General features: G+C 35.5%; 4 protein-coding genes across 9 annotated transcripts; all 4 read right to left on the bottom strand.

The window, feature by feature from the left end:
• Window positions 1-332: 332 nt before the first annotated feature.
• On the bottom strand, window positions 333-10,031 carry LOC135154831 (macrophage mannose receptor 1-like). 4 transcript variants are annotated; one of them, XM_064103015.1, is made up of 7 exons: window positions 9,760-10,031; window positions 9,559-9,631; window positions 7,390-7,740; window positions 6,620-6,979; window positions 4,536-4,904; window positions 3,586-3,642; window positions 333-1,562 (listed from the first exon to the last, which is right to left on the bottom strand). In XM_064103015.1, the coding sequence occupies exons 2-7, from the start codon at window positions 9,629-9,631 to the stop codon at window positions 1,315-1,317; spliced, it is 1,458 nt and encodes a 485-aa protein (XP_063959085.1). In that variant the 5' UTR covers window positions 9,760-10,031; the 3' UTR covers window positions 333-1,314. The 4 variants fall into 4 exon arrangements, with proteins under 4 accessions (XP_063959085.1, XP_063959086.1, XP_063959087.1 ...); XM_064103016.1 differs by having other exon boundaries at window positions 10,002-10,028; XM_064103017.1 differs by lacking the exon at window positions 6,620-6,979.
• A 16,865-nt stretch (window positions 10,032-26,896) lies between these two features.
• Window positions 26,897-42,083, bottom strand: LOC129267324 (C-type mannose receptor 2-like). The gene is made up of 7 exons (XM_064103014.1): window positions 41,027-42,083; window positions 35,975-36,325; window positions 34,758-35,111; window positions 33,934-34,299; window positions 30,327-30,686; window positions 29,510-29,554; window positions 26,897-28,652 (listed from the first exon to the last, which is right to left on the bottom strand). Exons 1-7 carry the CDS (start codon window positions 41,094-41,096, stop codon window positions 28,399-28,401), a joined length of 1,800 nt encoding a protein of 599 aa, XP_063959084.1. The 5' UTR covers window positions 41,097-42,083; the 3' UTR covers window positions 26,897-28,398.
• Window positions 42,084-50,148: 8,065 nt separating this feature from the next.
• On the bottom strand, window positions 50,149-73,743 carry LOC135155013 (monocarboxylate transporter 7-like). Of its 2 annotated transcripts, XM_064103320.1 has the most exons (5): window positions 71,656-72,497; window positions 61,972-62,112; window positions 57,047-57,089; window positions 55,517-56,593; window positions 50,149-55,196 (listed from the first exon to the last, which is right to left on the bottom strand). In XM_064103320.1, exons 3-5 carry the CDS (start codon window positions 57,078-57,080, stop codon window positions 55,042-55,044), a joined length of 1,266 nt encoding a protein of 421 aa, XP_063959390.1. In that variant the 5' UTR covers window positions 57,081-57,089; window positions 61,972-62,112; window positions 71,656-72,497; the 3' UTR covers window positions 50,149-55,041. The 2 variants fall into 2 exon arrangements, with proteins under 2 accessions (XP_063959390.1, XP_063959389.1); XM_064103319.1 differs by lacking the exon at window positions 57,047-57,089 and having other exon boundaries at window positions 71,656-73,743.
• Window positions 73,744-78,523: 4,780 nt separating this feature from the next.
• On the bottom strand, window positions 78,524-107,986 carry LOC129267323 (nephrin-like). Of its 2 annotated transcripts, none has more exons than XM_064103318.1 (18): window positions 107,084-107,986; window positions 106,330-106,671; window positions 104,721-105,062; window positions 103,470-103,802; window positions 99,451-99,759; window positions 98,733-98,849; window positions 95,784-95,984; window positions 95,349-95,636; window positions 94,339-94,650; window positions 93,699-93,860; window positions 93,109-93,234; window positions 92,702-92,722; window positions 91,993-92,220; window positions 90,656-90,787; window positions 89,949-89,973; window positions 88,891-88,943; window positions 84,314-84,378; window positions 78,524-83,512 (listed from the first exon to the last, which is right to left on the bottom strand). In XM_064103318.1, the coding sequence occupies exons 1-18, from the start codon at window positions 107,157-107,159 to the stop codon at window positions 83,267-83,269; spliced, it is 3,378 nt and encodes a 1,125-aa protein (XP_063959388.1). In that variant the 5' UTR covers window positions 107,160-107,986; the 3' UTR covers window positions 78,524-83,266. The 2 variants fall into 2 exon arrangements, with proteins under 2 accessions (XP_063959388.1, XP_063959387.1); XM_064103317.1 differs by having other exon boundaries at window positions 80,836-83,512; window positions 88,876-88,943.
• Between the last annotated feature and the right edge of the window lie 36,193 nt (window positions 107,987-144,179).

Genomic DNA, 144,179 nt, shown 5'->3' with positions numbered 1-144,179 from the left:
TAGGTCCACACAGAATTTTTTTTGGAAAAGAATATCTTAAAAAATATGAAGACTGGTAGATTTCTCTTATACCCCATTTTATGTACTCATGGTAGGGTATCATGAAAATTCAGTTTCGCATACGAATATTGCAATATAGGAGAATTAAAAAAAAAGAAATTCTTGGAGTGGACCTATCCCCTTTTGCAACTAAACTCTTTTGAAGAACTCATTTGCCAAAAGGGGTTAGGTCCATTTTTCATAAATCTTATTGTTTTTTGTTTCTAACCCTCTCAATTTTTAGTCACTCTGATGATACCAAAGACAATTTGAGATTCAAATGAAAACGTGAATGAAAGTGGCAAAGAAAAATCACTTTTTTAATAAAAAGAGATTGGATTCATTTCAGTTTAGTTGCAAAAGGGGTTAGGTCCACAATGATAATTAAAAAAAAATATATAGACAAAAATTGAAGACAGGAAGATTTCCTTGATACCCAATTTTATGTACACATGATAGGGTAGTACATCATGATAATTTAGTTTCTCATAAGAATATTGCAATAAGTGAGAATAAAAACATGGTTTTTCTCGGAATGGTCCAAAGTGGACCTAACCGCTTTTGCAACTAAACTCTTCAAATAAAGGGTAGCCCATTCAACAATATTTGATCTCCCATGGAACCCCTATACACGAGCATGCAATAACAGATAATATTTACAGAAAGAAAACATTCAAAATGACATGTGTCAACAATGCGAATTGCGAATACAGCAATAATAAACATTGCAAAATTAAAGCGATTATTTCAACGGTATTCAAACATTCAAATACATAAATTGAACAAAGTACTAAGTGCCAGCGATTGATTATAATGTAACTCTATTGGGCTAGATTAAGCATGACAATTTGAACAATACAAATAATGGATATTAGCTTTGAATTCATTCATCGCTTGATTTTATTTCTCTCAAACGTTACTTTGGAAAAGAAGCCGAATATACCGAAGGGGAAATGATATTGGTTCATGTTAGGACTTCTTACGGATTTGAGTTATTAAAAAATGGAGTGTCACTGTTGGTTGTTGGAATACAAGACAGTCATAGTGATTATTGAGGCATTTCGCTAGACTAAGGATCTTTACACCGACTAAAGATGAAAATTCGATACGTCTTATAATTAATGTACATCATAGATCATTTAGTGTGTTCTACGAAGGTTGCAGCATGCATTCTTATTCGTTGCCCACTTAAGAAATAATATGACTTCATACTTGATCTAGTTCGACTTGTACTTCTTAAAATTGAATCTTGCTTATATCATTAGTCACTTAAATCTACACTTTCGAATATGTTCGAGCCCCTTGCATCGGCTCATAGTTCACCCCGTCGCCAGTATCGCAAGCAACAGCAAGTAAGCACGCCCTCTCTTGTTCGATGAAGGTGAAGCAGGAACAACTCTCTTCGGCAAGGCATTGTATAGCGCATCTACTCACTGATGATACACGGTGTGAAGCAAGCACATGAGGTTTCTTGAGAATAGAATCATCAGCAACAAGTTTGATGGACATTGATCTCCCGTGGCCTATATAAAGCAAGATGCATATGAAGGCGTTAGTGATGTTAGGACAACACGTGGAAAAATAAAAAGAAGGAGCATATAGCATAAGGCATGCTGAGTGCACACATTAATCTAAGGGATATTCTTACATCTCAGACTATTACAAAAATTCTAAAGATTTGATTTGATTTTGATTTGATTTTATTTCAGCATTTTTCCAACAGAAATAATTAACAAACATAATGACAACATAAAGAAAAAAATAGTGATACATTTCTTTTTACAAAAATAAATACAAATAATCATTCATTTGCAAAAATGTATATAGATAGTATTAGTTTGCAATATTATAAGTTGTACTTTGTTGAGTAGACAAAAAAAAATGCTGGAGACCGCTACCATAAGCAGTGCTTGACTAAGGTAGCGGCCTCAAAACGTATTAGCGAAATAGACAAAAAAGAACGAAGTACAAATCAAGCATTGACTTAAATTAATTATAAACATATATTATTAATACGATATTTACATGCAAGAACCTTGTATGCCTGATATTATGTGCACATTTGACGTATTTGCATGTGTTTGTGCATGTGCAAACGTGTGCGCGTGTGCAAATGTATATTTAAAATTGTATGTGTATGTATAAGTGTGTGTGTGTGTTGAGAGTGGGTGTGCATGTATGTGGGTCGGTATATGAGGGTGTGGGGGTAGTATTAATTAGGAATTATTGAATGGTTCCAGGATACAGCTTGAAATGATAGAACATTTTGATACTATGACTTAACTTTTTTCATTTTCTGATGTAACAGTTTATGAGATCAGATAGAAATTAAAAATTTACCAAGAAAATTGAAAATTGACCAAGACCGGTAGAACTCTTTTTATATATATGCATAAATTAAATTAATAAGATGTCACCGGGTTGCCATGTTCTCACATTTATTTCATCTAAAGAGCGTTGTGGCCCAGTGGATTAGTCTTATGACTTTGAAACAGAGGGTCGTGGGTTTGAATCCCAGCCATGGCGTAATTACCCGAGTCGGCAAGAAATTCATCAACATTGTGCTGCACTCGACCCAGGTGAGGTGAATTGGTACCTGGTAGAAATATATTGCTTGATATACCTCCGCGCTGTTAAAGCCAGGATAGTATAAATATCCAAGTCTTTTAGGAAGCGCATAGGGACGTTCTGTCATAATGTGATATGCGCTGTACAAGAACTGCGTTATCATTATCATTGTGGAGCGTTGTGGCCCAGTGGATTAGTCTCCAGACTTTGAAACAGAGGGTCGTGGGTTCGAATCCCAGCCACGGCGTAATTTCCTTCGGCAAGAAATTTATCCACATTGTGCTGCACTCGACCCAGGTGAGGTGAATGGGTACCCGGTAGGATTTATTCCTTGAACCCTTCAGCGCCTATTGATATGGCGGCTTAGCTACAGCCGGGGTAATAATATGATACCAAATATCAAAGCGCAGTTGAGTATATATGCACATAGTAACTGCGCTATATAAATTGACATATTGTTATTATTATTTATTATAATTATTGTACAAATAATGCACGTAAGCGCGTGCATGCAGGGCCAAATAATGAACGATGTGCGAGAAGAGCCAATGGATATACCGCACCGAGGTCCGCAGGACCGAGTGCGCTGTATCCATTTGGCGAGTCGAGCACAGAGTTCATTATTTAGGTCCTCTATGCACAAGAATGCGTGCATTGTTTGTTTAATACAACCTCCCCTCCCCCGAATGCTATGTTTTATCTAAATTCTAGATAATTCCAGACCTCGCACTATATTGCACTCTGACGTCAGAGTGCAGGATAGTGCATTTTGGATGTTATAGTGCAATTCGCTAAATATCACGTGATCCGATTTGGACCGATCAGATTACAGAACATTATCTGGAGTTGTATAATATTGGTTATAGGGTGATCATTTACTATGGATCTTCGGGAGGGGGGGGGGGGGTCATCCAAAACTAATGATATCCAAGGTGTAATGGATGATTTAAGAGTAACTGTTGGGCTATAGCCATTTACCTTTGCTGGGTGGCGAATCAGAAGTCTGTACTGGCTCTCCGTCAGTAGAGGTTTCCCCTGCACAATAAAATGAAAATAAGCTTCTAATAGGCGGTGTTTCTCAGATAATTTATAAAGCTTGTATCACTTAATTGAATCCAAATAACTTCTTTGAAAAGATACATTTTGTGAACACCGATGTATTCGGAAAATGAGATGAAACCGCCCTGACCATTGGCGTAAAACCAAAGAGTCGCGAGCAGCGAAGACGTAATTTTGAGATTTTGATATACAGGATATAACTCCACCTTTCACCCTTTTCCCTTTCCTTATCTATCATTTCTCTTGGTCGTTGAACTTTTCTTCGTAAGGGATACGCCATTGGTCTTTGACATTAGATGTGAAAAGCGTTTCTCCAAAATGTTTGGACAATGTCGTAATTCTTTCTTCGTATATTCAACCTCACGTCATTTTAAATACCAGATAATCTAAATGCATCGCAACAACGCTATATTTTTTTACCTACTACCAGCTGATAACTAACATTTATTAAAATTTTCACTTTTCCTTTTTAAGCCTATCACTTGCTCTTTTTTGTTAATATCTAGTTAGGATTCACCCCTTTAAATTTCTTGCTTTATATCCACTTCGTTTAACACGAACCAGTCTGTAGAGTTCGAGTAACTGTTAGTGAAACAAGTTTCAATTGGCAAAGTAAGAAGCTTATGAGTAGCCTATATTATTAAATAAGTGAAAATTTCCACTACTGTGCATTAGAATAGGCTTAAATGAAAATTAGACTAAGTGGTATGTATTAAGCGGCCATTAGAGCAAATTGACAGTGAGCTATAAAGTCAATGTGGAATTCGACAATCTGAGAATAATACCAAATGACCACCTGCTTGTATACCAAACCAACATGAACCAGAAAGAACACTTGGTTCTTCTTCCTAATGATACATACGACTTACCGATTTCCTTTTCACATGCGTAATGGCTGCTAGCGGAACAGCTCTCGTCGTACCACAGCAGATCTGATGGATGCATAAAGAAGCAGCGACCGTCGTCATCAAAAGCAGAATCGTAATACGGAAAGTTATTATAGACAAGAGATGTGCCATCGAGCCAGGATATTCCACGCAAACCAATCCAATAGTCTTCGTAATCATCAAGATGACTGACCAGGAAGTCTTGCTCTTCCTGTGATCCAATTGACACCAGATTCATCTCAAGGATCTTACAGAAACCGTCAGCCTGGAAAAAGTCCCTCTTATAGTCAGCATGGTCAGAGAAGAAGTAACAGGAACCGTTTTGCTCTATTTCATTCATTTCACTACATGCTGCAAAAAAAAGAGGTTCATATTTTAACAAATAAAATAAGGAATATCCAAATGAAAAAAAAAACCCAACACATCATATTGATTAGTTTCAGTAGGCAGCTTCACCACCACCGACCGATAAAACATTATATAATCATACACTATGTTAGTATACACACTGCCCCTACAGTATGTTAGCAGTCATGACAGTGTGTCTACATTGTGTGTTGAACTATGTCAATGTGGTAATCAAACTGTATAAATGCTCAAATTTATTAGTGTGGACATTATTCCAGACTGTGGACACGGCGGAAGTGAAAATGTGGTTCACACTGTTATTGTCATTGTAATACTTTGAAGCATTACCCAGTGGTATTGCATAGCGTCTACTGGTCAAAATGTCGTTCTTCTCTGGGTGAATTATAGCCGAATGATGTCAGATTCCTCGTGAAAACAGACGATAATGCGCCTTTGAAATGCTTAATAGTGTAAATGTGATTTCACAAAGTGATCAACACTGTGGGTACACTTTGAAGGACACACTATGAACATCATGTAAGCACACTCTGAATTACACACTGTGAACACACTGCGACACACCGTGAACACACTGTGAACACACTATGGACATGCACACCATAAACACCATTGTAAACACCCCCATGAACACACTGTGAACGCACTCTGGGGAAACACTGTGAACACACGGCGAACAAACTTGTGACACACGATGAACACACTCTGGAGACACACTGTTAACATGCACACTTTGGACACAACAAACTGTGAACACACTGCGGATACACTGAACACACTATTAACACACTCTTGGGGACAACGCTATGAACACACTGTGAAAACACTCTGGGGATGCACTGTTAACATGCACACTGTGGATACAACACACTGTGAACACAATGTTCAACATTGTGATCACACTGCGAACACACTTTTGTAGCACACTGTGTGAGACAATCTGTTTTCCCAGCAGTAGTTTAGTATTATTATAGTACTCTCGTAAGTCCCTCTCACAAATGAAATGGAACTGGTCATTCCACGTGTCATGCCATTCTCGAGAACCCTCTACCAGACGAAATTCATCCCCGTCATTGTTAAAGTCGGAAATGTATGGGCCGTCAAAGTTGTTGTACGTCAGACCAGACCCATCCAACCAGGTTACACTAGATAGTCCTATCCAATACACTTCCCCATCGTTTGGAAGGTTCGCCTCCAGGAATTCCTGTTCCTCGTAAGACCCTATGAAGACGAGATGCTGTCCATGAACACTTTTGCACGACTGTCTTGCAGAGGAGAAATTGGACTTTGTTTCGTGAAAGACGTAGCAGGAGTGTGAGAAACTTAGGTCACTTGATCCGCAGTCGGGTCCGACGTCTGTGACAGAAGAGAGAAAGGAAGAAACTAAATAATTTTAATAAACCACTCATACATTATTAACCTCTTCAGGTTGTAGAGGACATATGAAATAATATATAGAAAAGGTGTTTGAAAGTGGTAACTTTAACACTTGTTTCTCATAATTTTTCACTCGATAAATGCAGATGCAAAGTTGTACAAAGAAGGCATTTTTCTTTTCACAGCGCCTTAAAAAAAAATGTCATAGAAAATACTGTTTAAATGCGGCCATATGTAATTAGATAAAAGATCAAATGAAGGTTGTATTAATGTTGTCTTTATCACATTTCAATTTTTCTGTCGAATCACATCAGATCACCCACCTACATCTTTCTCGCAAATATAATAGTGCATGTTGGAGCAGTCAGTGTCATCCCATCCGAAACTCCATTCCACCTGGAAACACCGTCCTCCATGTGCTAACTCAGTATACTCATAATGGATATTGGTGAAGGTGGCAGTTGAGCCATTCAACCAGGTTATTGGTGAGATGCCTATCCAGAAGTCGTCACGGTGGATCGATCGCAAGAAATCTTGTTCCTCTGGCGACTCGATGAAGACAAGATGCATTCCCAGATCTTCACATCGAGTCATCAAGGTGCTGAAAGTGGACTCGCTTGGAGAGAAGTGGTAGCAAGAACCAGCATGTTCATCATGATAAACAGGCATGTCCGGACCACATGCTGAATGTTTTTTTATTGTATGTTTTGCGGGGAGGGGCGGGGGCAAACAGACGTGCAGGCAGACACAATTATAGAGAGACAGAGAGAAAAAACTTCGAGGAAATTATATTGTTAAGTTGAGAATCCACAATGGAAATGGTAATTCTAGATAACACAAACTCCTTACCAACCATGCGAACCCAAGTTGGAATTGGCGTCTTCAATTCCTTCACATTCAACTCTTAAATGGTGTATATATCCCTCTACTTCATTATCTTATCGCTAATGGGGGCCTAAAAGTAATCATATTACTTCATTCTTTACTTCCGATTTGCCTCGAATACTTCAAATGAAAATAAAGGGGAAACCAGTCATGATGCAGGTCTGTATTTCTCTTTATGCATATTACACCACCAAAACCGATTACTTACCGCCCTGTTTTTCACAGATGAATCTATACGAGGCAGAACAGCTTCTATCGTACCATCTACCGTCAAATTCTTTCATCCTGAAGCAATGTCCGTCCTCATCGAATGCCCCATGTCCGAAGTCACTATAACTTAGACCTGACCCGTCCAGCCAGACCAAACTGGACAACCCTATCCAGGATGTATTACCCCGTTGCATGGTGTTCACCAGGAATTCTTGTTCCGATCTGGACTCTATGTAGACAAGGTGCATCCCAAGACCCTCACATGATGCCCTAGACGTTGAGAAATTGGTTTTGCCTTGAGCGAAGTAATAGCATGATCCTTCGAATTCAGTGAGTTGTGATTCGCATGCTGGCAACAAACGTGAAGGTAAAGAAAGCTCGGGTAAATTTATAGCATCGTTCAGACGCGTGGGATCCTTTTCGAAGTTAAATTATATTATGCATGGAGCGTCGTCGACCTGGCGCTGCACAGTGGCTGCCGGGCCCACGATCAATTGGCCACAATGAATTTTCGGAATATTTCTATTCTCAGATGTTTATTAGAACAATAAAATACTGATTGATTGATTTGATCTTTAAAATTCCAAAGATAATTCTCTTATCGCGACCAAGACAAAGGCTCTTTTGGTTGGAGGAGACCTAGTCGGCTGAAAGGTCGGATCAGTTCCCGTCCGGATAGAGGTCGCATTTCCCGACCAAGGTACTCCTACTGATTTCCAGGAGTATCTTGGTCGGAGGAAGGTGGGAGTGTTTCTACCTCCGACCAACTAGCCTTTGTGTTGGTCATGATAAAAAAAATATTTTTTTTACTTTAATCCATGCATAATAGAATTTTACTCCGACCATGATCCCCATTGTCTGAACCAGGTTACTGTGGCTGAGTAATGATAGTATGGTAATTTGGTACTTGTTCTTCATCTGCTTTGTCTTCTTTTTTATTTACTCTCATCCCATATAGTCTGACCATAGGTCTCTAGCTGTCACTAAGCCGTCCACAGTTTGGTCAACATAATTATCATGGGGTGTTGTGGTCTAGTGTAGTGGGTATAACTATCATCTTTCAATCTGAAGGACGTGGGTTCGATTCCTAGCCGTGGCGTGTTTTCCTTCAGCAAAAAAAATTACCCACTGTGTGCTGCACTCAACCCAGGTGAAGTGAATGGGTACCCGGTAGGAAAATAAATCATTGAATTATTAGCTGGGGTATTAATAATAGCAGGGTCCGCTGGGAGAGCAGTTTTCGGAAATGAAGTGGCTATCTTTGCTAAATATGCCGAATTATTATTATTGTTTTTTTTAAGATAATTTTTTTTATTATAATCATTGATTGACCACTTCTTATTATTTTAAGACAAGATATTCTCATTTCATCTGATATATACCTGTAATAAAGGGAATATGAAGCCGTGTTTGCCGCAACATAGATCACAGTTTTTGTCTTGCCTGCATAGCAGAGCGAGACTATAGGCGCCGCTTTTCCATTCATTATTATTGACCAAAGTTCATTTACCCTAAATGACCTTTGACCTTGGTCATGTGACCTGAAACTCGAGCAGGATGTTTACTAATACTTGATTAACCTCATGCCCAAGTTTCATGAACTAGGTCTATATACATTTTAAGTTATGATGTCATTTCAAAAACTTAACCTTCGGTTAAGATTTTGAAAATAATTCTCCCAACATGGTCTAAGTTCATTGACCCTAAATGACCTTTGACCTTTATCATGTGACCTGAAACTCAAGCACGATGTTCAGTGATACTTGATCAACCTTATGTCTAAGTTTGATGAACTAGATCCATATACTTCCTAAGTCATGATGTCATTTCAAAAACTTAACCTTAGGTTAAGATTTGATGTTGACGCCGCCGCCGCCGTCGGAAAAGCGGCGCCTATAGTCTCGCTCTGCTATGCAGGCGAGACAAAAACTGTGTATTATTTCTTTTTATAGAATGATCATGTGGATCCTTGTTTTTTTTTTCTATATTCATATATATCACATAAAATCGTATACAACTTTATTTAATAAATGACGTTTAATATAACTTGAGCAAGATGCAGAACAATACTTATGTCATTGATCTCGTGAATCTATAAGGAAATATATTAATCTTAATGTATTTCATAATGAGCAAAAGCAAAAGTACAATGAGATGCATTACCTACCCTCTTGCTGAAGAGAAAATGTTATATGTTGGTTGAAAACCACCACGAAAAGAATCAACGACGTCAGCTCCATCTGTAAATAAAAACATTGGCCCGTATTTCGAAGTCGAGTTTAACTTAAACTCAGGTTTAAAGTTGTGGTTTAAGTATCGATAGCCAATAGCTACATAAATCACTAACAGTAGAGATAGAATATTTCACCTCATTTGGCTCTCAAATCATTCATAATTTTCTAGGAAGTCTAAATAGATGATTGTCTCCACCATCGATGAATCAGGAAAGAGCACAGTAAACATAAGAAACATACAAATTAATAACATTTTTGACACTTTTGGCTTCCCATAATTTTAGTACAGAGTTGGACCATGGTCTAAGTTAAACCTGACTTCAGAATACGGGCCAGAGAGTATAATATTGAAGTCCGAATCAATTTGAATATACACCTGTACACGCACACTGTCATTATACCATATGTCCGCATTAATCTAGTTCGTACGACCACCCTGCATCAAAAGTACATTATATGACACCTAGATAGATCCTTGTGATTTGATTGGTTGTTTGATATCGTTCATTCAGCCCATTTTGCATTGACGTCATCAACCGTGCAATTTTGGGTCCATTCATTGTGCAATTTTGGATCCATACAACTATGTCCATTGCACGCGCGCACCGAGACTGCAGCGCAGCTGCAGGCACCAGCAGTGCGCATGTTGACGTCACATGACGTAACAATCAACAGCCCCGCTCAACCTAATTGCAGTTCCTCAGGATATTACCTGCACACATCTCAAGCTACCAGTTTAAAATCAAATATCCACCTCGAAAAGGGATTCGTGACCTGAATAAATATGCCTGCATGACTTTATTAATGATTTCAAATCGCCATCTATTCTCCATGTACTTGGTAGTGCCATGATACGAATGTGGTTTGGGCAAATATCCATTTAATTAAAATCACTTAATTCTCTATTCTAAATTTTAGAGTTCTATATAGGATATTTATATCATATGCATTGACACCCACATACACACATCTTCATATGCGCACACACTTTCAACGAGAAGGTTTTACAATAAACTGAAGTGAATGAAAAGTAGGTTTCTTTTATTGATAAAAAATATATTAGAAAGCTCATGCAATCACTAAACATGATTAAATTTATGGAAGATTAAATATGATATGCATATTATTCATGTTATGTGTAACATAATATCGAAAATGAACGAAATCATGTTGATTGCTTGCAGGAGTTTCTGAATTAATTTCTAAATAAAAATGCAAATCTGCGATAGCGAATAAAACCAACATTTCTATCATATTGCAACGCAACATTTAGATTACACTAGAAATAATTTCATTGATAAAATTCATAAATAAACAAGTACAAGTGATGAGAATGCAGAGGCCAGTCATCGTAATCAAAATGCTTGACTTAATAGAAGCCAGGCTAAAACAAGATCATCATGTCAGTGACTAAGTATAACATGAATACGATATAAGAATAATGTTAAAAACAAACACGACAAAATGCAAATGAAGAGAATTTGCTGTGCATAGTTTGGTATATCTACTAAAATGTGCACGACAGTCATATCACACATTTGAGAATATATATGAACACATATGATCTGCGCATATTTTACACTCTGCGCGCTGGCGTCACAATGGATGAACTTGTGATTTTTACCGTGTTTACACTTAATCGGCTTTTGGTTCAGAACCAAAAGCCAATGCAGAATCGGCTTTTGGTTTGCGTTTACACGTTGTTACATCTCGCGGTTCAGAACCGCGAGCCGATGCAAAAACCTGAAATGATACGCACACCTAAACTATACGTCATAATAAAGACAATGCTGGATCCGTGCGCTTACAATTGCGTCACAATGGTAAAGTAAATGAAATGCGCACAAATTGCCGGTGCAGAATCGGCTTTCTGTTTACACGTAGTAAAAAAGCCGATTCTGCATCGGCTCGCGGTTCAGAACCTACTACTTTGGTGGTGCGAATTGCCGGTTCTGAACCGCGAGCCGATGCAAGTTACTCGCGTTTACACGCTATGAAAAAGCCGATGCTGCATCAGCTCGCGGTTCAGAACCGCGAGCCGATTCAAATGCCGATTAAGTGTAAACACGGTATTAGTCAGCTGTAGGTAATGTGAGCTGATTTATTAAACTGCAGATCTGATGTGTTATTTTATGAAGCCAATAAACTGGAATTATTCCATGGACCATTTTTTTAATTCCTCTACAATTTCAAAATAGTTTCTCTGTAGTGCTGCAAAGTATGATAAATATGAACCCCCAGTATGAATAAATGGAAAAGTGGTTCGGAATTTTTCCTCACATAGATACTGCTTTTGGCGCGTTTTGGGGTGTTTTAAGAAGTAAATTTGCTCTAATAAGAGTGCTGATAGTTTGAAAACAAGCGCATGAACCCATATTTTTTAATGTTTGCACCTCTTAGGTATACCTTACTGTACAACTTTGCAAAGTTTGGTGAAAATGACATGGGTTTTGAATAAAGTGCAGCATTTCTTATACTTCTCAAGCTTGTTATTGAAATTTGAAATTTTTGAGGTTGAGTATCTTTCCCGCAATTTCTAAGAACTGAGAGTGTTCTTAGACTTAAATGAGCAAACAATTGACAGCAATTGATAGATTATCCATCTTACGGATACAATTATTAATCATATTGCAAAATTTGATGAAATTTTCATGGATTTTGACTGAGTAATAGGGCTTTAATCTCAATGTTGTGATATCGTGAGGTCTAAAAATGCCGAATTCTTTTGGATGCGCAATTCTTAAGAACATCATCCATTTTGGGTTAACTTTTAAGCTCTATAGCAAAAAATCAAGCACAAGGTCCAATGTTATTTTTTGCATATTTGGAATATTCAGGTGCTGAAGTATCTATGTGCAAAGTATGATGAAAACGACATGGATTTTCAATGTTTGGGAGCAAGACTACGAAACCACTCGCATTTTAGACGGTATTAACAGACTTTTGCTTGTTTTCGGTGCATTTTGGGCTGTTTCAAGCCAACGCGCAATGCTTTGGACACTGATAATTTGAAAACGAGCACATGGACCCCAAATTTGTAATGTCTTAACTTCTTTAGAATATATTTCTCTACAAATCTAGAGAGTATGGTGAAAATGACATGGATTTTGAATGTTTGTTAGCAGGACTAAGGAACCATTCGTATTTTAGTCATTTTGGATGGTATTAGACTTTTGCCCGTTTTAGGCGCATTATAGACTGTTTTAAGCCAACTCGCAACAATTTGGACACTGATAATTTGAAAACGAACAAATGGACCCCATATTTCTAATATTTTAACGTCTTCACAATATATTCCTCTACAAATCTAGAGAGTATGATGAAAATGACATGGATTTTGAATGTTTTGGAGCGAAATATGGAACCATTTGCATTTTAGAGGGTATTTAGAGACTTTTGCATATTTTCGGCGCTTTTTAGGCGATTTTCAAGCCAACTCACAACAGTTTAGACACTGATAGTTTAAAAACGAGCACATGGACCTCATATTTTTAATATTTTAATGTCTTTAGAATATATTCTTCTACAAATCTGGAGAGTATGATGAAAATGACATGGATTTTGAATGTTTGGGGGCAAAACTACGGAGCCATTCGCATTTTAGACGGTATTATTAGACTTTTGCACGTTTTCGGCGCATTTTAGGTGGATTTCAATATTTTCAAGCCAACTCGCAACATTTTGGACACTGATAGTTTAAAAACGAGCACATGGACCCCATATTTTTAATATTTAAATGTCTTTAGAATATATTCCTCTAAAAATCTAGAGTATGATGAAAATGACATGGATTTTGAATGTTTTGGAGCGAAATATGGAACCATTTGCATTTTAGAGGGTATTAAGAGACTTTGCATGTTTTCGGCGCTTTTTAGGCGATTTTCAAGCCAACTCGCAACAGTTTAGAGACTAAGCCCGAATTTACAAAGGTGGTTTTGAAAACCCACGGTTGAGTCCATGGTTTATGCAGATTTCCTGTATAGATTACGCTTAATTTAGTGCGTATCTGGTGCGTGAATAAAAAATGTCCAATTCTGATGCGCGCTTTTGTCACAGTGCGCCAATTTTACGCCTTTTACCATGGTTAGATACGCTATTTTATTCATGAGTCCACTGTTTTTATTCATGAGTCCACTCTTCAAACAGTGGACTCATGAATAAAATAGCGTATCCAACCATGGTAACAGGCATCAATTTGGCGCATTGTGACAAAAACGTGCATCAGTATTGGACATTTTTTATACACGCGCTAAATTAAGCGTAATTTATACAGGAAATCTGCATAAACCATGGACTCAACCATGTGTGGTTTTCAAAACCACCTTTGTGAATTCGGGCCAGATAGTTTAAGGACGTTCCACAGTTATATTTGTGCGCATTATGATCTGCGCATAGTTTACACTCTGCGCGCTGAAGTCACAATGGATGAACAGGTATTAATTAGCTGCGGGTATGAGCTGATTCTTCTCGTCTTCTGCACTTTAACTGCAGATCCGATGCGTTATTTCATGAAGCTAAAAAATTGAATTATTCCATGGACCATTCAAAAAAATATTCTCTACAATTTCAAAATACTTTACTCTGCAGTGCTGCCAAGAATCACGAATATTAGCCCGAGTTTGAATAAATGGTAGAGTGGTTTTAATTTTTTCTTCACATAGATACTAAGCATTCGGCCCATTTTTGGTGTTTTAAAAAGCACATTTGCTCTAATAAAAATGCTGATAGTTTAAAAACAAGCACATGAACCCCTATTTTTTAATGTTTCTACCTCTTAGGTATACCTTCCTCTACAACTCTGCAAATTTTGGTGACAATGACATGGATTTTGAATAAAGTGCAGCATTTATTGTACGTTTGTATTTTGTTACTGAAATTTTACATTTTTCAGATTGGGATTTTGTTATCTTTTACGCCATTTTTAAGAACTGACAGTGCTGTTAAACTTAAAATTGCAAACAAATAGCACTATTAATAGATTCTCCATTCTAACGATACAATTATTAACTCTCTTGCGAAATTTGATGACTTTTTCATGTATTTTGAATGAGTAATGGAGGTTTAAACTCATTGTAGTAATCTTGGGCGGTCTAAAAATGCCAAATTATTTTGAATGCGCAATTCTTAAGAACATCAATTTGGGTGAACTTTGAAGCTCTATAGCAAAAAATCAAGCACATGGACCTATGTTAATTTTTGCATATTTCGAATATTAAGGTTCTAAAGTATCTATGTGCAAAGTTTGGTGAAAATGACATGGATTTCACTTTAACTGTGGAACGTCCTTAAAAACGAGCACATGGACCCCATATTTTTAATATTTTAATGTCTTCAGAATATATTCTTCTACAAATCTGGAGAGTATGATGAAAATGACATGGATTTTGAATGTTTGGGGGCAAAACTACGGAACCATTCGCATTTTAGACGGCATTATTAGACTTTTGCACGTTTTGGGCGCATTTGGGCGATTTTCATGCCAACTCGCATCACTTTGAACACTCATAGTTAAAAAACGAGCACATGGACCCCATATTTTTTACTTCCCTACACCTTTGATATGCATTCCTCTACAATTTAGCCGAATTTGATGAAAATGACATGGATTTTGAAAAAAGTGCAGCTTACAAAATACTTTTTTTAATTTTTGATAGGGTAGCACATCATGATAATTTAGTTTCTCATAAGAATATTGCAATAAGTGAGAATAAAAACATGGTTTTTCTCGGAATGGTCCAAAGTGGACCTAACCCCTTTTGCAACTAAACTCTTCAAATAAAGGGTAGCCCATTCAACAACATTTGATCTTCCATGGAACCCCTATACACGAGAATGCAATAACAGATAATATTTATAGAAAGAAAACATTCAAAATGACATGTGTCAACAATGCGAATTGCGAATACAGCAATAATAAACATTGCAAAATTAGAGCGATTATTTCAACGGTATTCAAACATTCAAATACATAAATTAAACAAAGTACTAAGTGCCAGCGATTGATTTTAATGTAACTCTATTGGGCTAGATTAAGCATGACAAAATTGGGAAAATGAGAAAATATCTTGATAGGAAAACAACAGAAAAGTTAGTACATGCCTTCATCTTAAGTCACTTAGATAATAATAATAGTTTACTATTCGGAATACAGGAATCGCTTCTTGATAAATTACAACACATCCAAAATTCTGCTGCAAGACTTATAACTCGAAAAGAAAAATTTGAACACATCACCCCTATCTTATCTGACCTTCACTGGCTACCCATTCGATCAAGGATCAAATATAAACTTCTCATATTAACATTCAAATGTATTCATGGTATTGCCCCTGCTTATCTTCAAGAACTTGTCCAGATTCATAAACCCAAGCGTAATCTCCGTTCTGGCTCACAAAATCTTCTCTCTGTAATTACTGTCAAGACCAAATCATATGGGGATCGGGCTTTCCAGAAAGCTGCACCAGCACTATGGAATTCTTTACCACCGACATTAAGAAATATTACCCAGCTTGAGAAATTCAAAGTTCAATTAAAAACCCACCTCTTTCAGAATGTTTGATTTAGTCAATCGCGCATAGAGACCTGTAGGTGTTATGCGTTTTTAAGAAATGTACTATTATTATTATTTATTATTATTACAATTTGAACAATACAAATAATGGATATTAGCTTTGAATTCATTCATCGCTTGATTTTATTTATCTCAAACGTTAATTTTGAAAAGAAGCCTAATATACCGAAGGGGAAATTATATTGGTTCATGTTAGGACCTCTTACGGATTTAAGTTATTAAAAAATGGAGTGTCATTGTTGGAATACAAGACAGTCATAGTGATTATTAAGGCATTTCGCTAGACTAAGGATTCTTACACCGACTAAAGATGACAATGCGATACGTCTTATAAATGTACATCATAGATAATTTAGTGTGTTCTACGAAGGTTGCAGCATGCATTCTTATTCGTTGCCCACTTAAGAAATAATATGACTTCAGACTTGATCTAGTTCGACTTGTACTTCTTAAAATTGAATCTTGCTTGTATCATTAGTCACTTAAATCTACACTTTCGAATATGTTCGAGCCCCTTGCATCGGCTCATAGTTCACCCCGTCGCCAGTATCGCAAGCAACAGCAAGTAAGCACGCCCTCTCTTGTTCGATGAAGGTGAAGCAGGAACAACTCTCTTCGGCAAGGCATCGTATAGCGCATCTACTCACTGATGATACACGGTGTGAAGCAAGCACATGAGGTTTCTTGAGAATAGAATCATCAGCAACAAGTTTGATGGACATTGATCTCCCGTGGCCTATATAAAGCAAAATGCATATGAAGGCGTTAGTGATGTTAGGACAACACGTGGAAAAATAAAAAGAAGGAGCATATATTATAGCATAAGGCATGTTGAGTGCACACATTAATCTAAGGGATATTCTTACATCTCAGACTATTACAAAAATTCTAAAGATGTCACCGGGTTGCCATGTTCTCACATTTATTTCATCTAAAGAGCGTTGTGGCCCAGTGGATTAGTCTTATGACTTTGAAACAGAGGGTCGTGGGTTTGAATCCTAGCCATGGCGTAATTACCCGAGTCGGCAAGAAATTCATCAACATTGTGCTGCACTCGACCCAGGTGAGGTGAATTGGTACCTGGTAGAAATATATTGCTTGATATACCTCCGCGCTGTTAAAGCCAGGATAGTATAAATAGCCAAGTCTTTTAGGAAGCGCATAGGGACGTTCTGTCATAATGTGATATGCGCTGTACAAGAACTGCGTTATCATTATCATTGTGGAGCGTTGTGGCCCAGTGGATTAGTCTCCGGACTTTGAAACAGAGGGTCGTGGGTTCGTATCCCAGCCATGGCGTAATTTCCTTCGGCAAGAAATTTATCCACATTGTGCTGCACACGACCCAGGTGAGGTGAATGGGTACCCGGTAGGATTTATTCCTTGAACCCTTCAGCGCCTATTAATATGGCGGCTTAGCTACAGCCGGGGTAATAATATGATACCAAGTATCAAAGCGCAGTTGAGTATATATGCACATAGTAACTGCGCTATATAAATGGACATATTGTTATTATTATCTATTATAATTATTGTACAAACAATGCACGTATATGGCGCGCCGTTTGACCAATAATTCAAATAAACACTGTTTATCGCCGATAAACACTGTTTATCGCCGATAAACAGTGTTTATCGCCGAAAAACACTGTTTATCGAGCGATAAACAGTGTTTATCAAGCGATAAACACTGTTTATCGAGAGAAACTATGTTTATCGACTGAAAAACACAGTTTCTCTCGATAAACAGTGTTTATCGCCGAAAAACACTGTTTATCGGCGATAAACAATGTTTATCAAGCGATAAACACTGTTTATCGGGAGAAACTATGTTTATCGACTGAAAAACACAGTTTCTCTCGATAAACAGTGTTTATCGCTTGATAAACATTGTTTATCGCCGAAAAACAGTGTTTATCGGCGATAAACAGTGTTTATCGAGAGAAACTATGTTTTTCGACTGATAAACACAGTTTCTCTCGATAAACAGTGTTTATCGGCGATAAACAGTGTTTTTCGGCGATAAACACTGTTTATCGAGAGAAACTGTGTTTTTCAGTCGATAAACATAGTTTCTCTCGATAAACACTGTTTATCGCTTGATAAACAGTGTTTATCGCTCGATAAACAGTGTTTTTCGGCGATAAACACTGTTTATCGGCGATAAACAGTGTTTATCTGAATTATTGGTCAAACGGCGCGCCATAAGTGCGCGCCATTTGCCCAATAAATCAGATAAACAGTGTTTATCGCCGAAAAACAGTGTTTATCGCCGATAAACACTGTTTATCGAGAGAAACTGTGTTTATCAGTCGAAAAACATAGTTTCTCTCGATAAACAGTGTTTATCGCCGAAAAACACTGTTTATCGGCGATAAACAATGTTTATCAAGCGATAAACACTGTTTATCGAGAGAAACTATGTTTATCGACTGAAAAACACAGTTTCTCTCGATAAACAGTGTTTATCGCTTGATAAACATTGTTTATCGCCGAAAAACAGTGTTTATCGGCGATAAACAGTGTTTATCGGCGATAAACAGTGTTTTTCGGCGATAAACACTGTTTATCGAGAGAAACTGTGTTTTTCAGTCGATAAACATAGTTTCTCTCGATAAACACTGTTTATCGCTTGATAAACAGTGTTTATCGCTCGATAAACAGTGTTTATCGGCGATAAACACTGTTTATCGGCGATAAACAGTGTTTATCTGAATTATTGATCAAACGGCGCGCCATACACGTAAGCGCGTGCATGCAGGGCCAAATAATGAACGATGTGCGAGAAGAGCCAATGGATATACCGCACCGAGGTCCGCAGGACCGAGTGCGCTGTATCCATTTGGCGAGTCGAGCACAGAGTTCATTATTTAGGTCCTCTATGCACAAGAATGCGTGCATTGTTTGTTTAATACAACCTCCCCTCCCCCGAATGCTATGTTTTATCTAAATTCTAGATAATTCCAGACCTCGCACTATATTGCACTCTGACGTCAGAGTGCAGGATAGTGCATTTGGTATGACGTCAGAGTGCAGGATAGTGCATTTTGGATGCTATAGTGCAATTCGCTAAATATCACGTGATCCGATTTGGACCGATCAGATTACAGAACATTATCTGGAGTTGTATAATATTGGTTATAGGGTGATCATTTACTATGGATCTTCGGGGGGGGGGGGGGTCATCCAAAACTAATGATATCCAAGGTGTAATGGATGATTTAAAAGTAACTGTTGGGCTATAGCCATTTACCTTTGCTGGGTGGCGAATCAGAAGTCTGTACTGGCTCTCCGTCAGTAGAGGTTTCCCCTGCACAATAAAATGAAAATAAGCTTCTAATAGGCGGTGTTTCTCAGAAAATTTATAAAGCTTGTATCACTTAATTGAATCCAAATAACTTCTTTGAAAAGATACATTTTGTGAACACCGATGTATTCGGAAAATGAGATGAAACCGCCCTGACCATTGGCGTATAACCAAAGAGTCGCGAGCAGCGAAGACGTAATTTTGAGATTTTGATATACAGGATATAACTCCACCTTTCACCCTTTTCCCTTTCCTTATCTATCATTTCTCTTGGTCGTTGAACTTTTCTTCGTAAGGGATACGCCATTGGTCTTTGACATTAGATGTGAAAAGCGTTTCTCCAAAATGTTTGGACAATGTCGTAATTCTTTCTTCGTATATTCAACCTCACGTCATTTTAAATACCAGATAATCTAAATGCATCGCAACAACGCTATATTTTTTTACCTACTACCAGCTGATAACTAACATTTATTAAAATTTTCACTTTTCCTTTTTAAGCCTATCACTTGCTATTTTTTGTTAATATCTAGTTAGGATTCACCCCTTTAAAGTTCTTGCTTTATATCCACTTCGTTTAACACGAACCAGTCTGTAGAGTTCGAGTAACTGTTAGTGAAACAAGTTTCAATTGGCAAAGTAAGAAGCTTATGAGTAGCCTAGATTATTAAATAAGTGAAAATTTCCACTACTGTGCATTAGAATAGGCTTAAATGAAAATTAGACTAAGTGGTATGTATTAAATCAAGTGTAGATCAAGCGGCCATTAGAGCAAATTGACAGTGAGCTATAAAGTCAATGTGGAATTCGACAATCTGAGAATAATACCAAATGACCACCTGCTTGTAGACCAAACCAACATGAACCAGAAAGAACACTTGGTTCTTCTTCCTAATGATACATACGACTTACCGATTTCCTTTTCACATACGTAATGGCTGCTAGCGGAACAGCTCTCGTCGTACCACAGCAGATCTGATGGATGCATAAAGAAGCAGCGACCGTCGTCATCAAAAGCAGAATCGTAATACGGAAAGTTATTATAGACAAGAGATGTGCCATCGAGCCAGGATATTCCACGCAAACCAATCCAATAGTCTTCGTTATCATCAAGATGACTGACCAGGAAGTCTTGCTCTTCCTGTGATCCAATTGACACCAGATTCATCTCAAGGATCTTACAGAAATCGTCAGCCTGGAAAAAGTCCCTCTTAGAGTCAGCATGGTTAGAGAAGAAGTAACAGGAACCGTTTTGCTCTATTTCATTCATTTCACTACATGCTGCAAAAAATAGAGGTTCATATTTTAACAAATAAAATAAGGAAAATACAAATGAAAAAAACCCAACACATCATATTGATTAGTTTCAGTAGGCAGCTTCACCACCACCGACCGATAAAACATTATATAATCATACACTATGTTAGTATACACACTGCCCCCACAGTATGTTAGCAGTCATGACAGTGTGTCTACATTGTGTGTTGAACTATGTCAATGTGGTAATCAAACTGTATAAATGCTCAAATTTATTAGTGTGGACATTATTCCAGACTGTGGACACGGCGGAAGTGAAAATGTGGTTCACACTGTTATTGCCATTGTAATACTTTGATGCATTACCCAGTGGTATTGCATAGCGTCTACTGGTCAAAATGTCGTTCTTCTCTGGGTGAATTATAGCCGAATGGTGTCAGATTCCTCGTGAAAACAGACGATAATGCGCCTTTGAAACGCTTAATAGTGTAAATGTGATTTCACAAAGTGATTAACACTGTGGGTACACTCTGAAGGACACACTGGAAATACCATGTGAGCACACTCTGAATGACACACTGTGAACACACTGCGACACACCGTGAACACACTGTGAACACACTATTGACATGCACACCATAAACACATTGTAAACACCCCCATGAACACACTGTGAACGCACTCTGGGGAAACACTGTGAACACACGGCGAACAAACTTGTGACACACCATGAACACACTCTGGAGACACACTGTTAACATGCACACTTTGGACACAACAAACTGTGAACACACTGCGGATACACTGAACACACTATTAACACACTCTTGGGGACAACGCTATGAACACACTGTGAAAACACTCTGGGGACGCACTGTTAACATGCACACTGTGGATACAACACACTGTGAACACAATGTTCAACATTGTGATCACACTGCGAACACACTTTTGTAGCACACTGTGTGAGACAATCTGTTTTCCCAGCAGTAGTTTAGTATTATAGTACTCACGTGAGTCGCTCTCACAGATGAAACGGAAAATATAGTCATTCCACGTGTCATGCCATTCTCGAGAACCCTCTACCAGACGAAATTCATCCCCGTCATTATTAAAGTCGGAAATGTATGGGCCGCCAAAGTTGTTGTACGTCAGACCAGACCCATCCAACCAGGTTACACTAGATAGTCCTATCCAATACCCTTCCCCATCGTTTGGAAGGTTCGCCTCCAGGAATTCCTGTTCCTCGTAAGACCCTATGAAGACGAGATGCTGTCCATGAACACTTTCGCACGACTGTCTTGCAGAGGAGAAATTGGACTTTGTTTCGTGAAAGACGTAGCAGGAGTGTGAGAAACTTAGGTCACTTGATCCGCAGTCGGGTGCGACGTCTGTGACAGAAGAGAGAAAGGAAGAAACTAAATAATTTTAATAAACCACTCATACATTATTAACCTCTTCAGGTTGTAGAGGACATATGAAATAATATATAGAAAAGGTGTTTGAAAGTGGTAACTTTAACACTTGTTTCTCATAATTTTTCACTCGATAAATGCAGATGCAAAGTTGTACAAAGAAGGCATTTTTCTTTTCACAGCGCCTTTAAAAAAAAATGTCATAGAAAATACAGTTTAAATGCGGCCATATGTAATTAGATAAAAAGATCAAATGAACCTTGTATTAATGTTGTCTTTATCATCTTTATCACATTTCAAATTTTGTTTCGAATCACATCAGATCACCCACCTTCACCTTTCTCGCAAATATAATAGTGCATGTTGGAGCAGTCAGTGTCTTCCCATCCGAAACTCCATTCCACCTGGAAGCACTGCCCTCCATGTGCTAACTCAGTATACTCATCGGGAACATTGTTGAAGGTGGCAGTTGAGCCATTCAACGAGGTTATTGGTGAGATGCCTATCCAGTAGTCGTCACGGTGGTTCGATCGCAAGAAATCTTGTTCCTCTAGCGACTCGATGCAGACAAGATGCATTCCCAGGTCCTCACATCGAGTCACCGAGGCACTAAAACTGGCCTCGCTTGTTGAGAAGTGGTAGCAGGAGCCTGCGTTTTCCTCATGAAGAAGAGGTAAGTCCTGACCACATGCTGATTTTTTTTTTTTTGTATGTTTTGCGGGGAGGGGCGGGGGCAAACAGACGTGCAGGCAGACACAATTATAGAGAGACAGGGAGAAAAAAATCGAGGAAAAGTTATTGTTAAGTTGAGAATCCACAATGGAAATGGTAATCCTAGATAACATAAACTCCATGCGAACCCAAGTTGGAATTGGCTTCTTCAATTCCTTCACATTAAACTCTTAAATGGCGTATATATCCCTCTTCTTCATTACCTTATCGCTAACGTGGGCCTAAAAGTAATCATATTACTTCATTATTTATTTCCGATTTGCCTGAAATACTTCAAATGAAAATAAAGGGGAAACCAGTCATGATGCAGGTCTGTATTTCTCTTTATGCATATGTTACACCACCAAAACCGATTACTTACCGCCCTGTTTTTCACAGATAAATCTATACGCGACAGAACAGCTTCTATCATACCATCTGCCGTCAGATTCTTTCATCCTGAAGCAATGTCCACCATCATTGAATGCCCCACGTCCGAAGTTACTATAGCTAAGACCTGACCCGTCCAGCCAGACCAAAGCGGACAACCCTATCCAGGATGTATTACCCCGTTGCATGGTGTTCACCAGGAATTCTTGTTCCGATCTGGAGTCTATGTAGACAAGGTGCATCCCAAGACCCTCACAAGATGTCCTAGACGTCGAGAAATTGGTTTTGCCTTGAGCGAAGTAATAGCATGATCCTTCGAATTCAGTGAGATGTGATTCGCATGCTGGCAACAAACGTGAAGGTAAAGAAAGCTCGGGTAAATCTATAGCCTCGTCCAGACGCGTGGGATCCTTTTCGAAGTTAAATCATATTATACATGGACTGTCGTCGACCTGGCGCTGCACAGTGGCTGCCGGGCCCACAAACAATTAGGCACAATGGATTTTCGGAATATTTCTATTCTCAGATCTTTATTTTGAACAACAAAGTACTGATTGATTGATTTGATCTTTAAAATTCCAAAAATATTTCTCTTACCAAGACAAGGCTCTTTTGATCGGAGGAGACCTAGTCGGCAGAAAGGTCAGATCTGATTTCCAGGAGTATCTTGGTCGGGGGAAGGTGGAGGTGTATCTACCTACGACCAACTAGCCTTTGTGTTGGTCATGGTAAGAGAAATATCTTTTTTTTTAATGTATTTTATTTCAATCCATGCATAATATAATTTTAATCCGACCAGGATCCCCAATGTCTGAACCAAGTAACTGTGTCCGAGTGATGATAGTATGGTAACTTGGTACTTGTTCTTTATCCAGTTTGTCTTCTTTTTTATTTACTCTCATCCCATATAGTCTGACCATATGTCACTTAGCCGTCCTCAGTCTGGTCAACATAATTATCATGGGGTGTTGTGGTATAGTGTAGTGGTTATAACTATCAGCTTTCAATCTGAAGGACGTGGGTTCGATTCCTAGCCATGGCGTGTTTTCTTTCAGCAAGAAATTTACCCACATAGTGCTGCACTCAACCCAGGTGAGGTGAATGGGTACCCGGTAGGAAAAGAAATCCTTGAATCATGCTTTAACACCTATTAGCATGGGGTAATAATAATAGCACGGTCCGCTGGAAGACCAGTTTTCGGAAATGAAGTGGCTATCTTTGCTAAATATGCCGAATTATTATTGTTTTTTTTTAGATCATTTTTGTTATTATTATTATCATTGATTTACCACGCCTTATAATTTCAAGACAAGATATTCTCATTTCATCTGATATGTACTTGTAATAAAGGGAATATGAAGCCGTGTTTGCCGCAATATAGTTTTGCGGTGCTCGCGCTGGACAATTTAGGCAGGGCTGGGGAACGGAGACGTTTCGTAACAAGGGTCTTGATGGGACAGCTTCTGAACGGAACGTTTGTCATTCGGAGTATCTAGGGAACTGAAAATTAGGTCTGGGAAAGGGGGTCATCAAAGCGATACGTCCCTGTACCACCAATGTATGTGAGTGCCCCCCTCCCCGGGGTTTACCACAACATATTTTATACATAGACCTACTACTGTCCATGGTCTATATGATCAGACGAATCGTTTATGATCAAAATGTGTATTGCACAAGTTGCAAAATAACGAAATGGAACTAAGAACATCTGGACATTTGATGTAATGGCAATGCTGTTTATTATTCAAAGTGCTATATGTACACTCAACTGACAGACCAACTGCCTGTAGATCAATTTAAGAAAGCATTCAATAATGGCAAAAACTGTGTATTATTTCTTTTATAGAATAATAAAGATGTGGATCCTTGGTTTTTTTTCTATAGTCATATATATCACATAAATTATTTTTAAAAAGACATTTGATATAACCTGAAGAAGATATGATTTAAAAATGATAAATTAATGAATGAAAATATACGATAAATGAAATAGGGATACTCATAGATGATCATTGATGCAGAGCAATGGTTATGTCATTGATCTTGTGAATCTATAGGGAAATATATGAATCTTAATGTATTTCATAATGAGCAAAAGTACAATGAGGTTTAGTACCTACCTTCTTGCTGAAGAGTAAATGTTATGTGTTGGTTGAACACCACAACGAAAATAATCAACGACGTCAGCTCCATCTGTAAATAAAAACATTGGCCCTTATTCCGAAGTAAGGTTTAACTTAAACTCCGGTTTAAAGTTGTAGTTTAAGTATAGATAGCCAATTGCTACATAAATCACTAACAGTAGAGACATAATATTTCACATCTTCTGGCTCTCAGATCATTCATAATTGTCTAGGAAGTATAAATAGATGATTATCTCCACCATCGATGAATCAGGAAAGAGCACAGTAACCATAAGAATCATACAAATTATTACAAATTTTGACACTTTTGGCTTCCCATAATTTTAGTACAGAGTTAGACCATGGTCTAAGTTAAACCTGACTTCAAAATACGGGCCATAGAGTGTAATATTGAAGTCCGAATCAATTTGAATATACACCTGAACACACACACTGTCATTCTACCTTACATGGCATTTACAACATTAAGCCTATTCCCATTTGATCGTTCTCATATCACAATTATCTCTCTTTGTCTTTTTCACGAATTTAACAAAGATTAAATCAGGAATTACATATGAATGTCTGCATCAATCAACTTATTCTTGCTCGTATGACCACCAAGTACACCCTTCAGCAAAAGTACAATAGTGATTCAATATCGAATTGACTACCGGAAGCGAATGATCCCTAGACGATGTATATGGTAATTAAAAAACTCATAAATCAATGAGTTAATTGCAAAACTCACTATGAGATCAAACTGGATGAGCTTCTTCTTCTCGTGAAAAATGTTCCTTCTGCTGGATACTCGTCACCCTTTTTGAGAAGGTGTGATGAGAATGCTGATATATCTCTATTTAAGACACATGCCGAGGAGAATGTAAGAGAATCATTCCACGAAATCGGTATTGAGCAAATATTAATCTAATTCGTGAAATTCTCGTTGAAATATTATTCTCTCTACGATTCTTGCCTCTGAGTATTTTTATTATAAATAATATATAACAAATTTCAGCCCCGCTCAACCTAATTGCAGTTCCTCAGGATATTACCTGCACACATTGCATCTCAAGCTACCAGTTTAAAATCAAATATCCACCTCGAAAAGGGATTCGTGACCTGAATAAATATGCCTGCATGACTTTATTAATGATTTCAAATCTCTATCTATTCTCCATGTACTTGGTTGTGCCATGATACGAATGTGGTTTGGGCAAATATCCATTTAATTAAAATCATTTACTTCTCTATTCTAAATTTTAGAGTTCTATAGGATATTTATATCATTGATACACATACACACCCTCTCATATGCACACACACTTTTAACGAGAGGGTTTTACAATAAACCGAAGTGAATGAAAACTAGGTTTCTTTTATTGATCAAAAAATATATTAGAAAGCTCATGTAGCAGTCGTGTGGCGTTCACTGCAAAAACTCAGGTGTTGATTTAACACCACCCCAGAATCTATATTTGTCCACATCAGAGAAGTATTGAAACAACAATAGTTTGGATTGCTGTTTTACTACTAATTGGTGTTGTATAAACACCTATCTGGTGTTAGACCAAAACCAAACTGGTGTTGTTTAACACTTCTCTGGTGTGGACATATATAGATTCTGTGCTGGTGATAAATCAACACCGGTGTTTTTGCAGTGTTTAATTGCGACAATTGTGGATAAACTTAAGCAGAGAATCGACATCAGCAATCACTAAACATGATTAAATTTATGGAAGATTAAATATGTTATGTGTCACATAATATCGAAAATGAACAAAATCATGTTGATTGCTTGCAGGAGTTTCTAAATTAATTTCTAAATAAAAATGCAAATCTGCGATAGCGAATAAAACCAACATTTCTATCATATTGCAACGCAACATTTAGATTACAATAAATAATTTCATTGATAAAATCCATAAATAAACAAGTACAAGTGATGATAATGCATGCAGAGGCCAGTCATCGTAATCAAAATGCTTGACTGAATGAATAGAAGCCAGGCTAAAACAAGATCATCATGTCAGTGACTAAGTATAACATGGATACGATATAAGAATAATGTTAAAAACAAACACGACAAAATGCAAATGAAGAGAATTTGCTGTGCATATTTTGGTATATCTACTAAAATGTGCACGACAGTCATATCACATATTGGGTCTCTTCAAGGATCCTATATACCGTCAAAAGTCTTTCGTCCCCCACCATGCCAACTGCACATTAAACTAATTTAATACATGAGAAAAAAAATTAATCGTCCTGCCAATTAAAAGAAAAATAATAATCCTCAGGCCTGTCAGCAGTAGCATGTATTACCTCCGTTGCCGGGGGGGGGGGGGGGGGCAGTCAAATATATTGCTGTACAAACACGTGACCCCCCAAAAAAAACGCGTTTAAAGGGGTGTTTTTTCAGTATTGGACGCGGGCCGCGCGTGCACTTGTTAAGGGTATCAAAAACACCGATTATCAAAAATAAGGGGTAGTTTTGAAAAGACTGGTCAATTGTCAATCGCAGGGTCAAACATATTTAGGGTATGTATTTTTTTCAAAGCTTTTTTTAAGACTAGCCAAACGTATTTATTGCATTTTTTTTGTCCAAGCCTTTTACCCGGGGTCATATTCTGGCGACAACTTGTTTAGGGGCCAAAATGTGTAAATAAAGCCCGCGAAAAACTTGTTTAGGGGGTTATTTTGCACACAGAGAAAAACTGGTTAAGGGGGTATTTTGAAATAATTTGGCCACGCGTGTGTACAGCAATACATTTGACTGCCCCCCCCCCGGACCTGTTGGTCTAATTGCCACTTCGTCTCAAGGCCACTTTGGTCCCTGACCAGTTTGTTCAACCGTCTACTTGTCTTGGTTTATTCACTTAGTCTAATAATCATTTAGTCTACAACCGACTCGATCTCTTTATTCATCGGTCTAATATCTATGCACAGTTTATTTATAACCACTTAAAATTTGAAAGCATTATTGTAATATCGTATTCTCAAAGATGTAGTTGGGAGTATGTTATAGCCCCTTGTTGTGCGATAAAGTTCAGGTCGTCTTCGACCACACAAGTTACTCCAAGTAAGCACGCCATCTCGTGTTCGATGAACGTAAAACATGAGCATGTTTCTACATCAAGACATAAATTGGCGCATCTAGTAACAGAATGAACGCTATGAGATGCAATCACGTGACTTCCGGTGAGCGACGAGTTGACGGCGATAAGTTTGATGAATGACGATCTACTGCGGGCTGTGGAGGATAAATGTTAAACGAAACGTAAAAACAAAGTCAATGAAATTTGAGATAAGCCGATAATAATTTCCCTGAGGAGTGGCAGTCTCGGTGATTGGCGCCATTGATTAAGTGTTATAAAATACTTTGTGTCTCTCAGTCTTCAACTGTTACATTAATAGTTTTCAAATCCATTAATTTAATTACTCTTTAATTTGCTAATTTTCGTCAAATATTCACCAATATTTTTGTTTTATTTTTCCCTGACTTATTATTATTATAATTTGTTGTTGTTATTGCTTGCTGTGCAGTACTCGTTTGAACGACCCCAGCACGTACCACGCAAGTCCACAATATGTTCTTCCGAAGTGCAATCCGGACTTTTCGCATTTCTTAGGAGGAAACTCGCTACAACGCACAAATTCCTTTGAAAATGCAAGTCAAATGACTAAGAGAGCTGAGAGGCTTTTGTCGAATGTTGATGGACCGGGGCAGCATCTCTTGACTCTGGACAACGACGTACATGTAATTTGCACGGTAAATTGTTCTTCCGCGGTAAATCATCGGATGATCTGCCGGCCCAGTCCACCAACTTTCGACAACCGCCTCTCAGCTCTCCATTTTGATTTTAATTGCATTTTCAAAGGAATCGATGCGTTGTAGATAGTTTCCCCGAAGTAAAAGCGAAAACTCCCTATCGTGAGCATGGCGAGGTTCAACAAAACTATACAAAAAACAGGCCCTATCTCTATAATCAACTCCTTTGATCATAGCCAAGGTGGAATGTTATGATCAATGATGATCTATCACACTGAATTGCAAACCACGTGACAGCACAGAACCGGAACTAGTTTTGTTGGAAGTGCACAGCATACCTTGATCGGATGAAGGCTGTACCGTCGAAGTTGGTTCTTGGTCATCTGTCAAACATTAATTGAAATAGATATTTCATTGAGAACAGCTTTATTGCTTTGATGACTGCCTTTTTATAGCTATAACTCAACTTTATTTATAACTGATATCATTTTTATAGCTTGCAAAGTATTGCAAAATTGCCAGAGACTGCACGGAATCCGTGGTGACCTATATGCCAAAAAACTTGTTTGAATGGATTTAATCAAGCGCATATCCTAAATGTGGCATTCTGATGGGTTGAAAATTAAGATGCGATTTACTTTTTATACATAGTTTGATTGCATTTTTTATGCAACCGGACTTAATTGAAACAAGTGACGCAGGTTTAGTTTTCGAATCGGGGTAGATGTGCATATATTGTTAAATACTTGCAGAACTTCGTTTCGACATTAAAGGTATCTAAGTTCAAAGCAATTTGAAACTCTAAACCATTGTCATGCTTATATTCATAACTTCATAAATATATAATCATCAAAATGTAATGGGAATATCATTATATGCTTATCTGTGATATCTGGCGACTATCATGAAGTTGATTCCATTTTAAAAGTAAAGTGGTAGGCAAGCATCTGTTGTCTCGTTAAGGATTTCTCAAAACAGATCAAGGAATTACCAGAAATAGCAGGCCCACATTTCCACCACAAAATCTTGACTTGTCAGGACCCCCAGGAAATGCCCTTCATTGGAATTTCCTTTTTAAAAGAGGTTTCATAGGAGCCCCCCCCCCCCCCCTTGATCAACTGCCCTCGATCCACAATTAGCATTCCTCCTACTCACCGATTTCTTTCTCACAAATGTAATGATAGCTATCGGAACAGTTCTTATCGTACCACACAAGGTCCGATGGGTACATCCTGAAGCATTTTCCCTCGTCATCAAAGGCATAGTCATGGTATGGGATATTGTTGTAAACGAGATGTGAGCCATCAAGCCAGACCATACTGGACAGACCGATCCAGTACTCTTCGGTATCTACCAAGTTGCTGACAAGGAAGTCCTGCTCTTCTTGAGATCCAATGAAAACCAGGTGCATCCCGAGTCCTTCACAGGTAGATCTTGATTCAGGGAACCTGGAGGTCACCGCTGAGAAGTGGTAGCACGAACCGTTGTGTCCGATGTCATCTCCACCACAGGCAGCTTCGGGAGAATATTAGGTGAGTTTCATTGTCGTTAGAACTAACTGAATAATCGAGTTATGGAAATCGTCGTATTCAAAGATACTCTGCTTTGTCGCATGGAATTCTGACTTCAATTCAATTCAATTCATTTTATTTTCTCTTTCAATCTTTTTACATTTACAATGATAGTTCAATATACATATTTACAAAATATAACATTTAAATCATTTCTTTATAATACAATAATACCATGAAATCGAAAGGGAAGGAGACCAACTAAAAAGCAGAGCTTGTATGGTGAAGGCCCCCTTTTATAAGTAAATTTTATAAATAAAAAATAAGATGAAATAAAGAAATAAACATTATATATATATATATATATATATATATATATATATAATGAATAAAAAATAAACAAATAAAAAGAAAATAATAATAAAAATAAATGATTCAGTATACACTGTTTACATAAAACATAAAACGATTAAACATATATACAAAGAGAAATTAATAAACACATTTACATATTAAGTTCTGAATTACATTACTTTGGGGAAAAAACGATAATCTAATATGAATTCAGAAGATATTTTTTAAGTTTTCCTTTGAAATTGTGTATTGAATTACATTGTATAATATCCTTTGAAAAATAATTCCATAATTTTGGACCAGTAAAAACAAATGTCTTCTGTGCAAACGATGTTCTATTCAGAGGTAAATGAAAGGAACTCGCCTGGCGAGTGAAGTGCTTATGAATTGTATCATTTTTTACAAACATATTATTATAAGGTAACGGTAATTGTTTATTGATAAACTTGAACATTAACTGTCCGAGTTGAAAAGAATATAAATCTTTAACCTTCAAGACTTTATTTCTCAAAAACAGAATATTTGTATGTGCCCTGAATTCTGCATGACTAATAATACGAATCACTCTTTTTTGTAAAATAAAAAGTCCATTAATTTGAGAATTCGCTGCATTACCCCACGCAACAACTCCGTTATTCAAATAAGGTAAAATTAACGTTGAATACAATAACAAAATATAATGGGGTAAGAAGTAACTTAATTTTCTAATGACACCGATGTTGCGAGCAATGATTTTACAAATATTATCAATATGTGCTTTTCAAGAAAGTTTTTCGTCAATGATCAGTCCCAAAAATTTAGTAGATCGCACTCTTTGAATGACAATATCATTTAAAATTACATCTTTTGGTACACTCGTAATTTTGTTGCTAAATAGCATGTAGCTAGTTTTTTCTAGGTTAAGAGAGAGTTTGTTAGCTGTTATCCAATTAGACACATTTTTTAGTTCGTCATTAAATATTTGCGTCAATTGCTCTGGGTCGGGGTGCGACAGAAATATATTAGAGTCATCAGCGAAAAGTATAAATTGAAGCAATCTAGATGACATATCAATATCATTTATATAAGTAATGAACAAAAGTGGACCAAGAATGCTGCCCTGTGGAACTCCACAAAGGACAGGTTTACGTTCAGAAATATTACAATCAAGTGAAACGAACTGTGAACGCCCGGTTAGATAATTCTTGAACCACTTATACGAATCGTGTTGGCTTTATTGAGCAAACTTTGTGCAGATTTTTGCATATTGGAAAAAAATAACAAAAGATTACAGTTTTGTTGCTTGTGTTAAATAAAATGGATAAAGGAACGAATCACCGTCGAACCAGCCAAAACAAAGACCTTCTAATCAGCCAAAACAAAGACCTTCTAACCAGCCAAAACAAAGACCTTCTAACCAGCCAAAACAAAGACCTTCTAATCAGCCAAAACAAAGACCTTCTAATCAGCCAAAACAAAGACCGTCTAATCAGCCAAAACAAAGACCTTCTAATCAGCCAAAACAAAGACAACATTGTGATGATCTATAGAGAAGATGGACTGACCACGTGGTATTATTCAGGTAATTGCTAAACTAATCAAATACAACTTACAGATTATAGAGAACTCACAATCGAAAAAGCTGAATTAAGGAAGAATATCGAATTATACAGTGTATCAAAAAAAAGTTTACACTTTGAAAAAATCCTGTAAAATTATACATTTGTAATATCCTGAAGATTTTTCCACATTTCAACATTGGTACAGATCCATTTAAGCAAATGACGATATAACTGTCGAAAAATATTTCTGCTTGAGTGAGCACCACTTACTTTTGAAAAGTTAGTGAAAAATGATTTGCGCAGAACTTTGAAATAGGTATGCGAATAAAAGTAGACCTTAATCATGAAGAACACGTGGAATTCAGCTAGTAAAATTTATTTGAAGATATCTTTTACCTTTCTTGACTTGTTTCTTTGCCCAAAACACTTCAAAAAGTGCATTTCACCTCACCCCACTTCCCCACACACCGAGGCCATCGTGACGATATTTGCTTTACACTGAGCTGTGATTTACATGAAATGGCTTAGGCTTGATTTTCATTTTGTTAATCATTGTCAAGCTTGGGAGAAGTGTGGAAAAACAAGTATTAAATGATAAATGAAATGTAAACCCACTTAAAATGATAAAAACTTAGTGAAAAAATGCTGGAGATGTCTGATATAAACTTTTGTTCAGATTCAGTTATGTCCTCAGATCCAGCTGGCACAAAAAGGGTAAAGGTTGTGCTTACTAAGTGTTGAAATTTAAATTTGGGTGGCAAAATTGTTACAAAATGATTGAATGTATCCGTTTTATTTCAATTGACTAAAAGTGCAAGGGAAATGTATGAGAAATGTTTAGCAGGGTAAGTTTGATTTTGCCCTTTCCCCTTGACACAGCGGTGAAAACAAGCATTTCTCCGCAAACAGATTTCTGCGAGCTTTACAAAAATGGACAGTGCTCACTCTAGTGTAACATTCCGTCAAAACTTTTACTTTCATTGGATAGATAATAATAATAATAAACAGTTCTTGTATAGCGCATATCACGATTATGAATAATGTCTCGTCTGGTCTGAATAATGTCTAGATGAGACCCAAACCCAAAATTATATGTGAAAAAATTACCCACATGTTGTATATTTTTTAATTCCCAGGGCTTTTTCAAAGTGTAAACTTTTTTTTGATACGCACTGTATAAATGTCTACAGAACCGACCATGCATGCCATTAAGCATAGGGCCATAAAAATGCAAGTTAGTGGACACCGACATCTCTGATGAAGCACAGAGATAAGATGGTATTAACAGTAAAGTGGTACTAATGTAAACACGCCCCCCCCCCCAAAAAAAAAAAAAATGATTATTATCATACTCACCCCCTTCGTTTTCACAAATGTAGCGGAAATTCCCATTGTAACTCACATCGTACCATGCTCGAGAACCCTTTAATATTCGGAAAGCAACCCCTTCATCATTAAACTGTGAAACATAAGGTCCTCCGAAATTGTTGTAGGTGAGACTACTACCATCAAGCCAGGTCACACTGGATAAACCAATCCAGTATCCCTCCGCCATGTCTGGAAGCTCCCTCTCAAGGAAGTCTTGTTCTTCCGGCGAGCCGATATAGACGAGATGCGAATCAGAAACTGATTCGCATGATGATTTTGCAGAGGAAAAGTTGGACATGGTGTGGACGAAGTGGTAGCAGGATCCGCCGTATGAGAGGATATCTGACAAACAAACTACAGAAATTCGATAACAATAATTATCATTACGAGCATAATGCTTTTACAGCACTTGTTGAAGCCTAACCTTTGACTGCCCACTTCTCTTGTGCAAACCTAAAAGCAATGAATGCAGAGATACATAAAAACTTGAAATCCCGTAACAAATTCCATCTCTTTGTTGAATGATTATCGTTGAGATGATCAGTTAAACTTTATTTAAAAAACAGAGTGCTAAGTTCCACTCTCTCGGAACTCATTTAGTGATTGCAATATTCTTCAGGCATGCCGGGTGCTAATCAAGAGCATCACGCAGGTGCGTCGATCTATATTTTAGATGGGGGGGGGGGGTGATAATATGATTTGATTGGAACTATATATGCGATTGTTCTCTTTTATTTAAGCCTCAGCAATCCTCTATATTTCTATCTAGTTGCTTTTGAGTTATCAGAATAGGGTCAAGATCAAGATACCACCTTCTTTCTCGCAGATGTAATAATGCATGTCGGAACAGCTAATGTCTTCCCAGCCAAAACTCCAGGCTGCTTGGAAACAGCTTCCCCCATCGTCGAACTCATAGTTCTGATCTGGGATGTTGTTGTATACAGGGCTTGATCCATCTTGCCATGTCATGTGTGAGAGACCTATCCAGTAGTGGCCGCCATTTTGGAGGTTAAGGGCTAAGAAATCGTGTTCTTGCTCCGATTCGATGTAAACCAGATGCATTCCCCGACCCTCACATAGTGATAATGCGGTGCTGAAGTTGGTGGAACTGTGAGAATAGTGATAACAAGACCCAGCATGCTCCATGTCGTTCTGATCTGCACAGGCTACAGGTAAAAAAAGCAAGATAGTGAAAGAAGGACACAAGAGATATCTTGAAGATTTTGTCGAGGGAGAGTGGGTCAACATATTAGAGTCAATCTTAAGGTGATGATGTTGATGGCGCTGTGAGAGAAGTGATAACAAGAACCAGCGTACTCCGTGTCGTTCTGATCTGCATAGGCTACATATGTTGAAAGGCGCAAGAGAATGATAATGAAATAAAAAAGACAGAAGATAAATATCGTAAAGATTTTGTCGAGGGATAATGGGTCAAAAGATGAGAGTCAACTTTGAGGTGCTTCAGTTGGTGAAGATTTGGAAGAAGTGATAGCAAGAACCAGCGTGCTTCGTTTCGTTCTGATCAGCACAGGCAGATGGGAGAAACAAAAGAGTTACAATGAATAACAGAAGTCAAAGACCTTGAGAAATAAGGGTGAATGGGACAAATAAAAAATGAGAGCCAAACTTGAGGTGATGAAGATGAGGATTTGAAAAATGTGGTGTAGGAACAAGCATGTTCCGTATCATTTTGATCAGCAAAGGCTACAAGTGAGAAGAAGCAATAGAGTGAAATAATGATAGAAGAGAGAAGGAATCAACATGCTGTGTGTCGTAATTAGCATAGGCTACAGGTGGAAAGCTGCGATAGAATGACAAAGAATTACAAAAGACAGAAGATGTATATTCGTATTTTTTATGAGGGTGAATGGGTCAATTTATTAATATTTTGTATAGTATTTTACGATTCTCCATATCATGTGTCTTGAATTTGAATGGTTTCCCCCGAAGTTGTCACTGTAATGTTATATGACGAATGAAATATATGTAATAAAAATATGAAAAAGAAGAATGATTGATAAATACTCACTTCCTGATTTTTCACAGATATGCGAGAAGGACGCCGTACACCTCCTGTCATACCACTTGAGATCGAATTGTTGTATCCTAAAACAAAGCCCCTTCTCGTTGAATGCATTACCTCCGAAGTTACTGAAGCTCAAACCTGACCCGTCCATCCAGGAAAATCCAGACAACCCTATCCAGGAACCGCTGTTGTGTTGCACGGTATTCACAAGGAATTCTTGTTCAGGATAAGTGTCTATGTAGACAAGGTGCATGCCGAGGTCTTCGCAGGATGATTTGGCCGATGTGAAATTCGATTCGTTCTGAGCGAAGTGATAACAAGATCCGCGGTGTTGAATGAGACTGGGAGCACATGCTTAGGGAACAGAAATACGTGACAACAAGGTTCGTTGGTTTGGTCAAGATTTAATCAAACAAATTTTAAAATCTGGAATAGATTTGTTGTGAAATGTGTCAATGTCTAACCTAGGCCTATTTTACTATGTTTTACCATGTTTACTGTCATATTAAAGATGTTAATGTAACCACTTTTAACCAGTTTTTCGTAATCCTATTACGATTATCATAATACGTTAATATAATAATATAGGCATTTATGGATAATAACTAGTAATGAGTAAAAATGATGAATATCAATATACAAATAGCGAATAGGCATGAGTGCGATGGTGCGAGATTTCGCATGAGGTGAAAGAAAGATGCTCTATTCAACGAGGCGTGAGCCGAGTTGAATAGAGCGTTTCTTTCTTTCACCGAATGCGAAATCTCGCACCATTGCACGAATAAGAATATTCGCTATTTGTGTATGAGGCGCCGAATGTACCAATATTATATAGCACAATTATTTGTTATATAATCATTATTTGTTAAATAATAACCATTATATATATATAATTGACATTTTATTTGTAAATAAAAACTATTATATAAAATAACATTTCTAATTATTTATATATAATTCCAACTAATACTTCATTATTTGTAAATAATAATAGTTCGATATTCCATTATTTATAAATAATGATTATTTGTTTTTCATTATTTATAAATAATGATGTTTTCTTTTTCATTATTTATAAATAAAGAATATTTGTTTTTTCATTATTTATAAATAATCATTATTTGTTTTTCATTATTTATAAATAATCATTATTTGTTTTTCATTATTTATAAATAACGAGTTTCGTTTTTCATTATTTATAAATAATCATTATTTGTTTTTCATTATTTATAAATAATCATTATTTGTTTTTCATTATTTATAAATAATCATTATTTGTTTTTCATTATTTATAAATAATGATGTTTTCTTTTTCATTATTTATAAATAAAGAATATTTGTTTTTTCATTATTTATAAATAATCATTATTTGTTTTTCATTATATATAAATAATCATTATTTGTTTTTCATTATTTATAAATAACGAGTTTCGTTTTTCATTATTTATAAATAATGACTTTCGTTTTTCATTATTTATAAATAATCATTATTTGTTTTTCATTATTTATAAATAATCATTATTTATAAATAATGAAAAACAAATAATGATTATTTATAAATAATGAAAAACAAATAATGATTATTTATAAATAATGAAAAACAAATAATGATTATTTATAAATAATGAAAAACAAATAATGATTATTTATAAATAATGAAAAACGAAAGTCGTTATTTATAAATAATGAAAAACAAATAATGATTATTTATAAATAATGAAAAACAAATAATGATTATTTATAAATAATGAAAAACAAATAATGATTATTTATAAATAATGATTATTTGTTTTTCATTATTTATAAATAATGATGTTTTCTTTTTCATTATTTATAAATAAAGAATATTTGTTTTTTCATTATTTATAAATAATCATTATTTGTTTTTCATTATTTATAAATAATCATTATTTGTTTTTCATTATTTATAAATAACGAGTTTCGTTTTTCATTATTTATAAATAATCATTATTTGTTTTTCATTATTTATAAATAATCATTATTTGTTTTTCATTATTTATAAATAATCATTATTTGTTTTTCATTATTTATAAATAATGATGTTTTCTTTTTCATTATTTATAAATAAAGAATATTTGTTTTTTCATTATTTATAAATAATCATTATTTGTTTTTCATTATTTATAAATAACGAGTTTCGTTTTTCATTATATAATGATTATTTATAAATAATGAAAAACAAATAATGATTATTTATAAATAATGAAAAACGAAAGTCGTTATTTATAAATAATGAAAAACAAATAATGATTATTTATAAATAATGAAAAACAAATAATGATTATTTATAAATAATGAAAAACAAATAATGATTATTTATAAATAATGAAAAACGAAAGTCATTATTTATAAATAATGAAAAACAAATAATGATTATTTATAAATAATGAAAAACAAATAATGATTATTTATATATAATGAAAAACAAATAATGATTATTTATAAATAATGAAAAAACAAATATTCTTTATTTATAAATAATGAAAAAGAAAACATCATTATTTATAAATAATGAAAAACAAATAATCATTATTTATAAATAATCATTATTTGTTTTTCATTATTTATAAATAATCATTATTTGTTTTTCATTATTTATAAATAATCATTATTTGTTTTTCATTATTTATAAATAACGACTTTCGTTTTTCATTATTTATAAATAATCATTATTTGTTTTTCATTATTTATAAATAATCATTATTTGTTTTTCATTATTTATAAATAATCATTATTTGTTTTTCATTATTTATAAATAATCATTATTTGTTTTTCATTATTTATAAATAATGATGTTTTCTTTTTCATTATTTATAAATAAAGAATATTTGTTTTTTCATTATTTATAAATAATCATTATTTGTTTTTCATTATTTATAAATAATCATTATTTTTTTTTCATTATTTATAAATAATGACTTTCGTTTTTCATTATTTATAAATAATCATTATTTGTTTTTTCATTATTTATAAATAATCATTATTTGTTTTTCATTATTTATAAATAATCATTATTTATAAATAATGAAAAACAAATAATGATTATTTATAAATAATGAAAAACAAATAATGATTATTTATAAATAATGAAAAACAAATAATGATTATTTATAAATAATGAAAAACAAATAATGATTATTTATAAATAATGAAAAACGAAAGTCGTTATTTATAAATAATGAAAAACAAATAATGATTATTTATAAATAATGAAAAACAAATAATGATTATTTATAAATAATGAAAAACAAATAATGATTATTTATAAATAATGAAAAACGAAACTCGTTATTTATAAATAATGAAAAACAAATAATGATTATTTATATATAATGAAAAACAAATAATGATTATTTATAAATAATGAAAAAACAAATATTCTTTATTTATAAATAATGAAAAAGAAAACATCATTATTTATAAATAATGAAAAACAAATAATGATTATTTATAAATAATGAAAAACAAATAATGATTATTTATAAATAATGAAAAACAAATAATGATTATTTATAAATAATGAAAAACGAAACTCGTTATTTATAAATAATGAAAAACAAATAATGATTATTTATAAATAATGAAAAACAAATAATGATTATTTATAAATAATGAAAAAACAAATATTCTTTATTTATAAATAATGAAAAAGAAAACATCATTATTTATAAATAATGAAAAACAAATAATCATTATTTATAAATAATGGAATATCGAACTATTATTATTTACAAATAATGAAGTATTAGTTGGAATTATATATAAATAATTAGAAATGTTATTTTATATAATAGTTTTTATTTACAAATAAAATGTCAATTATATATATATAATGGTTATTATTTAACAAATAATGATTATATAACAAATAATTGTGCTATATAATATTGGTACATTCGGCGCCTCATATTTGTGTTGTACAACGCCTCGGAATTTAGCGAAATATGAAAAAACAAAGAGGTTATCCCTATAGTAATCTATGAAAAGGGAGCAAAAATACCGAAAGCAGAAAGCAAAATCCCACAAGCGCACATGACCTTGGGCAGCCTTGCGCATTTAGCCAGCTGGCTTATACGCGTATTGTTCATTTTTACCGAGCGCAATGAATTAAATCGTATTGTGACGCCACCTCCTAAAGCCGTGCAACGGTACATTTTGGATGGTACGTCTTCTGTGCAACGGTACGAATGTTTGACATTCAGCCTCCCATTTGCTCGCGTACAACTAGCTAAGTAGGAGTGTACAATAAACAAATATATCGGGCTTTGAGAAAGTATAGTGGAATTATTTATCCGAGGTTGGTCTGGCAATTACTATTTTTTCCCGAGGGGCGAAGCCCCGAGGGAAATATAGTAGTTTTGCCAGTCCAACCGAGGATTAATAATTCCCACTATGCTTTCGAATGAAACGCCTGACATATTTGCTTTATATCCTACTTTTAATAATTTATAACCAAAATCTATGCGCTGAGCATGCAAAGTCCTGTTGAATTACCTACTTTTCTCCGAGCCACCGCGCCCAGCGGAACGCAGATTAGTGTCTGCGCTGACGCATCGCGCTGGACTTGCGCGCCCGGGAGAGAGAGGGCGCGCAAGCCGGTGCGCCGAGATATCCAGTTTTGTGAAATAATGACGTCAGAATATTGGTATATCCAAAAATATATCGAGGTCTGACGTCACGCAACATCATAGTTGAAATATATTCGGTCACATGATGCTACTTGAACCAATCACTATACAGGATTTACTCTATGTAGGATATAATGATAAATGTAGAAGAAAAAGCGATTGCAACAGTAAAAAAAAAAAAACCGGAAGAAAATCATTTGAAATCTGACGCTTTACATGGTATTTGAAAATAAGGAAAAATACAGTAATACAATAGTATACAATTAATGATCATATTACAGAATTGTCATTATTAATATTATCAGAAATATATAGCGGAAAAGTGCTTTACCATTATCACCATTGCAATACAGAAGCATATGCTCTCTAATAATACTATTATTGGGTCGAGAAATAAAGTATTTACCATTTTGTTGACATGTTATCGAAAAATACCAGCTGGTAACAACGATTACAATTATGAATTGATGTTCCATCTGTAAAATCAAAGGGAAACAAAGTACATATAAATATCAAATTAAGGACGTTCCACAGTTAAAGTGAAATCCATGTCGTTTTCACCAAACTTTGCACATAGATACTTTAGAACCTTAATATTCGAAATATGCAAAAATTAACATAGGTCCATGTGCTTGATTTTTTGCTATAGAGCTTCAAAGTTCACCCAAATTGATGTTCTTAAGAATTGCGCATTCAAAAGAATTTGACATTTTTAGACCGCCCAAGATTACTACAATGAGTTTAAACCTCTATTACTCAGTCAAAATAAATGAAAAAGTCATCAAATTTCGCAAGAGAGTTAATAATTGTATCGTTAGAATGGAGAATCTATTTATAGTGCTGTTTGTTTGCAATTTTAAGTTTAACAGCAATGTCAGTTCTTAAAAATGGCGTAAAAGATAACAAAATCCCAATCTGAAAAATGTAAAATTTCAATAACAAACTACAAACGTACAATAAATGCTGCACTTTATTCAAAATCCATGTCATTCTCACCAAAATTTGCAGAGTTGTAGAGTAAGGTATACCTAAGAGGTACAAACGTTAAAAAATAAGGGTTCATGTGCTTGTTTTTAAACTATCAGCATTTTATTAGAGCAAATGTGCTTTTTAAAACACAAAAAATGCGCCGAATGCTTAGTATCTATGTGAAGAAAAAAATCAAAACCACTCTACCATTTATTCAAACTCGGGGTAATATTCGTGATTCTTGGCAGCACTGCAGAGTAAAGTATTTTGAAATTGTAGAGAATATTTCTTTGAATGGTCCATTGAATAATTCCATTTTTTAGCTTCATGAAATAACGCATCGGATCTGCAGTTAAAGTGCAGAAGATGAGAAAAATCAGCTCATACCCGCAGCTAATTAATCACCTGTTCATCCATTGTGACGTCAGCGCGCAGAGTGTAAACTATGCGCAGATCATAATGCGCACAAACATAACTGTGGAACGTCCTTAAACAGCGTAGTTATATTAAGTAACATTCAATTGTCACATTGAGTGATATGCGTTATATTATTATTAGTAGTAGTATTAGTAATAATGATATAGCTATAATGATAATATTAATAATAATAATAAAAGGCATTTGTATAGCGTCATCTATCTATAAATAATTTATTCCGAGGTGCATTTTGTAATTATTATTATTACCCCGGCTTTAGCTCGAGCTGCCTTTCAGCGCTCAATGCATTCAAGGAATTCATCCTGCCGGGTACCCATTCACCTCACGTGGGTCGAGTGCAGCACAATGTGGGTAAATCTCTTGCTGAAGGAAAACACGCCATGGCTAGTAGTAGTAGAAGAAGTATTAGCTGCATAGTGTTATCATCATCATTATTTGTTGTTGTTGTTTTTATTATTACTTTTACATTATTATTATTATATGAAAACCATTATTTGTTGTTGTTGTTTTTATTATTACTTTTACATTATTATTATTATATGAAAACCATTATTTGTTGTTGTTGTTTTTATTATTACTTTTACATTATTATTATTATATGAAAACCATTATTTGTTGTTGTTGTTTTTATTATTACTTTTACATTATTATTATTATATGAAAACCATTATTTGTTGTTGTTGTTTTTATTATTACTTTTACATTATTATTATTATATGAAAACCATTATTTGTTGTTGTTGTTTTTATTATTACTTTTACATTATTATTATTATATGAAAACCATTATTTGTTGTTGTTGTTTTTATTATTACTTTTACATTATTATTATTATATGAAAACCATTAAGCACAGAACAATAGCAAGAGAATGGTAACCATGATTACCATGAAGAAAAAAGATGGGAAATGGAAGAGGGGGAAAAGAATAGCGGTAATAATAATGATAATAATAATAATAGCTGGATTTATAAAGCGCTTTTTGCCTGAGGATATATCAGTAAAACCGCTGTTTAAGATTTTTTACAACGCTGTTTACTATATGAACCTTACAGTATTTGTTTAACCGTTTAATTTATTGAAGATTAGATATTGAATATTAAACTTTGTTGCTAAGATTTAAACACTTGTTTAAACTGCTTAAACAAATACTGTAAGGTTCATATAGTAAACAGCGTTGTATATTTGTTTTACTCGAGCTACCAACACCGGCGCTCAGTGCATTCAAGGAAATAATCCTGCCGGGTACCCATTCACCTCACCTGGGTCGAGTGCAGCACACTGTGGATAAATTTCTTGCTGAAAGAAAACACGCCATGGCTAGGATTCGAACCCGCTAACCTCTGTTTGAAAGGCGAGAGTAGGAACCACTAGACCACGACGCGCCCACAATACTGGATATCAATTATACATTTTTTGAGGGTTAATATCAAGCTATTGACTTAATACTTTACATTTTCGCTGATACCTCAGCTTAGAAATTAGAAGTTTCTTTCCGCCCTTTCACACGGTAAAAAAAAATCGTAATTGGAATGGTGATTCCAGTGAAAAAAAATAAGGCTAATGACGAATTTTTTGCACGTGTGAAACCAAACTAGAACATGATTAGAATCACGAACGCTATTAATCACATTCACGAAATTCATATTCTACTCCAGAGGTGAAATCCAGTTAAGTTTCACTCAAATGACGGTATGAATTTTGAGTGTGAAAGGCTTGACATCCAAAACATCTTCTTTTTTTTTTGGGGGGGGGGGCAGGGCTTACGTGACTTACGCACTTCCGTAGATAATACAATTTCCATGCACTCATCATAGTTTGCATTTGCGATGCAGTGCTTTGATTGACAAGTCACCAAGGACACATACCACCTTTGCTCAGGAATTCTAATTCAAACAACAGTTTTCGAGTGAGCGTGTGAAAAGTCCGATGATTCTAAAGACGAATTGCGATCATCATTACAATGAATATTCAACATTCACGTGTGAAAAAGCCCAAATGAGTGGTCAGCTTTAATTCACTTCACTCATTTTAACGAAACTTGGAAAAACAAAATCTGTAATTTTTGTCCTTCCAAATCAATTTATTGAGCCATGCATATGATGTTAGTGGAACAAATAAGGCATCAGTGTAAAGATGAGGAAATGATCAGTTTATTTTATGGTAAATGTAACTTGTAATATTTCAGTGATTCTTTCACATGGTAGCCGTAAAAATTCAGATTATCTTTAGTGTAATCATGGAGGTAGAAAGAATGAAAAAAACATACCTTTGTGAATATTTGTCATATCCAATTTGTCCGTTACCAATCACTTCGTTGTCAGCACCTTGTCAGCACATTGTCAGCAACCATAGACATACGATGATATTTGCAAATGAAACCCTCAATTAAAAATCATCTACATATTAAACTTCCATGGCGTCAACAAAGTCAATGAGTATGATGGGTCATGGTTTTAATTGCCTCCTATCAACGTCATTCTCCAAAGGAAACAAAAAATCCGTTGCATATGAATGTTAATTGAGAATCTCATTTTGATCAGCATGCGTTTAATTAAGATTCGTCTAATTAATGCTGCAGTCATATTTCCCCTAAGGCGGCCGTTCGGCGAGTCGAAACAGCCGTTTCATTCATTTTTGTTCCAACCAGCTATGTCATGTATGTTTAGTTGGTAGGCCTACAAAAACGGTGAAAAGGCTATTTTCGACTCGCCGTACGGCCGCCGTAGAGCAAATGTGACTGATACCTTGGTCATATTTGCCCTACGGCGGCCGTACGGCGAGTCGAAAACGCCGTTTTATTAATTTTAATTCAAACCACCTATATGTAGTTGGACAAAAAAAAATGTTAAAACGGCTGTTTTCGACTCGCCGTACGGCCGCCGTAGAGCAAATGTGACCAAGGTATTAGGTATTAAACACCGTGCCCAATCAAGTTAGAATCACCTTCATAAAACAGGCGTGTTACCTTGAAATTAACATGTCATTTTAAAGACAAGTAAATTAAAAATTCTATAAGGGTTTTTATCTTGTTCAATCATTTCGAGGTAATTTTTAACAAGATCACGTTCGCCTTATATTACGCACACTGGTTCAATAATCGGGCATACCTATAAGGGGTGCCGTGATGAGTATCACACCCCAGACTTTCCATAGCTTCATGTGAAACCTGGCGCCTCCCTTAACATGCCCAAATCCCCAACATCCAATTGTTTAGTAGTAGCAGCAGCAGCAGTTGTAGTATTGGTTGATTGATTGATTTTATTTGTCAAGAATATCACAGGTGATTACAATGAATTTGAAGAATACCTTGACAGGAAAGCCCATGAAAGCCGAAAGGCTTTTTTTTTCCAACGAGGTCCTATGTTAGTATAAAACATTAATATATTGTAACAACAAAAAGAATAAACTACGACAAGTACTGGAAAATGGTTTAAAAAAAGACATATCCATCAGTCAAATAATTTACAAACACCTGAAGCAAACATCAATCTACCTAATATATGAAACAAAACTATATTTATTATCTACAATACTGGAAACAAACTGTACAATATGTGTGATTTTTACTGGTAATACTGTTCTCGAGTAGATTCTAGTTTTAGGTGCTTTTTAAATGCACTCTTAAAGTGAGGATAATTTATAACAGCGTTTAATTGATTAGGAAGAGCATTAAAAAATTTGATGCCATTAAAATAAAAAGTGTTCCCTATATTACGTTTTGATAATACAAAATAAAACTTATTCAACACTAAGTCCAATTAGACCAAATGGTATACTAGAAATAGTATCGTACCTATGGATATTTGTTACACGGGTGAAATTATTTGCTATGTAATGATCTTATGTATCCGAATAGAATATCTTATGCACATAGTGTAATACTAATTGTTTAGATCTTTGATCTACATGAAGTAATCCTGCCTTTTCAGGTTCATTATATCCGACATGTGCTCTTGGTCCTAAAACATTTATGAATATTACAATTTTATTTTGAATTATTCTTCAGTTCTTAGCTTTTTCTTATCCGTAACACCCAGACTACCGTACCAAGCCACATTAGCATAGTCGAATAGACACTGTATTAAAGCAAAGCATAAATACGTCTAGACTTCATATTCAAACAGGTTTGATATCTATACAAAAATTTAAGCGTGAATGTGCCTTTTTGACGATTGAGTCTACCAAACCCGTCCATGATAGGTCACTTGTGAAATTAGTTCCCAACACTAGCGTACCAACGGGGGGGGGGGGGTAGGGGTAGGAGCCACCACCCATGCAAAGGACGTATCCATGCCCCCCCCTGACGAGCTTGAAAGACCTTTTTTGCCCCCCCCCCCCCTGACGAGCTTGAAGACCTCTATTGCCCCCCCCTGACGTGCTTGAATATATATAAATTTTTTTTGGCTTGTCAAATTTTTTTCTGGTACGAAATCCTTTATTTGTGATTGATAACCCTTTTTTTTTTTTTTTTGCTTGTCAATTTTTTTGGCGGACGGTTTTGCCCCCCCCCCCTGTGGAAAATCCTAGGTACGCCACTGGTTCCCAAATATTTTACTGAATCTTTTCTGTCAATTACCTGATTATTATATGAAACCTTGAAATCGTGTGTGTATCTTAACTTTCGTTTCGAACAAAATAAATATGCTTTCCGTTTTCCCAACATGTAAACTAAGCTTGTTGTCAGACATCCATTGGATGCAATTTGCCAAATCTGCACTAAGTTTTTTTTATCAATTATTTTGAGATTTGTATCTGAATATAGCAAGACACTTTCATCAGCATAAATTATAAAATTAATCTAGATTCGTTAACGCAAGTACACGTCATTAATGTAAGAAATAAAAAGAATGGGGCCTAAAATGCTTCCTTGAGGGACTCCGCATTTAATAGGCAGTGAATTAGAAAGAACCGTCTGCATTGTAACTACTTGATGACGGTTAGATAAATATGATCTAAACCATGTCACACATGCAGATTCTAAAACCATTACTTCTAATTATTTTAAAAGTATGTTATGATTTACAGTATCAAAGGCCCTTTGTAAGTCTAGTAGAACCATTCCAACCATGCGCCCATGTAACATTTCATTCCTGATAAAATCTGTTAAATGTATTGAACAAATTTCAGAGGAATATCCGTTATGGAAGCCGGGCTGAAATTTGTATATTAGCTTATTTTCTTGAGCATGAACAGATGTTTCCAAAATTTTCGACACTACACTTAATACATTTATAAACCCATAATTACCAACGTCAGCTTTATCTTTCTTTCTATGTAGCGAGGTAACTTTTGCAAATTTCATATCATCAGGAAAGTTAGAAGTAGTAGTAGTAGTAGTAGTAGTAGTAGCATCAGGAGAATAAGTAGTATTATAGCAGTATTTATTTGATTCATTCATTAAAAAAATACCAATCCAAAGTATAAAAAAGAAATATTTAAAAAGTGATGAAAAACGGTATATGAAAAATGTATACTTATAATGCTGGAAACCCCAAAACAAATCCATGACTTCAAATTAGAAGTAGTAGTATTAGTAGTAGTAGTAGTAGTAGTAGTAGTAGCAGTAGCAATAGCAGTAGTAGTAGAATTAGTACGTAGTAGTAGTGGTGGTAGAAGTAGTAGTACGTAGTAGTAGTAGTAGTAGTAGTAGTAGTAGTAGTAGTAGTAGTAGTAGTAGTAGTATAGAAGTAGTAGTAGTAGTAGTAGAAATATTATTATTATTATTATTATTAGTAGTAGTAGTAGTAGTAGTAGTAGTAGCAGTAGCAATAGCAGTAGTAGTAGAATTATTACGTAGTAGTAGTGGTAGTAGTATAGAAGTAGTAGTAGTAGTAGTAGTAGTAGTAGTAGTAGTAGAAATAGTAGTAGTAGTAGTAGTAGTAGTAGTAGTAGTAGTAGCAGTAGTAGCAGTAGCAATAGCAGTAGTATTAGAATTAGTACGTAGTAGTAGTGGTAGTAGAAGTAGTAGTACGTAGAAGTAGTAGTAGTAGTAGTAGTAGTAGTAGTAGTAGTAGTAGTAGTAGTAGTAGTAGTAGTAGTAGTAGTAATAGTAGGTGTCAGGAAAGAAATGTAATGTTTTTATACATGTGTTTCAGTTAGAGTTCAAACATGTGTTTAAAATATTTACTTGGTCCAGGTTAGGATAGGCCTGTAGACAAGCATGTACATATGTTTTGAATATTTCAAAAGCAAGCGTTGGAAACGTTTGATACCCCCCCCCCCCCCCCCTTAGAGTACAAGATCAGGTTGATGCCATATTTTGTTCAAGCGTTAGAATCATTTCGTATTAGGTGAAGCATTTTCATATACAGGTGTCATGAATAGCCAAAAGTGCTCTAGCATTGATGAATGTAGGTGTACAGATGCACAGGAAGTGTCTTTTATTAATAGAATGTGTTGCTTTATGCACTCATCTGTTATTGAAATTATTTGAATTACTTTATAGAAATTTTACAGTTAGTCCTAATAACGGTAGGGTATATTAGGAGGTTAATTTCAGTAATTCAGAAAGAAACACTGTTATATATAAGAATTGTAAGAGCAATTACATTAATTTATTTAGTTATTTCCTCTTTAAGGATATCCATAGCCAAGAATGATAAAGAACATTCGAGAACATGTTTGGAAAAGCTTTTGTTCTGCAGGCCTCTTGCCTATTTAAAGGCCAAGGAGTTTTATTTTTGAATAGGGAAAAGCGAACAATAGGATGTTTGAATACATTTGTATTGGAAGTGGAAATGAACAATAGGCTTAGCTATTTTGTTGACATGTCGTTGATTTCACTCAGGTCATTCAAGAATGTTTTAGAAATGTAGAATGCTCCAGGAAGAAGGAGAATGTTCTAAATAATAGTGAATACTAGAAGTCTCTAGAATAGTTGAAATGTGTATATATAAACTGCAGTTTCTTCAAGGACTTCATCATATCAGATCAGATCACCTTATCACATCAGATCACTTCATCACAACGGGTCGTGTGGTCCAGTGGTTAGAGCATTGGACTCATAATCGCAAGGTGGTGAGTTCGAATCCCAACTCTGCCATTGTCTCCACTTTGATAAAAAGGCCCAAGAGTAATATCTGTCGTCTATTACGTCAGCCACTATGACTGATTAACCTAGACGTAAAATGTTTCCATGGTAATTGGTTATATACCAGCTTGGCGTTTACCAGCAAACAATGCTGTCCTGCCGAGTTCCTACGGGAGTTACCACAAATAGAAACAAACAGAAACATCAGATCAGAACTAAGAGTTTCACGTCAGACTTTATGTCAGAGCAGAGTTTATTTCCACCTGGAATATTTATCTTTTGTGGAATTATTTGCCCGCCATCAATGAACTGTTTGCAGTTATTTTGAGAGAGGAATTCTCAGTTCTCATCGAGATCATCAACATCATCAACCTGTTCAATGAACACTCTTCAACATGTTCAACCCATGGATTGCTGAAATTGACTGTTAATCATCATCAACATCGTCTTCACGGATATTTCAACTCGTTACAGTGACTCTTGTTATTCATCGTGCTTCAACATCAGTTTCATCATCGCCATCATTGTGAACTTTTATCTGGATACTATCATTTGGATTATTATCGCAATCTCGAGAGCAATCAAGAGACGTAAGACCATTTTCAATTTATGATTTGTAAATGTATAATTAATTTCCTGTAATAAAAAAAAGGAAATTCAACTTCAACACTCAAAAATATTTCATTGCTATTTGTTGCAGTATCGTAACACCACCTAAGCTAGAATAGACCACAGATGTATGTATGTATAGGCAGTCGAAGTTAAACCTGAGGGACTACGTCGGTGACGAGATAACGACCCCAGCTGCCGCCGCGCGCCGGTGCTCCACCGACATGATTCGTCAAAATTCATGTCATCATTGGGGCTCGATCTCGTCCACTAATTCGTTGAAGCCACATCTCTCTGATCTGGGGGCTACTCATCAAGAGGCAACACTGTCTGCGGAGGCCGAGGCCGAGTGGAAGAGACATCGCAAGCTGCAGAGGCCAGAAACTGGACCGACCACCAGGGCCGAGTGGGGCATGTCAGGCCAGATGAGATGATGGGGGATCGAGTCGACAATTATTGTTAAGTTAAGTTATATTTTGTTATGATTGATTGATTGATTGATTTTATTTGTCAGGTAACTATGTTACAAGTACAAGGAAATTATAAACAGAAGTGTATACCTTGACAGGATTACCCATGAAAGCCGAGATGGCTTATTTCCAATGGGGTCCTTACATCAGTAATTGAAGACAATGTACATCTATGAAAAAACACCTATAGAAATCTACAAACTACATCAATTAAGTCTAGACCACCAAATTTACACGATGAATTGTAAAACTTAATATATAAAAAGACAAAAACAAATAAGTTTGCCATGAAAAACACTTACGCAGTCAACAAAATATGATTAAAATAATTGTAAAACAGGTTGAGTAAACGATCATTACTTCTAAGTTACACATGAGAATTACACTAATAATCAGTTTTTAAGTAGCGCTAAATGCATCGTAACTAAAACAAGATTCATGAATCTTAAAACCTAAGATATGAAAAAGTACAATAAGTTTGACATCAAACTTTCACGCAAACAACAAAATATGATGAAACAATGTGAAACAAGTTGATTAAATAAATCATAACTAAATAGTTATATATAAGACTATACACGATACACATGAAATTAGAAAGAATATTTAACATTACAGAGTGGAGACATTTTTTAAGTGTTGTTTCAATACTCTTTTAAATTGTGTAAAAGTCTTAACCGATTTAACATGATTAGGGAGGGAATTCCAAAAATGTATACCTTTATAATAAAATGTATTACCAATTTGACCTTTTCTCATAGGTACAACAAAGTTAAACAGACTACTTCTTGTTTCATGCCCGTGAATATTAGATGACCGTGTAAAATTGTTTGATATGTAATGATATTCGTTTGAATAGAAAATTTTATGAACATGGTGAAGTATAAGTTGTTGCGACCTCAAGTCTATGCGAAGAAGGCCAGCTTTTTCGATTTCATTCTTCCCAACATGTGTTCTTGGGTGTAAGCAAGTAATAAATCTAACAATCTTATTTTGAATAATTATAAACTTTTTTTGATCAACCTTTCCAAGACTGCAGTACCATGCTGCATTAGCATAATCAAATAAACACTGTATTAATGAAAAGCTTAAAATGCGTCTGGATTTCGTATTCATGCAATTTTGGTACCGGTATAGAAATTTCAAACGAGCATTAGCTTTTTTGACAATAGAGTCAACCATAGATGTACATGAGAGATCACTATTTAATATCAGGCCTAAATACTTCACGGAATTCTGTCTCTTAATTAATTGATTGTTATAGTATATATTGATATCATCTGTATGCTTAGACTTACCCCGCGAACAAAACAAAATACTTTCAGTCTTACCAACATGTAAGCTAAGCTTGTTATCTGTCATCCATTTAACACAATTTGATAATTCTAAACTAAATTTTTAACCGATCAGCTTAGGACTTGTATCAGAGTAGAGTAAAACACTGTCGTCTGCATATAAAAGTAATTTACTTTCATTAACACAAATACACATATCGTTGATATAGCACATAAAAAGAATTGGACCTAATATGCTCCCCTGTGGAACTCCACACTTTATAGGCATAGAATATGAAAGTACATTTTGCATGGATACCACTTGACGGCGATTGGTCAAGTAAGACCTAAACCAATTCAAGCATGCTAAATTCAAACCCATCACTTCTAATTTCTTTAAGAGTATTTCATGATTAACCATATCGAATGCTTTTTGTAAGTCAAGAAGAACCATCCCAACATAACGGCATTCGGAAATTTCATTCCTAACAAAATCCAACAAGTGAATTAAACATGTTTCAGTAGAATAACCATTCCTAAAACCAGACTGAAATTCATATATGATTTTGTATTCTTTAAAGTATTTCTCAATTTGAGAATACACGCATTTCTCCAAAATTTTCGACACTATGCTTAACACACTAATAGGTCTATAATTCCCAACGTGAGTTTTGTCTTTCTTTTTGTGTAGTGGTGTGACTTTAGCGATGTTCATTTCATCAGGGAATGTACAATTTGAATAGATAGGTTAATAATGTAAGTTAAAGGTATAAAGACATTTTTTGCACCATCCTTTAAAAATCTAGCAGGAACCAAGTCAAGTCCGGTACTTTTTGATATTTTCAACTTGGATAATTCATCTAATACAAACTTTTCTGTGACAGGAGAAAAATTAAAACAGCCTCTTTGTATACCTTTATTGTCGTATAGTTTTTTTTTAATTAGGACTGTCGGCCCCAAACTCACTTCTGTCCGTAATGGGGAGCTCACAAGCTAATTTATCGGCCACTGTTGTGAAATAATTGTTAAATTCGTTGGCTATCTTTAGATTATCATGACATAATTCCCCTTCAATATTAATAACACTTTTCTGAATATTTTTTTGTTTGTTTTTTAAACTCTTTGAGATTCTTCCATAATTTCCTAGAATCATGTTTATTGTCTTCAATTTGATTTTGGAAAAATTCGTCTTTAGCTTTCCTCACTTTCCTTTGTACCACATTTCTCAATAGTTTAAATTTCCTTTCGAGTTCTAAATTACCAATATCCTTTTTCATTTTCCTGAAAGCTATATTTCGTTGTCTTATCAAACCAATAATTTCACTGTTCATCCATCTTTCTGTTCTTTGCTTAATTCTTACTTGTTTTAGAGGTGCACACTTATCAACTACTGACATGAAAATACTTTTGAAGTGTGACCAAGCAATATTTACTTCATTACATTCAAATATAACAGACCAATTGATTTGAGATAAAACGAAATTAAAATCATTTTCACAATAGTTTTTCATACATCGAATGCTTATAGTTCTATGCTGCCCGAATACAGGCCTGATAAGTTTCCTTGAACAATACGTTAAATAGTGATCACTTAAGCCAATTTCAAAAACACCACTTTGACAAATATTTTCTTCTTTACTACAAATTACATGGTCTATTAATGAAGAAGTGGTAGGTGTAGTTCGGGTGGGTTTTGTTATAAGTTGGCTCAAACCATATAAATTCAAAATATTCTTGTATCTTTTGGTCAGTGCCGCTTGTTGTAATAGACAAATATTCATGTCCCCTAAAAGTATAACCTCATCATCTTTTGTTAATATGTCCAATATATCTGGGAGAGAATCAATAAAGTGATTGTCTCTCGGGGGTCTGTAGACTACACCTAAAGTAATAGGCTTTGTATGTGGTAATAGAATGTCGATCCACAATGATTCAATACCATCAGGTGTAAGATCTTCTCTTAGATTAAATGCAATATCATTTCTAATATAAAGGCAGACCCCACCACCATGGTCGCCTGCACGATCTCGTCTTAATATAGAATAACCATCGATATAAATTTCTTCATCATTTATGGACGAATTCAACCATGTTTCAGTAATTGCAATTACTGAAATTCTACTTTCGCAGAGAAGGACGCGTAGTTCAGGAATTTTATATAAAATGGATCTGATATTTAAATGAACGAAATGCAACCCTTTTGCTTTAAATATATCATTAAATGATTTGCATAAAACAGCCTTATCAATTCCACTAGGTGTGTTAAATTCAGGGATAGGAGGTGCATTAACTGTTGAGGTGGGTTGAACATCAATCAAGGATTGTGTAAAAATGGAGTCACAAAATGGCGGCAATGAACAGGTTAAACATATCCAATTCTCATTTGGGTTTTGATACAGCCTAGTATATTCCTTTAAAGAGATCTCAAGACATTTAGTGTGATACCACTTTTGACAAGTGGTACACAACAGTCCATTTTGGTTATTTTTAACGGGTTTCTTGCAATGACCACAAGGGAATTTATAGTTCGGACCGGGATTTGTTTCAACGTCGCCAGACAATAAAAGACGAAAAAAGACTTGATTATGTGCCTGGTATATTGTTGTTTGAAAGATGGCCACGGAATTATGATAATATAAAATCCGGGAGCGAAAGTATTTTACGCGCTTAAACGATTTGATAGTAACATATTCAAAACCAGATGAGACATGGAAAGAACATAAACATGAAATTAACAAATAATAGAAAACAAAATTCATGACATATATGTGAGCCACGCACACACACACACACACCCTCACAACCCTCCCCACTCACACACTCACACAAACGAGTTTTACTTAGACTAGGCCTACATCTTATTCATTGACTCGGCCAAAGTATAAAATGTCCTGGAGGGTCCATGAAGCACTTGTATAGTACATCTACCATGTCCAAAAGTGAGAATGACTGTAGCTGGTATAAATGCAGTTTTTGTGTTAGCAAGAAATTGATCCACAGTGTGCTGCACTCAACCCAGGTGAGGTAAATGGGTGAGGTAACCTAGCTGGCAGGAATTTATTCCTAAAAACGCTGAACACGTAACCGCTGCTCTGCTAAAGCCAGGGTAGTTCCGCTGCATATGAAGAGCGCTTAGAGACTTTTGATGTTGAGCGCTATATAAGCAATTTGTATATTTTCATGTACAATTATTGTAAAACAAATCAAAAGGAAACAAAATAATGATTTAAGAGATTTGATTCAATATTTTGATAACCGTATTCATCAGTTTTACGTATTCCTTATTTTGTGTCAAGCAGCAGTAGGTAAATAATAAAAAAAATCACTCGCCACGTGACAGTAGGAGTATTAGTAGTAGTAGAAGTAGTTGAAGTAGTAGTAGTAGTAGTTGTAGTTGTAGTTGTAGTAGTAGTAGTAGTAGTGGTGGTGGTGGTGGTAGTATTAGTAGTAGTAGCAGTAGTAGAGGTAGTAGTAGCAGCAGCAGCAGCAGCAGCAGCAGCAGCAGTAGTAGTAGTAGTAGTAGTAGTAGTAGGGGTAGTATACATGTAGATATTATTTTACGGAAAAAGAGTCAATGGTTTTTGTAGTGTCGTATCAGAAAAAGCTGTAGCAGTTGGAACCTTCCGAATTTCATTTCGTGAAGACGGCGTTACAGATTGACTGGTAGACACAACAGCACGTATTGGGGATGCTTGGGATGATGATAAAAAAGGCTGAGACAAGGCCGACCGACCCAAGAAACATGAAAGGCACGTCATAGGACTTGGATCTGTCAAATAGCCAACCTGAAAACATGATACCAAAACGAGGTAAAATGATTTAGCAAAAAATAACGGTAGATGATGATTATCTGTTAAAACTTTTTGCTTTAGATACATTTTTTTGCCAGACAGTAATCAAATTTGGTAGTTGTAATCAGGAGCAGAGATGTTATGTTATGAGATCGGAACAGAGCACCAGAGTTCCTTTTCTTTGAAATGGACGAATGTAAAACATTACCACCCCCACACCTACACAAGCACGCGCTCGCTCTCATCACCCACCCACACACATAATTAATATTTGCATTTAAATGAATTATGAGAAGGGGGTCCGAGTATCTTACCAACAGCATAGCCACCGAGAGGAAGACCTCCTCCTAGAGCAACAAGAAACAGAGATATCACGCCCTCTACGTCCCCGTCAGGTGCTACATCCCTGGCAAGAAATGATAGCATTGTTGTCATAGCACCTAATGTGCTTCCATTTATGACCGCCAGAACGCACAAGGTCCAAAAATGAGTTGATAAGATGTTCATTGCGTATGCTACGGAACACACAACGCATAACATAACAAATAGCGTTTGATTTGAGAAAAGTTGCCATTTGCTTACGAACCCTATGATGAAACGTCCAAAAATATTGGATCCTCCCCCGACTGCTGCAAGAAGTATCGACGTTTCCAGTGGATATCCTTTGGCGATGCCGTTTGGCACGACAAATATAATCCAACCACTGTAAGACATGCCTAGCGTAAGTATGGCGAATATACTACTCAAAACATCTGGCTTCTTTTCCACCAGGTCAAATCCTGTAAGAATTTTCAACGATTGCCAGAGTGATTCTTGTAAGCTGTTGTTGACACTACCCGTCTCTTTTTCGGTGACAATTGTCTTTGAATTGGAAATCACATTCGATGTCTTAGAGTTATTATATTTAAGGAGATGGTTTGAAGTATCCTTTGACTGTGTATTCGGTTTGGTGTTACTTAGTGCATTCAAGTGATTATCTCCATCATAATCATCTCTTCTACAGCCGCTCGATGACTCACCACATGATGTTTCAGCTTGACAGTCGACTGACGTTGACTTTAAAAGTGGTTCCGAGACACTTGTAGAACAATATTCATTTCCATGGTGCACCACATCATCATCATTCGGTGACGGTGTCCTTGCCCCGGAAGTACTTTCCTTTGTCTTCACCAACGCGCCGATGGGGATGTTGTGTAGGCTGACAGCACCAAGAAGTAACATGGCTTGCCGCCAACCATAGATGCGATTAAATTGCTCCGCTATGACAGGGAGCACCATCATGCCGAGACCTCCAGCTGTCGCGATGATGCTGGAAGCTAATTCGAATTTATCTGGGAAGTACTGAACCGGGAATGCATGAGCAGGAAACGCCACCAAGCTGTAGCCGGTACCTGAAGTGAAGAAATATTTCTTATGGCAGAGGCAAATTCGACCAACCCGGTTTTAATAAAGTAAATAAACTTCTTTTGATTTGGCTTCCTAACAAAGCATTTTGTGCCATATTGGTAAACAATTAAAACAGGGTTAGCTGAATTCTCTCAAGTAATGGATCCAGATCATGGTAAATCTTATATATATATATATAAATATATGTATATACGTATAAACACACAGTGCATATCAATAAATAGTTACACTTTCAAACGTCCTGGGAATTGAAAATTATACAACATTTTGATATTTTTTTCTCATGTATTCTTGGGTTTGGGTCTCATCTATCAAATAAAAGTAACAATTTTGACAGAATGTTACACTTGAGTGAGCACTGTCCATTTTAATTTGTAAAACTCGCAGAAATACTCTATTCCACGCTGTGCCAAGGAAAAATGCTAATACAAACTTACCGTGCGGTACATCGATCATACATTTCTTTTGCATTTTAGCCAACTGAAATCAAACAGATGCATTTAAACATTTTGTAACAACTTTGCTGCCCAAATTAACACTTGAACTCTAGGTTAGCACAACCTTTACCTTTTTGTGCCAGCTGGATCTGAGGGCATAACTGAATGTAAACATAAGTTTATTTCAGTCACCTCCGCCATTTGTTACTGAGGTTTTATCATTTAAAGTTGGTTAACATTTCACATTTCATTTTTTACTTGTCTATCCACATTTTTCCCAAGCTTGAAAAAGATTAGCAGAAGGAAAATCAAGCCTCACCCATTTCATTTGAACCACAGCTCCGTTTAAAGCAGATATCATCACGTTGGCCTCAGTGTGTGGGGAGGGGGGGGGGGCTCTATTAAGTTTGTTTTGGGCAAGGAAGCAATTCAAAAAGGTAAAGGATATCCTAAAATCAATATCCCTAGCTAAAATCCATGTGTTCTTCATGATTTACGTCTTTCTTCACTCATATAACTATTTCAGGTCTACAATGAAAATTGGGTTTATAAATAGTTCATCCAACCATATAGACTAAGTTGGCAAGGCGAAATAGTTATTGCGTTTTTTGCAAATTAGACAAAATTCTTTTAAAAAAATTAAGTGCTCATTTTTTTTTTAAAACCCACCATGGGCATTTATTATATACATAATTGAACATTCAAAATCACATCACATGTTTACATTTTTTTTTTCAAGCAAATATTCAAAATTTAGTTCTCGACAATCTTCCTGTTTTGTTTCTTATAAGTATACATTTATAAATGCACCAAAAAGCAATTGTAAGAAAAGAATCAAGTCCGGTTTCTTTGTGAGCCTTAAGTAAATGCAATTCTGTTATTTGAAGGTCGACATTAAATAAGAAAAGAATCTCTTATTTAGCTTACGCTCAAGGAAAGCATGTACATTATCTTCGTCCACGTAACAATGCGGGCATCTCCCATCTGTTACAGCATTCCATTTAAACAAATTCTTTCTTACTGGCGATAAATTATATATAACCTTAAAATTGAATTCTTTCAGTTTATTTTCTTTACAGTGACACAAATTTCTTTTAAAGGTTTTTGTCCAATCTAATGGTGACCATATTATCTGTTAGTGCTCGATAAATCTAAGGATAATAGTCTATAAAATTGTTTACTTGAAATATCATGAATATTTTTTATTTGATTTTTTGTCCCTACATCTATTTTGGGAAACTCTAATGAAGGTTTATTATTGCGGTTGGTACAATGTGTTGTAATATCATTTATCCAAATTTGAGGGATAGCCTGACGTAATAAAGTGTAGTCAAATATCAATCTTTGCTTACTCTTCTGCGATTTAAGAAGGGAATTAATCTCCATTGTAGGTAAGAAATTTCTATTCCTGAGAATATCTTTTTAAAATACTATCCCAGATTCATACCATCCTTCAAAAAATAGGGTGATGCTGCGAAAGGTTACATTTTTATTGTGCCACAAAATTTCGTATTGTACACCATGTACTTTCGGGTGATATTTCAAACAAGCATTATTCTTTATCTTTAACCAGGCCTGTAATATTTCAATGTAAAAGACTGGAAGATGGTGCTTGCATATATGTTTTATATTCCAAGCATCAAAGTCTGAATTAAGGAGTAGTTTCAAAACACCTAAAATATTAAACCAATAAAGGCTGAATTTACACCACATTCCTTTAATAGACGCAAGAGTGCGCCCCAGCCATTTTAGTCGAAAGCTCAACTTTTGGGTATAAAGATCAATCATGTTGACCCCTCCATTGTCCAGTTTGTTGGTCATTATAGTTCTTTTCACTTTTTCAATCTTTGTTTGCCAAATAAAAGTATACATTAAAGAATTCAGTCTTTTAACATTTTCTCAGGAATAATATCAACCATGAGAATATGTACTAACTGACTTAAACCTAGAGTTTTGACAATGGTTACTTTTCCAAAAAGAGTAAGCTTTCTTTTTCTCTAATTATCTAATAATCTTTGCAATTTCGTTAGTTTATTTTCCCAGTTCATTTTATGTGCTTTTTCTATATCAGGTGAGATGTAAGACCCTAAGAATTTTGTAGGAATATCTGTCCATGATAAACCAATATCATTGAGTGACCATTTGGAGTTACTTCTCCCCACCCACATAATTACTGTCTTAGTTTTATCAAGTTTTGGATCTGCTACATTCCCAAATAACTCAAGTTCTTCATTTATCAATTCTAGTAATCGTTTATCTAACACAAAGAACAGGGTATCGTCAGCATATTGTAGTACTTTAACCTCACAATTATCTTCTGGTTTCAAAACAGGTATTCCTCTTATGTATTCATTATTTCTTATTTTTTTAGACATAAATCCTGCTGCAAGGACAAAAAGTAATGCTGAAAGTGGACAACCTTGTCTGATTCCCCTTTGCATTGAACAGGGCTCTGATATCAAGCCATTTACTAATACTAGAGCTTCGAATATCTGTGTACAATATTTTTATCCATGTCTGGAAATTATTTCCAAAAGTCATTTTTTCCAGACATGAGGACACAAAATTGATATCTATTACATCAAAAGCTTTAGAAAAGTCTGCCATCATTATAGCACCATCTAAATATTTGCTTTTCATAAATTCAATGACATCGATTGTAAGACGTATATTGGAGGCAGACAGGCGATGTTTTATGTAACCAGTTTGTTCTTCGTTAACGATCTGTCCAATAACCGATTGCAATCGTGCGGCCATTATTTTATAATCGCAATTTAAAAGCGAGATTGGCCTCCAGTTTTCTAGATATCTATGGTCTCCTTTCATACAAATCATTGTAATAAGACCAGCTTTCAGACTTTCAGACATTTCTCCATTTGTAAAGCATTCATTAAGAGCGCTCAATAAAATATCTTTGATGTCGTCCCAAAAGGTTTGGTAAAACTCTATGGGAATACCATCCAGACCAGGTGATTTGTTTTTATTCATAGAAAAAGCAGCACATTTGCATTCGGCACTTGTTAACAATCCTTCACATTTATTTCTTCCCTCATCACTCAGCTTTGGAACATGTACTGAGTTAAAGTAATTATTTCTCTCAGTTTTATCGATATCAGATTTTCTATATAACAATGAATAAAACTTTACGACTTCCTGTAATATCTCTGTTTGTTTAGTACAATATTTATCTTTGTTTACAGATAGCAATTGGGTAATATATTTTTCTTCTTAATTGTATTTCTCTAAACCTAAAACATAACTTGTGCACTTTTCACCTTTTTCTAACCACCTGACTCTTGCTCTAATAGCAGCACCTTTACACTCTCTTTCATATATTTGTTCCAATTCTTTTTTATACAGATGTATTCTTTCTGTTCACTGAAATCAATGTCAACATCAAATTTTCTTTGGAGTTCAGCGAATCTTTTTTCTAAAATAGTCTTTGTATCCTTCTTTTTGCAGGCCTTGCTTTTACAATACCTCTGTATGAATTTACGTGCTTTAATCTATATATTTTCCTATATATGCATAGGAGATAAATTTGTACTTTCTAAAATATCATTAATTAATAATCTAATTTTTTCTTAAAACACTTTTCTTTTAACACCTCTGTATTCATTTTCCAACATCCTCTTCCTTTTAAAATATTTGATGTCGTCAATTTGAGAGAAATAGCATTATGGTCTGCTTTAAAGCAGGGTCTTATATCAGTTGATGTGACCTTTGCTTGCAGGTTTTTACTTATTAACCAATAATCAAATCTTGATGCAACTCTCAAATATAAATTTCTCCACGTAAATTGTTTCGTATTTAAATGGGTCTTTCTCCAAATATCTATCAATCTTTTTTGTTTACAAAGTTGAATTAATTTTTGTGGTGTTTTATAGTATGAACTTTGACTACCCTGAACATCTTTCTTTGTATCCAATATACAATTCCAGTCACCACCTAAGATAAAAGGGGTTTTGTTTTCTGAAATATCATAAGGAGATAACCACTTTTGCATTTTCAGTAGGAAATGTTCTCTCTTTTTTCTTTCAGTAGGTGCATAGACATTGACTAAAACATAATTGTTACCTTCTATCATTACATCAAGGAGTAAAGTTCTTCCATCATTTTGTGAAAACAACTTTGTCACTTATAAGAACAGCAACACCGCAAGAATGATTGGTACCATGTGAAAAGAAACATTTTCCTCTCCATTCCATATTAATAATGGTTTCAAGTTCCTCAGTCCAGTAGGTTTCTTGCAAAAACAATATATCAACTTTTTGTTGTTTACACCATCTATATATTTGACTGCGTTTATGTTTGTTCCTTAATCCTCTTACATTCAGACTTATTAGGTGGCAAGAAGAAGTAGACATATTAAAAAAATTGTAAAAGGAAGTGCTCATTTATAGCACTTACAGTGCTTGTATATTGACTGCTAAATAGCACTTCATTTTTCACAGTGCAATTGATTTGGCTAGATGGCCGTTAGAACAAAGATAAAATGGCTCTAGAACAAGAATTAGACCGATAAAGATCAGACTAGCGTATTTTTTTCGCAACGATCACGACGCAGACGCTTTCTATAACGCACCAATTCCTTTGAAAATGTAAGTCAAATAAAAATGTACATGTAAGAAGCTTTTGTCGAAAGTTGGTGGACCAGGACAACAGATCGTCCGAAGATTCAGACGGGACGAAAAAGTGCAAAAAAGTAATTTGTCCAGAGTCCAGGACGACATTGTTGTTTTGATCCACCGATTTTCGATAGATTTTTTCATTGAAGGGCTTTGACAAAAAGCAGGGATGAAGCACCTGACGAGGACGTAGAGGGCGTGATATCTCTGCGATATAGAAAGCGTCTGTTCAGTGAGTGCGCAAACTCCCTACTAAACGCCTAAACGGAGAGAATAATACCCTTGTTATGTAGTTACCTGATAAGAGCAAAAAAATTCCAAATTGCAAAGCTGATGATGAAAAGGAAGCTATTATGTAGGATGAACTACCAATTATTGCTCCGGTGATGAAAACCTGTCGTGTGGAAAAATGTTTCATCAAGAACCTACTCACTGGAGCTGAAAGACAAAGACGGAGTAACAAAAATACAGGATCAATTTGTAGAGAAAATTACACTGCTATGTCCGCGCCGTAAGCGCGTTTCCGTTTTACACCCTGGCGAAGGCATTTTCCGCAAAAATAGCCACAAAGCGACTAGTGAAGAGTCTACACGCGTCGCTGGTTGCAGCGTGCGACACAGGCGAGTCCCACACCACCGCTTGGAATCTGCACATACTGATCAGAGCATAGAGTTCCTCGGCACTTCATGTACAGAGAGCAGTCATATGAGTGAAATCCGAACATGCTTTTGCAGTTACGGTTTTTTAATGAAAAATTATGAAAAAGTTTGTTTTCTAAATATAAATTATTAACTAAATGAATAGAATGACAGACAAAATAAAAATAAACAGATACATATAATAGAAAGAAAATTGAAGTTTGATGGATTGATACACTTAGATGTCGAAAGATAGATATAGAAGACTGATAAATAGATAGAGAGATAGATAGATAGATAGATAGATAGATAGAAGTAGAGAGAGAGAGAGAGAGAAAGACAGAGAGACTTTTTAGATAGATAGATATAGATGGGGGTGAGAACTTGAGAGATGGAGAGATGTTATAGATAGATAGATAGATAAATAGATAGATAGATAGATAGATAGAAAGATATAGAAGTAGAGAGAGAGAAAGACAGAGAGATGGATAGATAGATAGATAGATAGATAGATAGATAGGGGGAGAACTTGAGAGATGGAGAGATCATATAGATAGATAGATAGATATATATATGGACGGAAAAAAAGAAATAGAGAAAGAGAGAAAAAAAGACAGACAGATGGATAGATAGATAGAGGGAGAGAGAGATAGAGAATTTGAAAGATAGATAGATGTTAGATAGATAAAGAATGAGAGAGACAGAGAAGATTAACAGATAGATTTATACTGTAGTTACATAGATAGATATATAGACGGATAAAGAGAAAAAGACAGACAGATGGATAGATAGATAGAGAGAGAGAGAATTTGAGAGACAGACAGATAGAGGGATAGAGATAATTCGAGAGATAGATAGACGGATAGAGAGAGAGAGAAAAAGACAGACAGATGGATAGATAGAGAGAATTTGAGATATATATATATATATTGGATTTTATTGCAATAAAAACTATCAAAATACAATCACAAGCAGTCAAAGACTGAAATAGGTGAATGTTTACATACAAATAGAATCATAACAAAATATAAAGTAAACATTATAAATAAATATCAAATACAATACAAATTCATACAGATGAAAAAGAAATGTATCATAAATAAATACAAAAGGCCAAAAGTACTACAAAGTGTCACCAAAGAAGAAAAAAAGTGGAATGAAAGATTAAGAAGAAAGAGGTGAGAGAAGGGAAAGAAATTGGGATAAGACAAAGAGAAGGGAAAGCAAGAGGTGGAATTTGAAAGAGAATAGGAGGCAACCTTCAGAAAAAAAACTCATTATGCAATACAAGACATTTAACAATGGTAACAAGTAAATAAAGTATAGTAATTGAATCGAATCGAGCACAAAAAAGGGAAAAGTAGAGCTGAAGAAATAGACTCCCGAAGGAAGTCGAAGCAGTGTTGATATTGCACATGAGTAGATTAATAGATGGATAGAGAGAAATAAAAGAGAGACAGATGGATAGATAGAGAATTTGAGAGATAGATGTTAGATGGATAGATAGATAGACAGATAGATAGGTAGATAGAGAATGAGAGAGACAGAGTAGATAGACAAAATAACAGATAGATATATCATGTAGTTCCATAGATTGATTTATAACATAGATAGTGGATAGACAGATATGATAGATATAATATGAAAAAAAGTAATTATGTGTTTTATTGTTCAATATTTTAGCTATTAATCGTTTTCATTCATATAAACGATCATGTGCGATAAAGTAAAAAAAAAAATCATGAAGCCAACGTATATAGTTCAGCGGAACAACCAAAATACAGAGACTGAAGCTTTTGGTCTATAAGCTCAGCTGCATTTCATAATGTTCTGCGGATATCTTCGGTGCGGACTTTTGGATCGCGCGCCCAGCTGATTATGTAAACAAACGTAGACGTAGACTCTTCACTAGTCGCTTTGTGGCTATTTTCCCGGAAAATGCCTTCGCCAGGGTGTAAAACGGAAACGCGCGTCCCGCGCGTAATACATCTTAAGGTTTACAAAATATTTCATCAATAATAAAAGTATTAAAAAAACACGAAGAATCGTATCTTAGATTTACTACAAAAGCTGCTTTCTGAGGAGAATGCCAAATTTATTTTATGGGCAGTCTTTTGAAATAGATTTTGCGAATTTTAATCAACATATAGAAATGGAAAGGCAATATTGTGGTTGCTCCGCTTGTAGGGCCCACACACAGCAGTGATATATACACTTACGGACCCTAAAAAGGAAAAGTTAACGGATTTGAATGCAGTGAATGTTGTTTTGAATCGAATTGAATTGAAAACCTTCAGATGAGTGAATTGAAAGGGTTTCAGAGACTGAAAGATATCTCCTCAGCCCTCACTTTTTCTTATTAAAAAACACCATTATTCTGAGACTGCATTAACAAAGCAAATCGTCCTTGAGTGTCAAAGGACGACGGGGAGGAATGCAGTCTTTATAAAACAAAATACTTTTGTTGATAAAGATGCATATCGGCATCTTGCTCCCCCCCCCCCCCCTCCTATTAAAATGCCCAGTTGTCGCCACAGGCCTTTGCTTATTACCCCCGGCCCTCCTCTCTCTCCTTTTATTTATTTTCCTCTTCCATATTCTCCAAAATGCTATTTTTCTTCCTTTCGCTATCCCACATCCCCTTCGGTTTTCACTCTCAGTCTTCCCATCTCTCCCCCCCCCCCTCACTCTTACTGTTTCCACGTTATCTCTTTAATTCTCTTTTCCATTCTACATATTGCTCTTCTTATTCCTCTCTCCCTCGCACCCCCACCCCCCCCCCCGCTTATTACCCTTTCTTCCACTCTCCACCCCCCCTCTCTCTCTCTCTCTCTCTCTCTCTCTCTCTCTCTTATCATTCATTTCTCGCTTCTTTTCTCCATATCTTTCTTTCTCTTCCATGTCTTCCCCTCTCTCTATAGATCCCATCCCATTTTTTCCCTTGTTTAAATTCCCGCAGTGTCCTCAATATTTCTACTAGTCTAGATCCGGACGTTAGTAGTCATTTATTTGGAAAAACCTACACTCTTTCATCTCACACAGTATTCTGTCCGCGGGGTGAGTGAGTGAGTGTAGGGTTTTCGAAAAATAACTACAAACGTCCGGATCTAGACTATTTCTATAGGCTACCCTCAGATTCGTCTCAAAATCATAATTTTCTTTGTTATTTGTAAGCAGCATGCGAATGTGACATTTACAGTAAGATTGTGTAATACCTTTTCAAACCAACTTTTTTTTTAAATCCAATTGTCTCCCTTTTCTTAAGACCTCAACATTTCAAGTGAAATTCATGCTCCTCACTTTAAATTTACATTGACATTAAAATAGGCCAAACGAAAAAAAAAAACGTTTAGTGTCGGAAATCAGACCGGAATTCTGAAATGGCATTTTTGAAAGTTGGGTATACACTGCAAAAACACCGGTGTTGATTTAACACCACACAGCAAAAACTGTGGTGTTAACCGGTATACATAGATGACCACACCAGTTATTTTACACCGGTGTTAAATTGGTGGTGTTAGTTTTACACCTATAGGTGTTATCACAACACCTATGGTTGTTACATTTACTCTTTGGTGTTATTTTCAATATCTAGGGTGTTATTTTAACACCTCAGGGTGTGGTCCTCTATTAACACCAATTGGTGTCAGTTTTAACACCACAGTTTTTACAGTGCAGCCCGGTATCTATATACGTCCACACCAGAGAAGTTTTAAACAAGGGCCCAGTTTGATTTTGGTCTAACACCAGATAGGTGTTTATACAACATCAATTAGTATTAAAACAGCATCGGTTTGATTCCAAACTGGTGTTGTTTCAATACTTCTCTGGCCGGTGTGGACATAATTTTATATAGATTCCGGGCTGGTGTTAAATCAGTACCGGATTTTTTGCAGTGTATCGAAATACGCAGTCAAGACTTGAGCCAATACATTGGGTCTCATGGGGTCAGAATGCTGAGCTAAAATTCCTATCAATCCCTCAAATAAAACACTGGCAAAATCTTTAAATTTTAGTTAACTGTATTATCAATCCGATGAGAAAAAAAATCACTATCCGCCCTTTCACACGGTTAAAAAAACTTAATTTGAATGATGATTCCACACTGTAAAAACTGTGGTGTTAAAAGTGACACCAATTGGTGTTAATAGAGGACCACACCCTGAGGTGTTAAAATAACACCCTAGAGATTGAACATAACACCAAAGATTGTAAATGTAACAACCATAGGTGTTGTAATAACACCTATAGGTGTAAAACTAACACCACCAATTTAACACCGGTGTAAAATAACTGGTGTGGTCCTCTATGTACACCGGTTAACACCACAGTTTTTGCTGTGCAGCGAAAAATAAGGCTTATGACGAATTTCTAGCACGTGTGAAACCTTACTAAAACATGATTAGAATCACGAACGGTAATCACAATCACGAATTCAAATTCTACTCCCTGAGGTGAATTCCAGTTCCATTCCGTTCAAATCACAGTTTTCGAGTGAGCGTGTGAAAGGTCCAATGATTCTAAAGACGAAATGCAATCATCCCTAAGTCTGTTTAAATACTGCTTTCTGAACCGTATATGAAGAGCTCACTTGCAAAAGCGGTTAGGTCCATATTTCATCAAATTTGATTTGTTTGTCTCAATGTATAGATTTTTAGTAGCTCTATAAGATGATACCAAATAAAAGTTGAAATTCTAATTAAAATGTGATCTAGAATGGCAAAGAAAAATCACCTTTTTTTCAAAAGGGATTAGGTCCATTTCAGTTTGGTTGCAAAAGGGGTTAGGTCCACACAGTATTTTTTGGGAAAATAATATTTTAAAAGATATGAAGACAGGTAGGTTTCTTTTATACCCAATTTTATGTTCTCATGGTAGGGTATCATTAAATTTAGTTTCGCATAAAAATATTGCAATATTGGAGATTAAACAAGTGGAATGCCTCTGGCCGTCTCACCTGCATCACGCGATTCAATATAGTAGCAGTGCTGATTTTGAAAACTACTTTAACTCGCACAAGATGTTCAGTGATACTTGGTTTCTCTTATTTCCACGTTTTATGAACTAGACCAATACACTTATAGAGATATGATGGCAATTTAACAAATACCCCCAACGTGCCCAAAGTTCTTTGACCTTACATGACCTTTGACCTTGATCATGTGACCTGAAACTCGCACAGGATGTTCAGTGATACTTGATTAGTCTTATGTCCCAGTTTCAAGAGTCAGATCCATCAACTTTCAAAGTTATGATGGTAATTCAACAGATACCCCCATTATGGCCAAAGTTCATTGACCTTTGACCATGGTCATGTGACCTAAAATGTGCACAGGATGTTCAGTGATACTTGATTACTCTTATGTCCAAGTTTTATGAACTAGACCAACACACTTTCAAATTTATGGCTGTAATTCAACAAATACCCCACTTTGGCCAAAGTTCATTGACCCTAAATGACCTCTTACCTTGATCATGTGACCTGAAACTTGCACAGGATGTTTAGTAATACTTGATAACTATTATGTCCAAGTTTCATGAATCAGATCCATAAACTTTCAAAGTTATGATGGTAATTCAACAGATACCCCCAATTCGGCCAAAGTTCATTGACCCTAAATGACCTTTGACCTTGGTCATGTGACGTGAAACCCATGCCGGATGTTCAGTGATACTTGATTAACCTTATGTTTAAGTTTCATGAACTAGGACCATATATTTTCTTAGTTATGATGACATTTCAAAAACTTAACCTTAGGTTAAGATTTTGATGTTGATTCCCCCAACATGGTCTAAGTTCATTGACCCTAAATGACCTTAGTCATGTGACATGCCTTTTCTTCGGTGGAATAGACTTGAATCTATACTTCTGTGGAATAGACATTGACCTTGCTTGTATGTATATATATCGTTTACTGTATATAATGTTTTTTTTTTCTTTTCTCATTCGACATATCATGATCATGATGATATGTCAACTACTGAATTTGTATTTTGTAACATTAAAAAAAAAAATCTTCAACGATGTAAACTTCTTTTTTTCCCTTCTTTCCTCCCTACTCTCTCTATTTCTCTCTCTCCCTGTCCTCAGTCTTCCCTATATCTTGACCTCCTGACTCCTATGCTACTGTTATAAGAGAATATGAAAACTTTGCTTTAATTCTGGCAGGAGAGACTAGATTGCCCCATTATTTAATTGAACCAATCCCTTTGTCACCTCGTTCTCGGCTACGCTTATCATCCGTTAAATGTTTTTATCATGTGTTTTTGTTTGTCTGGGTATCTGCAGCTCTGAATTCCCTAAAAACATGTCCCATATATTTATGTTACTTACATATGTTCAATATTACTTGCTACGGTATGTCGTATTTACCATGATGTTCATGTACACTGAGATATATACATCCTTTCACACCCATGATGAGTTTGTGTAACATTTTCCCTTTTTTAGCATTGGATGATAATGATTTTCATTCAGCTTTCCAAACTTATGCTCATACACCTACTCATGAATCCTCTGGGAATTTTGCCCCAGATGTTTTTGATCAGCTAATGGCAGATGATCTTAATACCAACTCATTAAATTTTGATTTTACACCACATGATGATGAATTATTAATATATAAACAAGATTCAAAATATTACACTGACAATATGTTTTTTGACAAGATTGAAAACAAAATGAATGAATTACCCTTATATACCCTTACAAAGGACCCGTCTACTATTTTCTATTTCATTGGCATACGACCAATTCTGTCAAAATATTTCATGTCATCCTTAAACGTCGCAATCGTGAACAGCAATATAATAGACGGGTCTTCTTTCCTTCTTTCTTTCTTTTATGTTTTGCTTTGTCTTCCTTGTCTTGTCTAGTAACCTGTGTGTCCCTGTTCTTTGTAACGTTCTCTGTTTTCGTCCTTGTCCATTTCTGTAACTTTCTCCGAGCTCAGCTCTATTTTTTCTGTAACTATTTTTAGCTATCAATGCTATCAATGATTACACATTAATTATTTGTTAAGGGCCTATCCACAACAAGCTTTTGCTTTACTTTAGGTCCATCCACTTTGAATCTGCATTTATATTGTAATTATGCATACTATTTTGGAATGAGTTATATGTTTTTGTATTTTGATTGATTTGTGGAAAATAAATGAAATGAATGAATGAATGAATGAAACTCAGGCAGGATGTTCAGTAATACTTGATTAACCTTATGGCCAAGTTTCATGAACTAGGTCCATATACTTTCTAAGTTATGCTGTCATTTCAAAAACTTAACCTCAGTTTAAGATTTGGTGTTGACGCCGCCGCCGCCGTCGGAAAAGCGGCGCCTATAGTCTCACTCTGCTATGCAGGTGAGACAAAAATGATTTTCTTGGAGTGGACCTAACCCCTTTTGAAAACAAACTATTAGTGAAGAGCTAATTTGTCAAAAGGGGCTAGGTCCAATGTTCATAATTTTTTATTGTTTTCTGTCTCAAAACCTATAAATTTTAGTCATTCTGATGAAAACAACGAAAATTTGAAATTCACATGAAAACGTGAATAAAAGTGGCAAAAATCACTTTTTTAAAAGGGGTAAGGTCCACGATGATAATTTTTAAAAGAATATATAGAAAAAAATTGAAGACAGGTAGATTTCTTTTATACTCAATTTTATGTTCACTTGATAGGGTAGTACATCATGACAATTTACTTTCTCATAAGAGTATTGCAGTAAGTGAGAATAAAAAACATGGTTTTTCTCGGAATGGTAAAAAGTGGACCTAACCCCTTTTGCAACTAAACTCTTCATATCAATAATGAGAAGGTATCAGCACTGTTGCTCAATTAGTACTTCAAAGTAAATAGAGCTTTGAAATAACGTTAACCTTAAGTAATAATACCCCTAAATTTTTGTCTGTTCATCATGTAAACTTGTGAAAGTACTAAAAATGCACTATATTCAAAATCTATGTCATTAAATTCAAAGTTATAGAAAGATAATAGGGACAAGACTGGGAACTGACAGAGATAGAGACGGAGGGAGAGAAATTAATATTGATGGGTTTTTTCTCTAATCACTGGCGCATAGACAGTGGCGGGGCTTGTGGGGGGGGGGCATCCCCTTAAAATGTTACAAGACAGAGAAAAAAACACAGTAAACACGAAGTCAGACAAGAAAATGGGGGGGGGGGCGGGAGGGTCACAAATTAGATTTTTGTTTGTAAATGCCAAACTTTTCGCTCACTCGCTTGGGATTATTGCGATGATTTAGAAATTGAGCCCCACATGCAACGTTCTGACCTTTAAGAATGATCACGTCCATTCATCATCACTATAAACATAATTAAACATGATCATTGTGATTATACAATAATTGCATCATCGTAATCACTAATGATCGTTGATCTTGATGGCAATGTTGATATGTATATAGTCGAATGACATACTTTGAAGGGTAAATTGCCAGTTCGTCCACTGCCAACTCGTCCACTCACCACATGGTCTACCTTCATTTAGTCGAATGACATTCCGTCCATCAACATTTCGTCTAACAACCATTTGGTCCAATCATCACTACGTCTAATCTCCATTTCGTCTAATCACCCTTTCGTCTATTACCATTTCGTCTAATAACCAGTTGGTCTAATACCAATTTTCATTCATTTTTCACAATTGACACTTTAGTTTGGTTAGATCAAATGGTATATGGACTAAATGGCTTTTGGACCAACTGGTTATTAGACAGAATGGCATTAGTCTAAATGAAAGTAGACCATGTGGTGAGTAGACGAACTGATGATAGACCAAATGGTAGTAGAAGAGTTGGCAATTGGAAATAAACCATTTGAAGACGTTTCCTCTATGAATATAGTCATGATTTAAATCCACGTCATCAGTATCATCATCACCCACCACACCACCACAACCATCGTCATCATCGTCGTCATCATCGTCACCGTCATAATCACCCCTATCATCATTATCGTCATCATCACCATCGTCAAAATCATCATCAACATCATCATCATCATCACCATCATCATCATCATCATCATCATCACCACCACCACCACCATCACCATCACCATCATCATCATCATCATCATCACCACCACCACCATCATCATCATCATCACCACCACCACCACCATCATCATCATCACCATCATCATCATCACCACCACCACCATCACCATCATCATCATCATCATCATCGTCATCCATCATCATCATCATCCATTATCATCATCATAATCCATCATCATCATCGCCATCATCATCATCATCATCATCATCGCCATCATCATCATCATTGCCATCATCATCACCATCATCACCTCAATGATGTACCTACCTAACAAATACATAATTCCTTGAGCAAGTCCCGAGACTAGTCCCACTAATCCAGTGGTCGTGTCAAGGTCCCTGGTGATATCGTTCAGGAAGACACCATAGCTCTTCAGGACCCCTACCTCGAGGAAGAAGGTCAGGGACACGCCTGCGAGAATGAGCCACCTTCTCAATGACGGTCTGTGCGACTCCTCCACCATCTTAGTTTGTACATGTGCGTCTTTCGATCCGGGTCGGGATATATATTCCAGATCTTTCTTGGTCAAGACGTTGCTCGTCAATGTTTTCCTGGGCGGTGTGGTGTGCGACTGTATGATCCAAGCTACAATGAGGAAGCTATAAATTGATGCAGAGGTTGGAGATTCGAGCCCTGGTCACGTCCTGTCAGATGGTGACATTTAAACACACACACTTGTCAAGACTTCTTTTCAAGCCAAAACAGATTTTAATTGTGTCAACATTAAGTTCGTCCCTCCAGCTTCATAATTATATACCCTCGATCCAGGACAGAATATGGTCTGTTCTTTCGTCCTTTCACTCATCTGTCAAATAACAGAAAATGCAGCATCATCAGGCGACCGAAGAGACAGGACCAGCTGAAGCTGATAATTTAGTTTTTACAGTTCCATGCCATGCAACCTGGATTGATTTTAGAGATGTTATGATTCCTGGGTTGAAAAGTGAGACGCTCAAAACACTAAGCATTGATTGATATGAAGCAGTCAAGCGGCATTCTCGGCTTGATTAGTGTTGGTCATTTTGAAGAAGTGGCTAACGAATATGCCAGACGCTGAGGCCTTCATGTGGCCATTATCTTATTATTGATATCTACCGTCGAATACGACTGAAAGCCCCCAGTCGGATAGTTACATTTCTTTGTATTGATACTGTCACGTGATATCATGTCTCTATTCGACATCTGAATACAAGGTCGAGTTATTTTTGTTAAAGAATAGTGGAATGAAAACCTAGCTTTTAGTATTGGCGTGTGAAACCCTACCCTTAACAAGTATTGGGAACAAAACGATACTCTAGTCTTGGCAAGTATTCCCTGAAACGAACCCCTAAATAAGTACAGGAATATTTTGTTGTCACAGGTCCTTCGGTCGTTGGTTTACCTTTACACATCAATTTTGGTTTAGTACGACCCCAAGCTTCCATACCTCATGCAAATCGGACTCTAAACACGTAGTGTTGGGGCAAAAAGGACATCCTTTATAAAATATTTTAATTTTGTTTTATCATCCCCGCAAATTTGACCCTAAACACGTAACTTTCCTAGCGAAATAGATACCCTTTTAAAATTATTTTTGTGTTTTTGACACCCTTATCACGTTACGTACGTAACGTGCCCTATCTTGAAAAAGACATCCTTTTTACGTGTTTTTTTGGTCGCGCATGGTATCCACTCGTCAATGTAAGTGGCCCCCCCCCCCCCCCGGGGTCGAGACGATATTTCAATACATATATAACTGATGCTCTCACGGGTCCAAAACATTTCCCATAGACTCGGCGTCTATGGGAAATTTTCGTGTGTTAAAGTGGCACTTCAAAAAATCATTAAAAAATAAGGACGAAATTCGGGGGTCGAATGTTTCTACCAGTGCATAGGATATTATCTCACAATCCATATGCGGAAAAGGGTACCTCGGTCGGCTCATTTTCAAAATAAATCGAATTCGCCTCCTGAGGGATCAAATTCATCACCTGAAACAGTAAAATAGCCACAATCCTTCCACCAGTCAAATATAGCCCAAAAGTTGCTGATATTTCTTCCCAATTTGGGAAAGGGAAATTCAGTAGTTACCCTCCAGTGTTAGATGGACTCTCATATTCATACACTTGGTCAATGAGCTATGAAGAAAAAATACCATGGATTGGCTCCAATGAATATCTTCTGTTTTCTCGACGTTAATAGGTCCATGCAACCTGAAAGGAATCAGTATGTAGTAACCGCCATCCCGTTTTATGAAGTTTTCAACTAGCGAAACATTATCACAACTTTCTTAATTTACGTCCGATTTCCACGCCATTTTTTTTCTCTCTTCTCATTCAGACAATATTATGCTTGGATGGACGTCCTCTTTAAAGTGGGCTACAGGTAGAAAAAATGGCGGTATATATGGAACACATGTGGGTGGAACGCAATGTGTTGTTTTGTGTGTGTGTATAGGTTTAGGTACATTATATCTCATCCACACACCCTCACAAATACACCCACATCCTCTCTAACGCACACACTCACACGTCAATGATATAATAGTCTGCAGGCACAGACCCTGATTGAAACTAAGATCAATAAGTGGGTCGCCACCAGGCGCGGTTATAGGGGGGGGGGCTTTGGGGACTGAAGCCCCCCCCCCAAAAAAAAAAAAAAAAAAAAAAAAAAAATCGCTCAAGACCCTCCCCTAAATTTTCGACCACAAAGAAAAAAAATAGATGTATACTGTACGTAGGTCCTATATGCGTATTTATGTATTGATTAATGTAGTATTCCATTCATGTTGTCAAGTGCTCTAAAATCAAAGTTTTTACTACTCAAATTCGAACATTTTCTCGCCAAACGCCCCCTCGCAAAATAGCATCTAAATGCAGAATAAAAGCACGAGTATACGAAGTCTATAATCTCCTGCTATATAGTAGACTGCCTTGCATTTTTTCAGACTAACCTATATATTACTCTATATACTTTACCCACAACGAATATACAACATACTAATGTCTGTTAAAGGTCAAGTCCACCCCAGCAAAATGTTGATTTGAATAAATATAAAGCAAAATCAAACTAGCATAACACTGAAAATTTCATCAAAATCGGATGTAAAATAAGAAAGTTATGGCATTTTAAAGTTTCGCTTATTTTTCACAAAACAGTGATATGCACAACTCAGTCACGGTGACATGCAAATGAGTCAATCGATGATGTCCATCACTCACTATTTCTTTTGTTTTTTATTATTTGAATTATACAATATTTCATTTTTTACAGATGTGACCATAGGGACCGAGTTGACTGAATCATATAGTATTAAGCAATGCTAATATCACATGTTCAGGGAGTAATTGATCACTGTTTCACTTGACAATGAGGAGAAAATTAGAATATTTCATATTTCATATAATAAAATACAAAAGAATTAGTGAGTGGATGACGTCATCAGTCTCCTCATTTGCATACCAAACAGGATGTGCATATAACTGTTTTGTGAAATTAAGCGAAACTTTAAAATGTCATAACTTTCTTATTTTACATCCGATTTTGATGAAATTTTCAGTGTTATGCTTGTTGGATTTTTCTCTTTTTAATCAAATCAATTTTTTGTTGGGGTGGACTTGTCCTTTAAAAGCGCTCCGAAATTTTGTCATTCTTTAGGATATTTAAATGACTGTCGCTATATACTCCCAGTCCCCGATTGAGGCTAAACTGTTAAAACACATAGTTTAAAGTCAGGAATGTCTCTCCATGTTTTGTGTGGCGAGAGGACAATACCCCAAATTTTAGGCGCGCTTGCGCGCAAAATTATAATGCAGAATTTTTCTTGTAAAGTACTCCAAAAAATTACAACTTCATGGCCCGTATTCTGATAGCAGGTTTAACTTAAACTCAGGTTTAAAGTTGTAGTTTGAGTATGGGAAGCCAAAAGTATCAATTTTTTTATTAAGTTGTATGTTTCTTATGTTTACTGTGCTCTTTCCTGATTCATCGATGGTGAAGACAATCATGTATTTATACTTCCAAGACAATCATGAATGATTTGAGAGCCAAATGAGCTGAAGTATATGATATCTCTACTGTTAGTGATTTATGTAACAAATGGCTATCTATACTTAAACCACAACTTTAAACCTGAGTTTAAGTTAAACCTGCTATCAGAATACGGGCCCATATCTTTAATGGTATTTTATGTCAAGTTTGATGGTTTAATAGCGCTTTCAGATGTTTTTTCAAACATAAAAGTTCTTTAAGTGCTGCAAATGCAAGGTTCAAACATTTTCTCCCTTGTCAAAACATTCCCTCGTAATATTTTTATTGGGTGTCATTGGCATTTATAAAACCCCATCTCTCGCCATGTTTTATTATACCTTTTTATGTTTAAAGTCTCAAAATTTTGTGGAATAAACGCCTGGAGAGAGTAACAACACAAACCTATTTCCTGAATACCAGTCCTACCCCCTCAGCACTCTCATCTACACACACCCATCAGGCCCGTATCATGATATAAATGATAAATTCTCTAGCCTTTCAAAATGTGTGGTTTTTGTTTGCTCGGTCGCTATGCTCTCACGCATGATATTAGGAATGTTTTTATACGGGGGGGGGGGGGGGGAGCTGCTTTGTCAGTATAAGGCTACCCACAATAGGCCATTTTCAATGTATTAGAATAAACCTAAGTCGAAAATTTCTCAAGCACCCCCCCCCCCAAAAAAAAAAGTAAAAAATCATAGTCTAGAACCGCGCCTGGTCTCCACACAAAGACTAGAACATATAAAACAGCGCGATTGCCTTTAGTACACAAGCCATTATATGCTTTACATTCAGACCCTTTAACTCGACTAAAGGGTTTTCACAGCAGACTAAATAACGACATATATTTCTAATCGCAAACATTATCAAATTAAAGGGGAAATTCACCTTGACAAAAGTTGAAGCAGCAGCGGTATATGACGTAACAAATAAAGAAACCCAAAATTTTCCTAATTTTTGATAGATTTTCTTCAATCCTTCAACCGATATTATTATAATTTCTCTGGTATTTTTACAACAAACTTGTCAGAGTGAACTAACCCTTGAGGAACATTTCTCAAATACTATAACATTTACACAGCATTCTCTTTGTATATTTTATTGTCAAATATTTAAATACACATCATTTATAAAGGAATGATTGCAATGTTTCTTTACACAAAGAATAGGATAGAAAATATCAGCTACTCAATTGGAATATGTATACCTTGCATAACGGAACAAAATACTAGTGCAAAAAATGTCAAGAATGAAATATTTTGAGACCACAAATAAGCGTGAAATGTACATATAATCAAAGAGTAGGAAAAAAACCTATGCACTCTTCCAGTTTAACATGGATTACCCTTTCATATATTACTTCATTAAGATTCCAGACGCAAATGTGCATGTAATTAGTCATAAACAAATGCCAACAAAAATGATTCAATATGTGACGAAGCAAAAAGTCATCTAATTTTTTAACTGTTATAAGAGGGAGTCACATTTAAGTAGTACAACGGGGGCTGGGTGGGAGGGGGGGCTGGGTGACCTTCCCCCTATGACTTTTTAAGTGTTGAAAATAAAAGAAAAAGTGGATAATAGAAGAAAAGGGAATAAAGAAGAAAGAAGACTATAAAAGAAGACTATAGTCTCCCCCTTAAATGGTAGATGAGTAATTGTTCACATGACATTGCGATACATGATAGTATGTAGAACACTGTTCAAGGTAGAGTATGTAGTAGGAAACAAATTAAGACATGGTACAAATAGTTAATTTAGGCACAAATTAGAAAAGAATGTACATTTCTTTAGTCAGAGGAGTTCCATAAAGGACACATCATAAAGCTCACAGTCTAGTTCATAAATATGAAAGTGATTTTTTTCCACGAACCTATTACATACAAAATGTTCCAACTTCTAACTTCATATTAAATAAACTTACCTCATAAAAATAATAACATGGATGTTAAACGAAGTATCCAACAGCATAATGGTCCTGTTAATATCTGGAATGTACTTTTTTTGACATAAGAATGTTCAGCAGTAATATGTATTTGACACAGATGAGAATGTTTGAAAGATATGCTGACAAATTCAAAAGCTGCTCAACATGTGGGCATTGTTTAATGAGTACACGTGTCATCTCCATTTCCCTAGGGAGAGACTTTATATATTTTTTACTGGGAATATTTTTGAGCCTCTGTGAAGTTGTGCATTACAGAAATACTCCTCAACGAGCGGAGAAAATGCATAGTAAAAAGTGAAGTGCACCAATTCAAAACCTGATTTTAATGACTAACATTGTAATAACTTAACAGTATGAAACATTACTATTCAAAATGATTCCCTAGCTCTCATAAAGAGTGGGAAAGCTATTAAACTCTACTTAACCTGGAAGGTGTTTCATAAAGCTGTTCGTAAAGTTATGCACAACTTTACACACGACTGAAACCTGTTCTTAGGCACTAAATCATTTTCATAGGTAGATCATTTAGCACAAGAAATGGTCACAAGTTATGCGTAAATCACAAACAGCTGTATGAAATGGGCCATGCTAACTTCTGAATCATGTAATTCCCATTAGCTGTGTACAGGATCACCCTGTTCCAGTAAGCATGGTAAGCAAAGGGTTAAAGAAAATATATCAGCACATGAAATATATCTTGTACTTTACTGTTCAGCTCACACCAAAGAATGGCAAGATTGTTATCAGCAATACAATGACTAAGTTCTGCACACATCATAAATATTCATATCAAAATACAAATACATAATCATATTTTTAACTTCACAGGTTAAAACTCTTTGGTTCAAAAATTCTAAGGTCATTATATGGTCAATGAAGCACTGTCAGTGAAATTTAATATAGTTGATTTAACAACAATGAAGAAAATCAGATGTTGTTTGAAGGTTTGCATGGTGGCATGTACAATCGCTGATGTGGTTTACGGTACACCATGTGGAGTATTATAGAAACAGTGGATAGAAGAAAAATAAATGGATAGGCGAGAAAGTGGAAATTTGAGAGTTGAGTAATCTTTCTTGAATGTAGTCCTGAACAGGACTGTAAACCAGAAGAGATTGATGAGTTGAATACAGCTTGAGTAGTGAGATGGATGAGATGCTGGCTTGAGTCGGCGAGTAGAGATGATGAGTAGAAGCAGTAGAGCAGAGCAACCACTACTCAAGCTGTTTTCAACTCATCAATCTTTTCTGGTTTACAGTCCTTTTCAGGACTGCATCCAAGAAAGATAACTCTACTCTCAAATTCCACTTTCTCGCCTATCCATTTCTATTTCTTTTTCTTCTTCTATCCACTGTTCTCTAATACTCCACATGGTGTGCCGTAAACCAAATCAGCGGAAGTAGGAAAGTACAGAAAATTGAATGGCAAATTATTTCAATTTTTAGGCTATTTGTAACAAACAGGAGACCACTGAGAGTAAGTACATTTAACAATCGCAATTTCAATTGTGCAGAGTTGAATTCTATTACTCCATACCATCCAGCCTCTTGCTAAATCTGAACAGTTAGTTTTGTGCACTGATCAAGGAAAAAAAAATCAATTTAATTCTCAGTATAATATTATAGATGAACTGTCACTTATGATTACTGAAGCCTTTGGGGCTGTAACAGGTATACATATTTGATAAATAAAAAATATCATTACATTAAGATGTTACAAAAAATATCAGCTTGTTTTTAATGTTGAGTTGTGCGTAGAGTTGTGCAAATACACGCATCGCAAGAACAATGATATTAATTATAAATCAATCAGAGAAAAATTATGATTTTCTTGACAATGAGTATTTTACTGCTTTCCTGTTCATTTAAAGAATAATTTGTGTTAAATCTAATTCTAATCAATCGCAGGCTGTCTGCAATTTACAGAGATTTCTTTAGAATTTTTGTTCAATTTCTTTTACAGGGCAAATTATCCCTTTAAAAAAAATTCAATCTATCTCTTTTCCTGTAAGTACATACATGTAGGAACCCTCTCTGTACAAGGCAAGTTTAGGCGATATCGCAATGACTCTAATCACTGCTAGTAGTAACTCTTCAGGACCTTATAAATATACATGCACCATTTTAAACAAAATTATTAATAGTAAATATGAACATATAGAAGTTTGGTACCCCCAAAACCAAAGTAAAAGGAATCAATTTAGCTCCCTCTGAAAAAAGAAAAATGCAGTTACTCTAGGACGTTCATCGACACTGTTGCTGTTCAAAGTGTAACTAAATCATGAAACCTGCATTTTTTTTAAATTCATGGTTCCAGAACCACCTCAGTGATTTGAGCCTAAAGTCTCCTTTAGATATGGTTCAATAGCACAGAGTGATATTCTACATGGGGTTACAATGTGGTGCGGAGGAAAAAAAATCACTTTTCTGAAGTCTACAAAACTCATCTCCAAACTGTCTAGGAAAAACTTGTGACGTCATGCATGATTTAATTATGTCATCTTTTAAAACGATTTTTTAAAATGAAGTTCTGAGTTCTATTTGCAATAATATTTTTTAATGATTTGATCTGCACACATCATCATTTATTCCCCTCCCAACAACAAAACTGCCCCTTGTCTCTAAAATATTTCTTTGATGCCTCTTATTCTATTTGATTGAGTTTGTACAGAGAAGTGAAGCTGAGTACGGGTGTTTAGATTCGTCCATGTACATCACATACATCAAGGATAGCAGCAAAGAAGATTTCTTTTTAAATTTTCCTTATCGCATATAGCTTATACTCTGCGATATCAATCATCAATATCAACATTCCTGGTTTGGACATGCACTTCCAGTAGCAGTTAGGCGGCAGCAGGTCAATGCTAATTAGAGCTAGTTAGCTCAGCTGATTGGGAAAATGATAATTTAACTATCTCTCTAGCTCTACAGATTTTCTTTAATTGTGTCCACAATCCTTTATTGATTTGGGCAGTAGAAAATTTGACAACTGAGAGTATTTAATGCTGGAACATGATGACGAGCTGGTTGCACTGGAGGAACCCCCTCACAGAACATCAGGATACGTGGAATGAAATTTTTGATATTGATAGTTGATATCGGTGAGCTTTGTCGCTGAGTATCGGCCATATTTGATAAGGATAATTGAGCAAGGCAATGAAAATCTGATCAAAAGGCTGGAAGACAAAATTTGTACGGCAAGCAGCAAATCGTTGAGCTGCAAAAATATCAAAATCATCAGAACGATCTGCTCACAATAATCAATATATGAAGATCCTCAGAGCACAATAAAACAGAGGTACAATTGATACATACAACTGATCATAATTTTTTGTTCATATTACAACATACACTTACAGTTACGATTAATCATTATTGATTGTAAGTTTGTGTTCACATCGTAAAATAGACTCACACTTACAATGAATCATGCAATTAATTGCAACTTGTTATTCCAACCCATTGTGTAATCATGATTGCAACTTTTTTGTTCATAGCATGCTATAGCAGACCTGCCAACCTCTGGGAATGAAAAACTGTATTCTGTGATAAAAAAAACTGTATTTTTCCCCAAAAAAGTGTATTTCATAATAAAATGCTTGGCGCACTCGCTCATCGCGGCGCTCAAGCTGCATGCAAACTAAAATGCGCACTGCTCTTGCAGATGAAAAAAAAACAACATTAAAACATGTGTATATCTTCACCTGGTTTGAACAAAATGATTGAAAAAAAAAAAACAAGTTACCTGAAATTACATTGATCTAATAACCATATTTGTGCACGTTTTATGAAATAGAGACATATAGAGATTATTTTTTTAAAATAAATTACGATTTAGTTTTAATTTTTTTTCTTCAAAAAACGTATTTTTCAAAGAAAAAACGTACTGCCGTATTTTGGTTGCAAAAACGTACTAAATACGGCTAAAACGTACTGGTTTGGCAGGTCTGCTATAGCCCCAGTTACAACAAATTACAAAATAATCAATTGGGAACTGTTTGTTCATAGTGTGTCAAAGACTCATCATTGCAGTTAATTACACAATGGATTATAATTTTTTGTTGATAGTATGTAATAGATACAACTAACTACATAATTGATTGCAAACATTTGTTCATTAGGGCCCGTATTCTGAAGTCAGGTTTAAGTTAGACCATGGTCTTACTCTGCTAAAATTATGAAAAGCCAAAAATGTCAAAATTTTGTTTACATTGCATATTTCTTATGTTTACTGTGCTCTTTCCTAACTTGTGAATGGTGAAGAAAGCTGTCTTACTTGTCCCTCCGAAACAGTTAAGAATGCTATGAGAGAAAAATGAGCTGATACATTGAAACTATACAGTTACAGAGTTATGCCAATATTGGCTATCCATAGTTAAATCACAACTTTAAACCAGAGTATAAATTAAACCCGATTTCAGAATACGGGCCAGTGAGTTATAGGCATGGTTACAATTAATTACTCTGAACAAACAGGGTACTGTTCTTAGCTCCATTATTAGAAATATGGACTAGTTTCTGCACATGTAAGAATAAATGTACATGAAATCTACAATCACCTCTCCTAAAGCTACATGTACTAGATGGATTCTACATTTTATTTCTAAACATTTATTATCATTTGAACTCTCTGGCATGAATCAACTACGATGTCATAAAATATACTCTATCCTACACTTTCATTTCAAAATACACACGATCATGGACGTTTCAACATAACAGTTAATAACAGTCTGTACACGTACGTTTTGTTTGGTATAAAAAATGGAAATTGCGTAATGCTGTCATAATATATTAGCTATTTATAAATTCATATAATTTTGACCATCTACATGTATAATCGACCTTTGTTCAAGAATTTTTCTGCGTTCTGTCCTACATCTTAAGACTCCTCTTCACATACTAGGCAAATATACAACAATACCAGACTGAGTTACAAACATTTACAGATACAAACAAACAACATTACAATCGTACTATCTGCACTGTTGGTAGGCATGGCCCAACTTCTTTTGAGATGTAGAAGAAGTAACTGTTTGGATGTCAGCAACAAGCCCACATCAGGTCTACTGAACAGACTGCTCCTAAATCCATTTCCTTCACTTTCTGCACTGTTGTTCTGGCATGGCCCAACTTCTGTTTGAGATGTGGAAGTAAGGTCTCAAGTCTTCGGAAGTTAGTAACGAGCCTGTCTCAGGTCTACAGTAACAGAATTATCCTGTTCCTTCACTATGTGCACTGTTGGTTGGCATGGCCCCGCTTATGTTTGAGATGTGGAAGATCTTAAGTCGCTGCTCAGAAGCCAGCAACGAGCCTGCCTCAGGTCTACTGTAACAGACTGATCCCGAATCTTGTTCCTTCACTTTCTGCACTGTTGGTTCATGAATCCTCTTTGCTTTTTATTCAGATTACATGTTTCTGTTGGCAAGTAAACAAAAAAAGCAATAGCAAGGGTCTACTGTAGCATATAAAACCTGTAACTCCTTCCGTCAATAGCTTAATCCAATAGTCCTTACCGAGTTGACTTTGATCTAAAGATGGAACCATGCAAAAACCAGAAGGTACATGTACACAGAGAACATCCATTGTTTCAGCTGCATTCTTCAATCATTCATGGAAGAATATAAGTTTCTATAGATTTGCAGCCAGCACCGCTATCTTTTGATCAAGTCATTGCGAAAGTAAGAATCCCATATCCACAAGGAAACAATCTTGTCACAACATTAGACAGTACAATGTATGAATGGTACATGTAAGCTTGTCCTATTTACGACCCTGATGCTAAAACTCTGGAGGATAGCTACAGGAAGAAGTTTCATTCTATAGATTAGATGGTATTAACATCGCTTGTTTGGCAAGAGCCACTGTGCAAAGATCAGCTAACTGTGGCATTTTATTTCATGTCATTAATGGAGGCTTAACGTCAAGGCGAGACGGGTAATCCTTGAGGCGTGACGTTCTCGTAGATAAGCGCTTCTTTCTCAGGGCAGTCTTCGGCATTCCTGTTGGAGTCTACAACGGGTTGCTTCTGCTGTTTCTTCACATCATCCATCTTGTTGAAGTCCAGGGATGCATAGATGGTTGCTTCCTCCGTTCTGATCGGCGGTTGGTCATTGGGATGACTCTTGATGTGAGCCACCTCAGCATAGATTAAACCATCTTCATTTACCTGTGAAGTAACAATAAAACAAATAATGCACAGGTTTATAGCAGCTGCTTGAGGGCATCCAAGGCCTCCCTTCCCTTGGAATTAAGTGTAATATATCTGTATCACACATGCATGAATCTGAACTTCAAATCTTGTACATTTTGTTATGAAGCATAGATTAAATCATCTTCATTTACCTTTACAGAAACAACAATAAAACAAATAATGCACAGGTTTATAGAGGCTGCTTGAGGACATCCAAGGCCTCCCTTCCCTTGGAATTTAGTGTAATATATCTGTATCACTCATGCACATGCTAAAGTTTCATGAATCTGAACTTTAAATCTTGTACATTTTGTTATGAAGCATATTCTGTCACTACTGATATTTATTTGCCTTATCAAAAAATATATAAATACATACAAGTATTCGGACAAGAAGAGCCACATGGATGAAGAGGAAAATGATAAAGGTTAATTATTAAAATTAAAAGATCTTCCTCTCCAAAAACGGGTGACATATTCATCATGCATTTCCTGTTTACATGTATATATTAAGAATACTAAATTTCATAGTTGTTGGGAGGACTACGCATGGGACACCTCCAACGACCATGGGGGGTAAACTATCATACAAGACGGAAAGGTGTCAAACACCATTCACATCAACCCAAATGCCAGGAAAGTATGGAGAACCATCAAGGAAGTAATCTACAATGTATCTAACCCAAGAAAGTGGTAAAAACAGACTTTGAATGCTGATGATTGCATTTCATTTACATTTTGTAGAATATAGAAATTCAATTCATTTAGGTTTACTTACCATTCTCCCTTCATGTTGTGATTTTCTGAAGTCTTCTTTGGCTACATCATCATATACTGGATTATCTGTCCAAAAAAAAAATATTGTGAAATAAAAACGTGGACAAACATTAAAGGTCTTATTTGAAAAAAAGATCCTGAACTTCATTTTTTATTTAAAAAAAAACAGAAAAAAAAATCGCGCAGACATTTGCATGATACATGTACATACATGCAACTGTGACTGATTAATCATTGAATTAATATCCTGGGGAGATTAATGAAACACACGTATGGATTTAAATTGGACTGCTATTTCCAGTACATTTTAAGCACTAAATCATTATTTTTTGTGCAATCAGCTTGAAACAGATCCACATTTTCATCACTATCATCATAAAAAAACTTAATTCTATGGATCTATTTCAGATTGATGCCCTAAAAGGGTAAAACAAAATGTATGTCTTGTTGGATTCTGATATGTTAGAATATGAAACCAGTTCACGGATCCCCCTCCCCTTACAATGTATCAATATCTTTAGTTTACTAATTTCTATGGAAGAGAACCTCCTTAAAGTTGGATTAAAACTCAAAATGTAAATGACTTCTTGAACGTGATGCAAAGCTTCATGTGCAATTATATTCACTGCGTCAGATCTACATGTAGCGAACTAACTTGTTTTGTTTTATTCATTTTTTTAACAAACTTGAACACAAACATTTATACAGGCAGGGGTGGGTATATATTGACAGTGAAGATTTTGATTCCATGCAGACAATTTCTTGATCCTTCAAAAGCTTTCACTTCCCTGGATGTAGAGAGGCAAACAGGATATCATGCTTGCCTATACAAGTTGGTCCAGGTAAATATTTCACAAAGTTTGTCATCAATACCAAATGCAATATTTCAGTGCATTCTTGTAAATTAGGGAGTTCAAATCCTCTGATGAAACTAATCAGCTACAAGCAAGCAATTTGTGAAACACCCAACCATTCAGTTGATGTGCAGATCTTCAATGTGGAAAACCTTTTCATCTATATGTTTCTCTGTCTGTTTGTCAGTCTGTATGTCTATATATCTACAATGTATCTATCTATCTATCTATCTACATGTCTGTCAGTCAGTCTGTTTCTCTGTCTGTGTGTCTATCTATCTATCTATCTATATGTCTGTCTGTCTGTGTGTGTGTCTGTGTGTGTGTCTGTCTGTCTATCTATCTATCTATATGTCTGTCTGTCTGTCTGTCTGACTGTCTGTCTGTCTGTATATATATCTGTCTGTCTGTCTGTCACTCTTCACAACAGGCAATTTATCACATGTATGTTACATGGAATATAAATCATACATACAAGTATACTAAAAGTGCATGTGCACAAAACTGTACAGGGCATTATATTTATTTTATTTTTTTGCATAAACATCTCTTGCAACAAAAATTGCACTTTTTAATAACACCAACAAATACAATTGGTTGTTGGTCATTGCTTCATAAGGATATTTTTTCAATAAATGTTGATCATGCTGCATACAAATACACGTACACTGACTTCGCAAACATACAATTCCAAGTGCAATATAGATAGGCTCAAGCAGTGCTATTCTAATGGACAATAACAATGTTTTGTATATAAAAGTGCATATAACTCGGTTAGCTTTAAGCAAAACTTGTTCACAAATTCACAATGACAGCAGGGCAGTAGTTGAGGCCAGAGTCACGAGGGCACTGGAGAAAGTCCCATAGACTCTGTAAAATGTGATTCGGTCGGAGGCTAAGGCCGAGGTCAGAAAAAATACGGCCTTGAGGCCGGCATCCACTTCATCCCTGATATGAGAGGCACTCATTATTTTGTCCCGAGGAAGTGGGGGGTGGGAGTGATGGGGGCAGTGACTTGAAAAACAAGTGTTCGTGAGGGAAATGGGTGATTTGAGGATGGGAGTAGGAGGGTGTGCAAATAACTTCTACTATCGAATGGTAGGGTGCAATATTGTACACTAGGATGCACTATTGCATGTTTAACGGTGCAATATTACCTGGTAAATAGTGCATTATTAATAGACTATAACATGGCAAGATGCATGTGTGTAACCAAGAAGATGGAGTCATGCTAAACTTTATAGCATATAGAGCATGGTTGCTGGTTTCCAGTGCAAGCACACTGATGGGTACATATAGTAGTTTTTTTTTTGCTTTGCTTTTGTGTTAGGATGATGTCATTATGTGTTCATTTTAATATCTACATTTATGTTTGTATGCATTTATTTCAATTCAATTTAAATTCTCAATGCAGAAACAATCAGAATGTGATTCAAATTTTATTTTGTCCCTGATTACTAAACAGGGTTCCCAGCTTTTCAAGAAAACAAAATTCCCTGACAATTATTAAAACCCATTCCCAGTTTTGCATGTTTTCTAAGTTGTTGCAGTGAATTACATGTATTTTTGGTATAAAAACAATAATGTGAAACTATATTGGTACTATTTACACAGGCATGTAATGGCCTCCCTTCTCCCCATACAGTCATCCTTTCCTCACCTTATACAGAAAGAGGTTGATATACAACAAAATATAACAGAGTCGGACTGACTACCATGCTTTCTACTTTTGGGCTGATCAAAATTCCCTGATTTTTCCCTCATTATAGGCATTTTTCCCCGATTTGAGGTATTTTCTATCAATTTTCTGATTTTTCCCTGACTGGAAAAAGTCAAATAATTTTCCCTGATGGGCTGGGAACCCGGCGAAAGATGATTCTTTCATCCAATCCTTCCCATTTATTGTGTAGTTTGTGTTTAATCAAAAGTTTTTTTTTCCAATTAATCTAGGTCCCATTTCATTAAGACTTGTTACTTTTCAAATGCAAAATTAAAATAACAAATTTACTGTCGACCAATCAGATTGAAAGATTTCGGTAGCTTTTAACTGTTATTGCAAATTTATTACCGTAACAAGGTTTATGAAACGGGCCCCTGTAATGCACAGCTTCCCCTAACGTATTGAGAGACATTAAGTAACACTACATGATAGGGAGATATTAAAACACCCAGACCCTGTAACACAGAATGTGACAATTGATTTTATGATTAATTTCTATGATTGATTGTATATTGTGGGCAATGCAATACATGTAAGTCATATAAATTTGATCTAAAATAAATGCTAAGTTTTGTGCTAGACAGCCTAGATTGAGACATAAGTCTAGAAATAGCGAAAGGGCATTGTCTAATAGCAAAGACTTTTTTAGAATTTCTTGTGAACTATAAATGCAGAGAAATACGAGAGATTTTTTTATACAAAAACCATTTGATTCTTTGGACATCAAAGATCACTTTATCAATGACATTTTGAGATATACTAGTATATATCCGTATTCTCAAAAAAGGTTTCAATTGTACCATGGTACAAAACCATGGAATATGCAGATTTTTTTAAACATTATTACGCTTACTTCATCACATACACTACGCAAAGTCCAATTACAAATGCGCGCTTTTGGCAAAGGATGTCAAATTGAAGCACGATAATACAAGAATGCCTTTTAATAAATTGTTATTATTTGCACTTTTGAATCATTCAATCTTGTAAATATGTAATTACCTTGATTTCTTTCAATAAAACATAAAAAAAAAAATCTGCATAGTCCATGGTTGTATACCACGGTAAAAATGAAACCACTTTTGAGAATCCGGGCCAGAGTGACAATCTTGGAGATCAAGAAATAGAGAAAGAACGTGAGGAGAGTCAAGAATTTCATATAGACTGGAACTACCAAAGAAGTACAAGAGAGACACAAAGCACCCTTATAGCAGGATAGTTATAATGGATTCCTGCCAAAAGGACGCTGCACAGACTTTTGAAAAGTTACCTAAACGTTCATTATCTCAGTAACACACACATACCCCACATACAATAAAGATCTTCAGAATTACCGAAACTTCATAAAGGCTTAAAGGGGAATCCTTCCTTGGTCATGAAATGTTTTGTGGGAAAGGAAAAAATAAGTGATATAAGAATGGTGAAAGTTTGAAAAAAATCAGACAAGCAATTAGAAAGTTTTGACTTTTTAAAATTTGAGATCCCTAAAATTATGTAAATTTCAAATTGGAAACTGGGTAAGTAAATTATGACAAGTGGGAAGGACAACTTTCCCATAGGCCATATACTTAATTATAAAGGATAAGTTCCTATTCCCCTGGGGCAGTAATCCACATATAACAAATGTAGAATATGCTATATCCTCAAGAAAAAAACCCTACTATTTAACAAGTTTATGTAATGGAGTAAATGGGAGAATAGTCCTTGCCTTACATCACTATGACATCACCAATGCGGCTCATTTGAAGTCTGCATGGGTTTAGCGATTACCTATTTTTACATCTTTTAAAAATCCACAACTTTCTCACAGTTTGTCAGATTTTGTCGAAACTTTCACCCATGTCCTTTTCTGATTCTTATTCTTCCGATAAAATCAACATTTGATTTGGGTTGGATTCCCCTTTAATAGAGTCAATGTGTTAATAAGTTGATTAGTGTGTTACCATACAGGATACTAATGAATAGTGCAGGAGAGCCGTTGACACGTACATGCAAAATACCCACCACTGAGGAATGACCTAGACTGACCGTTCGTTGGCTGACCCTCAGGTCCAGATCTAACGGATTGACAAATTCAGTTCTCATGTTATTTCCTTTTTTTTCATTTTATATATATTATAAACAGCACTTTAAAACTTTGGTTAAAAAAAATGTATATATCAATAACATCATCATCATCGTCATCATCATCACCACCATCATCATCAACACCATCATCATCAGCATCATCGACACCATCATCATCATCCCCACCATCATCATCATCATCACCATCATCATCACCACCATCATCATCATCACCACCACCATCACCATCATCATCACGATCAATACTATTATTATTTCTATATTATTTTTATTTTACTAAGAATACATAGTACATGTACCAAAACGTGTACTATAACATTTTTCATTTTTTTATGAAAAGGGAATTGAAGCAGTCTTGCTGTAATAGAAGACTGACCCTCAGGCCCAGATCTAATGGAATTGTGACAAATTTATTTTGAATTAGTATACAATTTAAAATTGATATTCAATTATTGAGTATAAATAGTACCAAAATAAACAATACATGTACATCATGAATCAAATCTTTATGAAAAGGGGCAGTGAAATGTATGAAGTTTAAAATCCATATTTAGTTATTGATTATATACTATATAGTTTTAAGATATATATAAATTTCATTTTTAGTATGAAAAGGTCAATTTTTACATTGTTCTACCTCGATAAAGTAACTATAATTTAGAAAATGCATATTCTTCATGATAAAAGGAGTGGGCTACACATGGGTCAAAAATACTTTTTTGTCATTTCAATATGGCAACAGTTTTTTTATTCCTTGTAATGTATCTCAACATGAATTGACAATATTTTTTGTCTCGGGGCCATTTTGGATTTTTGCCCGGCACACTTTTTTCTTGGACAACAAATATTGTCATTTCATGTTGAGATATGGTAAAAGGAACACAAAAACCCCCATTTATAGCCCACTCCTAATGATAAATTATATTGTCACCATAAGAATTTAAAGAAAATAAGAGAGAATGTCATAATCTTACCTAATAGATGATTTTGGAAGCTTTACTGTTATTGGTCAGTGAAGGAGATAAAAAGGAAATCAAATGAAAATTGAATATAATGAGTCACAATAAAGATAATTTAAATTACACAATAAAACAGTCGTGTATAGATCACAAAGAATATCTTAAAACTCAAGGAAGTGTTATATCACTATATTTTTTTGCTTCTCATTATTCATATTGATGACATAATACTTTACTCAGATTCTCAAATGTCTTGATACCTTCTAGCTTGAAACAAGAAATTGAATAAAATAGGCTTAATGTCATCAAATAAAAATTTGAGCACTTTAGATGCCAAACTGACCGAACACAAAGTCTGAATCATTTCTTTATTTGGTTTTACAATCATCACTAATAATATAAAAAATGTCAAACAATGTTCACATATTTCTGAAATAATTGAAATTGCACAGTGTGCACATTTCATACTTGAGTGAACACAATCTTCAAACGTTGTTTTCTCCTTATTTTCTGAAGCGCTCGCTTTGTTTCTATTGCATTCAACTTTAATATATTTTAGTGGGTTATTGTTGATCAATTTTGACAAATTATATATCATTATAAAGCTATGGCTGTGCCTTTTCAAACTAGATTAAGATATCAAAATTCATTTTGGGGGACTTATTGTTAGTTCTGGGATGGAAGGTCACAAATATTAAAAGAATAGGAAAGATTAGACTTACATTCATTTTTCCTCATATGATTTCTCCTGACAAGTAATAAAACGAGGAAAACCAAAGCGATGAATACAACTATTCCAATGATCGCAAACGTTACAGTTGATTGTCCTCTATTACCCGTGTTTAGACTGGCAACTGTCAAAAATTAAACAAATATAATACTAAAAACAATAATAATAGTAATAGTAATAATGATGATAATAATAATAATGACAATAATAATGATAATAACAATAATAATAACAATAATAATATAATAAATGCAATTTATTAGGCGCTTATACCCATCTCGTTAGAAATGCTCAAGGTGCACAAGTGAAAGGGAGAGCAAATAAAATAATAAAAGAGCAGAGAGAGTATACATGTACTTAAGTCATTAATACAAAATAATAGTTAATTTTTTTTTGTTTCATGAATACAACTATCCCAATGATCGCAAACATTACAGACGATTGTGCTCTATTACCTGTATTTAGACTTGCAAGTATCAAAAAATGAAACAAATGTAATAATAATGAACACAATTTTTAAGGCGCCATATCCATCTTGTTTGAGATGCTCAAGGTGCACCAGCCAAAGGGAGGGGAGCAAATAAAGTAATAAAGAAACAGAGAAAGAGTATTCTCAAATCATTGATTAAAAATAATAATATAGGTAATTTTTTCTCCACATGGCCTGCTATGCGCCCGCTTCCAGAAAAAGCGTCCCGTTTCAGGCAATCAGGCGTCGTCGACGTCTTATGCAAAAAGGGATGCATTTCAGCACCATTCGCTGGTAAATCGCCTATTAGGGTTGCCTTTTTTCTCTCTTCACGCCATTTAGGGTTGCTAATTTGGTTATGAAGATTACGCCATTTAGGGGTGCAAATTTGAGGGTTGAAAATTTGGGCAAATTTGAGGAGACCCAGGAGCAGACCATTACTTGTTTCCTCTGTTTAAAAAATACCCCACAAGCTTATAACACAGGAACCTAACTGCCCTGCGTATTATGTCAATACATTCAACTCAAGTTCTCAATTAGAAAATGCATTCATAGTTTGCAGTCGACTCAAGTTTTCAATATGAAAATAAATTCCTAGTATGCAGTCAACCCAAGATCTTGAATTTGAAAATGCATTTATAGTTTGCATTCAATTCAAGTTCTCATTGTGAAATGCGTTCATGCATGTAGTATGAATTTAACCCAAGTTCTGAAATAAAAAAATGCATTCTTAATTTGAATTCAATACATTCAATTTAGGTTCTCAATTAGAAAATGCATTCATAGTTTGCAGTCGCCTCAAGTTCTCAATTAGAAAATGCATTCATAGTTTGCATTCAACTCAAGTTCTCAAAACTCACCATTGACGGTTTCCTGTACACTGCACAATCCTCTGCCAAAGCTTGAAACCATGATGACTTGATCACTAGGTCTCTGTACCGGAGCGCCATCAGCAGGGTAAGCACGGCTCTTTGGATTACAGTGACCCTCTGCACTGGTCTCGATCTTGAATCCGATCCCATCAGGCAATTCAATGGCCGGGTCAGAGGTCAAGGTGATTAGCCCATTCTCATTGGTCACTAGGATACCTGCACAGGATAAAGGTTTAAATTAACTGGTTGAATGCCTCATTTTGTGATTTCAATAGGCTTTGTGCAGGGATCACCTGGTTCTAGTAGGCAAAGGGTTAACCTGTTGAATATTGAATTCTGTGATTCACATAGGGAATACCTGGTTCCAGATTGCAATAGCTTGTCATATCAAAGCATTTATTGAATTTTATCACATAGAAATGGGCTGTCGTGCCTTGAATTTTTGCATTAGTACACTGACATATGCATGGCATGCTGTTTTACCATTTAATCCTTGATCTAAAAAATGAATTTATTGATATACAGAAATATTTTCTTTGTGTTAACATTTTAACATTTATTTGGCAATTTAATTTCAATAATTGAAGTCTAGATAGGATTAAGTGATATAAATGGCTTCCAACAAGTACTTATGAATATGCTGTAAATTGATCTTAGAATAAGTTTGGGGAAAAATATGATTCCTGGTTTTACTCACCATAACCACTTGGAGGTAGAGCTAAACATTAAAATAGAAAAAGAAAGAAAAAACAACTGATTACAAATGGAATGGTGAAATGCACAGTTATTTTTTGTGTTTTATTAAAAATAAATGAAAAATGAGGTATTATGGAAATCATGATATGAATTTCTCAACAAAGCTTTAGCTTTGAAAGGTCATATTTATGATATTAGCGAAAAAGCTACGCATATATAAAAATATCCACAAAATTAATAACGAAGACAAAGAAGAACCTTGGTTCATAAATCTTCATCCAAATGTGAATTACCTTTTTTTTCTACACTACGCAGTAAATTTTGAACTTAGTAAAGTAAATATTAGAACACTGTTTTTTTTTGCCTAAAAACTAACTCTAAATGTGGTACTTAAAAATTGATACTTACGTGCAGTAGATACTGCAAATTTGCTGCTCCCAATGCTTCTACCATTGGTATTCTCTGCATAGACTATGATGGTGTACCAGCGAAAATCTTGTAGTTCCTCCAAAAGATATTCTGGTTCTTTGATTCCTAGATAAATAAAAGGTAAATAATAAAAATAAAAAAAATAAAGTATCAACGTTAGTCTTGTTTGTCCTCCCCCAAAATATGATCCTACAAATCAAGACTGATGAACTAGAAATTGGCATATACTTTAATCAGTATTAAAATTTATAACATTTTAGTTCAATGTTAGCCCCATGATTGAAAAGAGAATTAATTCCTATCCTGAATTGAAGCTGTTTGTTATTCCTTGTTTGATTTTGATGAGATGTTTAGTAATTTGTTTGTCTGATTTTACTTTATCTGTTCAAATCATATTATTTTCAGCCTGGAGTACCCCTTCAAATGTAATTATTCCTCCAAAAGAAGATTAATCCTACAAAATCAACTCTTATAACATTAAGGTCTGCTAGGGTGTCCAACCCTGTATGGTGTTACCCCCCCCCCCATTTCATTTGGGTTGCTCGAGTCTGAATGGGACAATGGCTCACCAAATATATTCTTGCAGTCCATTTGGGTGTCATTCAGACAGTACATTATGACGTATGATTGTTCTACTCCTCCGTCGTAGCCTGGCTGCCAGTAAGCCATGAATGAATGAGATGTGGTCCGGCTTGCATCGACCCGCAATGATGTCGGAGGCTCTGGTTTTGCTGTTTAAACAATAGAAAGTAAAGAATTGACATTAATAATCATAATAATATTATAACAATAATCAAGGCATTTATGTACATGTAGCACCATCTATATGTACCTAAAAGAATCTGGGTTGAGTGCAGCACAATACGGGTAATTTTTATTTTTGCTGAAAGAAAACATGCCATGGCTGGTATTCAAACCTACAACCCTTTGACTGAAAAATGAGAGTAAGAACCTATAGACCAATAGAAATAATAATAATTTGCTTTTAATTTATCAAAAGTACATTTCTGAGCTCAAATATGAACTTTCGATAAATTAAAGTAGATTGGTACCAGGCAGGATGAATTCCTTGAATGCACTGAGTGCTGAAAGGCAGCTCGAAATAATACCAGGATAACAATAATATTGCACCTCGAAATAGATCATTCCTAGATACTGTAGGTGGCGCTATTCTATCAATACCCTATTCGTCAGAGTGATCAGACTTACATGTTCCGCTGAGGTTGATGACAGCTTCATCTATTCCAATCGTGTTATTTGCCGTACACCTGTAATTTCCGTGATCAACGTCCGGCCGTACATTCAGAATACTCAACGTGCTCCTCACCACGCTCTCGTAATCGCTATTCACCACGGTATTGACCACCAGCGTCCGGTCCCAGAGCTCATCCGAGTGGTTGCCGAGTCTCTCCCAGTTCACCTCAATGCTCGGGTTGCCCTTGACGACACAGGACAACGTGGCATTCTTGCCCTCGTTTGCGGTTGTCCGATTGTTAGCCTTGTTCTGAATGGTAGGTGGAACTGAAAAGAGAATCAAATGATATCGTGGAGTAACGGTAATAATTTCATTAATATTTGTGTGATAATATCTATTAGAAATAACCATCTGTCCTACCCCCTAGTCCCTATCTCAATAATGTGTGGTCACATGTCTACCCCATGTTGCACAGTGGAATGGACAGACAGGAACAATTGGAAACATTTATATAAACACAGATAATAAATCTGGTGATAATCAAATACCAAAATCATTCACAGGGATGTCTTCCCAAATAATTCAGGATGGCTAGAAAGAGCTTGCTTTTGAATAGATTTTTGACATAAGTAGCAACGACATTTTACCTAGAAAGAGTTCTCTCCAGGAATTAAGAAGACTTGTTTTAAGGAAATATTAGGTTGCAGCCGTGGCTATATTTCGAAAAGACTGCCCTTATATTTTTTTTAAAGTCTGAGATACAAGGTTTTAACACTGGGTATTGAGGCATGCACCTGTCACCCATGCTAGGTGGGAATTTCACAAATTGATGCAGATTATGGAAGTTCGAACACTTATTATGTCTTCGGTCGATGACATTAAATGTCGATCCCAGAAGTAAATAATATCTCGAGACATGCCTGAAAAAAAATCGATTACACACACCAATACACACTGTCCACTTACAGCCCCAAGTACCCCTTTCATTTCTATTCTGTCACCCCATCACAGTTTGTCCACTTACAAAGCACAATAAGTTGATTCTGATTGCTACTCCTTGGTGGAATGTTGTTATTAGCGATGCACTTGTAAACCCCCGCATGATGTCGTCTAACCTCTCTGAACCTGAGTAGCTGTGATCCATCCTCCTTGGTCAACTGGTCAAGCATCAAACCTTCGTTATTGGCCATCACCCAGGTCAGGGCCGGTCTGGGGTTGCCTTCGGCCTGACAGGTGAACTCTAGGTCTGCGGTGCCCTCCCTGACTTGACGGGCCGGCATGTTCCTGGAGATATTGGGTTCTTCCGGTGCATCTGAGCGGGGAAAATGATAAGAATAATATTAATAATAATCTGGCATTTATAATAAGATATACAGTGTGCACATTATTAGTAACCCAGTCATTGGCTGATAGCAAACTCGTTATAGATATTGTGCATTTGGACCCTGATTGTACTCACATTTGACATTAGGAACGCAAGGCTCTGAGCAGACGGTAGAATCACATGATGGGCTGAGGGTGGTACAACACTTGAAGCTCTGCCTGTAGTCTTGTTTGGTGAAGTTTCTCATGTAGGTCAGAGTTGTCTGGGAGCCTTGGGGTTCGGAACTTTCCTCGAAGTGAGTCTGCAAGGCGTTTGGCTCGTTAATCGTTTCAACACCTGCACAATATAACAGTAAAACCATGTAGAGTGTAGTCTAATATCCTGTAACTTTTTACTTAATTAATTTTTATTGACTATTTTTGCAACATACTATACATAAATATTGTTGTGTCAGTGCAAGAACATCCTTAACACCACACTTTTGCACATTGCATGCGCGCAAAAACATCTTTAGCAGCACGCATAAGTGCATTGCGTAAGGGTGTTTCTGTACCGATGTGGTGCATGAAAATGCTTTGCTAAGGGTGTTCTTGCACTGACACCAAGATATGATGAAACATTCTTAATTCCCGTATTCAACACCTACACATAAAAAAGTATAACCATACAAACATGTATTAGTGTAATATCTTAATAACTCTTCTTCATTTTTATATCTTTTTGTTTGGCGATCAGTCATTATTAACTATTTTTGCCACACACTATACATAAATATGATGTTCAAGCGCTATTATGGTATTATTACTTCTTCATGTGCGACAATAATTATTCTCTATAACCTCTTCTTATTCCTGAGATCAGCAATAGTGAATAATGTATTTTTGTACTATTGTTTTTATTAAATAATAACAGGAAATAAAAGCTTTGTGAATGTGGATGACCAATTTCCTATTATTCTCTTGGCAGCGCACCAATTATGAAGTAACTTCATTTTCTTTTATTTTTTCCCTTTTTTCAGTCGTTCTGAAAACATGGAAATGATAAATGACACACAATGTGGCCACAAGTAGCACAAGAGGGGACGGATTAAAAAAAAACCTAAAATAATAAAAAATGAATAGTAAAAAGAAGAAAACGGCTCAAGAGATAATGAAAGTAACTTGCTGGTAATAGTGAAACCACCTCTACATATACAACTGTGTGTATTACCCCTATACTTTCATCTACTGGACATAATGAAAGTCATTTTTAGATAACCCCCCCTCCCCCATCATCATAAACCTGTCTGCAGTACAGTAATATTAAAAGATATGTATATTGTTAGATGATTAATGTGTGTAATATAAGCAATAATCAGCTTATGGTTTTTAGGCAATGCTATCATTGATATAAATGGATATTGTCAATTCAATTCAATTCAAAATTAATTTCAATCAATCAATCATAAAAATACAGGTAAATGTATATACAAATTAGATAAAAACATGGGATTGGGAGCCCCTGGAAGTTTTCATTTAAAAAAACTTGTGGGTGGGGCACCACCATGATACAATTAAATACAAACAATGTAAGAAATACATAAAGAGTAAACAACAAATAACATGTAAATACAATTTTAAAAAAAATAGAAAAGAAACAATGGGCTAATATAGGGGGAAATAAAGAAACAAGCAAACTAGAAGTAATAATTATAAATCATAGTGACCTACAGTGTGCTATTGGCAGGAGTTTTTATACTGAGAGAAAAATTCAACTTTCAAAAGTTTTTAAAACTTATTTAGGGTTTTACTTTGTTTAATGTCATTATTTAAATCATTCCACAGCTTGATTCCTCTACAATGTAGAGAATTTGGGGTAATTTTAGTTTTTGGAAGATATTGGTGAAGATCTGCTGAATGACGCGTAGAGTATGAATGGTAAGAGGCATCTGAGTTGAAGAGATTATTAAAAATTGTCAACTTCATTGCAGAAAGATAACTTCTTCCAAATTACCAATTTATAAGTTGGATAAACCAATTTCTAGTATCGACCTCAATAATTTGTTCTGGTTTTTTTTTACCTTGAATTTGTTTTTATTTATACTTACGTTTACTTTATTGGTATTTATTTTCACTTCATTGTTGGAGAAAGATAACTGAATCTGTGCAACAAAGTCATTTTGTGAAATAATTTTATCCAATTACCAGTATCGACCTCTAGTATTGGTTTTAACTTTTTGTACAGTATACCTTGAATTAGTTTTCATTTATACTTACGTTTACTTTATTGGTATTTATTTCCACTTCATTGTTGTAGGAAGATAACTAAATCAAAATCACTGATTATTTCTCCAATTATCGATATCAACCTTCATTAATGTTTTTTTCCGATTTTATAAAGTGTTCTTGAAGTGGCTTATATTCAAGGGTGCATTGTACTAAAAGAGGCTGTTTATTTTGAGTTAATTATGGTTTCATATTTCTTACAAGTGGCATTAAAATTAAGTTTGAAGTGCTTTATTTCATTCAGCTCTTGTTAGTCTTGTTTTTTTGTTTAAGTCATTGTATTCATGTATGTGTGTGTGTGGGGGGGGGGGGTTGGTTGGCATATATTTGTCATTGTTGTGCAATCTTAGCTGACAAACTTTAAATACTCTTTGGAATATCAGATTTGTACACAGACATATTCTGTGATAAGCTACTGGAATGATTGATTCGCACAGAGCTAATGGAGGGGGGGAGGCAGCCATGGAAGAGGCATGGATCTAATGCTATATCGTATCCTAAACCTAGCATAAAACCCTATTGCAACCCTATTCCCTAACCCTTTATCTTATAGGAAATAAACCCTGGAGCAATTGTTGCCAAAGCAAATGTTGTGTCCCCAATTCAACGCAGTCAAAGAAGGGAACCATTCCCGAAGCAGTTTTGTAAGTTAATGCATAACACGACTGGTGACCTTTTCTTGTGCTAAATGATATATTCCTGCGTAAATGACTTGGTACCTAAGAACAGGTCTTGGATACTTTACAAAAAGTTTACTACATGTAAACATCATCCTGATTTAATACTTCAAATGAATGACTGGGTTGCAACTGGGTTATACCTTGTATCCAGACTAGATTAGACGCAGGATTGCTGGCCCCGGATCGACAAACCATGACCTTTGATGACCCCGCTTCAACCTCAGGGCAGATGGTGACCTCAACGGTCGTCGGACAGTCTAAGGATACGAAGAAGATAATAGTAATATATTTTGTTATCATTATCATCATCAACATCGTCTAAGTACATAAATTAATATATTTTGTCATCGTTATCAGTAATCATCATCATCATCTTCACTTTCATAATAATCTTAAGTTTTCTAATTATCATCATCACTTTCATAATAATCCGAAAAATCAGCACATTATTATTATCATCATCATCATCATCATCACCATCATCATCATCATCATCATATCAATATCATTATCATCAGTCTCAATAATCGCACCAAAGTTTCCACTAACATCCCTGTCACCACTATTACTATTATCAAACAAGTTTTCTTACAACAAATTGATATTAAACGTGGTACATGTACTTTAATTTCTCAGAAAACAATAATTTTGACTCTCTGGTAAAATAATTCGACATAATGAACCTGGCGATGTTGTCATAAACCTTCAAAAATCAACAAGTTTCCACTACCATCCCCATCACTATTACGACAAAATACACAACTACTTGCACTCTCATTGATACCATCTCTAACCTTCCTACAACCACCACCACCCTCGAATCCCAACCCCCCCCCAAAAAAAAAATATTCAACTCACAATTAACAACAAGGATATCACTCATCACTTTCATCGGCTGTGAGAGCTGATTGTGGATAACATTACACTGCAGCGCCAGACCGTTATCCTCCCTCAGAGGCAGGTACCGCAGCTGGCTCAAGGCGTCGATACGGTTGTTGGCGTCTGCAGACACCTGAAGCGTTGCATCGGCGCTGAGGTTCCTATTGCCAATGAACCACTGGAAGGAGGGGGATGGGTGGCCATTGTCGGCTTCACAGGTGATAGAGGTTTGCTGGTTTTCATCGATGGTGTCAGGGATACCACTGATTACCGGTGGGTCGGGTGGACCTAGTCAGAGAAGAGATGCCAAATATAAGGAATAGTAAAATAACAACAACAACAAAATGATAATAATAACAATAATGATGATGATGCGATGATGATAATAATGATGATTGATGATGACGATGATGATGATGGCGTCAGGGATACCACTGATTACCGGTGGGTCAGGTGGACCTAGCCAGAGAAGAGATGTCAAATATAAGGAATAGTAAAATAACAACAACAACAAAATGATAACAATAACAATGATGATGATGATGATGATGACGATGATGATAATGATGATGATGGTGGTAAGGATGATGACGATGATGATGTTGATGATGATAGTGATGATGATGACGATTGATGATGACAATGATGATGATGATGGTGGTGAAGATGATGATGATGAAGATGATGATGTTGATGATGATGGTGATGATGGTAATAATCATATTGATAATAGTAATGTGTGTTGTCTACAGACCATTGTTATTGTCGGTGCTTACTTGTGTTTTAAAGTGTGTACCATTCAGATGTGAATATTTACACCTCTTCATGATTCATATACATGTACATGTACAGTACATTGATTCATGGAAACCTATACAAGCTATGACCAGGATTATCCATTTAATGTAACTCTTATCAAATTTTACTTCCATCAAAGATGAAGATGATCATGTTATTGAATCACAGCCATTGTAAGAAAAATGCATCAATAAATCAAATGAACAAGGAAAAAGGAAGAAGAAACAAAGAAAAGAAACGTGTGAAAGGAAGAGAAGACAAAGAATCAAAACAAAATTGAAAAGGATGTCAACATTCAATGAAAACAGATTCATCATAACAAGGGATTAGACAAAGTTTCAACAATAAATCCTATTGAATACATCTAATTTCAAGTTGTGATCAATACAAAGACATGTACATGTACAGTGTTGCTCAAAAGGTAGTGAACCCCATCAGAAAATGAACATATTTAAAGTGTTCAAGTTCTGCCATATTTTAGATATTCAATTGTGAAGTCAGGTGATGATATATTACATTCAATGAAGTTTGTTTATATGGGTTCACCAAACATTGTATTGTTGTTGTCTACGTTCAACACTCAGCATGAAGGAGTGTGTTTTGTGGCAGGGTTCACTAACTTCTGATCACAACTGTATTACTTCTTTTGAACCATCATGCGTGCCGCCCCCATCCACTGTTCAATTTCTCTTTGTAAACATAAGGGAAATGCCGCAATGCTGTCCTTTTTTACCATGTTATGAATTTAGATAACAACCAGGGGCCTGTAACACAAGGGTTAGCAATTGATCGTACGCTTGATTTTCACAATTGATTGTACATTGTAATCAATGGAATAAATCGTAGAAAAATGTCCTACGATCATTGCTAAGTTTTGTGTTACGGGCCCCAGGTACAGCAACAAAATCAAAAGATCACCAAGTTAGGAACATATAAGATCCTTCAATTCAAAACAACAGGTTACAGTTTGTTATTTTCTTTGGCTTTGTAGAACAGAGTAAATTCTTAGCTTTCAAACCATTTTACTTGCTCTGATTTACAGGCCGGGGAAAAAATATGAAATAATGGATAATGCAAAGCTGCCAAATATAATTGTGAAAAAAAACTTTATTATTGTTCATTTCTTTTCATCCTATTTTCAAGCATAAAATCCTAGTTTTCTTTAAAATTTTGAAAAACATACCAAAAATCAACATTAAGTTTCAAAAATCCTATTTCTATTTCAGGGGGAAAATCCTATTCAGTGTAACTTTTCCCTGAATAGTCCTACTAATCGGCAGCTCTTGATAAATTATGAAATTAAGGAAGGACATTTTTCAAGAAATACATATATAGAGTAGAATATGTTTTTCAACTTTAAGAAAAACTTGCAGCTCATACATTGTATTTGATCCTAAATGTTTAGTTGTATTGACTTGATATACAACTTCACAAGTTCATAGTTTTTATTACTCTTCTCTTTTGGCTCTTAAGAAAACCCCCATTTGTAATTTATTTTCTTGCTTTGCAATTGAAGGTCAAATATCATTTCCTAGTGAGATGTTCCTTGTTCGGTCCAGAGAGAGATTATTTCATTTATATGTTTCCTGGTGCCAGTCAAACAAGAACCATTCCTTGTATAAAAAAATGTTGAGCTTTTCGCTGCCAAGGAAATGCTTAAAGGTTATTGGAAGAGATGACAAATTTGTGAAGCTTTGAGCAATCTCTTTCAGGGTTTATTTTCTTGATTGCATTTGAGAGCAAGATTCATGTAAATGGGGAATTCGATTTAATCAATCTATGTGTACACCTGGAGGGTGTTTCATACTGAAAGCTGTTCGTATTAAAGTTAAGAGCAACTTAAAGAACGATTGGTGAACCTTTCTTACTTGCTAAACCATTGCCAATGAATATTTTGGTGTATACATGTACCACCACGAGAAAGGATCACCAGTCGTTCTTAAAGTTGCTCTTAACTTACGAACAGGTTCATGAAACAGTCACCAGACCCCCATTTTTAATGTACCAATAGGATGCGCAATAGCTCAGTCGGTAGAGTGGGGATTTCGGATTCCAGTGACCCGGGTTCGATTTCCATTTGGTGCACTAGTGCCCATTGGTAAAGTATTTAAATCCTCATCAGGTAACTCAGAGAGGACCTTAAAGGGATGGTCCGGGCTGAAAATATTTATATCTTATTACATAGAGTAGAATTCACTGAGCAAAATGCCGAAAATTTCATTAAAATCGGATAATAAATAATAAAGTTATTGAAGTTTAAAGTTTAGCAATATTTTGTGAAAACAGTCTTCATGAATATTCATAAGGTGAGCTGATGATGTCACATCCCCACTTTTCGTTTTCTTATGTTATTACATAAAATCATATTTTTTTTCATTATTTCATACTTGTGTGAATAATATGTCTCCCTTATAATGAAATAAGTTGCAGCAATAAATATCTAATGCACTAAATCAGTTGTCAAACCAATTTTTCTAGTTCTTGGAGGGAAAAAATTGAATAAACCTAATTTCATATAATAAAATACAAAAGAACAAGTGGGGATGTGACATCATCAGCCCACCTAATGAATATTCATGACGACTGTTTAAAAAAAATATTGCTAAACTTTTAAAATTCAATAACTTTGTTATTTGTTATCCGATTTTGATAAAATTTTCGACATTTTGCTCAGTGAATTCTACTCTATTTATTAAGTTATAAATACTTTCAGTCCGGACCATCCCTTCAAGTCGTTGGTCCTCTGGTTGCCTGCAAGCATTCATTCTTTCTTTGATGGCAATCAGGTAAAAAAATCACCATTTACTATTTAAATACTTCACGGAATTGCCCAATACATTATAATAAATCATTATTTCTTTTTCAAAGAAATAATGATAATAATAGGCATTTATATAGCGCCATCTATCTAGAAATATTCTATTCCGAGGCACATTGTTATTATTACCCCGGCTTTAGCTCGAGTTGCCTTTCAGCGCTCATGCATTCACGGAATTAATCCTGCCGGGTACCCATTCACCTCACCTGGGTTGAGTGCAGCACAATGTGGATAAATTTCTTGCTGAAGGAAATTACGCCATGGCTGGGATTCTAAACCACGACCCTCTGTTTCAAAGTCAGAAGACTAATCCACTGGGCCACAACGCTCCACATCGCTCCATAATACACCCCAGATTTAATAAACACTGAATTCTACATACCATCAACAGATAGCCTAATACTGACGTCACGGCTGATGCCAAACGTGGTTGCCTGGCAACGTAGAACCTGCTCATGATGTTCTCTTGACGGCTGGATGATGATGCTACTCGATGCGTCCTGCAACCGACTGTCGTTGTCGTTCGGGGTAAACACCGGTCTACCGATCCCGGACGCCACTTGTACCCCATCGAGGTACCATGTGATCGCAGAGGCTGGTCTTGTTCCAAGGCTCTTGCAGGTGATGGTGTTTGGGGTGCCTTCATCTAGTGTTAGTGTTCCTCCGTCGGAGATGATGACAGCGTTGTAAGCGATGTTTACATTCTCAGGAGGGACTAGAGGAAAGAAATAATGAGTTTATTACAAAATATAGACAAACCTGCATTAGCAGCCACCTCTCTAAAACAGCTTATAGTGACCACAAGAACCAATTCTCAAGGAGGCAGATTTTTTATATAAGAACCTGTCTTATAGAAGCCACCTGCCTGTAATGACCACTAAAAACCGATTCCCAAGTTCTGAGGCATATTGTGTGTATAACAACCTGTCTATAGCACCCACCTGTCTACAGAGGCCACATTATGTGTTTCTTTTGGTGGTCACTATAAGTGGGGTTCAATGTATTTCTTTTTGAGCTGGTCTCCTGCAGTTATTAAGTGCTATGAGAAAAGAGTGAAACCTGTCCATATAAAACAACCAAGGGAGGCAAGAAACGTGGTCTTCATAGACAGGATCTTTTGTATATTTTATATGATCAAATGTTCAAGGAAAACTGTGGCCTTTGTAGACATATTTTGTATACTAAATGATTGGCCATCTGCAGGTTTAAATTGAATATAAATCCAATTTATGACATTTACCACTATGGGGCCTGGGACAGCTCTTGCCTCGTGAAGGGGAGGTTGAAAAATTGATACCTGTTCCAAGTCATACCGAAGACTTTTACAATGGGACCTAATGCCTTCTAGCTTAAATAGGTTATTATCATCATAGATTAATAATGACAATAATATGTTATATTACTCAGAGCCATCTGGTAGAGCAGTTTCATAAAATTTGAATTGGCTACACTGGGTAAATAAAATACAATTGTTTTTTTATAATAAAGGTTGCTTTGAAACAAAGTCACAAGTCACTGTTAAATGCTACTACAATACGGTCACCTGATTGGCTAATTGCAAATTTTGCACTGAATTTCAAAAATAATAGCAAGATAGCCAGAGTATTGCTCTTAAAAAGAAAACTCAACGTACCTTGCACATCAAGCTGAATAAATTTTGTCAGGGACGTCGCTAGAGCAGGATGCGTCGCTTCGCAAGTGACCGCTGTCAGATGGTCAGCCATCGATGCTGTGAAGGTCACCTCCCTACTAGACACCGTCAGCTTACTACCGGCGGTCACTGGCTGGTCAACCTGATCCTCCTCAGTGATTTGAGCAGTGGTGGACGTCCACTCTAGGTCTGCTGGTGGGTTAGCACCGGGTTCTGTTGTGCAGGTGATGGTGTAGGTTTGACCGGACAGAACGGGGACAATGTCACCTTGCTGATGGCCAGCTGGGGTCATTGTATCCGAGAGCTTCAAGCTAACTGGGGGAACTAGAGACAAAAAAAAATGGTTATCCTTTATGAAGATGACCATTTGATATACACTGTATTGAGATGGCCCATCTTTGAAAAATATATTCCACTGATGTTATGACAAGATCTTTGGTGAGGAATTGTGAGAAGTAATAATAGACTGAATTTTCTGAATATATTCCACTGCCATAGAGGGGGAAACAATAATTGACTGCAAAAACCTAGACTGCGGATTGCTTGAAGATGAATGGAGTATATCAAAGACCCCTCACACAGGTTTAAATCCACTTTCAACCTTTGTGTAAAGGGATTTGACAGTGTTGCGATCTTGAATTCTATTCCGATCATGGAGTATGCGCTGCGGTGCAAAAAGTTATGAAATAATGTGACTGTATTTTGTACATAAGAGTTTGGCAAATATTTATTTCAAAAGTCCAGTAACCAAAATCAGGTCTACATGTATATCTTTCTATAAAAGTCAATATGCTTTGCTATATATATATAGACTTGGTTGGTATCACGTTTGAGTAACGTTTTTTTTTTATGCTGACATCCCCTTGTGAACATGTGATTTCATGTTGAGCAGTTAACATATATTGCAGAACTAAACACAACAGACAACATTGGCAAATATTCTGCATAAATATTTTCAAATTAAAGGGGAATCTAGCCTTGGTAATGAAATGTTGTGTTGGAATGGAGATAAATGTGACAGAATGGTGAAAGTTTGAAAGAAATCTGACAAGCAATACGAAAGTTATGGCTGTTTTAAAATTGAGATCCCTAAGACTATGTAGATTTCAAATTGGCAACTGGGTAGGTAAATTATGACAAGGGCAAGGACAACTTTCCCATAGGCCATGTACTTTAAATTATCAGGGATTTGTGGTTTTTCTCTCAGTACATATTCCCCTAGGGCAGTAATCTAAATATAACCCAGGTAGTATTGTTTTATATCCTCATGAAAGAAAACTAAAGTTTGAAGAAAACTTTTGAATAAAATTACATTTTAGCCATTTTATGTATTGGAGTACATGGATGAGTAGTCCTTGCCTTACATCACTATGACATCCCATATGTGGCCAATTTGAAGTCTCCATGTGTATAGTGATTACCAATATTTACAACTTTTAAAAATTCATAACTTTCTTATTGTTTGTCCGATATAGTTCAAACTGTCACCTCTCGAAACAAGTTTCTATTTCAGTTGGATTCCCCTTCAAATTGCTCTTTTTTATATTCTATCTACATGTACAGTATATGGTGCTCTAATACAAATACTCACCATTTACAATCAGGCGAGATGTACTTCCTGCTGTCCCATAGAAAGTGGTGACTATACACTGATATTCATTATCATCCTCCAAGGTAACATCTCTGATTGTCAAGTTACCGCTTGATATTAAATCAACATCCAGAGAATAATGGTCTGTATTTTGATTTGTTCTGCTGCAAGCATTAGGGCAACTGTATGCTGCTAACACACTTGAGCCCATTTGCCACGAGAGCGAGCCAAAATATAATTCAGTCGTATTAGGCTCGTAACTGCAAACTAACGTCACTGTTTCTCCTTCTTTGACGGATAGATTTTCAGGCGTTGATACAACCGTTTGCTGAGCATCAATCACTGAGGAGAAACAAAAATTAGAAAGAAAAATGAATTTAGTATCAATCTTGCACTCTCAACCTTATAATTTTAAATATCATGTTGTAAAAGAATGTTAGAGATAATAATTCTGAGAATCATCTCTCATTGGCCCAAATTCACAAAGGTGGTTTCAATTATACCAATTGTACAAAACTACAGTATGGACTATGTAGCTTCGCACTTATGTACCCTTATCCCTCAATGTTAGGGTATATCACTTTTTCGTGGGAGGGGGGAGGTGAAATTATCAAAAAGATAATTTTGATGAAATTAAGGAAATACATGACTGTATTATCAGTCATTAACATTATTTTTTTAATGTAAGCACATGTGTATATACTTTATTACCATATTTTTGTGTCACTAATTCACAATAGCTGTCAGTACTCACCTAAATGTGACCATGGTCTCCATAGTAATGACAAGAAAGAGACGATGAAGAACTTGTAATAAAGAGTAGTTGCCATGGTAACCACTGTAATTAACTCAAGTTGCAAGATAACGCTAATCAATGTTTTCAACTATCAGCTTCTGAGTTTCTATATTTACCCTTGTGGAATCATTAATGTTCTCCTTGAATGCTTATTTTTATTCTAAATAAATCTATTTTTCAGACTGGAATGTTGTCAACAACCTGAAATCCCACAGATCCTCTGGAATCATAACAGCTATTTTGGGGCACGGATTTGGCACCGCTCATCGCGATCCGGTACAAATTGGAGATATTTCCAGAGGGACTCCTAATTTTCCAGCTAATTGGCCATCTGCGTTCAATCCTCTTTTTGCTACACGAAAAAACTTCAGATTCATCAATTTGGACCAATTTGGCAGCGGCTTTTGTGATGATATCAATCACAATTCATTAAATCCTTCTTTCCATTGTACTTTCATCAAATATTTATCACAGAGTTCACTTTCCGCAGCTAATGATGTTGCTTTCTCTCCAGTTTACCCAACAAATCTGGTCCGCAAAGAGGCTGTTCCTCAGTATCCTTTTGATATCCAGCTGTCTAAATGCGTTGCTCTACAAACCAGTCCTGATGCTTTATTGAATCCATGAAAGAGGTTTTCTGCTACATTAGGCAATTGATCCGCTGTTTGTCAAACGCTGCCAAGTTTTCCCTGATAATCGCCTGATGCCCTGCTTGCACTGGGCCTTTTCCTGTTACATCGACGGAGGTACGAGTGAGGACTGATCAGACTGACACCAAGTCATTCACATGATCATAACTGTAGTTACATCCTTCCTTCAATCAGCAGACATCAGTTTAATTATAGCATCCCTTCCGGATCTGTGCAAGTAATAAGACAAAGAAAAACAGTTGGTCCTACCTAAAATAAACTCATAAAATCTAAAAAATGATTCATAAGGAAGTCAAAACTAATCACCAATAACAGTTTTAAACTTTCTTGAGGTTTCTTGTCGTATCAGTGCATATATTCACTGAATTTCAATATGATGACGATTATTAAACTTATGTACACCTATACCTTATCAAAAGGCAGAACCATGCTCATCTTCCGCGCTGGAATCTCGCAAGCGACCTTTTAATTTGTAAACTTCATCATAGACAAACCAATAGGAATACAGAAAAGCTGCTATGAAAAGATGCATAGTGCCTTCAAAGTGGGATTCCTGTTAAAAGAATGCGACACAGACTCCTGAAATTTGAAAGGGGGATTTTCCACAAGACGATATGGTAAGAAAGGTGCATTCTGGGTATGGAATCAGGGATAGTTTGAGATGTTTCAGGACTATTAGCCGTGATACCATTCATGATAGCTGTGGTGCAATGCCTAGTCCCAGCAGGTATGAATAATGTGAGCTTGACTGAAGCGTGAAACCACATCTATGAACAAACCCTGGTTTCTGTCTTTCTGTCGGAAACAGTGGTGTATTATTATTCAATTCCATTTGTATATATGCTGGAGGTATTTAATGGTTTTGTGGTTTAACAGCAACCCACACCATGATAACAATGAGATTCATACTACTATAAATCATCCTCATGTTTCACAATAAATGCAAATTATATGCCAATCAATTGTTGCAATAACCTGCCAGCATACGTGCACATATAACTTCAAAGTGGATTTTAACAATAAAAAGTTATTGCTGAGTCTGATTATAAGGGTGACCTGGCGTCACATAGAAAATAATAAACTGATCAAGAACAGTTCATTTTTTCAGAGATTAAATTTATACGAAATAATCCAGTTTTGCCTTAGAATTATTCCTTGAATTATTGGTTAACCCATCGCACAGTGGTACAAGGTATACATCAGAGGTGTGGAAGCATTGGTATAACAATTTAATGGCAGAGTCATGAGTCGTGATCTACTAAAAAAGTTATGTATATTTGTCTTTTATTGAAACAAGTTACTCATATAACTGGGCGTTGTGGCGTGCGCCTGTAATCCAAGCTGTGGGGAAGTTACAAATTGATGCGGAGGTTCGAGCCCTGGTCACGTCTTTCGGATGGTGACATTAAAGGTCGGTCCCAGACGTAAATAATCATATCTGATTGATACACGTCTGACAAAACTCAAATACACACACACACACACACATATTGCCATTTGTATATTTCCTTAATTAGATCTGCTGTCATTTTGTTTCTAGTATAATTCTAGTGTGATTATTTTATACCTTGTTCTACTCTATACATAATCATCTGTTCTTCGTTTAATCTAGTTTTATCTCTGTGCGTCTGTCTTGATGTACATGTATACTATGAAGTTTGTATATGAATATGGACCTCTGCTTATGAGGTGTCTGGAATAGAGTCTTCAATTGAATTGCATTGAATATGTATGTACAGTATTCATGGATATTTAGAAATGTCATGGACAAACATACACAATATGAATGCAAATTATGAAAGTACAAGAGGTCAAATCTAGAGGTGTTCTTTACAGTATATTCTAATGACATCCTTTATAATTCTAGTGCATTGAACTTTTGGAGGAAGCTGTTCAAGCTAATTTCCCATGTTTAACTCATAGAATTTTATACAAAAAACACAATTACGATAGGAAATCTACACATAGTTCATTACACAGCAAATGACCACAAAAATTAGTGAAAAGTGCAATGAAAACAGCGAAATTAGTGCAAACCAGCTACAATGGAGAAACACATCGGACTCGAAGTACTATAAACATTGGCCTAGGGGTACGAAAAAGTGCATAAAAACAGGTCACTAGCATGCAGTAGTTGTCCAGCTGACCAAGCCACCAACCAACCAACAATGTACATGAATATAAATGAAGTCCTGGAGGTGTTCCAGTAGTCAAGTTCATATAGTGGATGTTGATCTCATGCAAGACCATCCTGAAATTGATATCTTATAATCTTGTTTTGTGTACATGTATCATATTGTGTAAAACTTCTTGGCTCTGTAATTTAAGAGTTCCTTGAAGGCCCAAAATGTACCCGTAGATGGTTTGTCATAGACACCCCCGGGGGTGGGGGGGTAGTCAGATTTATTGCTGTACACATGCGTGACCAAAAAAAACGCATTTAAAGGGGTGTTTTTTTCAGTTTTGGATGCCGTCCGCGCGTAAACTCGTTATTAAAAGGGTATCAAAAACACAGATTTTCAAGAAAAAGGGTGGTTTTGAAAGACTGATCAATCGCGGGGTCAAACTTATTTAGGGTATTTTTTTTTATCCCAAAGCTTTTTTTTTAAGACTAGCCAAACGTGTTTACGGTACATGTATGTTTTCCCCCAAGCTTTTTCCCCCGAGGTCATATTTTGGCGACAAAAATAGGGGCCAAATTGTGTACATAAAGCCCACAAAAAATTTGTTTAGGGGGTTATTTTGCACACAGAGAAAAATCTTGGTAAGGGAGTGTTTGAAAATAATTTGGTCAAGCATGTGTACAGCAATACATTTGACTCCACACCATTCTCATTACAAACCTACATGTAAGAACTAGTATACTGGAAACAGAGTCAGAAAACCAGTTTGGAAGATCACTTTGCTAGCATTCCCATTTGATCACTCGAAAGTGGTTTCAAAACCGCTTCACGGAAAGCCGTCTTGTTGTTATGGGTACACTCTCAGTTTTGCGCGAAATTTGAAATCGCAGCGTAGGCAGTCTTCACATGCCCCAGTGCGAAGATCGCTTCCCGAAGAACGGTTGTGTTCTCACTTACGCTTAAACCAGTATAACGAGGCAAAGCGAGCTTGAAAACTACATCGTGAGGTGGCTTTCTGGAAGATCGCTTCCAAGACCGCTTCAACCGTTCTCATTACACCTTAAATTAGTTTCCAGTGAACTAGTTTTAGGACGGTAGTGAGAACGGTGTCTTAGACAAAAAATAATGGACAACCAATAGAGGATGTGTCATACATTTGTAGATTAAAACAAGTGGAATGCCTCTGGCCGTCTCACCTGCATCACGCGATTCAATATAGCAGCAGTGCTGATTTTGAAAACTACTATAACTCGCACAAGATGTTCAGTGATACTTGGTTACTCTTATTTCCACGTTTTATGAACTAGACCAATACACTTATAGAGATATGATGGCAATTCAACAAATACCCCCAACGTGGCCAAAGTTCTTTGACCTTACATGACCTTTGACCTTGATCATGTGACCTGAAACTCGCACAGGATGTTCAGTGATACTTGATTACTATTATGTCCAAGTTTTATGAACTAGACCAACACACTTTCAAATTTATGGCTGTAATTCAACAAATACCCCAATTTGGCCAAAGTTCATTGACCCTAAATGACCTTTGACCTTGATCATGTGACCTGAAACTTGCACAGGATGTTCAGTAATACTTGATTACTATTATGTCCAAGTTTCATGAATCAGATCCATAAACTTTCAAAGTTATGATGGTAATTCAACAGATACCCCCAATTCGGCCAAAGTTCATTGACCCTAAATGACCTTTGACCTTGGTCATGTGACGTGAAACTCATGCAGGATGTTCAGTGATACTTGATTAACCTTATGTATAAGTTTCATGAACTAGGTCCATATATTTTCTAAGTTATGATGACATTTCAAAAACTTAACCTTAGGTTAAGATTTTGATGTTGATTCCCCCAACATGGTCTAAGTTCATTGACCCTAAATGACCTTTGACCTTGGTCATGTGACATGAAACTCAGGCAGGATGTTCAGTAATACTTGATTAACCTTATGGCCAAGTTTCATGAACTAGGTCCATATACTTTCTAAGTTATGCTGTCATTTCAAAAACTTAACCTCAGGTTAAGATTTGGTGTTGACGCCGCCGTCGCCGCAGTCGGAAAAGCGGCGCCTATAGTCTCACTCTGCTATGCAGGTGAGACAAAAAACCCAAGTATTTCAATAGACAGTCTCAAGATGGAGTTAGTCATGTACATGTAAAATGGTTTGTGAAACCTGCGACTGCCCCATCCCACTATCAAGGTGGACTTCTCACACACTTCAGGTTTATATAGAGCTGTATCAAAGTCGTGTGAACACTGCTACATGCACATGTACATGCATGGAAACCAAGTTTAAACTATGGCATTGTCATGTGAACACTACTACATGTGGGCAATTCCATAACATAATAAACCTTTTTGTACGTCCAACCCCCATTTTTCTTGAGTCTTACTTCACTTCATATACATGTACTGACCAAGTCATGGTCCTTTGAGAACATTACAGACTGTCAAAAGAACAGGAAATCAGAGACAGAAATCTTGATGAAGGTCCAATATATAGGGGGTCGGACGAACATATTTTATGGAATTGCCCATAGTACTGCCCTGTAAGGTGGACGTTTCACATAAGGCTCAAATAGTCATGTGAACACTGCTACATGTACTTCTACATGTATATACTTGCCATGTCAATCTAAAGGGACCTAAAGGGCAGAAAGCCTTCACCTGAACAGATGTGGAATAAGGTTTATTTTAATTTGCGGCCAATGGCGTCACTTCATCTTCTTGAAAAGGAAGTGTCAAACCATATTTGTTAAACAACTCAGCTCAGACAAGCCTACCCATTGAGTGTTCAAAATAAAGTCTAAAATTCTCTCAGATTTCCTGTTTGTTCATGGTGCTGACAATTACAGACCAATCAATTTCTTAACTCCTTCACAGGGAATAAACTCTGATACAGAATTATGAAGAAACGAGGAATCTCCATATCAACACCAAAAAAGAAAAAAATGAAAAAGATACTTTTTGGGGGGGTTTTTATCGATGACAGGAAATTCAGCTGCACATATTGAAAAGAGGTGAATTATCCTGTCAAATTCTCCATTATAGTTTACAGCCATATCCTGCATGATAATTATACTTTCTCCTATCACCTCAGAGTTCATTTGGAAAAAGAGAAGATTAGGCAAACATAATGGAAGCTCAACTTCCAGACAATCATGACTTTCCTGGCTTAACTGTCATATTTTCTAGAAATCCAATCTGACTACATCCAAAAATTCATATCTAGTGGCCCAATCAACACACATCTAACAGAAATGATATAGGAGAAATTGTAAAAATGCATGATTATATAAAAGCAATTCATGAATCAAATAATGATTTTCACTGAATATTGTTATAAGCTACTGAAATCCTTGCATCTGATTGGCTAAGAGCAGATTTGTCAGTGAAAATTACTTGTTTCATGAAATATTCATTCATGTAATCAAATGTGAATAACTACATAGTATGTATAAAATGGAGGAAAACTATCATTAACAACTAAAAGATTCTTGTTAATATAAATATTTTATCTTACTTTATTTTCATTTTTTTCATTCTATATTAAAGTGACCCTCTGACATCTACATTGTAAGCCTGCAGTAGGTTTGTCTTAATAATTCATCACACCAAGGACCAAAGTTACTCTGTCAGAGAGAGGTACATGTAGGTCCTTGCTGAAACCGAGGATTAAAATAAGAGTGCGAACTCTCCCATCACTTCAGGGAATGTCAGAGTTATTTCCACCAACATAAATCCCAATATTTGCAAAATGACTGTAATGTCAACCCAATAGAATGTGGCTGATAACAGAAAATTAAAAGGAAAGTGAAATTAAAACTTGTTTCAGAGGCAATAAAAGAACATTCCTCAGGGATTTGTGTAATTCACAAAAACAGAAACTCTTCTTATTCGCAAGCCGACCCCTATCCATCCCCCCCAGATGAACCAAACAGCGTTTCAAACGTTCAGTAATGTCAAGAATAAGAAAGGGAATGAATAGATCCGTCAACAGTCAAATGATACTCTCTTTATCACACTCCTTTCAGAGTGAGATGAGGGACCAGTCCTGATGGAGTGAGATTTCAATCTTTCAAAAGTGAATTTTCACCTTTTTGGAGTGAAAGTGTGTAATCTTTAAAAGTAAATTTTCACCTTTTTGTAGTAAAAGCGTGCATCTTTTTTTTTCAATTTCACTAAAAAAAAAGCTGAAAATTTACTCTTGAAATATTGAAATCTCATTCCATCAGGATTGGTTCCTTATCTCACTCTGAAAGGAGTGTGACTATGGACCAGATTTAATAGCTCCTTTGCATGTAAAGAGTATAGTCTCAAAACCATATCATTCTTATTTGCAAGCCAACCCTTATCCAACCCTGACAGATGAGCCATACAGCATTTCTAAAACTTTCCGCAGAAAAAAAGAAAGAGAATGAACAGATCCATCAACGGTCAATCGATATAGTCTCAAAACCTCTCTCATTCGCTTTGGCATTTGGTTCCTGTTGTTAATTATGGCTCCCTCTCTAAAGACGTGGAAGATGTCAATCAATGTTCCCCCCCCCCCCCCCGGAAGGGGGTTTCCCCCAAATAACAGCTACAGACTGTACTTTAATGCACCCTAGAGGCTTCAAAATCTATCACAAAATTAGATTTTTCTCATTTTAAAAAGGTCAACATTTCACTTGCTCAAAGCTTCATTTTTTGTTGTAACATACATGTACTCATGCTATGCCCCATTAAGATCACTGTGAAGAACAATATGACTATTCATTGGTGGCATAATGAGCCAAAAATTTTGAGGGGGCTAGATATGGTGTAGCAGGCAAAATTTATTAAAAAGTTGTGAGCGAGCGAGCAAACATTTCGACATTTTTGTTACAAACCTCAGATTTTGTGATAGATTTAGGTAAATTGCCAATTCGTCTATTGCCAACTCGTCCACTCATCACATGGTCTACATGTATGTATGTACCTTCATTGACTCTAATGCCATTCAATCCATCAACATTTTGTCTAACAACCAATTGGTCTAAAGGCCACCGCACACCTTACGACCCGACCAGTCGCCGACTGGCTTGCGACTGAGTGAGGGGAGATGTGACGTCACAGCGCATGTCAGCTTCAGAGTCGCAGACCGGTCAGAGACAAGTCGCAAGGAAAATCGGAAGGATTTAACATGTCGAATCCTTATGACTGGATCGCAAGCTCAATCCAAATTCCAGCCAATCAGACAGCAGAGTTGCATGACGCGTTTATGATAAACAACGCGCATACGCAGTAGTACATGTAAACGCATTCTCTTTGTTGTTATGCCAAACAGCAAAAAGCGCATGCGTGAGTCGCAGATCGGATCGCAAGGTGTGCGGTGTCGAGGCTTATGACTACCTTGCGATTCATCTCCCCTCACTCAGTCGCAAGCCAGTCGCCGACCAGTCGGGTCGTAAGGTGTGCGGTGGCCTTAAGAATCATTTGGTCAAATCACCACTTCGTCTAATCACCAGTTCGTCTATGACCATTTTGTCTCATTTATCCATTTTATTTTCATTCTTTTGCTCAATTAACACTTGGTCCAATTAGACCATTGGTGTGTGGAATAAATGGCTATTGGACCAACTGGTTATTAGACGAAATGGTGAGTAGATGAAATGGTTATTAGACTATATGAGACTATGTGGATAGTGAACAAACTGATGGTAGACCAAATGATAGTAGACAAATTGGTAATTGGATAAATTGGTAATTGGACAAATTGGCATTAGACCTATTGAAAATAAACTGATTTCGACATAATATTCAGAAAATAATATCTCACCCTTCTCTTTTTTGTTTTCTCTTTTTTTTCTTGGTCCTAAAAAGCCCCCCCCCCCTCATTATGCCACTGATATTCATTTCATTTTTTTTCTATCAATCATTGTAAATCGAGATTCCTTTTTTCTTCAAGTTTGTGCAACACATACAATAAGCATATTTGAATTTAACCAATCAAAGCTATCAAGATTAATTTTCATTAGGAATGTGTTGAGAGTTCTTTTAATGAACATGGTCTTTAAAATGAAAAAAAAATATTTAATTGGAAAACAGATGTTCCTTAGATTAGGAGTAATGTCACACTACATTTCACCATTAATGAGTCATTGAATGTCTTATTAATGATTCATTGGCAATAGTCAAAAGATGGGAAATATACATGTAGGTAATGCTTGTCTATTGGACTCTGTTATTTACATGTACATGTACATGTATGATGGGTTCTCATTTTATCTTGATTTCCGTATTTGTAATACTGCTTTCCCCTTCTCTCCTTTCTTAATTTCATTTATACTGTCATATATTTTCTCTCCTCTTCGAACCTCTTCTTTCTTTTTCATTCTTCTTCTTTCTAAAGTTTGCTTGCTTCATATTAATGATTTGAATTGAAATCATAATGGCAAGAAAAGTATATTTAAATTCTAATGGGTAAAAAATGCATTAATTACGGTATGTACATGTTTGATGTTCTGTGAGTAGACATATACATGTAGTTCACATTACTGACCATTTACCAAATCTTCAGACCTGTAGACATTAAGCTAAGAAAAAAATATTTATATTTATTTATTTATTCATTCATTAACTTACTTACTAACTTACTTATTTATTCATTTAATTATTCATTTATTTATTTATTCATTCATTTATGTATCTATTTACTTATTTATTTATTTATTAAGTATTATTTAAACAGGGTAGCCCTGTCAGTAGTAAAATACTGTTGTACTTGGGGGCCCTGTATAACATAAAACTAAACAAAGTACAAGCAAAACATTATATACAATACAACTTTATCATAAAAACAGATGGAAATTTCAGGTATACAAAAAATGAAATTGAAACACATCACAAGCTTATTACAAGATTTTTAATTTAAAGACCTTGAATATTTTTTTTCTAAACAAATACCATTTTCAAACAAATATCATTTTCACTTTCTTACACATGTATATCTCTCGTGATAATTTTTTATTGTGCAATACAAGAAGTTGAAGCTTTTTTTTAGTGAGGAAAGGGGATTCTTTTGAATCGAACTGCCAAAATTCTAATTCTATTTTCACTTTCTTTATTTCTCTCTGATTTCATATCATCAATCTCTTCTTGAAAGGCAGATGGTATTGTGCAATTCAAACAAATCTATTTATATTTTTCACCATCAAAGAATTTTTTTTCAATCTATCTTTGGTTTGAAAACAGGATGTACTTGACTTTGCATTTGAATAAAATACAAAGATCATTGTTCCATTTCTTATTTTGTCCTTTTTTTCACTTTCAGTTTATGTATGACATTAAAATACCTTGTCCTATAAAAGCAAATAAAAGACTCACAGCAAAACCATAATTTAACAATATATTCAGGCCTCATTTAAATCATTGCTTCTGTTTTTTTCTTCTCACCCTCGCTATGCACACACACCCACATACACACCTCTAATATCGGGAAAAGGGAAAAAGTAGGAAGTGATTGGTAATAGAAAGTAATAAAAATGTGAAACTTCTCATCATACCAGTATTCACATTATCATTAAAACAAATTATAGTCAAATAATTCACACATTTTTACTAATTTTTGTGTTCACGTACCAAATCAAAAGGGAAATAATAATATGGGGGCGCAGAGAAATTTTGCCCCCCCCCCCAAAAAAAAAGAAGAGCCCTGGAAAATGCCCCTTCACTGTCATACAGTAATAAAAGCTTCCAATGTGGCAAATCATTTTGTGAAAAGTACGCACAAAATTTAGAAAATAATAAGTTTTGCCTAATGTCAGATCTAGGTGGGCCACAAACCCCCCTCTATATTGAGAATTACCTGTTGAACCAAAACCTTAATCTACAAGAATCATCACCTGTGCCCCCTCTATTTCAGATTTGCTACCATTGTCTGCGAACCCCTTTTATGTCAAACTCCTGAATCTGCCTGCCACTGCACATACACACCTAAAAGGTGAAAGCTGATAGGCCATATTGCGCCAAGAAATCGCGTCCACTGGGGGAGGGTCGGAAGCGATTGGGAAGTGATAGGTATTCCTGGGCTGGCCTCAGAAACAAGAGTTTCACTTCCATTATGAGCCCCTAAAGGAAACCAGGGAAATAAGAACAAGTGCAGCGAGGATTTGCGCTGGATTTATGATGAGCCTGGGTATGTCTGTACATGGGTCTGTACAATGGCTTGATTTGAACTTTATGTCATATCAAGGGCATGGTTTTCCAACATAGGCCTATATGTTGTTCTACATGAATGCTAACAAGAGAATTCTATATTGAAGACAAAAAGGGAGCAAATAATCCTATGTTCTGGTAAATGACAGAGAAAAGTTTCTCACACAAAAATCAAATTAAGTCACGCTGGCTTCTATCTCCATGATAAAATTGTATGTTTAGCATCTTTTTTAGGCATGGGTAAATCCAATGAGATGAGGGAACCTACATGTATTTTCCAAAAATGATCTGCCTGCTTGTTTTTCTTTATTAATCACTTTATTGGCAAATCTGTAAATTCAAGGAAATTATACAATATGCCCAGGACACTCCTCTTTTAAGGAGAATATGCATGGTAATAAAATTCAACACAAAGAGAAATTTGTAGGATATTAGGCCTAAACATACAATATTTACAGTAACACACCGAAGTGTAATGACTCATTCATAAGTGGAAATGCTGGTTGCTCTTATGGGATGGGTATCCATTAATATAACAAAATTAATACAGAAATGATACAAAAACATAATCAAATGAATTAATGAATGAGTGAGTGAGCAAATGAATGAATGAAAGAATGAATAGATGAATGAATCAAAGAATGAATTAATTAATGAGTGGGCGAATATACAAATGAATGAATGACAGAATGATTGAACATTTTTAATGAATGAAGAATTAATTACTTGACATATGAAAAAATTGAATGAAAATTGTTATATAAAGTAGTCCTGCAAAGATAGAAAGAAAAAATGAAAGAAAGAAAGAAAAATAAAAAAGAGAGAGAGAGAGAAAGAAAGAAAGAAAGAAAGAAAGAAAGAAAGAAAGAAAGAAAGAAAGAAAGAAAGAAAGAAAGAAAGAAAGAAAGAAAGAAAGAAAGAAAGAAAGAAAGAAAGAAAGAAAGAAAGAAAGAAAGAAAGAAAGAAAGAAAGAAAGAAAGAAAGAAAGAAAGAAAGAATGATATGAATATCTTTGCAAATTAATAAATAAATTAATGTCAAAAGGGGCAAAATAAACAAATGGATAATGGAGAAGACTATGGCTCCAGAGTACACAGTTATTCCTTCAATACTCACAGGAAATGAAATGAATGCATAGTATCACTTTATGAATCTACCAACTCCCCTAAAGCAGGTATCACAACAAAATTTCCCAAATCCTGTTAAATTGCAACGATACCTAACAAGCTTTCTAGATCTACCGCCCGAGAAATTTCACCATTCATTTACATATCGCATACACGCACCAATGCATCTCAGCGTTCAAATTTGACAAATTAACCTGTAATTGAAAAGATAGGATTTCGACTTGAACCCCCGCCCGCCTCTCCGAGACTACCCTTTTATATCCCTCTTGTGTTTTTGTCTGATGAAAGCATGTTGTCCTTGCCTTTGCTTGTACCCCTGTGAAAATGACATGCATGCGGGGGAATTGCTTTTGCTTCAATAAATCTCACATCTTGCCCTTCTTACCCTCGGGCGAATGCATAAAAAATATATGAATCATACTGAGTATATCACAGGAAAGAAAGAATCAAGTATACTGAATAATTACTGAATATTATGCTTTGTATAATTCTAACCAGTCAAAAAATGTAAATTGATAACACACTTCTTTAAAAAAAATCCAAAATGGGATTAGAAAGGGGGCCCTATGTCTGCACATATAAAGTTGAGTTAAATATGCCCTAAAAGTGTCTATCACTTGTCCCAGCTGTAGATGCCTATGCCCGACATGGAGACATTATCATGGTACTGATGATATTAGAAATGTATAATGACTTTACAAGAATATTCATTTGGATCAGGTGCTTGATCAAAATAATGTCTTCCTCCCCCTATTGATTAGATGCAGGTAAAAATACGAAATGGGCTGAAAATTTCAGGAAGTGATCCTTGTATATTTTCTGATATCTAATCAATTAATTTGTATTAAAGAGCTCTCCATATAAAAGGGCCCTTTTTTAGCGAGAGATCTGAACACAAAGTACAAAAACAAAAATTTAATTTCAAATACAATTTTGTATTTATGTAAGATGCTTAGATCATGTTTGAGAATTGATATTAATATTGATCCATTAGAATAGCAAAAGATTCAGATGCCAAAATACAAATAAACTGTACAAACTGATGTCTGCTTTTCTATTGTGAATTACACAATTGCACTACTACATGTACATGTATGTAGGTCATTTTAATGTATTTCCAAGCCAGCCTGTATTTTTGTTCTTGTTTATTTTTCCATTTTTGTTTGTTTATTACCTCAATGAGATAAGAGTTACTTTCAGTTTTGCCCTTTTCTATACTAGCCCAAACTAGAAACTACATTCATTCAGTTTTTTAGATCTTACGAAACTGTATATAGTTGGCAATCTGATCAACTACAGAATATAGTATTCAAGTTTCCTATCCCCTAATACACTCAGCATCTCAATATAATATCCTTTTAATATGAAATTGACGATAGTGTTTGATGAAGTTGTCAAAGCCGAGATTGGGCGCCTGGCGACAAAAATGAAAAACAAACACCCAGTCTCGGGAAGCCAAAAGAAAATCTGGCGGGTTAGTTGAGCGTGATTCATGAAATGTGGAATTAATGATGCCTGTTCAAACAGAGTGGCCAATTGAGTAAAGTTTAAAGGCAAGGATAAATATTAGCAACTTAATAACAGAGAGAAAGTTCTTACAGTATGTGTATGATGCAGAGGAAGAAATGCAACAAAACAACTTTCTAAAGGTTTGAATAATCCTGTACTATTCTTGCAACTTTTAAGTGAAGGAGCAAAAACAGTACAAAATTACCATTACATGTAGTCCAGAAAATAATTTTTCTGGTATCGCAGCACAATTTGCTTCACATTTTTGGAAGACTGCTATGCATAAAGTCTTTTGTATAGCATATTTTTACATAGGACTGTACATTACTTTATTAGTTGAGAGCTTATCTCTTGTGACCAAAAATGCTATTCAAATTTGTAAAGCAAAATTATTCCCTGTAGTCCTTATCAATATGACAAGGAAATCAAAATAAAATAAAAATTCAAAAGAACAACAAATATTGTTATCCCTTCAGAAACATTTGGGTGTATGTACATTTCCTATACTTTTAAAGGTCAAGTCCACCCTAGAAAAATGTTGATTTGAATAAATAGAGAAAAATCAACCTAGCATAACGCTGAAAAATTCATCAAAATCGGATGTAAAATAAGGTTTCGCTTATTTTACACAAAACAATAGTATGCACAACTCAGTGACATGCAAATGAGACAGTCGATGATGTCCTTCACTCACTATTTCTTTTGTTTTTTTATTGTTTGAATTGTACAATATTCCATTTTTTACATATTTTACAATAAGGACTAACTTGACTGAACCATATACATATTAAACAATGCTAATTCCACATGTTCAGGGAGGAATTAATCGTTGTTTCACTCAACAATGAGGAGAAAATTAGAATTTTTCATATTTCATATAATAAAATACAAAAAAAATAGTGAGTGGATGATGCCAACCAGGATGTGCATACAACTGTTTTGGGAATTAAGCAAAACTTTAAAATGTCATAATTTTCTTAATTTACATCCGATTTTGATGAAATTTTCAGGTTTATCCTTGTTGGATTTTTCTCTTTTTATTCAAATCAATTTTTTGCTGGGGTGGACTTGTCCTTTAATATTGATATGCTTGTTCCTAATGGGAATTTTAATCTACATGTACAGTGATCAGATTTTCCAACTGTACAGTAGTTGATAGGAAACAAAGTGATTGATAATCTGTTTTACTGCTCATGAAATGGTCACAAGCAGGCAAAGCATTAATATATATTTTTTATTTCAGGGGCTATTTTTCTCAACATACTGCTCTCAATCTGCACTGCAATGAATCAAGAATTTCCAGGGCTCTTTTGGGGCATTTCGGGGGGGGGGGGGGGGATGATAAATTGCCCAGGGACCCATCTTAAAAAGAGTCGCGATTTAGCTGATCAACCTCAACTATGGAAAGCCAGCAATGCTCACATCTAAAATGCATGTTTGTGCAAAGTATTTTCTAGATATGATGTATATTGCATAAAATCATTGTTTTCTTGACAATATTGTGTGTTTGCCTTTAATAGTTTACAAAGGACATTTTCAAATTTCATGTAGAAAAAAATTATGACATTGACAAATTTCCACAGAGTTAAGATTGATTGGATCAATCGTAACTCTTTGAAAGACGGGGCCCAGAACCCCTTCCCTGGTCCAAAGTTGCAAGTAACATCATTCATAAACTTACAAACAGCTTCCTGAGACACCACCCTGTACCCCCCCCCCCCCCCGGCAGGTGGGTCAAAGAGGAGCAAACTCTCTTTGATTTTTACTCCATATATTAAAAGAGAAAATGAATTCTATCCTTACACTCTCTCAAGAAATACAGCTACTAAGGCGTTGATTTCCTTTGTATTCTCATGCCGAGGAATGGAGTACACACGTGGGTGAAACGTGAATAAACCAGGGCCTCTTTTGATGCAGGTGGGTCGGTCAAAGAGGGAACTGTAAAGGTGATTTTTTAGCTCCAGTAATGATTGGAAATAAGAAGTGCACACTATGCTACCTAGCTTTAATTTCTCTTTTAATTCTCTCACTGCAGCATATAGCAGGCAACGGGCATCTTTTATCATTAGCTGTCGGTTGTTGAAAGTGGGACCTTTAATGGCGAAATTCACCCACACGAAAAGTTGGTTTTAATAAAATCAGAAAAAGTAGAGAAAAAATATTGGTGAAGGTTTGATTAAAAGCATGAATAATACATTTTAAAAGTTTTCATTTTGTGACGTCATCAGACATATCATTTTATAACACTTTCTATAGGAAAAATCATCTTAATCATCACGCTTCGTTAAAAAAATTGGACTTAATGGAATTTATATTACATGGTATGGGGAGCTGCTGGCATATGACATCACAATTCAAAAACTTTTAAAATCCATACGTCTCTAATAAATATTCGGTGATAGATTTTCATCAGAATTTCACCAACATTTTTCTCTATAATTTTCATGCTTTCATGCTAACCCAACTCATTGTCAGGGTGAACTTCCCATTTGTGATTTTAGCTCCAGATATGATTTATAAAATTTACTCAATGCCAAAGGGGAAGTTCATTCCAACAAAGAAGTTGATTGTTAAAAAGAGAAAAGAACTGAAAGAGTAAAAAGAGAAAAAGCACATACTGTGCATGTCTAAACACTGAAAATTTCAACATAATCAGGTGTAACATTTATAAGACAGAATGATATTTAAGATTAAGAATTTTCTTTATTTTTCACAAATGGTTAGTATTTTCAGATTTTATTATGTCATACATGCACTACATGTATTTTTTTAAAATTTTGTTTTAATTGACTTTTGCAAATTTGGCTAATAGTGTATATCTTCATTGAATCACAACATTAATAGTATTTCATGTGTGAGGATTTAACCCTTGTTTCGCATTATAATGGAGAAATATTAAAGCATTTAAAGCAGTAAAAATAAAATGAAAAAGAATCAGTAATTGAGTGGAGTCATTAGTTCCTTCACTTGCATACCAACCAAGATGTGCATAACTTAAATTATTGAGAAAAACGCTTTTTTTTCTTTTCCATCCAATCTTTATGTAATTTTCAGTGTTAAAAGAGTGGTACAGTGTATTCCAGGCAAATTTAGCCAAGTACATGTATATCACTTCTCTTTGGAACAAGTTACCCTCTTACATGCATAGTGCCAAGTCCGTCAGTCAGTTTAAGGCCCTGCTCAAAACATACCATTTCAATCAATGAATCCCAGTTGTGGGTCGGTCATTGGAGGTGCACACCAGTTTTATTCTGTTAGTATTTTTTTTTCTCTCTTAAAATGATTTTTGTCACACCTTGTGTTATTATTCCCATTGAATTTTTCCCATGTAAAGTTAAATTCAAAACACGGCGCGCTTAGAAACGTCCGTATTAAGCGCCCTATAAATGTTTTGTATCTATTTATTTTATTTTCTTGTAGGATGACCAATATGAATGAAATCTGTAGTCCCACATACCTCTTTTTATGTGACTTCTCAGTAACCTGATCCCAATATGCAGATGCTTCAGTCACTTTCTGTCAGACCTGGAAGGGAAAACAATAAAACATTGCAAGAATGAAGCGATGAAATGTCTAACAAAGACAGATGGTGAGACTAAACATTATTGAACAATGAGTTGTGATTGGATACTAGTGTTGCTGTTATGAGCTATCCATGACCGCAATCACTGAGAGTGAGACATTCTTTATGCCCAAGATAGTTTAGTTTTTAAAGGTGCTGCTTTAGTTCAATCCATGATTGAGTTCAGGCAATTTCCATCAATCGTATAAATAAACATTTTCCAATGGAAGCATGAAACGCTGATAAATTACATGTATGCAGTTTGAATGGTGATTATGCACAACCATAGACGTTTAATTGAAAGTGATGTATCTCAATCATGGTTCTATTAACAGTCTGCTTTCTGGTTTGGCTATGAGGCCGTTCTCATTTCAATTTCCACCCCGATCAGAAAATACCTGGTAATTTTGGCAGTGTGAAAGCAAATTACGTGTAATCTCCCCGAAAGAAAATACCCACTAAGTACTGTAGTACATATAGGTACTTGTCAAAATTATGAGAACTTTCGTAGGAATTTTTCCAAGGTCGCAGGTATTTTGGCAGTGTGAATGCAAATTATGGTAACTTTTAGCCCAGCATTTAGTTGAACAAGGGCGCCGTAGATAGCTGCTGAGCTAGCGATTTTGAATCTAGCGCCTTGCTTGCTTATCAGACCATAATGTGCATGCTCGTAACTGCAGGACCTTTATATATCCTGAAGGGTATGTTTTTGGAGCGGTGTGAATGAAGTCATAATCATTCTTTAGCCTGAAAAAGTTATAATAATTTGATAGGAATTCTTGTGATCAAGGTGGTTTGAAACCACCTATAAATGTATCTTTCTCCACTCCCTGGGGAGCATTCCAGCAAGACATTTTCAAAGACTATATTGCCAAACATTCTACAGATGCTTTCGCATCCTTCAGGGTAGCCATTTAACACCTGGGTGGAGAGTGACAGAGTATGGATTGATGCCTTGCTAAAGGACGCTAGGTCGCTAGGCTGCAGTGTGGATTCAAACACACAAGAGTCAGAACTCCATGTACATCATGATGCCTCCAAGAGATACAAGTAAGAGAGAATTACTGGTACCTTGTATTTACGTTGGATTCCCGTTTTTTTTATATTATCATTCTCGTTTCATTATTAAGAACCGGACACACCCTTCGGTAGGTTACATGTCATGTACATCAGTGGTACTCTCATGAATAACAAATGGATTCCATGTTTTGAAGACAACACTAAAAGTACACCATTGCCAGTGAAAGTGTGTGTTTACTGCAATGACCAAACAATGACAGATGTCGATACAAGAAATTACTGAAGAGTGGCAATTCATTGACGCTGCAGTGAGAACTGCCGCACTTGTCAAATGTACATTAAAGTCTACTGTGGATACTCATTAAACGCATCAGATTGAGTATTCTATTCAGATCACAGACTACCAGGAATTTTACTTCTCAATGTGAAGCAAAGTTAGATTAGAATGTGAGAAAGTGTTTTTACTTTTTCCTAAATACTTTTTGCACTGGTACTTTCAGTGTGACTGTGAGAGCAAAATTGACTAGGGTTCTTCTAAAATATTCACCCCAATAAAAGTAAATGCTTACTTAAGCAGATAAACCAAGTTAGATGTGATACAAATAAATATTGCACCAACAGAGTCTGGAGATTTATAATTCAACTATTCATAATGGGAGATGAGGTTATTTTATCTTATTAAAGACTACATGTACTATTCATAATCCAAAATCAGATTGTTATTCATAAAACTGAAAAAATGTCACTAGTTGCAGAATGATCATCAACTCACAAATCTGTGTCCCTTTGCAATTGTCATTATGATACCTCAGTGTTCATGTATGTTTATACCATACAGGGAAAAATTTGAACAGGGGCTTGGGGCAACTGTGATTTCACCCCCAAAGAGCCCTGGAAAATCCTCATTCATTGCAATGTTAAAGCTTACCCAATATTGCAGATTTAAGCAGTAGGTTGCGAAAAGCAACCCCCAAAAATATATAAACAAATATTTTACCTGATTATATGTAGAACTGTGGTAAAGCTTGCACACAAATAAAATACATGGTTTTTACAATAATTCTTTGTGAAAAAATTGTAAATAAAAATGCAACAAGGCCCATTGTCCATGTGTAATTCAAGTAAATCATACCAGTAACTTTAAAAAGAAAACATTGGAGAAGAAAGTACAACATCATACAAAACCAGTGCCAAATCAAATATCCTGGAATGAATCGAGGATGAATTCAGCTCAGATTACACAAGACAACCGCAATAAAACCAAAACAACGTCACCAATCAATGTCGTCAATCAATCTGTTCGATCAAGATACCAGGACAAAGATGAAGATGTGGAAATGAACGGGGGAAGAAACCTCAGTGTTTGCTTCATCAGGTACATAATCAACTCGACTTCCACACTTCCAGGGGAGGGTGAAGATGGTTTCAGGATAGTCGGTTCACATTTCCTGATTAAAAAACTATGGAAACACATCTTTAATAGGGGATGTTGCAAGAAACTTATAATCAATTGCAAATCAAATAATAAAAACAATCTCTTAATCATAAATTTGCAATTGATTGCTTGTCTTCTTCTTTCATCAACAAAATTGAATCTATTTGCTTATAAAATTGATCAATTTGCTGTTAAAATTGATCTATCAGTTGTGAATTTCCAACAGAAATTTGCAATTAATGCCCAATTCATGTATTTTCCTACCATACCCTACTGTATATTAAAGACTGCATTCAATAGACGCATTTTGAGATGACTGGTAGGCCTCATATTCATAGAGAAAAAAGAGGACATCATAGAATTAAAAAAAATTCTCAGTCAATATGGGTATTCCTTTTTATAATAGCTGTGTAAAACAATTGAGTTAAAAATGTTTGCTTAATCAAAGTTTTGAATGAAAACATGGCTGACAGTTTTTAAAGACATAGTCGGAGTATTGAAATCATGTTTGGGTTGGGAAGAATTGTTGTTGGCTGTAAAACTTATCCTCTTTTAAGATGAAGATGGAACACTGAAAAAAGTGAAATGAGAGAAAAAAAGGAGAAATAAAAAAAATCTTACCACTTTAAGAACAAAATATTTTTTGATCCACAGATAATTTGAAGAAAATAATCATAGTGTGAATGATAACTCACTTTTGAATATCCTGCACTTTTATTGACAATCCTCAAACAATTATTGACCATGTTCCTAAAATAATGCAAAGTGTCCTCACCATATCCACGGAACTATTAAATGTACTTGAAGTTGACGTGAACTCTTGCTCAATCAATGACAAAGTATATAATCCTTTTCGTAATATATCACTTTTGATACTCCTGACCGTCAAAGCATGCTGGAAGTACAGAAACGGTGATTGATAATCCAGTGGGGACCTCAAAAAATAACAAAAGGAATTGGTCGATTATCTCGGGAGAAGGCCGCAACAACAGAACCTCACCAGGAATGACAGGATGTTATGAACGCCCCTGCGTCAGAGGTAGGAGTGGTAGCCAGGGTTGACGGCTAGGATGGGCCGCTGCATGGAGTTTGGGGGAATAAGAAGTAGGGTGCCGCAAAAGGGACCCATTCACACTAGAGAGTTATTGGGGTTTAATCCAGATTAATACTATAAATAATATTAAGATTTTGGAATATATTTGTGAATACGTATCTATTCATATTTCACCAGGGTACAATGTAGGTCATTCAACATAAGTTGAAATTCCATGAAGAATTGGATAAAATATGCAGGTTACCATGATTTTCCCCAAGGAGTAAAGCCTACTGTAGTACATGAAAGTATTGAAACAAGCCCCTGTTTAATGTTTATAATATCAATAATACTTCATTTTCAATATCAATTATGAATTTCAATATACCTACCCTGTCGACTCCCATCTTAAACGTTTTTTTTTCTCCTTCAATATAATTTGTGTAAGTCTGAATGGGATCATACCGTAGGGTGTATATACCTATGTTTATCTACATTTTTTTCTGCATTTGTATTTTTGTTTCATCTTTATTTATAACCAATCAATTAACACCTTATTATAGAGTGTGAAAGTGTTTCTACACCTTCAGCATTGAGAGAACTAGATAAGGAAAGGAACAGGATGTGAGACTTGACGTTACAAATCCAACAGACTTTGGGGTAAACTTGGTGGATTAAAAAAATAAAAACAAACCTCCATGTACATGTATATATATGATGTACTTTCATATTCAAAGTTTTCAAACCAATTTCTCTTACTAAAGGAATTACTTTTATAATATGTAGCAATAAATGTATGTTCAGTTTATATACTACAAATTCTTTTTGGATAAATTTTTTCTCTTTCTTTATTTGTCTAAACTTTAATACAAATGAATAAATTGTACAGTATTATTACATAATTGCAAATTAATTTATTCATCTATTTTTCGCCATCTCATCAGAATGTCAAGATATTTAAAAGACTTCTTTTATGCATCCAGGGAGCCATTTCATAAAGCTGTTCGTAAGTTAAGAGCGACTTTAAGAACAACTGGTGAACACTTCTTACGCGCTAAACCATTGCCAATTCAATATACCATTTACAACAAGAAAGGATCACCAGTCGTTCTTAAAGTCGCTCTTAACTTACGAACAGCTTTATGAAACACCCACCATGGCTTTGATAAATTGATCCATCATAATGTACATGTAATATATACCATGACCTTGGATGATATATTCATTGACCTTGATGCCCCATTCACCTACAAAAGTATATTTTTATGTCTTTTTCTTTTTGTTCTGTAATATAAAACTGCCCTTTTAGAAAGTGGCCTTGGCCGAAAGTGTCAAAATTTAAGAACATCGACATGTACATGTATACTGATAAAATATGATAGGTGGAATTAAGGTTTTATTTTATACAATTGCTGTTTGTTTTTAACAAATAGTCATGTCCATATGTAGCATTTCACTAAACACAAGCTTTTATCAAACATCTGAACTTGAAGATAAATCAGCAGAATCTTAAGATGGATAATACAGAGTTCAATTGAGATTGTGGAAAAGGTTGAAGGATTAATTACTTATTGGAGGATTTAAAAAAGGGAGGAATGCCCTACATTTCAGAAAAGTTTATGAAATATACCAGGCTTCTACTTTTTTATATGCACAGCAAAAACTCTGGTGTTAACCGGTGTACATAGAGGCCCATACCAGTTATTTTACACCGGTGTTAAATTGACAGTGTTAGTTTAACACCTATACGTTTTATTACAACACCTTTGGTTGTAACCTTTATACTCTTTGGTGTTATAATCAATCTCTAGGGTGTAATTTCAAAACCTCAGGGTGTGGTCCTCTACTAACACCAGCTGGTGTCAGTTTTAACACCATAGTTTTTACAGCGTGTATGCTGCACTTTTGGTACTCAATAGCACCCTCTTCTTCACGCAGAGAGAATAGGCCTAAGGTGAAGATGCACTATTTGTTGGTATCCTGTTGTATATTTGTAGCCGACATGACTTTTATTCAAGCTCAGTGAGCTTCCGTTGGTTCCATGAAATTTGCTCTGGCGACAATTGCTCCCTATGCATTCCACACACAAATTGACCATGGATTTAACACTACACCCTACCCTAAACCTAAATATAAACATAACACAACACTATTGCAACCCTATAGACGAAATAACAAAAGCATTTGTCACAGGGGCAAATTTTGTGTCAACGCTTTCATGGGTATATTTCTGGAGTGTGAGCATTCTTCACTATACAGGGAAAGCAATAGTAATATTACAGGCCGATTATTTCGATCAGGCGAGGTTGAATAAATAAAATGAATTTCCATGTACGTAGGGGAATTTTCCAGACTGGGTTGGTGTGAAGTGTCCTTTTGATAGACAAGGGAAAATTAATGTTTGCCTTGTCCTCGTTGATCAATGGAAAAGGGGAAATGACTTTCTACGAACTTCTAGGTTAGCAAAATATTTTTCAAATTAAGACCTGCACTTGCAGACACACGACAGCGTGGTTACAATAGAAAATGGCGCCTTGGGAATACAAAGTAAATTCAAAGATAAAAACAAACAACTTTGGGTCAACTAAAACCAGGAAAAGGAAAATAAAAGGTCAGTGATATAATATCCTGTTTAGTCGCCAGGTTTCGGAATATCTTCCCAGGTTAATTGAAAAACAATCAGTCAGAATAACTGAAGTGAGGAGCGCCCCACAATAGAGTTCAGATATCATCAATGTACCACTGGATTTATAATAATGTAATGATAATAATAACAATAATTAATTAAAAATAATTAATTAAACACGGATTGCTGCAAATTGCTTCAGACTTTAATATTGTTTTTGTACAGAGGATATTCTTCCATCTACTTTTCATTCTAAATTACACTTTGTATTGAAGTGAACCCAGGCTGAATTCTAAAGATTTTGGGACAAAATAGTACAAAATGCGATGCACTATAATAGCTCCCTTGTAGGCCAAGTTATATTTTTCCCATTTCAAAGCTTGGAGGACTCCATGTTCAAAGCAAGACCCTAACATACTTGATGTCAAACGGGAAAAGAGCTAGGCAAGTCACCTGTGTAATGTTATTCGCATGAAATTATACGTAGGGATCTTTTTACTATTATTGCCAGATTGATTGGGAAAAGCTATTTATATACGAGAACTACACATGTTGTGAGGTGAGAAGAACAAATTACAAATTCTTGACCCCACTGCCAAGTGAATATTTGTTGCCGATTGTCTGAAAGTTAATGCTACATGTACATCGTATTCAACGAAGCAGTTAAAAATAGTTTGGTTGGAACCTATTCAAAAAGGGACTAAGAACAGGGTCTTTATACGTGAATCTCTCCTCTCCTGAGCCTGACAAAAACTCCTGATACAAAATCATTTTATCAAAATCAAAATCATTTCATCAATGATACATACAATTCAATGGCCATCAGTAATGACAGAAATAATAGCTATTTTAAGTTTATGAAAAAGATTCCATGTCAGTCCTTGGGAAAGTAAGTAGAGCAGAAAAGGAAATTGCATGTAGATGGTCATTTAGGTCTGAGCAGGTTATCCCTCTAGTTTCCTCTGTATATCGTGACATGGAACATGGTTTCAACCGCTTTCTCACGCTCTTATCAAGATTACTGGATCCATTCCAGAGTACAGTATTGAAGATCCCCAAACTTTAAATCTTTGAAATAGAATTAATTAGGAAATTATTACATACAGTAGCTCCCTGCATGTGATTTAAAATTTTCAGCAAGTTGTTTCAACCCATTACTCTAAACGAGTGTTTAGACTTTTACAACCTTGTTAACTTTTTATTTTTAAACAAGTTGTTTTAAAGTTAGAAAAAAAATATTTAAAACTTTATAAAATTAGAATGACAGGCTTAAACATTCTAAAACATTTAAACAGCATTTTTACAGTACATAAACGAAAAGTTCTGGGGATAGTGCACATGGCAAAAAAATAATAATTCTCAATCATTTTGCCTGCATTTTTGTGATAGTTTTTTACGTGGTTTTTTTTATTGCCTATCATCTATTTGAAGTCATCCTACCCCATCCTCTCAACTCAAGGGTCAAGGTCTATAAAAGTAATGAAACATCTGTATCATAATTTTTTTCATAATTGACTGTTCCTTTTCTAAGAAACATAATTCTAAAGGGTGCTTTTACTGATCTATCATTTTATTGTAAAAACACACTTAAAGGGAAAGCATTTCCTCATTCAGACAAAGCTAAGTACTGTGATTAATGGCAATTTTTATGGTCGATTGGATCATTGACTGCATACGGACATCTTTGATTTGAAATCCTAGAAAGTGTACTGGTATAAATGCAATGGAAAGTCTCTTTTTTTGTGTGTCTTATTCTGGGTCTCCTCTATGTGGGCGCCTCTTGGTCTAGTAACTGACTTTCGCCTTTCAAACAGTTTCAAATCCTACATGTAGCCATGGCATGTTTTCCTTCAGCAAGAAATTTACCCAAATTGTGCAGCACTCGACCCAGGTGAGGTGAATGGGTACCCTGCAGGTTGAATTCCTTGAATGCACGAGCGCTGAAAGGCAGCTCGAGCTAAAGTCAGGGTAATAATACTAGAAACAATGCACCTCGGGATAGATTGTTTCTACATCTATGGTATTTAAATATTACTATCATCAATATTATTATCATTACTATTATCATTACTATTACTATTATTATTATGTTTGAACTCCCTGTTCATTGTTCTACGTTCACTTTTTGCTCCTTTATGCTGTAGGACCAGGGTGAGGGGAGTGGAGGGGGCACCCCTATCATCAAGAGGGCGTCATTCAGAGAAAAATTACACAGGGGCTTGGGGCAATTTCACCCCCAAAATGCTCAAAGGAGATCTAGAAATTCAAAAAGGATCCCTGGGAAGCCCCCATTCATTACAATGTTAAAGCTTATCCAATATTGGGGATTTAGCAAGTTGTGAACAGTAGCCCCCGGAAATAAAAAAAAGGGAAAAATTTTGCCTGCTACATTTATCATGAAATGGGCCATCCTAAATGATGGTGGAGGCCCCAAGGGCATTAATCCTATTATAACAAAAAAATCATATGAAACGTCCTTAGACTTCCTACAAGTATTTCATAATGGCAATACAAATACATTATTCATCATCACATGAGCCTACAAAATGCAACTTTATGGACAGAAACTATCAAAATGCACATCAGATGCATCAGCGGCATCACATGAACGGCTCAGATTACAGCTCCTCACGTGATAGGTTGATTACACTGCGGGTCAGGATGGGATACAATTCCAATAGAATATTCATAACTTTGCAGGGTTTCTTGTCCGTGTGGAATAAATCAAAAAGTCAAAGGCATCATTGGTCCATTGATGGAGGATGAAATGAAGTTATATAGGCTTTAATACGAGGGCTTGATTATGTGATTTATCAAAATATCTGGTCAGTGCAAGAAGGCGGTTTTACAGTGCAGCTGATGGCAGTAAGGACCTTCTTGCAGAGTGAAAGCTTGTAGAGAGGATTAAATCTGGTTTAATGAAATAATTTATTTTTTCATCATTCATTGTTTGCGAAACATTTTTATTACAAGCACTATATAGGCCTAAATGATGCATATGGACTAGTGGTTACAATTCTCGTCTTTCAATCTGAGGGACTAGGGTTCGAATCCCAACCATGGCATGTTTCAATTCAGCAAAAGATTTACCCACATTGTGCTGCACTCAACCCAGGTGAGGTGAATGGGTACCTGGCAGGATGAATTCCTTGAATGCAAGAACGCTATTAAAAGGCAGCTCGAGCAAAACCCAGGGTTATCATAATAATAATACGCCTTGTAAAAAGTTGGAATAGATTATTTCTACATGTACATGTAGATAGATGCCTATATTATATTATAATTTGATGTAATGTATCATCAATGTTTTGCTTCTCTTTCATATTCTCTTGTGGTTTTTTTTTAAACCAATAGAAACTTTCCCCGGTAAAACATCTCAAGACATTTAAAGCGGAAGTTCACCCTGAAGAGAAGTTTGTCATAAAAATAGCAGAAAAATGATAAAAAATATTGGTAAAGATTTGAGGAAAATCCGTTAGGAATTAAGAAAGTTATTAGAATTCTAAGTTTTGAATTTGTGATGTCATAAACGCGCAGCTGCTCCTTATGTAATATAAAATGCATGAATTATATTTTTTATGGTTCCTTTGACTTATTTTTGTTTTCTATGTATGATCAGGTGTGAAATGATTTGTCTATTGATACTGTATACAAAACGTACAGTAAACAACATTTTCAATTTTCTTAGATGACGTTTCATTGATTTTCTTACCATCCACTATGTAGAAATGCTGCTCACATACTGTATATGGACGTCACAAATTGAATAATTGAAATTCTAATAACTTTTAATTCTTTGATGGATTTTTCTCATAACTTCTGCAATATTATTTTCTTTAAAAAAAAAAAAATTTCCAATAAACTTTTGCCATGTTGAACTTCCCCTTTATAAAACTATGAACAAGAAGTGCTGTTGTTTTAATTGTTGTAATGGGACTATTGACCCCCTCATCTAGATCTATCAATGTACAAAATGTATTAAAGTGAGGTTTATTAAATGGAAGCAAGTAGTAGAACGCCAAGCTTTGCCTATCCACTGGGTTCACCATCCACTGCTGGGCTGTAAAGTGTAAAAGCCATGGCAGTTTTAAATAAAAAATGTAAAAGTTGATTGAACTCTGAGGATGTTTGTACTTCTTTACCATCCCTACCCTGCAGGAATATTCAAATATCCTTATTGGTGTAAAGGGGTTTGCTTCTATCCTGTTACCAGGCTTTAAAGTTCCCAACGCATTTCAATATTACAAGTCTAGAAGCCCCCCATTCAGACAGAGATGACTTACACTGAAAACCAGTGGCGTATGTAGGACTTTTGAGGGGGGGGGGGGTTCAAGGTGAAAGAAATGACAACCAAATAAAAAAAAAGGTCTTCGACACAAATTTAAAGTCGTTTCTTTCGTAACCAACAACAATTTGACAAGCAAAAAAAAAAGGTCTTCACCATAAATTTTAGGGTGTTTTCCCCAAACACAGATTTGACATGCATAAAAAAGGTATTCAACATTTTAGAGAGGGGTATTAACAAAATTTAAGGGGGGCTGAACACCTGTAACCCCCCCCCCCCCCATCCCCCTACGTATGCCACTGCTGAAAACCAATATAAAGAAATACTGTAATAAACACAGCAGTGCCAGAGTGGCCCATAAATGTTTTGCCATTTCTAAAAACAGCGATAGGTATATCAAAATGATAATACTTTCCAGGGTCTACCAAGGATGAAACATACCTACACTATATACAGTCAAATAAAATTCCGTAGATCAAATTCTTTTAAATGTTTTGTTCAAATGACAGTTCCTCAGTTATAGAAAATAAACATGTTTCAAAACGTAAACAAAAAACACTGAAAAGATTTATTTTTGGAAAGTCAATCCATGCAGAACCACTGACGTTATTGAATGCAACAGAGATCTCAATGCTGATTTGACTACAGGCCTTCTTTCAGTCCTGGAAACATGTTGAATGAAACTGAACTCCCTACAAACTTAAATGTGAACACAAGCCCCAAGGTAATATAAACCAAAGTGCAATTACTAGCTGTAAACGTGAACACACCCCTAGACTTCAACAACACAAACCAAAGTGCAGTACTAACTCAGTAACTATAAACATGAACACACCCCTTCACTCCAGACAACACGAACCAAAGTGCAATACTAACTCAGTATTAAACTGTAAACATGAACACACCCCTTCACTCCAGACAACACGAACCAAAGTGCAATACTAACTCAGTATTAAACTGTAAACATGAACACACCCCTTCACTCCAGACAACACGAACCAAAGTGCAATACTAACTCAGTATTAAACTGTAAACATGAACACACCCCTTCACTCCAGACAACATGAACCAGTGCAATACTAGCTGCAAATGTGAACACACCCTTAGACTCCAGACAACACAAACCAAAGTGCAATACTAGATGTAAACGTGAACACATCCTAACTCTTGAGGCAATACATACCAAAGTGCAATTGAATAGCTACAAATGTATAATACATACATGTATAAAAAAAACAATGCACCCTCTCCAAGTCTTTGTACATTGTAGTCTTAAGTTTTGTACCAATGTGGACCCTTTATTCATGCTCAATTTTTAAACCAGAATACGACAGTTCTAATTGGTATACTGAACAACTATTTCACATATTCTGATTGACCAGTGTCAGGCAAAATTGATTGTTACATATTTTATATACAGGGGGTATATATTTTTTTTTGGGGGGGGGTATTTTTTCTATTTTGTACAGTAACAAAAATATTTACAAATTACAACACAAGGACAATAGAACAATGAAGAAAAATACTTCATAAACAGAGAAAAGTACAAAAATATGAACCAGCTATTGTTGCTACACCACAATAGGCATTCCAAAATACCATTAAAACCTGTCTTTATACAAATGCATAGTTTTCAAAGAAAACAATTTTATGAAATGAGTCACGCTTATTCTTTGACTTAACATTCTTTTAATATGGAATGTAAATATGATTTGAGGCAACAATGAAAACAAGAGAACAATGAACGAGAGAAGAAAAAAAAAGTAATACCTGCTGGCGAGCAAACAAAGAGAGCACTACCTCCCACGGTACGTCCAAAGTCAGCTGTATGCTGGGCTATGACCAATTACTTTATGAATGTACTTGAGTAGGCCACATTTAGCAGAGACTGCGTCCCGATAATGATTTGATTTGCAATCCCCTAGTCCCATTCAGACGAGGTGAATAAATCATGGTACAGTGCAAGAACCAAGTACCTAGATTACCAGCATACATGTAAACAGCATTTATCCAAAACGTCACAACAATTTGATTTCACAATCCTTTGCCCCCCACCCAACTACAATCAACTACATGTACAAGTAGTATGTATTCAAAGCAAGACAAAGGACCATGATTGAAATTTATGAATGATGAATCAAATTATGCATTCTATTTCACATGAGGAATTCCTTGGAAAAGTGGGGCTTAAAAAGGGCAGATTTATGTAGCAAACACTTTTTATTATTTAATGCATTTGTCTGACATTGCATCAATCAATACACATGTATGATGTACATGTATAACATATCCAGTATATGAAGATATGCACAAAAACATACAATCAGAAAAACATTAAAAGAGGAAAACATATAGGCTACAGTACAAGTACATGTATGTTTATTTCATTATTCTCCTTTTAATGGGGGCATCTCTGACAATGGGAAGACTTTTATCACATCAGGAAAAGGCATTTCCTGTGACAATTCTAGATATTGGTCATGCATTGTACAGGTGTAAATACAAGTTCAATAGATATTTATTCAAGTGTTATCTCACTCTGTGTAAATTTCCCTGATTACTCAAGAAATAAAAAAAAAACATTTTCTCATACATGTACATGTAAATGCCAATCGGGGGGGGGGGGTGTTTCATAAAGCATCTTTTCATTGATTTTCACTTGCAAAATTGATCTGCTCCAATCAGGTGCACAGATTTCAGTAGCTTATAACAAGGATTTGTCTCATGAATTCTCCCCTGATGAACCTCATCAGGATCATACTGTAAGTTACTGATTTTTTTTCCTCTAGTATACATGTATTGTTTTGTTTTTCTTGGGACTTGTGGGAAGAGGGAAATATTGAATACTTTATAGCAAAATTACAATTGTTCCCCCCAAAATATGCATCTGCAGAAAGAATGAGTGTCTGTAAAACATGGACCGATACATGTAGTTGTAGAATATAGGCGTACATGTAGGCCCTATGTCATTCAGGGCATGACAGTTATTCTTCAAAAGTTCTTTCTAATTCTATTATTAAAACTAATAAAAACATTTATTAATTTTTCTTCAATGTTTTTCTTTTCCTTTCAGAGCACAGACAGTTAAAATTGACAATATGTACATTTTTTTCACAATTACCAGTATAACTTTTTCTCTGTGTGAATGAGGCCATTAAGGGTAGAGTGCTCTAATCTTAGGATTACCATCCTTTGCGAATTGTCTACATTAGAATCCAATAGACGCAAGATAAGAGCATTTACATGTAAGGGCAATCCCATATTGACAGCGTACGCTCTAATCTTGTATCATTCCCCGCGCGGCTTAAAGTACAAGCAAATCCCCTCATAAATATACATTTGTATGAAATATGGGATGATCTGAGAAGCGTTCCAAACTATGATACATGTACATGTACTCTGTTAACCCCTTTAATTTATCATATTCATTCATAATAAAAACAATTTCCAAGATACTGTAATATAAAGGTCACATGAGCATTACATACCACAGCTCCCTTTTATTCTTTTTATATTGCACATTGTCATGGAGATTATAAAAGACCTACATGAACAATAAATTTAATCTGATTTTTTTAAAGGAAAAAATGCTGAAATCTGAAACCTAACTTTGCATGCAGATTGGACAATACTTGAAAAGTTCAGTGTTGGAAAGTAAGTCTTTAACTCATTGCATGCTGAAATAATAATACATGTACCTGGGGATAATTGACAATTGCATTGGAACTTGAATCTGCAAAACACGAGATTTCCTACTGCATTTTTGTTACAGAATTATTGAATAGATGGTACCCAAGAAACTTTTGGCAATTTGTTAGAATCTCCAGTACAAAGGCAAAAGAGAAAACAAACTATTACGATTGTTGAACTTAAATGTACATGTACGAATGTGCAAGATTGCAACATTAGTGTGCCAAGGGCTGATAACAAACGCACTGCAATGAATGCTTAACTATTCAAACATTATTATAAAAGAAAATGTAGTGTCATTACAATGTGCAAAACTATGCAAAGTTTGATATTGAAGTTGTAATCCAAATTTCCCAAGTTTTATTCTTAGACCTGAGTTTGAAATGTTGCCAAGTATCAAGATCAAACAGGAAAATGTCAAATTCATTATTAACACTATTTTGATAGCAATTCATTTCCTCCTTTTGTTCAGCTCCAAGTGGTCTACTTTTTCAACTCTTGGATGGAATTAAAGCAGAAATATTGTTTCTTTTGTTTCATTTTGTGTGTGCATTTTTTTAAATATTCTTTTTTTTTCTCTCTCTCTCTCAAAGACTCCTCCTTCTCCTCTCCCCCCCCCTCCTCTTCCTTCTTCTCCTCTTCTCCCCCCCCCCTTCCTCTTCTCCTCCTTCTTCTTCTTCTTTTCTTCTTCTTATTATTATTATTATTCCTCCCCTCCTTCCTTTTTCCTCTTCTTCTTCTCCTTTTCCCTCTTCTTCTTTTTATTCTCATCCTTTGCCATTTCCTTTTTATTATTCTCAATCTCCTTCTTCTTCTTCTCCACCTCTACTCCTCCCCCTTCTCCTTCTCTCTCTCCTCCTTTTCCTTCTCTTCTTTCCACCAAGCCTTCACCCTTTCCTTCCTCCATAGAAATCCTTTTCTATACTCACCATCTTTCTATCTTTCAAATCTCTCTCAATCCCGCTAATCAATACATCTTTATATTTCTTTCCCACCTCTCAGCCCCTCACAATCCCTCTGTACGTGCCTCACCCGTTCTCCTGATTCAAATTCAACTAAGACGCCTTTCCCCGGCGAATCTCCTCCATAGCCAGTGCGTTTTGAAGTTCTCAATTACCGCATCAGTTTACATGCATTATTCTTTTGAGATGGGTCTAAAGAAAGTTGTCAAGTTCGTGCTCAAATATTCAACCTGTTTGAAGACTTTCACACATTCAGTTCCATCATGTGAGATTCAATTCCTTTATATAAAGGTTTTTATGCTTTCATATGGTATCTTCACATACATGTATTTTCACTCATTATTCAGGTAAATAATTTAAGTAGTATAAATCATAAATATATTTTGTAAATTCAAAAACTTGAAAAAAAAAATTCAAAAGACTACAAATCAAAATCAACTTCTACACTGTATGTGAACAACAATTTTGGATGTTCAATTAGGTGTACTGGTAAACATGTATAGTCATAAAAGTGATTTGCGAACAAAGATAACCAGTGAATGATTGAAAAAATGAATCACTCTATTTTGTTTTTATTTCATAAAGATGAATGAAAATGATCATATTTTAGTTTTGAAATGATGCAAGTTGAGTATGTGTTCATACGAAAAAAATTTGAGGCCTGCAGAGGAGAATTGGTCTTGATAATTCTTTGAAAACTCTGAGTTGCAGTGTCTCATCTGTGTGTTGTAAAGCAGATGCTTTGAAAATGTCAACCAAAATCATAAATAGTACTTCAAAAGATGGAAAATAAATTGACTGGAGAGATCTTCTGGACTTCATTCTGTAAAGTGTTAGTATGACATGTGTATTAATCTCCCCAAGAGATAAATCAAATGATTTTTATTCACAAAAACAAGTACAAATCTGTTTTAATGAGCATCACTGCAGGAATTTGATTTTTTTTTCATGTGTGAACAATATACATGTACATTGTACACACATCAAAATTTTAGGATGTTTTTAAATAGAATTTGCTCTTTTGCATCATTTCTCATTCTATTCTTTAAAAAATAAAACAATGATGCTCAATGAAGACTGAAGGAACAGGTGTGTTTGAGATTAATAATTTGTTCCCGAAAATGTTGTTTTCAGTGAAAAAAAGAATCATAAAGCAACTCCATTATTCTTAGACAGACTTTCGTCAAGCCTTAACCAATATTTTCTATATTTATTTGGCTTTTAACAAAATCAATATGTTAGGGTGAGCGTCCCCTACTCCCCTTAAAACAGACTATTCTGCTCATTGCATACACCATGCTGTAGTAACCTAATTTACCTCGTCACATTTGGACATACAGTGCATGAAATAATTGTACTAATCGATCTGCTGTATTTTCGTCAAGCGGTTCAAAATCAATACGGTCAAGGCCACTAAATGGACGTCCAGAAGCAGGACATCCTTGGATGAGGTACATGTAGATGCCATCTTCCAATGTGTCATCACCTACATGTACATGTACATCAGTGGTAGATCCAAGGGATGGGGGGGGAGAATTTCCTGCACATGCCCCCCCCCCCTTATGAGAGACATACATTTACCGGTAGTCAATATTGTTAATGTACATAAAATAGGTTGTCCCCCCCCCCCCCCTCATTGAGAGTCACAGCAAATATTTTTAATGGGAATATGTCATTCATACACAAGTGAGGACCTTTTTTTTTTGCTTGTCAAATTTTACTTACGCAGGACAAAATGACCTTATTTTTTTGTGTGAAAACCTTTTTATTTTGCTTGTCAAAATTTTCTTGGGAAAGTGCCCCCCCCCCCCCCCCACCGATTTGGAAAAACATGGATGCATCCCTGACCTACATGCTCCAAGACTGCCAGAAAATATGACATTTATTTTGCCTGCAGTTTTCTTTATAAATTCTTTGGAGTCAAAAAGGAGCAGAAACAGTTGGTTTGCTGGACTCTGGTGCAATGCAATGTAAACAGGGAAATCTCTAATAGCGGACTAACAATAAACACTTCCTACAGTGCGTTGAGACATACAGAGAGAAGGAAAGTGAATGAAAAAGAGTATATTTTCCCCCTTTTCTCCACAGTCCACATGCTTCTATTTCTCCAGTTCTTTCTCAATAGGCTTTCCTGATTTTCTGTTCTTTTCTTAAAGTTGATCCAGTCGAAGTATGGACCATGCTCAAAGGGTACCAGCCTCCACAATACATGTTTAATAGATTGACAATTATCAAATCTATCTATAATGTAGATAACATCAGGTTTTTTTTCAATTTCCAAGCAAGCAAAAGATTGTTCAATTCAATCATATATCTGGATCACAAAAACTTGAATGGTGTTCAGGAGAACACAATACATGTACATGTATATAGGCCTACATGTACATTTGCTTTCAAGTAATGAACAAATTTTAAAGAAAGATATTCAGTGCAAATCTTAACATGATCTGATTGAAGATGGAATTCTTGTACTCATGAATCTACACTGTAGGCCTACAATGCATGTAGGTGAGCAGTGACTGAGATCAGAATCAATCAGACGATTACAGTTCTCTCCAATCATGGACCTACTACTCTGACAGGTCCATGCTCCAATAAACTCTCAGTACCAAAAAATACACACCTGTAAGGCAGTAAAGGCTTTATTGTGGTGCATTATGTAAACTATGTAGTTTAATAGGAAAAGGCAGTTCAACAATCAACCTAGCTACAATAGGTGGTTTCAGACTACCTCGAAGTTCATCAGTTCCAAGTATTTTCTGATCGGGAAATTTACCCCAATCAGAAAATACCAGGTAATATTGGCAATGTGAAAGCAAAATACACGTTATCTCCCCCCGAAAGAAAATACCCACTAAATAGTAGGTACTTGTCAAAATTACGAGAACTTTCTCGGGATTTTTCCAAGGTCGCAGGTATTTTGGCAATGTGAAAGCAATTTACGGGAACTTTTAGCCAAGCGTGTCGTTGGGCGCGGGCGCCGTGGGTGGCTGCTGGGCTAGTGGTTTTGAATCTCGCGCCTTGCCTGCTTATTAGACCATGCTGCGCATGTTTGTAACTTCAGGGACTTATCCCGAAGGGTATGTTTCGGGGCGGTGTGAATGCAGGAATAATTAATGATCGAGGCGGTTTGAAACAACCTATTGTACCTCCATTCTGAAAAGAATGCAGTATTTTTTACATGTAGTGCAGCAAGGAAGGTTATGGAATGACTCACATAGGGATTTCAGACGGGTGTACAAATGGTGTTTCAACTACAGAATAAATTTTGATTCGGAAGTGGGAACTATTGTGATAAATGTGAACAAAAGATTAATGACTGGGCTATACATTTTAATAGCTAAATTTGTGCATCCAACTACTTGATCATTGTTGCACCTGCACATATGTACAATAACACCAGCAAAATTTATGATACAAGCACCTTGAACTGTAAGGCCTATACATGTAGATGCTAATGTCAAAATACACACCATAATATCGGCAATGTTGCCAATGTTGTCAATGGTTCTTTAAAATCAAAATAATTCTTTTTCAGTATCTCATGATTGCATAATTTGAAAGATGTGAAATTATTTCCATGACTTATCATATTTATATGAATGTAGAATTCAATCAGTGTTTTACACAAAATTCTTTGGAAACAAGATCCCATCATAAATAACGATCACTTGAAAAAAAAAATTATATCAAATAAAATTACTCTCGTGTAAAACATTCCTATCCCCCAGCAGTCACATTACAGCTGTACATATCCCTGGCACCTGTCATGGCTTGAAGAGGGAGATTGAGGTTTAAAGGGAATTCATCAATCATAAAAAATATTGATTAATTGTAAAATGACAAATGAATTAGGTGTCCTATAATAATTAAAAATGGTAAATTTCAACCATACAAGTACATGTATATTCCAAAATGTAACTCAATTTTAAACAGTTGTATGCACAACCTGGTTAGTGTGCAAATGTGGTAGACGCTTTATACTATACACTACACAGTACACAAAAAGTGACAAAACATATACTGTAGTTTGGTGAAATATAAACAATAATTCAAAATATTTCTTTATTACATGTTTTTCATTAAATTCTCAGCGTTGTTGGATTTTCTCATATTCAAATGAACTTTTTGTTGAGGTGGACTTCCCCTGATGTACAGTGCATTTGTAAACATCTATATAAAGTAAAGGTAAATGTATGTAGAACACTTTCTTTCTAGAGTATCGACTGCTGAATTCTACATATGAGCACATCTACATGTACATCTACATCTACCTGTAGGCAAAAGTCTTGAAGTAGATAGATCTATTTATATTGAGCACACTTTGACATACTCTCAGCTATGGGGCCTTTCTCAAGGGTTAGGCACACAAAAATAGGTGACTGTGGTCACATTTGAAATCCACTATCAAATTCAGGTTCTGATATCATTGTTTTTTAATTTTTGAAATGAATGGGCTGCATGGAAAAAACTGAGCACTATATAGGCCTAAATGTACAGGTACATACTACATGTACACTATGTAAAAATGTATGCAGCTCTACATCATGTTGTGATTTATGACTCTTTAATTGTAAGGGAAATCTTGTTTTTATTTGTGACTTTTTCATGAAAATTGTTCAATTGTGTCAATAATTTTTAGTACTACTAATTTTCCTTATCACATGCAATGATTCCAGCAGCTTTTGTTTCCACCAAGGAGATGCCGATTTCTCATCAGGAATTGTCAGACAGTATTGTGCAAGCCCCCCGACCCCCCCCCCCCCCAAAAAAAAAAGTCATTTAATTTCATAAAGCAGATTATTATGAGGTTTAAACATTTTAAAAGTTTGGCTAT

This window comes from Lytechinus pictus, chromosome 8, assembly GCF_037042905.1.
Source record: "Lytechinus pictus isolate F3 Inbred chromosome 8, Lp3.0, whole genome shotgun sequence".
NCBI classification, from domain to species: Eukaryota; Metazoa; Echinodermata; class Echinoidea; order Temnopleuroida; family Toxopneustidae; genus Lytechinus; species Lytechinus pictus.
This window is presented reverse-complemented; position numbering and strand designations above follow the sequence as displayed.

What these genes read in the sequence shown, in the direction of transcription:
- LOC135154831 (XM_064103015.1), bottom strand. Translation starts at nt 9,631, where the DNA reads ATGGAGCTGACGTCGTTGATTCTTTTCGTGGTGGTTTTCAACCAACAT. An exon ending in ATTTTCTCTTCAGCAAGAGG is followed by an intron (nt 7,741 to 9,558) that starts GTAGGTAATGCA and finishes GTTTGTTGCCAG; the next exon opens with CATGCGAATCACAACTCACT. An exon ending in CGCATGTGAAAAGGAAATCG is followed by an intron (nt 3,643 to 4,535) that starts GTAAGTCGTATG and finishes TTTATTGTGCAG; the next exon opens with GGGAAACCTCTACTGACGGA.
- LOC135155013 (XM_064103319.1), bottom strand. Translation starts at nt 71,851, where the DNA reads ATGGTGGAGGAGTCGCACAGACCGTCATTGAGAAGGTGGCTCATTCTC. An exon ending in AGGAATTATGTATTTGTTAG is followed by an intron (nt 62,113 to 71,655) that starts GTAGGTACATCA and finishes TTTGTCTTTCAG; the next exon opens with CTCCAGTGAGTAGGTTCTTG. An exon ending in TCTCGGTGGCTATGCTGTTG is followed by an intron (nt 55,197 to 55,516) that starts GTAAGATACTCG and finishes TCATGTTTTCAG; the next exon opens with GTTGGCTATTTGACAGATCC.
- LOC129267324 (XM_064103014.1), bottom strand. Translation starts at nt 41,096, where the DNA reads ATGGAACATCAATTCATAATTGTAATCGTTGTTACCAGCTGGTATTTT. An exon ending in GATAACATGTCAACAAAATG is followed by an intron (nt 36,326 to 41,026) that starts GTAAATACTTTA and finishes CTGTTCCCTAAG; the next exon opens with CATGTGCTCCCAGTCTCATT. An exon ending in TTACATCTGCGAGAAAGAAG is followed by an intron (nt 34,300 to 34,757) that starts GTGGTATCTTGA and finishes GAATTTCTGTAG; the next exon opens with TTTGTTTGTCAGATATCCTC.
- LOC129267323 (XM_064103317.1), bottom strand. Translation starts at nt 107,159, where the DNA reads ATGGCAACTACTCTTTATTACAAGTTCTTCATCGTCTCTTTCTTGTCA. An exon ending in TGATATCCTTGTTGTTAATT is followed by an intron (nt 98,850 to 99,450) that starts GTGAGTTGAATA and finishes TCGTATCCTTAG; the next exon opens with ACTGTCCGACGACCGTTGAG. An exon ending in TAATCTAGTCTGGATACAAG is followed by an intron (nt 95,985 to 98,732) that starts GTATAACCCAGT and finishes TATATTGTGCAG; the next exon opens with GTGTTGAAACGATTAACGAG.